The sequence below is a fragment of the Myotis nattereri genome (assembly GCF_964212035.1).
Source record: "Myotis nattereri genome assembly, chromosome: 4".
NCBI lineage: Eukaryota > Metazoa > Chordata > Mammalia > Chiroptera > Vespertilionidae > Myotis > Myotis nattereri.
Genome location: NC_138079.1, coordinates 72750017 through 72894195, shown reverse-complemented (window position 1 = coordinate 72894195; position 144179 = coordinate 72750017). Strand labels below are relative to the sequence as shown.

General features: G+C 38.3%; 1 protein-coding gene across 1 annotated transcript; it reads right to left on the bottom strand.

Moving 5' to 3' along the window:
• Nucleotides 1-84985: 84985 nt before the first annotated feature.
• On the bottom strand, nucleotides 84986-85714 carry FTMT (ferritin mitochondrial; the record flags this gene model as incomplete). The annotated part of the gene is made up of 1 exon (XM_081090470.1): nucleotides 84986-85714. One exon carries the CDS (start codon nucleotides 85712-85714, stop codon nucleotides 84986-84988), a length of 729 nt encoding a protein of 242 aa, XP_080946596.1.
• Between the last annotated feature and the right edge of the window lie 58465 nt (nucleotides 85715-144179).

Below are 144179 nucleotides of genomic sequence, written 5' to 3'. Positions count from 1 at the left end.
TCTTCCTGAGGGCATGCACAATGATACACTTATATTTATATCCCCAGTGGCTAGCACAAGAGCATTTAGTTATTGGTAAAAAAAAAAAAAAAAAAAAAAAAAAAGCTAGTTGAATGGATGAAGATCTCTCCTTACAGTAATATTAATTTAGTCAGTTAAGATCACAAAATAAATCCCATTGGATTACTCATATTCAGACTTAGATTATCTTGACAAATCAGGCAGGGAGCATTGCCAGAATGTCAGGACACAGACTGACTTTATAGACAAGTCAGCTTTTTTTTGAAACCCTTTTCTTACATTTCATTATATTCTAAAGAAGTGACAAAATTGAAATTTATTGTATGAGCAAAAGTTATAATGCCTCGTTGCTTTCTTCAGAAAGGCATGCTTATGCTGACACATTTATTTTCTATCATGGCTAAACATAGGCTAATATTTTTATTATTAGTTTACTATGCCGAGGATAATTATAGTTATGTCTCTTAATAAATAATTACTTCCAAAATGCATTTTACCTTTCAGCTTAGTTTAACAAAACTCTATCATATATAGCATAAAGACACCATTAAGAAATTAAATGTTCACATCAAATCTTGCTAAGTTACATAGATTGGATATTTAATAAACTGGGTGCAATGTGACATGGCTTTAACACGTGTGTTGATTTTTCATGGTTGCCTATAGTGTTATACAGATGTCATAATGTTAATAAGAAAATTAAGACTCTGTGATATACCTTACTCCCAACAATGTAACTGGATAATTTATCCCTCCTGCTAAGAGAATCAGTAATCATACTGAACAGGTGCAAAGGAAAAAGAAATATATGATATGCTCTGACAGCATGACACCATTCACAATATTAAACAAGAAGCATGTGCCATAAATGTGAACCTTAACAACACCTTTTAAAACACAAGTGTGATCATAAGACCATCTGTTTTATAATGAGCTTGCAAAGTACATCTGGTATTGCTATATTGGCTCACCAAATATTTCCTAAATGAATTTTAAAAACATAAAGTACATACAGATAGTCTATATGGATTGAGAGATTAAATATCCAGATGGCTTCCTTTAGTACCTTTGCTAATTTCATCATTGTATTTCTTAATTAAGCTCTCTCAGTAAGCATGTAACTGTTACCATTAAAAATGCATACTGATCAAATGGGTGTTTGAAGGACACTCAGGTAACTGGAGGCTTCAATTTAGTTGTGTAAGTTGAGTATAATTTCATTTCTACTTATTACTTATTAAAATAACATAAAATATGACATCACTGGAGTCTTTCAATCTTAATATCAATGTATCATATACAATGTGACTATATTGCTACAGGAAGCAGCAAAGCTTAAAGTGGTAAATTAATATAGAGCAGACAGTGGGTTCTGGCTTCAAACAGATTTTAATAAGGCAGTGAAAAGCTTTATCTTAAATCAGAAGACACCCTTACCTTTTATTATCATTGACATCAGAACATTTGTAATTATATCTTTAGTAATAGTAATATTTGATTTAAAAATAATTATCAGGTTGGTCAATATTTCACAGCAAATTTCTTCTTTATACTAGTTGGCAAAAAACTGCAAATAATTTATGGATATTAGATTATTTTAATTATCATGCAAACTTCTTTTCTTAAATTTAAGTGTATTGGAGTGTCATTACTTAATAAGATTAGATAGGTTTCAAGTGTAAAATTCTATGATACATGATCTGTATGTCTCAATGTGTGCCCATCACCCAAAGTCAAATCATCATCTGTCACCAGATATTTGACCCCCTTTATCCTTTACTACTCCCTCCCCCTCTTCCCTCTGGCCACCACCATACTGTAGTATGTGTCTATGAGTTTTTGTTTTTCCTGTTTGTTCATTCGTAGCTTTCAGTTTTATTCCCACTTGTGAGTGAATAATATTGTTCTTAACTTATTCTAACTTATTTTGCTTATCGTGATATTCTCAATATCCACCCATGTAGTTGCAAATGGCAGTATTTCACCTTTTCTTATGTATGAGTAGTATTCCAAAAATCATCTATCAAAGGACACATCAGTTGTCTCCATGTCTTGGCCACCATGAATAATGTTGCAGTGAACATAGGGGTGCAGGATAAAAAGTCAATGTACAAAAATCTACTGAATTCCTTTATACTAACAATGAAATTTCAGAAAAAGAAATGAAAAAACAATTCCTTTTGCAAATGCAACCAAAAGAATAAAATACTTAGGTATAAACTTAACAAAGGATATGAAGGACCTAATCATGAAAACTACAAAGCATTATTAAAAGAGATTGAAAAAGGCACAATGAAATGGAAATATATTTTGTGTTCATGGATTGGAAGAATCAACATAGTTAAAATGTGCATATTATCCAAAGCAATATACAGATTTATTGTAATTCCCATAAAACCCCCAATGACATTTTTTAAAGAAATAGAAAAAGAATCATCCCATTTGTATGGAACCACAAAAGACTCCAAATAGCTGAAACAATTCAGAGAAAAAAGAACAAAGTGCAGGTATTATATTTCAAATTCTACTACAAAGTGACAATAATCAAGATAGCATGGTATTAGCAGAAAAACAGATATACAGAATAGGACAGAATTGAGAACCCAGAAATAAACCCACATGTATATGGGCAAATAATTTTGACAAAGGAATAAAAGACATACAGTGGAGAAAAGAAAGACTCTTTAATAAATAGTGCTGGGAAAATTGGAAAGCCACATGCAAAAGAATGAAACTAGACTACTGTTTGTCCCCATGTACAAAAATTAACTCAAAATGGATCAAATTTCTAAATATAAACCTGAAACAATAAGTTGCAGAGGAGAAAACATAGGTACTAAACTTATGGATCTTGGGTGTTAGGATTTTATGAATTTGACCCCAAAGGCGAGGGAGTAAAGGCAAAAATAAATGAATGGACTACATAAAACTGAACTAACCTTTTTATCATAACCCGTCTCCTTTGAGAGTTTGAACTGTTTCCTTAGTTAGGATTTTAGGATTTATATTTGCATGTGTTTCTCTCTCCTGTCAATACTGTTATTTTCAGTTTAATCCTATTCCTTTTGTTATTCTAGGGGAGAGGAACAAATGTTTCCAGTATAATGTTTTAACACCTCTGTAAATCAACATTTAAAAATATTTCATTTCTTAACCAGTGTTGATGACACTATGGGCAAAAGGCCAGTACTTTTGGTAGGTGTGTAATACTGTAATCTAATAATTTTTAGAGAAATTTGGTAATACGTATCCAAATGTAAAATGTTTTACCCTCTTCAGCAATCTATTTTGAGAAACATAGGTACACTTTGCAAATGTGCACAGATATATTTACTATATAGCCACATATTCATTGAGAATATTCACTGTATTCTCATTTGAAAACAAGAAAATTGTTGCCTAATAAGGGAAAAGTTAAATAAATTATTTCTTACCTAAGCTCATCTTTTTGTTAAAAAGAACCCAAAATTATAAATGGTAAAAATGCATAAACACAAACATAAAACACTGTAAAAGTATTTTCTTACTTTGGATTTGGATCCTGGAAGACTTCTTTTTATGTTATATAGTTTCGTTATACTTAAATATTTTACAACCAGCATGCATTACTCTAGCAAACTGACAAATAATAAGATAATGAACCATTTCAGTGTTTGGAGTGATTTTAATTCTTTTATCCCTTACCCCTACATACAGCAGTGTTAACCCTAGCATCTCATACTACTTTTGAAAGCTTTCCCTTCTTTTGCTATTTTAAAACCCAATTCTTCCCATTACTTAGCTCTTAACCTTTCAATGCCAATATGATATTCTACATAATTGTATTTTTAAGAGTTATTAATTTTACTCTGATTTCCACTGTAGATTTTTTAAAAATTTATTTTGGGTCTGGAACAATTTATTTTCTGTATAGAATCAACAGACATGACTTTGGAGGGCTTATTCTGTCACTTCTGCCATGTGGTTAATCCAGCATGAAGTAGTCTTTGTTATGAAAAATGTAAAATTTGTCATACAATTAAATCTCATTAGATTGATAATACAGTCTATTTTAGAGAACTGAATTTTTTTAAGCTAATAGACCCTGAAATACTTTGAAATAATAAAACAGTGCAGGATTTAAGCGGTATGTTTATTTATTATTTCTAAGTAAATTCCAATTGAAGTCACCATCTTTTTCATATTCATTCAACAGAGAATAGGGGACTTGGCCTCTATAGCTTCACAAACAAGCATTCTATATTTCTGTACAGAAAAATATGGAGTAAATGCAATGAGAATGTTTAATTTAAAACCAATAAGGATAAAAGAGCAAAAAGACACAAGTGAAAAGTAAGTTACTAAACAAGACTTAAAAAACAGAAAGCATAGTGAAAAATACAAAATGAAATAGCAGTGAGAAATACAAACATTTCAGTAACCACAGTAAACGTGAATGCTAAATAAAGCTATTAAAATAAAATAGTGCCTCAAATTAACTTAAAAAAACCTTAAATCAAGATAAATGCTGCTCGGCTGGTGTGGCTCACTGGTTGAGCATCCACCTATGAACCAGGAGGTCATGGTTAGATTCCCAGTCAGGGCACATGCCCAGGTTGTGGGCTCGATCCTCAGTAGGGGGTGAGCAGGAGGCAGTCAATGGATGTTTCACTCTCATCAGTGTATCTTTGTCCCTCTTTCTGCCTCTCTGAAATCCATGAAAAACTATTTTAAAAAAAGATAAATACTTATTATAAGAGACATTACATGTATATTCATTACAATACTGAATAAGCAGAGGAAAATGGAGGTATGTTTCCTAGTTGAAAGAACAATTCATCATGAACAACAAGAAGATGCAGCAGTTGGAACCTTTATGCACCCAACAAATTTGCCTGGAATTTATTATACAATCTTAGAAATAGAAAATCTATAAGCATAGTGAGACATTTTAATATCCATCACTCAGAAATGACAGATTAAAAGGTTAAAAATAAGTAAGATTACTGAAAATTTCAACTGTAAAGTTTTCTTTCAAACAAGTATCTTTTCCAAAATTATTTATGTTTAGGCCTTGGAGTGAATCTTAATAAACAGGAAAATTTGTTTTTCTGCAGGTCATATTCTCTGATTGTAGTACAATATAGATTTCAATAGTCAAAAAAGTACACAACTAAAAACAAAGACACACTCAAAATAACATTTGTGTTCAAGAATAAATGGAAATGCTAATTATGAACTGTTCATAATTGAACAACAACATGTGCCTCCCATATTGAAATTTGTGCTTATGGCTAAAGCAGTACACTCAAAATATATATAGCTTAAGTACATTATAAAACTAATGAAATATTGAAAACAAATAAAATGGACTTCAGGAGATTAAAAATGAAAACAAAATATATCTTTATCCACTTTAATTAAAAATTTTAGAAGATTTTATCAGTGAATCTAATATTATTTCTTTGAAAATAACAAAAGAATCTTTTTAAATATCATCAAAATGAAAGCAGAAAGCAGAAATAACTTCAGGTAGTTATTATCTTTAGTGATAACAGGTAGCAGTGCAAAGGTGATGACAAATGTTATGGAAATAAATTAGAACAATTAGAGGAAACGCCAAATTTCTAAGGCCATATATAGGATCAAAATTACTCAAGAAAAAATTAAAATGAGTAGACAAATGAAATATTAGTGTGTATTGGAGAGTTCATCAAATTGGAAAAATATGAGGCCAACATTAAAAAATTAATCGCTTTTCTGTACCTCACCTATAACTATTGAGAAAATGTTGAGTGGAAACAGAAAGTATTCTACAATGTAATGCTATTTATGTAAACACTCTCCCCAATTAAACAATCATATTTTTTATACTGTTACATATATATGTAGGTAAATATAATAAAAAAAAAATTGTCTGGTTGGTTTCATGCCAAACTAAATGTAGTGATTATTCTGGAATAGGAAAGGGAACTAGGATTATGGTTGGTGTTCAAATTTTAATCACTACAGATAAGATGATAAGTAGTCAAATCAATAAGATAAAAGAAGATATCTTATCTGTAATTTAAATAAAATTTATAGTAGATTGTCTTTTTTGCTTTTGTAACTAAATATTAAGTTGAAAAGTAAACAAAAAGCCAGAGTAAAAATTAATAATAGTCTGCTGTGAGGATATTTTATTAAGATAATGTGATGAAATGCTTAGTCCTCCATTGCAGTTTGTCTGTAGTAAACTGTTGTAAATCAAGACTGTAAGCAAAGTGGGATGTATGGCCACCACAATTATATGAATAGAGTTTCAAATGCTAGCGGGTCATTCTAGTTGGAGGTCAGTAAGTATCAGTGATATTTCCCAGTCTCAATAAATAGGTTCCAGCTGCAGGACAACAGAAAGGTTTTGGAGAAAAAGCAGTCACAGTACAGTATAGGGACCAAGTGCTCTTCATTTTTTTAAAAGTTTTTTGTTGTTAATCCTCACCCGAGGATATTTTTTCCATTGACTCTGTGTTTTAGAGAGAGTGGAAGGGAGGAGGAGAGACAGAGAGAGAAATATTGATGTGAGAGAGACACATCAATTGGTTGCTGCCCACATGAGCCCCAATCAGGGCCCGGGATCAAGCCTGCACACTGAGGTAAATGCCCTTGACCACAATTGAACCTGGGACCCGTTAGTCCTCAGGTCGATGCTCTATCTACTGAACCAAACTGGCTAGGGCTGCTCTTCATTTTTAATACCAATTCCCTATACTGGTTTTGCATTCAAAGTTTAAAGGTCCAAAGTGAGAATTCCCAGCCAGAAGTCAGAAAGTTGTGCGTTTATTATATTCTTGCCTTCTGATATTAGAATCTTGGTTTGCTTTTGTACAGTCTTTTTGAATCATACCCAGCATAAATTGGATCTTTATGAATAAATTGGGGATCTTTATCTCTGACCTCATGCTCAAACTTACCAATTTTAAATTGTTCATTCAAAAAAATATTTGAGTTTGCACTGTATTTATGTCATTCACTATTTTAGAAAGTTCAACAGGAGTTATTGTCACTACTCTCAAAGAACCAAGAACTAAAATTCTTTAAGAATGGTCATTTGAGGAGGCTTCATTAAGAAAGTGATGTGTCAGTTGGCTAATATGTTTTTTAATTTTTTATTGTTTAAAGTATTACATATAGTGTTATATATGTCTCCCTTTTCCCCCATTAACCTCTCCCTAGCCACACCCACTCCCCCGCACATGCCCTCCAGGGGTCCTCAAACTACGGCCTGCAGTCCACATGCAAATACAAATATTGTATTTGTTCCCGTTTTGTTTTGTTTTTACTTCAAAATAAGATATGTGCAGTGTGCATAGGAATTTGTTCATAGTTTTTTTTTTTAAACTATAGTCCGGCCCTCCAACGGTCTGAGGGACAGTGAACTGGCCCCCTGTTTAAAAAGTTTGAGGACCCCTGCACCCCTTAATGTCTGTGTCCATTGGTTATGCTTATATGCATGCATACAAGTCCTTTGGTTGATCTCTTACCCCCCTCCCCTGCCTTCCCTCTGAAGTTTGACGGTCTGTTCGATGCTTCTCTGTCTCTGGATCTATTTTTGTTCATCAGTTTATGTTGTTCATTATATTGCAAAAATGAGTAATATCATGTGATATTTATCTTTCTCCAACTGGCTTATTTTACTTAGTATGATGCTCTCCATGTCCATCCATGCTGTAGTGAATGGTAGGAGTTCTTTATTTATTTTTTTATAGTGTTCCATTGTGTAGATGTACCCCAGTTTTCTAATTCACTCATCTGCTGATGGGCACTTTGGCTGTTTCCAAATCTTAGCTATTATAAATTGTGCTGCTATGAACACGGGGGGGGGGGGGGGGGGCATATGTCCTTTATGATTGGTGTTTCTGATTTCTTGGAATATATTCTTAGAAGTGAGATTACTGGGTCAAATGGGAGTTCCATTTTTAACTTTTTGAGGAAACTCCATACTGTTCTCCTCAGTGGCTGCACCAGTCTGCATTCCCACCAGCAGTGAAGGAGGGTTCCTTTTTCTCCACATCCTTATCAGCACTTGTTTGTTGATTTGTTGATGATAGCCATTCTGACAGGTGTGAGATGGTATCTCATTGTTGCTTTGATTTGCATCTCTCGGATGATTAGTGACTTTGAGCATGTTTTCATATGTCTCTTGGCCTTCTGTATGTCCTCTTTTGAAAAGTGTCTATTTAGGTCCTTTGCCCATTTTTTGATTGGATTGTTTATCTTCCTTTTGTTAAGTTGTATGAGTTCCTTTGGTTAAGATGTATGAGTTCCCTATAAATTTTGGAGATTAGGCCCTTATCAGATAAACATTGGCAAATATGTTCTCCCATGCAGTGGGCTTTCTTATTGTTTTGTTGATGGTTTCTTTAGTTGTGCAGAAGCTTTTTATTTTGATGTAGTCCCATTTGTTTATTTTCTCCTTAATTTCCATTGCCTTAGGAGCTGTATCAGTAAAGATATGTTATGACATATGTCTGATATTTTGCTGCCTATGGTTTCTTCTAAGATTTTTATGGTTTCCTGTCTTACATATAAGTCCTTTATCCATTTTGAGTTTATTTTTGTGTATGGTGTAAGTTGGTGGTCTAGTTTCATTTTTTTGCATGTATCTGTCCAATTTTCCCAACACCATTTATTGAAGAGACTGTCTTGACTCCATGGTATGCTTTTACCTCCTATGTCAAATATTAATTGAGCATAATGGCTTGGGTCGATTTTTGGGTTCTGTGTTCTGTTTTTGATACTTACAGTTTTTGAGGAGATCCAAAATATAAAGTGCCAAAAAAAGGCACAAAAGTGGGATTTCAAGCAAGATGAGACATGAAAAATTTAATATTGAGTACTTTTTACCAAGCACTATTCTAGGCATTATCCATTCATATTATTTAATCCTCATAACAGCTATACATGGTAAGTCAGCTCAATCCATATTTTTTCTGAGTACAGACTCTACATTTTCTTGTAATTCTAAATTCAAGTTCCTGGTGGGGACTTGGTGGTAGTATGATTAGACTATAATAGAGAATCCTTATAGTAAAGAAATGGGAGAAAAGACTGGACATCTTTGTTAAAATCAATTTTTAATACTTTTATCATCAAATTACAGAACTTGAACTTTAGTCTAGAGATGTTATAGTCAGATCTGTAACATCTTCTATTGTTGACATAGAATAAGCCATTGGGGCTCATAGGGAAAGGTAAAAGAACAGGAAAAAGGAGAGTAAAAGTATCTCCTTAAAGTACTAAAATTTCCAGTAGCAATGTTTGTTTGACATTTCATATGTATCCTTAGGAACTCATTAAATATGACCTGTGCAGCTATCTGGACCAATAATATCTCCCTAATTTTTCAGAAGATAAAGGACAGTGAAAAAGTGCATGGGAAGAAGATAATTTGGCAGTCTTTTTTCCTGGTTAAAGGTTAGTTGTGAAAGATTAACTAAATGCTTTATTCATTATGTACATTTTTCTCACTTTCAGAAATGAAAGTACTTTAATTTGATATGGGCTTAAGGGTTAGAAGAGCTAGAAAGAATAAATTATTTCAGAATCAGCAGGTTGAATGGTTAAACCACAGCAACAGCCTCATATTGTTAATATTTTTATCTCCCAAGAGGACTGGTTACTGTTAGGGGTATTGGATACCATAAATGTGACAATTGCATACTTTGGAATACTATACAGAGGACAGAAGGAGTAAACTTATGTTGTATAGCAACATACAAATCAAGAAAATAATTTGAATAGAAAGAGTAAGAAACAGAAGATTTATTGAACCACCATTTTTTAAATTATAAGTTATGGTCACATAAAACACTATTAAATTTCATAGCAAAATCTGTATGCAGCTTAACACCTGGATGTTTGGTTGAAGGTAATAAATGAATGGGGCTTGGAATAACCGATGAAGCAGATATAACAAGAAATACAATACCGAGGAGGCCTTATAAGGACTGGTGATCATGATAGTTATGAGCAGTAACCTATAAACAACTGAATGTAGTCAGAAAGAAACAAAAAAGAAATAAAGAGAAGGAAAGAAGGAAGGAAGGAAGGAAGGAAGGAAGGAAGGAAGGGAGGGAGGGAGGGAGGGAGGGAGGGAGGGAGGAAGGAAAGGAAGGAAGGAAGGAAGGAAGGAAGGAAGGAAGGAAGGAAGGAAGGAAGGAAGGAAGGAAGGAAGGACAGGAGGGAATAAAGAGAAGAGGAGGGAAGGAAGGAATGAACAAAAAAAAGGAAAAAAGAATAGAAAAGGTAGATTTAAAGAACCATGTAAGAAGGAGGAACAAATATTTATAAATAAAATATCATAATGTTAAAAATGACTGTATCTAAACCCTACTTGCATAAATTGAAAGCAGACAGAATTTTTGTCTTCAGTCCCTCCCACTGGTGCATAGTGGAGAGGGAGGGCAAGATGTTGAGTTTTTGATAATAACTATCGTTGTGTGTACATGTTGTGTGTCTTTAACAATTAGTCTCAGTGACTTTGCCAATCCCTTTGCTGTATCAGAGCTGTATAATTTACTTTCACGGGACATATATCTGATTAATGTTGCAAGCTGACAAGTGCCTGAGGCTCAGCTCTCTAATTTCCACACACCCCCAGCTACTGTCTGTCACAATTTTTATGCCAAAGCCCTTTAAAGTATAATTTGTTATTTAAAGTATAATTTTCTGTCAACACTCACCATTACCAAGAGTTAGTTACTTCTGTAATTCTCCTACCAGTTTTAATACATTTTTCCTATTTTTTTTAAGAGTTTTGTTTATTGAAGTACCATTTAATACAGTAAATTATGCAAATTTTATGTGTAGAATCATGTATGTCTTATTTGTTTCTGAATTATTATATTGTTGATGTTTGGTATTGAAGTACATGTGTCTAAAATACTCTATTGTAGTTTATATTTAATTTATATTTATAGTATTTATAATTTGACATTTAAAAAAGAAATAATAGCTCAAACTGGAAGCTCATGTCCAAATAAATGACATTTTAATTAAAGAATTTTATTTTTAAGAATTAATTTTATTAAATTTTCCCCTAGTAAGTCTTAAAAAGCCACAAATTCTCACAATTTGAGGCAGCTAAGAATGGACAGAATTCAGAACTTTACCTAATCTGACTTACAGATATCCTACCATGTTTTGCTTTATGCCAGTTAAATGGAACCTACTTTGTCTCCAATTCTTATTCTATGTAGCATCAGAGTGGAATCTACTTTACTTTTAGTTAGCTTTATTTTATATGGTTCATAATATTTCTGGCTCAAATAAATTCCCAGAAAACCTTTTAGGAAGCACTTATAAATCTTTTCAGGCCGTTGGTATTTATTGTCCTTACAGAGTAAAGCACATATATGAGTAGGTGAAAAATCTATAAATATTATACATTATTTAAAATGCAGCACATTTTATTTCTTGGCTTCATTTTTAAAAGTTAATGCTTCAAATGTCACATTGAATAAAACATTAGCATTTAGATGTGCCTGAAGATATTATCCTCTAATATGGAAACTAATTATTCTTTTTTAAAGTTTGATAACAGTTATGAATTAGTTAAAGTAATTTAGGTTGGCCTAAATTGATGCTTATTTTGAGACTACAGTCAAATTATTTTAAAATTATATTACTGTTTTCAAACTTAAGCAATTCTTATAGAATTTTAATAAGTTTTGCTTTGTCTATTTACCCACCTTCCTATTATTTACTTGATATTTTCTGTTGAAATGATTCTTAAAAAGAAAATAGCCCTGGCTGGTGTGGATCAGTTGGTGGGAGCATCATCCTATGCACTGAAAGATTTTGGGTTTGATTCCCAGTTGGGGCATGCGGGAGGTGGCTGATCAATGTTTTACTCTTACATCCATGTTTCTCTCTCTTTCTCTCCCATTCTACCTTCCTCTCTTTCTAAAATCAATAAGTCATATCCTTAGGTGAGGATTAAGTAAAAAGAAAAAGAAAAAAAAAAGCTTACATACTATTTTAGCTTCATCTTTATAATAGTATCACAGTTTTTATATTTTTTTTATTGATTTGAGAGAGAGAGAAAGAGAGAGAGAGAGAGAGAGAGAGAGAGAGAGAGAGAGAAGGAGAAATAGAAGCTCAATGATGAGAGAGAATCTTGATTGGCTGCCTCCTGCACTCCCTGCACTAGGGATCGGGCCAGAAACCTCGACATGTGCCCCAACTGGGAATCGAAGTCTGACCTCCTGGTTCATGGGTTGATGCTCAACCACTGAGCCATACTGACTGGGTAGTATCACAGTTTTGATCTATTAGTAATATGTTTATATATATTTAATAAACACATTATTATTAAAATTTAAATGTTTATCTTCATACTAACTAACGGTATCAAGCACTCAGTGTTAAGTGCACCACAGTTTGGAAATGACTATTAAATGATGAGTTATGTTATGAAGAAATGAGGTTGTTTGGGCATATCTCTAGCCACCAAGTGAAGTCCATACAGGTCTACAGTCTCAGCATCTGGCAATCATGGGGCAACTAAAACCCAGTAAAAGGATCAACCAGTTGGAATCAGAGGTTTCAGTGTACAGAAATTATAGACGAATATGGATAAACTATTTTAATTTCTGTTTAAAAGATGGCATGTTAGATTAAAATCTAAGTTAAGATACTATAGTGTGGACAAATGGTCCCACAAAAATGGATATTATTTTCATGGAAATCCTGAATGCAAAACCTTGCCTGCTAACAGTATTGGCATATTTAAGTATTTGTGGGCAGAAATAAGAATCAGAAAAAAGGGTGATAAAGCTTCTCAAAATTAGAAAAATGACCATCTTGTATATTGATAAATACACAATAGACCATCATGAAGTTTTCATGAAAGCCAGATTTTCATGTGCTGCTTAATTTTCCATTTCTGTAGATGTGAGAAGAATTAAGTATAGACACTACAAATAACAGAGGTTGTATTCTCTAAGTTCTAAATATGAAGTCAGAATTCCAAAGTGCTCAGGAAGGTAATTGACAATGCTTTTGATGTAAAGCAGTCTTTTAAAAAACTCAGTAAATTAGAGACTTGAGGAAAGCCCATTGGAAATGTTGTGCTTGATTTAAGAGATTTAGGATGTATTAGACATCATCAAGCTTAGAGAGAACTATGCCAAACCATGGATTGTTTGAAACTTGTTAATGTTTTTGTTGAGATTTGATCTTACGACTATGAGATTTTCTCTTCTTCTCTAAATAACATATTGGTGTCTATAATTTAGAAATCATGTTCAGTAATTATTATATACTTACGTTTTAATAAAGCATCTATTTCTATAGAATAAGCTGAGTTGAATAGGAAAACTTGCTTCGATCTTTGGTATAATAGGATCTTATGATGTAATTTGATCTTTGGTATAAGACTTTATTATGTAAATTGCTAATAGTAACACTCTGAAAAGATCAAAATTTCTACAGTAGTTTTGCTCAATAAAGCTATTGCCTTTCTGCATTTCAGGAATTGCATTTTCATGTTTATAGTCTAACTTACAATAATATAAAATGGATGTTTTTATGAATGACAGTAATCATTAAAATGAGATTTTGAATAGTATGGTCACATTCTTTATTCTAGCAATGCAATATGTGGCCAAGAGTGTGAGCTCAGAGATCAGATGGCTCAGAAATTTTTTTTTAAGCCTCAGTTTTCTCTTCTATAAAATGAAGAGAATAAGAGCACCTATTTAAATTTGGTTGTTGCAGGGATTAAATGAGATAATTTCCATAAAGTTCTTAGTATTGTGCTAGGGTCATAATAAGTACTCTACAAAAAGCTATTATTTTAGAGAATATGATAATAGTGACAACAAAATAAACTAAAACTGATGACATGATTTTAAAATATATGAAATTTGTGTATAAGTAACTGAAGATATATTTCTGGTTATGGTTATTATTACCATGTTGAAAAAATTCATTAGCAGTGGGTCTAAAACATTCATTTATCATATAAACAAACTCCCCTGTAGGGAGCCAGGAGGATAGCTCCCAGAATTTTTGTAATTTATCAACATCCTTTTTTTAAATATATTTTTATTGATTTTTCACAGAGAGGAAGGGAGAGCGATAGAGAGCCAGAAACATCAATGAGAGAGAAACATCAATCAGCTGCCTCCTGCACACCCCCCACTGGGGATGTGCCCGCAACCAAGGTACATGCCCTTGACCGGAATCGAACCCGGGACCCTTCAGTCTTCAGGCCGACACTCCATCCACTAGGCCAAACCGGTCAGGGCTATCAACATCCTTTGATGACTGTTGAGAAGAGGTCAAAATAAGCTTTTTATTTTCCAGCTGATGGCCATGAGTCTCTTTAGGTTGTAACCCAGTGACATTTTGAGCAATGGTCAACTAAATTTTGCTACGAAGTGATGACTCACTGTACCCTTACTTACACATCATGACCCTTTCTATTTACATAATATGTACAATCAGATTTTCCACTTTCATACCTCTCATCAAATTTATAGTTGCCCCAAGCAGTTCAAAATGTTAGAGAAAATTATATTTAATTCCTAAACAACTAATTTTTCTGATATATTTTACATTTTTAGAAATAAATATGAAAATAAATAACCACCAATAAGGACAATGTACAAGACATATCTTAAAGCAATTTCTGTATCATGTGCTTCAGCAAAAAGGACTTAGGGATATCTTAATAAAGGTGTTAATAATGGCAGTACTCCTGCCATTAAAATAATATTCAATACTAGAGGCCTGGTGATGAAAATTCATGTGCTGGAAGGGGGATCCCTCAGCCCGGCCTGCTCACAGTCTGGGAGCCCTTAGGGGCAGGAGGCCAACTGGCCATCAGGGGAAGGTGACGCCCCCATCATACCTCTGCTGCTGCCACTTCCAGCAGTGCAAGCCTTGGCCAGCCCTGGTTACCTGAGCCTTGGACCGGCCCTGGGCAGCTGGGAAGCCGCCATCCGAGGCTTGCCTGTGCCTCGGGCTGGCCTGGGCAGCTGACGGGCTGAGGGTGGGTCTGGCCGCACCGTGCGTCTGCTCCCTCCTCCCCCCACAGCAGGGCTGAAAAGACTGGGGGACTCCAGCATGGCTGAGGGGACTGGGCGCTGCCATCTTGTGGCTATGGGTGCCACCATCTCTGTGACAGTGTGATGGTCAATTTGCATAGTCCATCTTTATTAGATAGGATTCCATGGTTCTCTACTTAAACCTCAACAGACCTAGTATATTGTTAGAGAATTGAAGAACTAGTGCTACTGTATGGTATACTTAATAGCCTTAGGGAGGAAATTTGTTAAGTGGTACAGATTTGTTAAGTTTGGGGAGAACATTAGATGTGAACTAAGTAGGACATAAAAAGTGTCTTCAGCCCGGCCAGTATTGCTCAGTGGTTGAGCATTGACCCATGAACCTGGAGGTTATGGTTCAATTCCTAGTCAGGGCACATGCCTGGGTTTTGGCTCCATCCCCAGTAGGGGGCATGCCAGAGGTAGCTGATCAATGAGTCTCATCATTGATGCTTTTATCTCTCTCTCCTTTTTCCTTCCTCTCTGAAATCAATAAAAATATACTTTTAAAAAAGTGTCATCTAATTCAAGTTACCTGGTACATTTAATATATATCATGCAAGTTCTAGAATTATTTTAGTTTCAATATATATTAATTTACTCAACAAGCAGTTATTGAGTACCAGCTATATATGAGGTACTTAAGACTCTGGAGATACAAAGGTAAAAACTGTTTTCTGACTTAAAGGAGCTTGCTGTATTGTGAAGGATGTTCATGACAGTAATAATTACCTTTCTAAAGATCATTCTCCAAAAACTGAAATGATAAAAAAGCTGTGGTTCTTTTATGCAATGGAATACTACAGGGCAGGAATAAAGAAGGAACTCTTACCTTTTGCAACATCATGGATGGACCTAGAGATTATTATGCTAAGTGAAATAAACAAGTCAGAGAAAGACAAATACCATATGATCTCATTAATATGTGTAATCTAATGAACAAAATAAACTGACAAACAAAATAGAAACAGAAACGTGTATACATGGAACAGACTGACAGCTGTCAGAGGGGAGGGGAGGGGGGACTGGATGAAAGAAGGTGAAAGGATTAGCAAAGAACATATATGCATAACACATAGACACAGACAACAGTGTGGGCTTGTCCAGAGGGAAGAGAGGCTGAGGGCTGGATGGAGGTAGGCAAAGGGCGAGGGATAGGACATCTGTAATAGTTTAAACAGTAAAAAGAAAAAAGAAACTCCATGAATTTTTAAAACCTTGTTTATTGACATAGTGTTTGTTATATATGTGAACTTTTCATTATTTCAAAACATATTTGACAACCTACTCTATGGGCCAAACATTTTGTGAGATGTAGAGCTACCATGTAAATAAGATTTAATTCTTGCTTTCAAGGAACTAGTCATATAGTACATTATAGTGCTAAATAAATGACAATTTAAAAATGTATTAATAAGTGAATTCAATGTCAGTTAGAGAAAGGAAAAAAAAAACACCCGCATTATTTATAGTCTTCCTTTCTTCTTCTCTAACCTTTGAGTACTTTTTGGTCTTTGATGTTTGTGTGAGTTTGGTTAGTTTTGTTTGTATTAGTACATCAATCAGGATTATTGGTGATGACCAATAGAAACTGACTTTGATTAACTTAAGCAAAAAACATAATCTATAGAAAGGTTAATATATTACTCTTAATACAAAATGATTCAACAAGGATTCAGGAAATAATGGAAATCCACTGTAGCTCCAGGGACCATTTTCCTTGGAAATACCTCAATTCTGTGTCTTCTATTTTTAAAAAAATATATTTTATTGATTTTTTACAGAGCGGAAGGGAGAGGAATAGAGAGTTAGAAACATCAATGAGAGAGAAACATTGATCAGCTGTCTCCTGCACACCCCAACTGGGGATGTGCCCGCAACCAAGTACATGTCCTTAACCTGAATGGAACCTAGGACCCTTCAGTCTGCAGTCTGATGCTCTAGCCACTGAACCAAACCGGTTAGGGCTATGTCTTCTATTTTTATGTGTCTCCACCCAATATTCAAATTCCTGGAGAGACATCTGATTTTTCTAATGAGTCATGTGCTCATAACACGAATAAATAAAGAAGAAACAGTATGATTAAAGTTCTACTAGAACCATGTGGAATAGAGGAGTGGTTTTCTAAGGAAAGAGTGAGATGCTACTGCTAAAGGCAGATTAAAAAATGCTGGGCAGCTAAGAGCAGTGTTTCTCTAAGTTGAGAAATGCATAGCCTCTTTTAAATGAAAAAGAATGATCACACCCCTTCTCAATGTAGCTTAAAGTTATTTTTATTCATTATTTTCAATATTTTTATTTTTCTGTTTTTAAATCTTTATTGTTGAAAGCATCATTTTCAATATTTTAAAAGTTCAAGCATTTTGTGCTTATTAATAAATATACTACTTCCTTTTATAATGTTGTTGAATGGAGAAGAATAGAAAATGATGATTAATTTTTGTTTCTTGGTTTAAAACACCATGAAAACTTGCATGTACTAATACAGTAATGGTGTGTTTCTCTTGTCCTGCCCAGTGGTACTGTCAACTGGTAGCAGGGGAAGAAGTAATTCCCCATACAACCCTCTGTTGCCATAATCTCTAAAATAATTTTTGCTAATTAAATGCAAACAAAACTAAAAGAAAACATATTATTTTATTTTAAAACACTGCTTTACTGTGACAGATGATGTTGTTTCCTGAAATTGAATCATTGCTCAAAATATAAATGTGAAACCAGCTGCTGCAATGCAGGTTCTTTTAAGTTTGGCTTGCCTATACTAGGGATAACTCAAACTTTCCTTCACTTTTCTTTGTTTAAACAGATTCATAACCATTGCTTTGAGTGTGTTCAGTGACATCCATCTCACCTTCATCTGACATGAAAATATTAAGTCCATATCTGTGCTCTTGTTATTAGCCTTGATAAATAAAGTGAACCATTTGGTTTCAATGTGATGATAAAGACAAATGCAACATGTGCTGAAATGATGAAGCTGCACTCCAAGTATAAGGCAAATATACAAAAGATGCTTATTTATAAAACTTTAGATTAATATCAATAAAAAACATCACTTAAAATTATCTCATGACTGAGAAAATGGCGACCAGCAGGAAGGTAGGGAGGTAGAGAGTGTGAGAGCGCAAGGAAGTGATAGAGGAGTGTGTGGAGGTGTGTGGTGTGTGTGTATTAGCTAGGGACAGTTAGATTCTGCAGGTCTTCTAAGGGGCTGCTAAACCGGGCAGTCTTAGGCAGCAGAGTCCCGCTCCCTGCGCAGACACTCCTGGGCAGCCAGCACAGGCACAGCGACCACGCCATCTTGGGAAACAGCTGCTAGAGACTAGGATCCTGGCCTCAGCGCCACCCATTCTGATCTCAGAAGCACACCAGGACCCTGCAGCCACTGCGGACAGAGACCTGTGACCACAGCTACAGACCTGCGGACACCAAAAGTTCAGAAATCCCCGCGGCAGATCAGATCCGTAAGTAACCGAGCCCATCCCCCCTTCCCGAAGGCCTGCAGGCAGCACCAGAGTAACTAACTGAAAGACCCACCCCTTGCCGGGGCCTCAGCGCTCCAGGAACTTTAGCCTGGAAGTGCAAGAGCACCTTGGAACTGATCCCGCCTAGGCCGGCTTTGGAGCCCTGGTTGGGGAGCAATCCCGCGAATGCCGGGATCTGGTCCTGCTCGTACTGCCTGCTCCAGGAGCCCTGGGCTGGGAGCAATCCTGCGAACACCGGGAATTTGTCCCGCGTAGCACAGGCCCAGGGACCCCGATTCTCTGGGCAGGAGGCAGCACCAAGCACCAGTCACTTGACTGTGTTTCTTATCACCTGTGCCTGAGATCCTGATTCCCTGTGCATTCATACTAAGAGTCAGTGACTCCAATTCCTGGTGCAAGGGCACACAGGGACCCTGATTCTCAAGGCAAGGTCGCGCAAAGCAACAGAGACTCTGATACTGGATTCTTGGGGAACTCTGACTCCTGGCGCATGCTAGGGGGCTCTGGTTTTCAACATGCTTCAGGGGGGTCTCTGTTTCAGCACGGTGAAGGCAGGGTCCCTGATTCTAAGGGCGCGTAGGAGGCCACATTGAGCGCTGACAACACTGACTTTGAGCGAGCCTGGTTCCCACCAGCCCACCACAACCACACATCTTAGTGTCAGAGTTCTTCAGTGACACTAGGGTGGTGGGAGGCTCCCACTGCACACGGCCCAGGCCCACGCAACTCGACGTTTGAACCATCAGGAGATAATCAGAATGAAGAGACGAAACAACACCCAGAGAAAAGACAATGAGGAGTCACCAAGAAAGGACATTAATGAAGTTGAAGCATGCAACATGACAGAAAAAGAATTCAGAATAATGGTTGTACAATTCATTCACTGGATGGATGAGAAAATCAACAACCTATGTAAGAATCAGGAAGAAATGAAAAGTGATATAGCTACAATCAAAAACACCATGGAAAGTTTCAACAGCAGACTAGAAGAAGCAGAGGACCGAATTAGTGAATTAGAAGATAAAGCAGAGAAACAAGCTCAATCTGAACAGCAACTGGAGGAAAAAATTAAAAAGCAGGAGGAGAGCCTAAGGGAGCTTTGGGACAACATGAAACGAAGTAACATACGCATAATAGGGCTGCAAGAAGGACAAGAAGAGCAGCAAGGATTAGAAAATCTATTTGAAGAAATAATGTCAGAAAACTTCCCAGATATGGGGGAAAAAAAAGTTACACAAGTACAGAGAGTCCCAGGCAAGATGAACCCCAAAAGACCCACACCAAGACACGTCATAATAACGATGGCAAATGTACAAGATAAAGAGAGAATCTTAAAGGTTGCAAGAGAGAAACAGAGAGTTACCCACAAAGGATCCCCCATCAGATTATCAAATGATTTTTCAACAGAAACACATCGGGCCAGAAAAGAATGGACAGAAATTTACAAAGTGATGCAAAGCAAAGGACTGAATCCAAGAATACTCTATCCAGCAAGGCTATCATTCAAAATTGAAGGGGAAATAAGAAGCTTCACAGACAAAAAAAGGCTTAGGGAGTTTATCACCACCAAGCCAGCAATGCAAGAAATGCTAAATGGACTGGTATAAAAAGAAGAACTAAAAAGCCCAGAAAGAAAACAGCCACAAAAAAATAGAAATGGCTACAAACAAGTACCTTTCAATAATAACTTTAAACGTAAATGGACTAAATGGTCCAATCAAAAGACATCAAGTGGCTGAATGGATAAAAAAACATGACCCATATATTTGCTGTCTACAAGAGAACCACCTGATTAGAAGGGACTCACACAGACTGCAAGTGAAAGGATGGAAAAATATCTTTCAGGCAAATGGAAATGAAAAAAAAGCTGGGGTAGCAATACTTATATTGGACAAAATAGACCTCAAAGTGAAGGCCATAACAAGAGATAAGGAAGGCCACTTCATAATACTAAAGGGATCAATACAACAAGAGGATATAACCCTGACAAACATATATGCACCCAATGCAGGAGCACCCACATACATAAGAAAACTCCTGGAAGATATCAGGGGAGAGATCGACAACAATACAATCATAGTAGGGGACTTTAATACACCCCTGACATCACTGGATAAATCTGCTAGACAAAAACTCAGCAAAGAAACAGCAATCCTAAATGACTCACTAGATCAGATGGACTTAATTGACATCTTCAGAACGCTTCACCCCAAAGCCACAAAATATACGTTCTTCTCAAGTGCTCATGGGACATCTTCAAAAATAGACCACATATTGGGTCACAAACAAAGTCTCCCCAAATTCAAGAAGATTGAAATCATACCAACATCTTCTCAGACCACAAGGGCATAATATTAGAAATAAACTACAATAAAAACAACTCAAAATACTCAAACACTTGGAAGCTGAATAGCATGTTATTAAATAGTGATTGGGTTACCAATGAGATCAAAGAAGAAATTAAAAACATCCTGGAAACTAATGACAATGAAAACACAACAATCCAAAACCTTTGGGACACAATGAAAGCAATCCTGAGAGGAAAGTTTATAGCACTACAGGCCTATCTCAACAAACAAGAAAAAATGGTAGTAAAGCATCTAAATCTACAGCTCAAAGAGTTAGAAAGAGAGCAACAAGAAAACCCCAGAGTGAGCAGAAGGAAGGAGATAATAAAGATTAGAGCAGAAATAGATGACATAGAGACCAAAAAAACAATACAGAAAATCAATGAAACAAAGAGCTGGTTCTTTGAAAGGATAAACAAGATTGACAAACCTCTAGCCAGGCTCACCAAGAAGCAAAGAGAAAGGACCCAAATAAACAAAATCAGAAATGATAGAGGCGAAATAACAACAGATCCCACAGAAATACAAATGATTATTAAAAAATACTATGGACAACTCTACTCCAACAAACTAGACAACCTGGAGGAAATGGACATATTCCTAGAAAAATACAACATTCCAAAACTTAATCAGGAAGAATCTAAAAATCTCAATAGGCCAATAACTATGGAAGAAATTGAAGCAGTCATCAAAATGCTTCCAGGAAACAAAAGCCCAGGACCAGACGGCTTCACAGGGGAGTTTTACCAAACATTTAAGGAAGAACTAAAACCTATCCTCCTCAGACTACTACAAAAAATCCAAGAGGAAGGAACACTTCCAAGCTCATTCTATGAAGCCAGCCTCACCCTAATACCAAAACCAGGTAAAGACAACACAATGAAAGAGAATTACAGGACAATATCCCTCATGAACATAGATGCCAAAATCCTCAACAAAATCTTAGCAAATCGGATCCAGCAGTACATCAGAAAGATCATACACCACGACCAAGTAGGATTTATCCCAGGGATGCAAGGATGGTATAATATCCGCAAATCAATAAACGTGATACATCACATAAACAAATTGAAAGAAAAAAACTACTTAGTCATATCAATTGATGCAGAAAAAGCGTTTGACAAAATTCAACATCGATTTTTGATAAAAACTCTCAGCAAGGTGGGAATTGAAGGATCATACCTCAACATAATAAAAGCCATATATGACAAACCCACAGCCAACATCATACTCAATGGACAAAAACTAACATCATTTCCCCTAAGAACAGGAACAAGACAGGGATGCCCACTCTCACCACTCCTGTTTGACATAGTACTAGAAGTATTAGCCATTGCAATTAGACAAGAAGAAGAAATAAAAGGCATCCAAATTGGAAAAGAAGAAGTAAAACTGTCCTTATTTGTAGATGACATGATATTATACTTAAAAAACCCTAAAGACTCCATCAATAAACTATTAGACTTAATAAAAGAATTCGGCAATGTAGCAGGATACAAAATTAATGCCAAGAAATCTATGGCATTTCTATACACCAATAGTGAATTTGCAGAAAGAGAGACTAAAAAAGCAATCCCATTTACCATCGCACCAAAAAAATTAAGCTACCTAGGAATAAACTTAACTAAAGAGGTAAAAGACCTCTACTCAGAAAACTACAGGACGTTGAAAAAAGAGATAGAGGAAGACGTAAAGAGATGGAAGAACATACCATGTTCTTGGATTGGTAGAATCAACATCATTAAAATGTCCATACTGCCCAAAGCAATCTATAAATTCAATGCACTTCCCATTAAAATACCAATGGCATATTTCACAGACCTAGGACGAACTCTCCAAAAATTCATCTGGAATAAAAAACGACCCCAAATAGCTGCAGCAATCCTGAGAAAGAACAAAGTAGGTGGGATCTCAATACCAGATATCAAGATGTATTACAAAGCCACTGTTCTCAAAACTGCCTGGTACTAGCACAAGAACAGACATATAGATCAATGGAATAGAATAGAGAGCCCAGAAATCAGCCCCAACCAATACACTCAATTAATATTTGACAAAGGAGGCAAGAACATACAATGGAGTCAAGATAGTCTCTTCAATAAATGGTGTTGGGAAAATTGGACAGATACATGCAAGAAAATGAAACTAGACCACCAACTTACACCATACACAAAAATAAACTCAAAATGGATAAAGGACTTAAATATACGACGGGAAACCATAAAAATACTAGAAGAACCCAAAGGCAACAAAATCTCAGACATATGCCAAAGCAATTTCTTCACCGATATAGATACTAGGGCATTGGAAACTAAAGAGAAAATAAGCAATAGGGACTACATCAAAATAAAAAGTTTCTGCACAGCAAAAGAAACCATCAACAAAACAACAAGAAAGCCCACTACATGGGAGAACATATTTGCCAATGCTATCACTGATAAGGGTTTAACCTCCAACATTTATAGGGAACTCATACAACTTAACAAAAGGAAGATAAACAATCCAATCAAAAAATGGGCAAAGGACCTAAATAGAAACCTTTTAAAAGAGGACATTCAGAAAGCCAAGAGACATATGAAAACATGCTCAAAGTCGCTAATCTTCCGAGAGATGCAAATCAAAACAACAATGAGGTACCATCTCACACCTGTCAGAATGGCTATCATCAACAAATCAGCAAACGACAAGTGCTGGAGAGGATGTGGAGAAAAAGGAACACTTGTGCACTGCTGGTGGGAATGCAGACTGGTGCAGCCACTATGGAAGACAGTATGGAGTTTCCTCAAAAAACTGAAAATGGAACTCCCATTTGACCCTGTGATCCCACTTCTAGGAATATATCCCAAGAAACCAGAAACACCAGTCAGAAAGGATATCTGCACCCATATGTTCATAGCAGCACAATTCACCATAGCTAAGATCTGGAAACAGTCTAAGTGCCCATCTATAGATGAATGGATTAGAAAACTGTGGTACATCTACACGATGGAATACTATGCTGCTGTAAAAAAGAAGGAACTCTTACCATTTGCAACATCATGGATGGAACTGGAGAGCATTATGCTAAGTGAAATAAGCCTGTCAATGAAGGAAAAATAGCACATGATCTCACTCATTTATGGATAATAAAGACCATTATAAACTTATGAACAAAAATAGATACAGAGGCAGAGCTGCTTCGAACAGACTGTCAAACTACAGCATGAAGGCCGGGAAGGGTGGGAGGGCAGGAGGGGGTGGGTAAGACATCAACCGAAGGACTTTTATGCATGCATATAAGCATAACCAATGGACATAAGACTCTGGGGGGTAGGGGAGGCCAGGGGCTTGTCAAGGGTGGGGGTGGGGGGAAGGAGACATATGTAATACTCTTTGTAATACTTTAAGCAATAAAAAAAAAATTATCTTGACTAGAACTCATATACCCTACTTGAGAAATACTGTTCAGGCAATCTTGTTGTAGGGACAGTTGAAGGATGGAAGGACAGAAAGGTAGTCACTGTGGGCAGGACATGGGTTATATCTCTACTCAGCTCTCCCCTCTCTCCCTGACTTAATTTGGTCCAGCATTGGCTATATTTTCTTTTTCTCTTACAAAGGTTTTAATTAGGTGGCCAGGGATGTGAAAAAAATGATTTATTATATAATACTTATTGATGCAGGTCGGGAAAGCACTGCTTCTCCAAATTAAAGAAGTAGACTTTCATTCATTTGTCACAGAAGATAGTAATCATGATATTTTATCTGCAGTAGATTGTTTCACACTTGGATGGTACTCCAACAATTATTCATGAAAACTGTTTTAAATTTTAACTTTGTATAAATTAGTATTTTCACACATGGTAATAGAGTACCCAGTTCCTTAGTAGTAAATATACTACCCCTTTTACAGGGATGTTGATTAGGAAAGAATGGAAAATGGTTACATTTCAAGGAAATGAATTTAGTATGCTGAATTCCTATGTTTATTTAAGCATCCACTATAACTCATTGCCTATAGTGTGTTTTAATGTATTTTAATATGGTTCTTTGACTATATTCATAATAGTCAAAATATGGATACAACCTAAATGTTCTTCATTGAATGAATGGATAAAGAAACTCTCTTATCTGTGGTTTCATTTTCTGTGGTTTCAGGCACCTATGGTCACAGTCTGAAAATATTAAATGGAAAATTCCAGAAATAAAATTCATAAGTTTTTAAAGTATACATATATATTTTAAATATATTTTTTTATTGATTTCAGAGAGAAAGGGAGAGGGAGAGAGAGATAGAAACATCAATGATGAGAGAGAATCATTGATTGACTGCCTCTTGTAGGTCCCCCCCGGGTATTGAAACCACAACTCAGGCATGTGTCCTGACCAGGAATCAAACAGTGACATCCTGGTTCATAGGTTGATGTTCAACCACTCAGCCACACTGGCCGGGCACAATTCATAAGTTTTAAATTGTGTGTGGTTCTGAGTAGCGTGATGAAATCTTGAGTCATCCCATTTCCTTTGTCCAGTCTACCCACCATCACATCAGTTATCAGAAAAAGAGAGAGAGAGAGAGAGAGAGAGAGAGAGAGAGAGAGAGAAAGACAACATTCACATAACTTTTATTACAGTATAATGTTATAATTGTTCTATTTTTTATTGGTGTTGTTAATCTCTTTCAGTGCCTAATTTATAGATTAGACTTTACCATAGGTATGTATGTATAGGAAAATACATAATATATATTGGGTTTGCTACTATCCTTGATTTCAGGCATCCACTGGGGGTCTGTGAACATATCCCTTATGGATAAAGGAGGAGAACAGTTGTGGCCCTGACTGATATGGCTTAGTGGATAGAGGGTTGGCCAGGAGACTGAAGGGTCCCAGGTTCAATTCTGATCAAGGGCACATACCTGGTCAGGGAGTGTGCTGCAGGCAACCAATCGATGTGTCTCTCTCATATCTGTGTTTCTCTCTCTGTCTCTCCCTGTCCTTTCCACTCTCTCTAACAAAATCAATGGAAAAAATATCATTGGGTGAGGAATAACCACGGAAATAAAAAATAGCCCTAACTGGTTTGGCTCAGTGGATAGAGTGTCGGCCTGCGGACTGAAAGGTCCCAGGTTCGATTCCGGTCAAGGGCACGTACCTTGGTTGCGGGCACATCCCCAGTAGGAGGTGTCAGGAGGCAGCTGATCAATGTTTCTCTCTCATTGATGTTTCTAACTCTCTATCCCTCTCTCTTCCTCTCTGTAAAAAATCAATAAAATATATATTTTAAAAAAATAAAGGCCTACTGTGTGTGTGTGTGTATACTGTATATGAATTTTATTAAGCTATAAAAAGAAGAAAATACTTCCATCATTTGTGACACATGGAAAGCATTTCACTAAATGAAATAAGCCAGACAAAGACAAATACTGTATACTTTCATTTATATATGTGATCTAAAAAAAAAAAAATGGTTTCATAGAAATAGAGAATAGAATGGTTGTTTCCGGCGGCTGGGAAAGAAGGGAAAAGATGTAGGTGAAAGGGTACAAACTTTTATTTATAAGAAGTTCTGAGGATCTAATGTACAATATGGTGACTGTAATTCATAGTATGATATTGTATATCTGAAAGTTGCTGAGAGTAGATCTTAAGCATTTTTAACCTCACAAAAAAGTTAACTATGTGAGGTGATGGGTGTGTTAATTATCTTGATACTCATAATCATTCTAATGTATGTTTATATATAAAATGATCACTGTCTACTTTAAATATATGCAATTTTATTGTCAATTATTCCTCAAAATTGGGGGGAAAGAAAAATGGTTGCCTAAATATTCTTTTAAAGCAATATGAAAAATTGTCTCTAATTACAGTAATGTTAAGTTTTTCTTGACTTGGCCTGTGTTGCCACTCCAAATGCACATAGAATTTGGATAAATACCTATTATGAAATTGCATCTTCAAGACAAGTCCCCTAGCTATACTCAATGGTATTGCTCTGTTTTCATTTAGAAATTCCAGAGTTGTTGTGGACATTCTAAAGCTTCTGACACATTGTTGACCCTCAAGAAAAGCTTGTGTGGACTTGATATGGGGTGATCCACAGATCTAGCAAATATTTCATGTTGCTGAAAACATTTTGTCTTTTAGCACACATGTATATTTCTATGTGAATAAGTCTAGTACACATAACAGACTTTGGAAGGAATTTGAACTATACAAATGTAAAATAAACTCAATTTGCAGGGTACACACAGTAAACAAAAATGAATTTACTTTGAAGTGATTAGAGAATTCAAGGTCAAAGACCTTCTCTTTATTGAAATGGCAGAAAATGTAAACTTCACTTAGACAAGAATTTATACTGATTATCTGAAGTCAGAGCTAATAAAGCCAATCTGCCAAAGGTCAGTTTTTATGTTTGGGTTTTACAGTGTGTAAAAGCATCCATTCAATGATTTTTCCACTAAATTAAACAAACATTCACTGGACATGAGCTGCACAGATTTGTGCAAGGTGCTGTCAGGGAGACAACGGTGAGTAAAGCAAGAAGGCTACAGGTAAGATGCGTGCACGCATCATAACGGCACAGTTCTGCAGTGCACATTTTGAGTGAGCTACTCTGGGAACAGAAGAAATGCACATAGGAGATAAGAAGGGGGGATGATTGCTGTAGCCCCAGGTGCTGGGAATACAGAGAATAAATAGATACCAGTCTTTGCCTTTAGCATAAACAGAATTACACAAGTAATTATGCAAATATTTAATTAATCATACATGCTATGAGCTCTACAAAGGAGAAATATAGATGTTAGGAGAATATGAAACAGTGGAGCTAACCTATTCTGATTTTCAACAAAGACTATCCTGAGGAGACAGAATCTGAACAGAGACCTGAAGGAAGCCAGGTGGCAAAGAATTGCAAGGAATTTGTTGATGACACTTTTGAGGAGGCTGACCATATGAAGAGAAACATCACAGGCAGTGGATACAGTGGACTTGGCAGGACAGATCCAGGAGAGCCAGGCAATCTTTTGGATCATAGCATGATTTGAAAGGGAGCAACGGGAAAAAGTGTAGGAGCTGTTGGGTTCAGATCAGAGTGTGAATTTGAAAGCCTTCCTTGGATTCTTACTGAGGTACTTGGACTTTATTTTCTAGGCTTTTAGGAACTGCTGAAGCCATTTGAGCAGAGGATATAACCAGAAGCAGGGCATGGAAAGATTACCCTCAGGAATGTGCATTTCCATAGGAAGGTGTTAGAGTCAGAGAAGCTGCCATGAAGGCTGGTACCAGGCCTGAGAGCATCTGAATGGGAATAACTCCAGCGGTAATGGAGGGAGAGCTGGGATCAGATGCAAGGGTGAATGAAGTGGCAAAAGTATCATAGAACTGTACACTTGAAACCTATATAATCTTATTAACCAACTAGGAGCCCAGTGCACAATTCGAAATCACGCGGAGTGGCCCACCCACCTGCAGCCCTGCCTTGACTCCTGAACCTGTCCGCTCAGAGCTCCAGCGCGCCTGGCCTAGCCCCCAAACCCTCTGGCCTTCTCTGGCCACTTCAAGCCCCGCCCTCAGTCCCTCGTGTTGCCTCGGGCTGGTCCCGCCTTCTCTGGGTGCCTCCCCGCTTCCCCCCTCCCCCGGCTCCAGAGCAGTGCAGCGGCTCTGCCCTGTCATGGCACCGGAGGAGAACGTGGAAGCCTCCTACCTGCTGCACTGTGCTCCTTCCCCTGGCAGGTGGGCCATGGGGCACTCAGAGTGCGAGAGGTGGGTGGCGAAGGACTGGTGATGGGGGCGCTATGGGCGCTCACCCCTGCCCTCCCCGGCACGGGATGGTCCTGCCTCCTCCAGGCACCTCCCTGATTCCACCCCATCTCTGGAGCAATGCCCCAGCTAATATGCTAATGACCTGGTTGTTACCGTTACGGCATATTGACCATTAGCATATTAGCTCTTTATTAGTATAGATGTCACCCAAATAAATTTAATTTAAAAGAAAAGAAAATATTGTGGTATGTAAATATCTAATCACTATATTGTATACCTGAAACTAATATATTGTAAATCAACTATAATTAAATATCCTATATAATAAAGAGGTAATATGCAAATTAACCCTCACACCCTCACAAAATGGCTGCCTATGACCAGGCTGGCAGGAGGGGCAGTTGGGGGCAATTAGGCTGGCATGGGGGGCAGTGAGGGGAAACTAGGCTGGCTGGGAGGGGCAGTTGGGGGTGACCAGGCTGGCAGGGGGGTTAGTAAGGGGTGACCAGGCTGGCAGGAGGTGGCAGTTAGGAGCAACCAGGCTGGCAGGGAAGGGGCAGTTGGGAATAACCTGACCAGCAGTTGGGGGCAGTTAGGAGTGACCAGGTCAGCATGGGGGGGCAGTTAGGCGTGGTCAGGCTGGCACACAAAGGCAGTGAGGGGCAATCAGGCTGGCAGGGGGGGGGCAGTTAGGGGTGACCAGGCAGGCAGGCAGGTGAATGCCAGCGGTCCAGGATTGTGAGAGAGATGTCCAGGACCCCTCAGTCCTTACTGCCCACCTGCTTGCTGCTCCTTACCGCTTGTCTCACTGCTCCTTAGTGCTGCCGCGAAGGCGGAAGAGGCTCCCGCCACTGCCACTGCACTTGCCAGTGTGAGCCCAGCTTCTGGCTGAACAGTGCTCCCCCTATGGGAGTGCGCTGACCACCAGGGGGCAGCTCCTGCATTGAGCATCTGCCCCCTGGTGGTCAGTGCACATCATAGCAACCAGAAGTTCTGGTTGTTCCACCATAGCTGTCACTTAGGCTTTTATTATATAGACTAGTGGCCTGGTGCATGAAATTCATGCATGGGGGAGGGGGTGTTCCTCAGCCCAGCCTGCAACCTCTCCAATCTGGGACCCCTCGAAGGATGTTCTACTGCCGGATTGTGAGAGAGATGTCTGACTGCTGGTTTAGGCCCTATCCTGGGGATCGGGCCTAAACCTGCAGTCGGACATCCCCCAAGGGGTCCTGGATTGGAGAGGGTGTAGGCTGGGCTGAGGGGACCCCGCCCCCCAACACAAATTTCATGCACCAGGCCTCTAGTAAATAATAATAAAAAGAATACCCCACAAGGAAAAAGAAAAGTGACTCAAAGTTTTGAATTTGGATGGTTGTTTGGTGCTGGTCAGAATTAGAGGAACATGCCCCAAAGAGTAAATTTTTGCCCAGACATGAATGTGGTTTATGAACTTCAGCTAGTAAATACTTATTTTTAAAGGAAACAGTAACACCTAATCATAGATGGGTAGATTTGTGTGACAAATTTTATTTAATGCAAATGTAGAAAAAAATCTAGGGTTTTTTTTTTTCCTGCAAATATGCTTATTTGAATGAAATATAAATTATCTTTGTCTAAAAATCACATTAATTTTTTAACCTTTCCTTTTTATTGTTATTACTAGAGGCCCGGTGCACAAAAATTTGTGCACTCAGGGGGAAAGGGGGGGTCCCTCAGCCCGGCCTGTGCCCTCTCACAGTCTGGGACCCCTCAGGAGATAACGACCTGCTGGCTTAGGCCTGCTCCCGGGTGGCAGAGGGCAGGCCCAATCCCTAGGTGCAGCCCCTGGTCGGGCTCAGAGCAGGGTCGATTGTGGAGTTGGGACGCCGCACCCTGTCATGCACAGAGCAGGGCGGATTGGGAGATTGCGATGCCACCCTCAGTCATGCTCAGGGTAGGGCCGATTGGGGGGTTGGGGCACCACCCCCTATCACACTCAAGGCAGGGTCGATAGGGAGGTTGCGGCGCCACCCCCCATCACGCACAGAGCAGGGCCGATCAGAGGGTTGGGGCGCTGCCCCCTGTCACACACAGAGCAGGGTCGATCAGGGGGTTGGGGAGCTCCCCCCTGTTACGCACAGAGCAGGGCCCATCAGTGGGTTGGGGAGCTCCCCCCAGTCATGCACAGAGCAGGGTCGATAGGGGAGTTGGGGCACCGCCCCCTGTCACACACAGAGCAGGGCGGATCAGGGGGTTGGGGCGCCACCCTCTATCACCCACAGAGCAGGGCCGATCAGGCGGTTGGGGTGCCGCCACTGTCACACTCAAGGCAGGGCCAATGGGGAGGTTATGGCTCTACCCCGTCACACACAGAGCAGGGCCCGTGGGGGGGGGGGGGCGGGGGTTGGGGCGCCACACCCTGTCACACACAGAGCCGCAGGACGATCATGGGGTTGGGGAGCTCCCCCCTATCAGGCACAGAGCAGGGCTGATCAGGAGGTTGGGGCGCCTTCCCCTGTCATGAACAGAGCAGGGCCGATAGGGAGGTTGTGGCCCCACCCCCTGTCACACACAGAGCTCCAGGGCGATCAGGGGGTTTGGGCACTGTCCCCTGTCACGCTGATCCCGGTGCCGGGAGGCCTCGTGGCTCCGCTGATCCTGGTGCTGGGAGGCATATTACCCTTTTACTATATAGGATAGAGGCCTCGTGCACGTGTGGGGGCCGGCTGGTTTGCCCTGAGGGGTGTCCTGGATCAGGGTGGGGGTCCCCACTGGGATGCCTGGCCAGCCTGGGTGAGGGGATGATGGCTGTTTGCAGCTGGTCACACACCCTTCAGGGTGGGGGTCCCCACTGGGGTGCCTGGCCAGCCTGGGTGAGGGAATGATGGCTGTTTGCAGCTGGTCACACACCCTTCAGTGTGGGGGTCCCAATGGGGTGCCTGGCCAGTCTGGGTGAGGGGCTGAGGGCTGTTTTCAGGCTGGCAGGTGACAGAAGCTCCCAACCGCTCCTTTTTTTCTTTTTTTTTCTTATTCTAGGCCAGCTTTAGTTCTGAGGCTCCAGCTCTTAGGCCTCCGCTCCTGAAAGCAGGTATCTGGTTTGTTTTGGTTCTATAATCAAAACTCTGTATCAATTCCAGTTCTGAGATCCCGGCTCGCTGAAAGCAGGTTTCTGGGGTTTTGATTAGCTTCTATATTTGTTACAATGTTTCTTAAACTGCAGGCTCAGAGGCCGGCATGGCAGGCGGGGAACGTTGGAGTCCTCCGTCACTGAAGCAAGCAAGCCTCATGTTAGTTTCAAGCTGCCTGGCTGCCAGCCGCCATCTTGGCTGGCAGTTAATTTGCATATCTCGCTGATTAGCCAATGGGAAGGGTAGCAGTCATACGCCAATTACCATGTTTCTCTTTTATTAGATAGGATTATTATTTGTTTCTCAATGATGTTAACACACTAGGGCTGTTAACGAGGTAGAGAAGAAATATGAAGAAAAGGCTGTTTATACTGTAATTCCTGCCATTCAGCCAGCAGCCTAAATGGCTATCCTCCAGGGAGAGTCTTGGCAGCTGGTCAATAGTGTGAGTCAAAGGGACAGACTGGAGCCAGGTAACTTGGCTGTCTCTTTAATGAGGCATCTTCATAGTGGCTTGTTTATTTTCTTTCCAGATGCTTGATTTGTAACTCCAGTCAATTTCTGAGTGTTTATGTAATTCATTTAAAAAGAAGAAAGGATCAACTAATCCCACTTCTGCCTAGAATAACCAGGTTGAACCAATTCCAGTTCTCTTTAAAACATTAAATTGCACTTGTACCGTTTAAGAAGAATATCTTGCTATTCCAAAATTGCCTTTTATTTGTTCTTGAAAGTCTCATTCTGCTTACCCTGCAGTATGGACAGAGTGAACATGCTCACTCAATCTTCATTCACATTTTATCTTCAATTGTGGAAACTGCTTAATGAATTGACTCTCAGTTACTGGATTGGAGTGTGCTATGTTCCAAGCCTCATCCTAAAGCTGTCCAGAAAATACACTGGATTCTGATCTTTTGAGGTTGGGGAGAATGAGTGGTTTGAAGTAGAGGAAAGGTGGATATTTTCTCATTTCCAGCACACCTATGTGTTCATCTCCTAAAAGAATAAATAACCCTAAGTTTAACAGTTCACTTGGGTTGGACACGAGGGGCCAAATAATCAGAGATGCCCTCTCATTACTTAGGAGTGCATCTTTTGAATCCTTGAAAGAAAAGATACAACCACTACAATTAATTGAAATTTCCAGGTCAGCTTTACACCAGTAATAAACTTTATTTCGAACTGAGATTTCCATACTGTCGTGTGTTAACAGTAGTAGAAACTCTCAACCAGCTAAACAAGACAAATCATATGTTTTTGTCTTTGCTATTTTTCCATTTTGAAGATGACACAGATGAAATTATGTATGACTTGAAGAGAACAGGACCAGGTTAAAAAAATTTGTCTAATCCTTACTGCACATGAACTTGAACTGTCTCTCCTCTCACCTCTGTGGCACTTACCTTCTCTGTGAGCTGAGGGTAATAATCACGCTTCACGTGGCTGAGGACACAACTTTATGAAAATTTACTTTAAAGGCACATTTGGCAGACATAGAATTTTCCTTCCTTAAAAGTGCTTCCAGTGCTCCTGATGATAAAATTTTAAAAAGAGGGGCTCAAAACGTGAAACCTTAAGAATTTCCGTAGACTGGAATCTGCTGAAAGATCACTGGCAAAAAGCACTGCAGCTTTAAGCAGTTTTCAGAGATTAAGAGTTGAATTGGGACATTGATAAAAATAAAATGATATTCAATGAACTAGTGATAAAGAAGGTGAGTATAAGCTCTATATATCTCTAAGCATCAGGTTTTGACTTATTTTGCTGTCTGCATTGTGGTGTGGGAAGAAATTTTACTTTACTACTAGCTATTCCATAACAAAATGATTTTCTCTGAAATGTAGGCAGCTGTTGGTGAAAGAATGTGCTCTCTGGCTTACCATAGGGACAATGTGAAGCTCTGCAGCTTTGACAATATGTGCTAATACCTTATCAAAACATACTTTCTCTCTGATGTTCTATAGCTGTAAGCACTGTAAAAAACATGTAATCTAGGGTGCAAGAGTGGAAAACAGGTTATATTTTAACTTTTGTTTGCATCATAAATATCCTGAGGGAAACTACATTGAAAACTGTGTTTGTAGTATGTCCTATAGGATTATGTGTTGTGTTGTTAGGGTGCAAACGTTTCACAGATATTTCCTTGTCTATTCAGAAGGATCAAATGGGGTGGGCAAACTTTTTGACTCGAAGGCCACATGGGTTCTTAAACTGGACCAGAGGGCCAGAACAAAAACATGGATGGAGTGTTTGTGTGAACTAATATAAATTCAAAGTAAACATCATTACATAAAAGAGTACGGTCTTTTTTTTTTTAGTTTTATTCATTTCAAACGGGCCTTTGCCCATGGCTGAAACATCGCCTATAAAACTGGGTTAAAATTTTCTTATCTCTTTTTAAAATTGACATGGTCTACGTTAGTGGAATTCAAATAAAGTTGTTTTTTTTTTTTTTAATTTTTAGGTGTTTCATTTCTTTCACTTAGCCTTGAGACAATTTTTCTACTCTGCAATTCAGAAAATGGCATGGCAAGGGTTCTTTATGAAGACAAATTGCCACTAGTTCTTGCCAGGCATTAGATTTAAAATGATGATATTTTTAAAAAGCTCAGATAGGGTATGTGGCCACAACTGAATGACAGTTGAAATTATAAAATAAAATCTCCACAGGTATATAAAGTGCCAATAAATGTACAAAATCATTCCCTGCTTTGAAAGTTAGCTGACTTTTTAAATCTCTGTCTTGAAGAGTAAGTCTTATTCTGAGGCGATGCAGTCTTCCTGCTGTGTCCATATAATTAGCAGTAATGGGAATTAGACAAGCACGTGTCCTGCAAGCTCATCTTTGCTTTAAGTTGTGCTTGTCAAGTGGGGATATGAAATGAGATGTGCTGTTAATGCTCCAGTGCCTGTGGACATATGGCAGGCTGTTAACACAGGGGCCCTGGGAGGATATTTGCTTACTCTTCGTACATGGCACTGAGACTCTCAGCACCCTCTCTCTCCTAATGTCTAATAGAGGGCACTAAGAAAAACAAGTGACTCAATTTATGACCTAACAAAAAGTTATAAATTTATCATATATTATGGCAAATACGAACCTTCATAATTGAAGTTCATTTGATGCATTTTAATTCATAGTATTGTCCCCTGTCCTACATTTTTCTAGAAAAGGCTATAATCTCAAAAAATAAACAATAAACTCCTGTTACAGAAAGACGGGACTATATGATGGAGGAGTGCATGTGGCTTATTTTTTGGAGAATCTGCTATGATTTCAATAATGTTTTAATGTTATTTCATTTCATCTTTACCATATACTTTGAGGTAGGAATTATTCCCAATTCACACACCAGGTTGTAATTAAACCCAAAATCTGTGGGACCATACTTTTCTCATTATCAGTTTTGCTCAATGTTCTTCATTCACTTTTACCTTCTGCTTCTCCTGGCCTAAAGGGATGCAGTTAAAGTCTACTAACTCTGTCCCATGATTCTCTTCTCCTGTTACAAAATATTAACCTATGAAAAAGTACATCCTTGATTATACAGTTATTGACTCCAAGTTTTTCCCCAAATTCAGAAAGGATTTTGGCTGGAGTTTAGCATCCATTCTTTGCAAATCCTATTATTAACCTGAATGATTTTAGTGTCCATCCAGCTTCCTCACCTCGAGCATTTCCAAGCTCTTCAACATCATTATCTTTTATGCTCTCTACACTTTAGCAAACTAGTACTCCTGGAAATTATTATCACCTAGAACTGCTCTATCCCTAAAATGTTAAGTACTAACAGAATCTTGGCAGAGAATTCTAGTTACCTATTTCCAACATTTTTTATCCTTCATCTTAGAACTCATGATTTGCGGTAAATTTCTAGAAAAAATATATATTTTACAGCTTCTCTTATAACTGGCCTTATCCAAATGACTAAGTTCTTGTCTAGGAGATATATGCAAAAGTTTGTGAAAAATGTCCTTAAAAGAAGTTGGGGAAAGAAATTGCTCTGGTTTTGTTGTTTTGACAGCAAATGTGATGCTTGGAGCTTTGGCAGCTGTTTTGGACCAGGAGGAGGGAAGCATGAGCTGAAGATGATTGAAAGACAAGGTAAAAGACATGTTCACTGATTCTGTGGAGTGATCTACCAGCCCTGGACTATCTATTTCTAGATTTGTTTTACATGAGAGAAAAACAACTCTATTTTGTTTAAACCAGTATTATTTTATTTCCTCAAATTCAGCAAAACTTAACACCTGATATATTCTCAGAATCAAGTTGTCCATTTTCTCACACTTTGCTCTATTCTGATGTCTATTCCTTTTCTACTCAGCCTGGCACCCACATTAATCACATGAACAACTGTTTCACCAGAACTGTGCCTACTACTTTTTAGAAAATTTAAAGAGTTCCATCCCAGACTTAACCCAGCAATCTGGGACTGTATAGGTTTTCTAGAGTATACCACATATTTGCACATATTTTGCCTTGGTCTAGAATGCCAGCCTCCCTCACTCTTTGGAAAAATCCTGTTCTCTTAAATATGACATGTTTGATTATATCTTTACTAGAGGCCTGGTGCCTGAAATTCTTGCAAGGTTAGGATCCCTAGGCCTGGCCAGCTATTAGGGCCGATCGGGGCCTTCCTTCGTTCTGCACCACCCCCTGGTGGTCAGCGCACATCATAGTGAGCGATCAAACTCTCGGTCTCCCAGTCGAATTCCCGAGGGGACACTTTGCATATTAGCCTTATATATATATAGGTTGAATAATGACATGTTAACCCAGACAAAGATTCAGGAAGATTCCATAATTTATACCATTTTCTCCTGGCCTAGGACACCTAAATATTTACATTGTCAGGCTTACTGGTCTTCACAATTCATTTTTCCTGGGTTTCATGTTTTAAACCAATCTGACATTTTTAAGTTGTCAGCTAAATAGCCTGGAAATTTAATTGATACTAATAGAAGAGATATATAAATATAAATATTTCTATATATTTGTTTATCTATCTGTCTGTCATCTATCCCTTACAGAATTTTTGGAAGGAGGATTGCTATGGTAGGAGAATGTTGAGGGATCTTTCAAATACAATGTTTAATATTTTCAAATCTGACAGACTTCTTCCTGTTTCATCTCTAAGGAATTGAAACTTTTCAAATGGCATATTGAAATAAGAATGCCAACTTCAAAAAATTGCCCTAACTGGTTTGGCTCAGTGGATAGAGCTTTGGCCTGTGGACTGAAAGTTCCCAGGTTCAATTCTGGTCAGGGGCCACTGCCCGTGTTGGGGAGCACGCAGAAGGCAACCGATCGATGGTTCTTTCTCATCATTGATGTTTCTATCTCTGTTTCCCTCACCCTTCCTCTCTGAAATCAATAAAAATATATTTATAAAAATGTATATGTCCATACTTTATTTCAATCTTGTTGTTAATGTAAAGTTATTCAAATATAGTTGGAAGGGGGAAAGTGTCTTTCTTAAAAATATGTTTTTATTGATTTCAGAGAGAGGGAGAGAGAGGGATAGAAACTTCAATGATGAAAGAGAATCATTGATTGCCTATCTCCCGCAGACCTCCTCCTAGGGATCGAGCCCACAACCTGGCATGTGCCCTGATCGGGAATCAGACTGTGACCTCCTGGTTCATGGGTCGACGCTAAAACACTGAGACACACCGGCCAGGCAAAAGTCTTTTAATTTAATCTTGTATAACATTAAAAAATACAGCATAGTATTAGTGAAGACAAGATTCTCATAAAAGTATTTATTATACAATATTTATAAAATTCTGGTTTAAAAAGCTATGAAACAAGATTGGATCCAACCTCACGTCTATGGAATCAAAGCCTTTCAGGTTAAAACCCAGAATACCAACCTTATAAGCAGCTGTCTAGCCACTGACATAGGAGAACTGCTTCTTTAGGTAAACTCCTTGTCAATACTCAGCATACTGGCTTTTCCTGATGTTCAAAACTGTGATGTTCACTTGACATGCTTTCTGTACACAGAAGGGAGAGTATCTTACCTGAGATGTAGGCTAGCTATCTCTAGAGAGAGATGAGTATATCAGCACTAGTACAGAAATCTCTATAATTGAGGTTATAAGAGTGAGACCTTTGCAGGCATTTCATCGATCTAATTAAAATGAAAATTGTTTATCTAAGCCCCAAACTGTTATTTGGTTGACTAAATCTTTATTTTGTACCTTTTTTTTCAGATAAAGGAGAAAATGAATTAGCTAGTTGTATTACATTCAGCTATCGAGAATCAGAGCTGGATGTTATATATGTTCAGATGTTCAAAAGGAAACAATTATCATTTGTCATTTCGCAGTCTCTACTAAAAACGATGCCAATTTAGAATGGGGGAATATGATTACACATAAACATTTGGCATATCTCTTTCTAATAACTAACCAAAGATTGCTTTCACATCATTGGTGCTTGATGAGTATCTACTGATATTTCATATTTTTACACTCAAATAATAATACAGGAGCACAACCATTCTTTCTGTTTTCCTTTTGAAAAAAAAAAAAATCACCACAAAAACAGTTTCCTAAGTAAATATTAGAATTTCTGATGATAGTTTTTGATGATGAGAAACTAACAGCTATTAAACTGGGTGCTATGTGATATTAATAAACTTCTCTATATGAGCACATATCTGGGTTCACGCTAGGTTGTCTCATGTACTGTGCTACGATACCATTCTTCAGGAAAAAATAATGTATCAAAATCTTTGTCTTTAAGAGGCTGCATGAGAAAGTCATGCCTTAATCACTTTTTTATTTAATAAGAAAGTAATACAATTATATTTTGAAGTTTGTTTTAGATATCTCATTGAGATCATTGACTAAAAAATATATTAATGTTATAACAAATTTCAGATGATCCACTTTAAAAATGAAGATAATAAAGAATACTTAAGAAACATTTTCATTAAAAAATATTTGAATTTTTTTAAAATGTATTTTTGTAGAAAATTTATTTATTTATTATTTTTTTTAGATTTTTTCCCCTTTATTGAATAAGATATTACAAATGTGTCTTTATCCCCTCAATGTCCCCTCATCCCCCCAATCCTGCCCTCACCCTCACCCCCTGTTGTCCACATCCATCACTTATGCTTACATGCATGCATACAAGTCCTTTGGTTGATCTTTCCCCCTCACCCCCACCCTCCCCTGCTTTCCCTCCGAGTTTTGAGCATCTGATTTATTTTTATTAGTTTTTCATGGGCATTACTTTTTATATTAAAATATTATCCAAAAGCAGAAATAATATTTTTTCTGTTAAAATATATATGAATTTGTGATAAATGCCTGCTTTTGACACATGTTACTTTAACTACTGAATAATTGTTTAAAATTCCAGCCAAAAACTAGAATTATGTTGTAAACTGTTCAGATATACTAAAACACCAAGTGAGCATTATAAAATACTTTCACTACAGAAGTCTTTGAAACATTATTTAAATATGCTTGTATTGAATGTAGTGTTCACAGAAAACAGATACTTTAGTCAGTAATTAAAATTAGTATTCAGTTTGATTTTATTTAGTAGTTGCCCATTAATAGAATGTATCAGATATTATTCAAATAAATTTGTAAGATATTTAATGATTAAATAAATATATGTTCAATAAATCAATGCAATAATTTAATAGAAAAGAAAAAAATCATTTCCCCTTTATTTTCTTTAAAAATACATATTTATTGATTTCAGAGAAGAAGGAAGAGGGAGAGAGAGATAAAAACATCAATGAGAGAGAATCATCAATTGGCTGTCTCAGGCATGCCCCACATTGGGTATCGATCAGGAATGTGCCCTGACCAGGAATCAAACCGTGACCTCCTATTTCATAGGTCAATGCTCAACCACTGAGACACACCAGCTGGGCTTCCCCTTAATTTTCACCTTCTCATAACTCATTAAATACTCAGCATCTTTTCAAAATACACAAAAAAACTCTCTCAGAATATCATAAAAATTTAATCAGATCCCCTGCAGGAACATTTAGAGATAATTGCTATATGCCGTAATCACTTCCTTTAGTCCTGGTCCTTTAGGTGTGTATGAGGTAACATTGTTAATGTTTTTTGTCTTTTGGGATGTATGTGTAATTATTCTGTGCCTCATTGGTCTGACTATATGCTCAGCACTTTAATGAGAATTGCCCTTGCCTTGTCTACACAGTGCACTAAAAGAGAGCCAAATCCCCTTTCTGAACTTCAGGGACCCATTCCTTGCCATGTATTATTCATTTTAGGTAAGTTCATGTCATTGGGAGATGGAGTTCTATCTTGCATGATAAAATATTTTAAGTGAGGTGCAGTTAATTATTATTGCCTATGCCCTGATGTGCTTTCCCATATGGTCTTTTTTCTTTTTGCATATGAGTGACAAGAAGTCATCAGGGCAAAGTCATAAGCAGAACTTTTTATATTAAAACTTTAATGTTTCAGTGCCTGGGGCACTAGCTAATTTCAGTTTTCTAGTTACAGAACCTGAGCGAATAATTTAGCATCTAGTGCTTCTCAACATGCACTTATTTTAGTTTGTCTGTCTCTTAAATCAAATCAGAATTATCTCTCAACTGCTTCAATTGCATGTGTCACTGACCTTGAAATTAAAGTTTTATTAGCAGGGATGCCTGTGTTCTCACAGGAAACATACCAAAACTTTTAAACCACAACTGTGGGTCTGGTTTCGGAGTGATGGAAATCTAAAATGTGCATGATGGAAAGAACATCACAACATTTCTTTTAGTTGTCTTGGATTATACAAAAGAAGACAAAATGCTTTCTTCACATTTTCTAATTATGAAGGTGTGCTTTAAAATGACCCTTGATTGATAAATACTTGTTCTGATTACAAGCCTTGTAAATCAATACATGTAATGATTATTGGAAATGAAGAATAAAAAATGTGAGCAGTTCAGCTCTAGAATGTGTACATCAGGAAGGCTGAGGCCAGCAACTTTGCTGGGTGGGTTGCCTGTGACTTTGCAAGCCGCACTTGCGTAGTAGCCCACAGTTTTGTTTTGTTTTTTTGTGTGTGTGTTTTAAAGAATAATCTTTATTTAAAGCTTTTCTTCCTTATATGAATTTAATATAAACATTGAATTTTAGAGGTAAAAGGAATTTGGAGTAATTACAGTCAGAGAAAATCAAGTCACTTGCTAAGGATTACTTAACAAGTTAGTGGTAGCCCACAATTTTTACGTCATTGGTCTGCGGTCTGAGTGCTTTTGGAAATTTGATATAAAGCTTCTCTGTGCCAGGCCTCAGTATGGCCACTTCATATGAAAATATTAGAAAAAGAAAGGACTTTAAAATTATTTTAGAGTAACTCTTTTTATAGTTGAGGAAACAGTGTTAGAAATTAGAGTGATTCAGTTAAGGTTACAGTTTAATTCTTATTTTATTTTATTTTTTAAATTTTATTTTATTGTTTAAAGTATTGCAGATAGTAGTACATATGTCTCTTTCCCCCCACCCCCCATTGACCTTCCCCTGGCCTCTCCTGTACAGTTTAATTCTTTTTGCTTTATGCCTTCAATCTCTCTTAATATTAAAATAAATTGTAAACAAGCATGAATCATTTGCTATTCATAAATAGGTATAAAAAACATAATCATAGCACAATTTTTAATTTTTCCTTGTTAAACTATTAGAAATGCTTCCTGTGTACTAGTAAGAATATGATTATCAAAAAAGCTGGTAGCAATATACCAAAGCAGAAATTTGATATAATTTAAACACAAATGTTAGATGCATTATGGTTTCATAATTTACATATTATGTATTAGTGAAATTGACTTGCTATACAAAAGGGAATATATACTTGAAAAAAGATTTTGACCAGTATTACACTTGTCTTATATTTTTATGATACTTAATGTTACTATTCTTTTTTTTAAATAAAAGGATACTGAACTATAATCTTATTTGCCTTATACTACAGTTATAATTTTATTTAAAAATGATTTTCGCATATTGCCATTTTAAAAGGAGATGTTTGGCGGAAGGTAGAAAAAAAAGAAGAAGTTTAGTATATTACTAATGAAATAAAATTGGTCAAGACTTCAAGACCAAGCCCAATTTAGTAGTAATTAAATAGCAATTATAATTTTAGAGCTATTAAGACAGCAGTGTGAATGGATTTGATTTCAATTCAGTCCCATGGAGGGACAGATGCACACTGTGCTGACAGATGCAGTCACTCCGCTGTATTATGCTCTTGAGTGGGAATCAGGAGAGCTGAGTCCATGTTCAGTTTTACACGTAATTTTGCAGAGCTCCTATTTTGTATCGCAGATTTTTAATCTATGGCTATTGCAATTCTTGCCTTTTTTTGTAGAGAGGTTTTGATAGTCAGTGAATTCTATAAGAGAGTGCTCAATACAATGCTTTGCATGTTTTCTAAATTTAAGTATAGTTGGCATACAATATTATATTAGCTATATTAGTTTCAGGTCTACAATATAGTGATTCACATTTTTATACCTTACAATGTGATCACCCCACTAATTCTAGTAATCATCTGTCACTATGCAAACTTACCACCATCTTATTCAGTATATTCATTCCCCTTCACCTTTTTCACTCATCCCTCCCATCTCTCTATAACCCCTTTGGTCTCTGTTTCTGAGTCTTTTTGTTTGTTTGTTCATTTGTTTTGTTTTGTTTTTAGATTCTACATATAAGTGAAACCATTATTTGTCTTTCTCTGACTTATTTTATTTAGCAAAATACCCTCTATGTCCATCCATGTTGTCACAGTCATAAATGGCAAGATTTCATTCTTTTTTATTGCTTCATGATATTCCTATATAGACATATTATGAATAAATGCATATATGAATATACACACATATATGTACATATATACACATCATCTTTATCCATTCATTTATTGATGAACACCTAGGTTGCTTCCATTTTCAATATTGTAAATAATGCCGCAATGATTTTTGTACTGCAAATTGGTACAGTCACATGGAAAACAGTATGGAGATTCTTCAAAAACTAAAAACAGATAAACCATATAATGAACAATTCCATTTCTGGGTAGTTAGCCAAAGAAAATGAAAGCAGTAATTCAAAAAGATATATGCACCTCTATGTTCATTACTTTGCATTTGTTTATGTTGTTATTTATTTATTTTTCAATTACTTTTGGCATTCAATATCATTTTATTTTAGTTTCAGGTATACAACATAGTGGTTAGATAATTATGTAATTGCAAAGTGATCCCTGATAATTCTAGTACCCTCCTGGCACCATACATAGCTACTACAGTATTATTGACTATATTCCCTATGCTGTACTTGACATCCCCAGGACAGTTTTGTAACTAACGATTTGTACTTCTTAATCCCTTCACCTTTTTCACCCAGCCCTCCAACCTTGCTCTTATCTGGCAACACTCCATTTATTTCTCAATCCATGAGTCTGTTTCTGTTTTATTTGTCCACTTGTTATGTTCTTTTAATTCCACATATAAGTAAAATCATGTGTTATTTGTCTTTCTCTGTCTGACTTATATCACTTAGCAAAATACCTTCTAGGTCCATCGTGTTGTTGCAAATGGTCAGGTGTTTATTCTTTTTTATGGCTGAGTAACATTCCATTATATATATATATACCACCTCTCCTTTATCCAATTGCCTAAAGATGGGCAGTTGGGTCGCTTCCATGTCTTGGCTACTGTTAATAATGCTGCAATGAACATAGGGGTGCAAATCTCCTTTTGAATTTGTTTTTTATGAAAAAAAAATATTTTTATTAATTTCAGTGAGGAAGGGAGAGGGAGAGAAATAGAAACATCAATGATGAGAGAGAATCATTGATTAGTTGCTTCCTGCATGCCCCCTACTGGCGATGGAGCCTGCAGCCCGAGTATGTGCCCTGACTAGGAATCGAACCGTGACCTCCTCCTGGTTTATAGGTTGACGCTCAACCACTGAGCAGCACCACGTGGGCATTAATTTGTGTTTTTGATTACTGCAAATATTTAAGCAGAAGTGGAATTGCTGAGTAATAAGATAGTTCTACTTTTTATTTTTTGAGGAACTTTCATACTGTTTCCAATAGTGGCTGCGCCAATTTGCATTCTCACCAACAGTGCAGGAGGGTTCCCTTTTCTCCACGTCCTTACCATCACTTGTTGATTTATTGATGATAACCAATTGGATTTTTCTAGAAGGATGTTCTAGAGGCACATGCCACCAACTCTTCAAACTAAATGTTGTTATCTTTCTCATCAAACACCCTTCTTTCACCCAGAAGCTCATTATTCATGCTAAGAAATTTAGAATTGCTTTTACCATCTTTCTTTTTTCACATAGCCCATGTTCAAGACATGGTTAAATCCCAAATATCAAATGTTTTTAGACTCAATCATCTACTCTTAATTTACATTGCCAACACCATTATTTAGGTTCTTATTGTTAAGTGTATTAAATTAATGCCATATAACTGTTTGGGAAGTTGTGGAAAGAATGAGGGTTTTAGTGCCCAGTAGATTGAGATGTTTGAAGACTCAGCTCTGCCTCTTACCAGCTGTGTTTGTTTGGGAGATTACTTAAACTTCTTGACCTTGGTTCAATGTATAATGGCAAATTATTATTTTTCAAGGTTGCTTTAAAGATACAGTTTTAGCACAGTTCCTAATACATCATTGGCTTTAAATAACTTGCCGTGGTATCTTTATGTGTATAGTCAAAGACTTTAAATAAATCTGGCTGCAACAGTTCTCTCATCTTTAGCTCAAGTAGCCTTTATAATGCTGCCCAGGTCTTCTAAAAAGTATGTCCAGTTGAGCCCCTCTTAAACTTAAAACCTTCACATTTTTGGAATTTTAACCTCCAAGGTTATATATTTACTTCCCACCACTTTTGGAAAACAAGTTACTTCCCATTAGAACACATCAAGAACCTCAATGTTCCTCAAGCTTTTTGTTTTGTTTTTCCCTGATTGAACTGCCCTTTCTTCATTTTCCTTCCTAATGAAACTTTGGGCCTAACCATTATCCCTGCTTTGAAGCCTCCCTGACTCCTTCCTTTGTCATATATAGAAGTAATTACTCTCTGCTTTGGAAAGCCTTGGTCTTTTCTTTGGTTCACACAGCTAATTATCATAGTTAACTTTTGTTGAATTTTATTATATTCTCAACACTCTTAAAAATAATTTAAATGTATAAATTTATACTTTTGGGGAAGGCACCATTATTATCCACATTTTACAGATCAGAAACTCAGGTACAAGGTACAAAGGTTAAAGAACTTTGCCCTAGATCAGTTGGCGGTGGAATCAGGCTTTTACTTAGGCAGCCTGGCTCCTGTGTCTATGCGATTTCCACTTCTCCTTATTGCCTCCTGATAGTATTTAACACTGATGTACTGTCATATGCCCCAGTCATCTCCTTCAACTAGGAAAGACCCAGCCCCATGTTGTACATAGATTGGTTTGGCAGTAACAAGTGCAATTACAGGCAATTAGGAAGTAAGCCCTCCAGGACTATGTAAGGGATAGCAGTTTGCAAATGATTTTTATTGTTAAAGTGCTTTTGAAGTGGCAACTATCCATAATGCTGCACAATCAACTTATATTACTTAGGGAGTGATTATTCATTTTTGTGACTTGCTTTTTTGTCATTTACTGACTTCACCTCTGGCCCATCATTTCTGCTTTTTGCTATTTTTCTGCTCATTACCATGTCCAATAGGAGAAGAAAGAGGAGTTGAATTCTAATCATCCCAGATTAAGGAAAAGTTAAACTGTTGGAAAACATAATGTTTAGGGTTATACTGTGAAATTTTACACACACATTTATTTTTAATTATCATCAAAAACTCATCTACATTTTAAGAACCATATTGTGTATACTTATTATGTGCTAAGCTCTGTGAGCTGCATTAATTGCTCCTTTAGGCAGTATAAGCTTTATCTTATATTTTCACCCTTTTAATACAGGTCCAATCTGAGAAATCTTCATGAAATAATTTTTGACAATGTGCATTAATTAATTTAGCAGTATACATAAATGCACCTGTGTAAAAAATTCTAGCTTTGGGAAACTTTGTTCATTTCTCCTGGGCTGAATATAAACCTTCTCCTATCTTATTTCAACATTATACTTCAACTGCAAGTCCCAGAATTGTCCCCAAGAGTATCCTTCTGGCCACAGTGAGGTGGTTCCCAAACATATCATATGCATGTGCCTTATGACCTTTGCCACACCTGGTGTACTCTCCCTCCCTCACTTCTATTGGGAGCTTTCCTCTGCCTTTGAAGCCCAAGCAGCAAGATCTCAAGGAAGGCGTCTCTGGGGAACTGCCTCGTTCCTGTCTTTTCCTCCTGCTATAAACTCCTACAATGCTTCTTACCTCTACTGCTGGCTGGCACTTAGTCTCAAAGTTTATCTCCACTTCTGTCCTGTCTCACTCACTGGTTTCACGTAATAACGATAATAAAAACTGCCGCTTAGCGAGCGTTTTCTGGAGATCAGGCACTGGACTAAGGTTTAACAAACTTTATCTCATTGGCTGTTCACAGCAAACCAAGGGGTGGGCACTACTAAGGAAGTAACAGAGGCTCATTGCCCTGAATCATACAGCTTGTGAATGGTAGCCACTGCTTTTTATCATGTTTCTGTTTGAGACCAGAGATCATGTCTTTCTCTGAGGAGTATTGTGAAGCATCAGTGAGATAAAACTTGTAGTACCTAAATGCACAGAAGGGACCTGAATCATCTGTGGATAATGGTACTGTATCTTAAGGTACAAATAAAAAGTGTACAAATAAATAAGAATAAAAACACCAAGTTGATACTTCTTTATTTGTATAAATTAAAATATCTTTCTAATCATAGAGCACCCTAAATAGCAGGTTACTGGGAGAAATGATATGAGAATACCATAATTTTATAACTTATTGATAACCATATCATTGGAAGCATTAACAGTACATTTTATAACATTAGGTGGTCACTTGAATCATCACCATATTACAGAAAGAATAGTTGTTGAAAATTTTAAATTCTCAAATTAATTTTATTGTTTATATCACCCAGTTTCTTATATCATCAATTAACCATTTTGTAATGCACTGTTATTGCTGTTGCCTTCCAGGTTTTGAGATTATTCAACTTAAAAGATGTTATTTTCCAGTTTTTACTAACATCTTTAACAATCTACAATGTCTAAACTAATGGGGAGTAACTTGTAAAATGTTGGCTATTACTAGAACTGACCCTGAATTAGAATATACATTTCAGTGTATTTATTCTTTATCTAATTGTTATGCCCATGATTTTTCAATGGATTACTCACTTTGTAAAGTATAGACAAGCAACTGTAGTAGTAAAACCAGGTTATCATGTATAGGCTTTAGTGCTGATTTTAAAGTGATAGCCATTTGTAAGGTGTCTACTAAAATAACATATTTCTCTCTTGTAACATAATGATCTATGACACCGTTCTTTTCTTTGACAGATAACCTAGAATATTTTCAGCTCATCTAATATATGTCTAATAAAAATCTATTCATGTCGCCGTGGGAGGGCACAGCCAAGGCATGAAGTAGTGCTGAGTGTCAGCAGTGCTGCTTCCGTTAGTAAAGATCCTGGAGAAAAAAATCGACTCGAGCAGCAGGGACTGGGGCTCTCTTCCTAGCCTCTTTTGAAATCTTCCAAGACATTTTTATTGCTACATTTTAGTCTTGCTAAGAAGTTAAATAGGTATCTTACCATGGATTACAGCAATCTTTTCACTGTGGGGGAGTTTTATATGGTTATTATTGAGTTTAAAGTCTCTCAACTTGGCGTTTTTGGTCCAGTAGATGTATTTTTCCTGTGTTTGCTAAAAAAGTGTATCTTTCATTATTTAATCAACTATAAAAATACAAATAGTTGATTAAATTCTCTGTTGCTATTGTTTTGAGAAATTGTTTTTAAATAGTAATTGTATCTTAAACTACATTTTATTTAAAGGGATTAAATTTGATGCTTTTCCAGTTTGGTTTTAGGTTGTTCAATGAGCTGAGGGGCATGTCATCCAGTTATATGATGCTTGTGCCTTTCCAGGCCATCCTCTGCCGCTCTTCTAGAAGACTCCTCCAGATTCAGGAAAGATTTGGGCAGTGGAGACAAGATTGTCCTCTTCACTCCATCCACTGCCTTCAGCTGGCTTTGCTCTGTATGACCTTTTCAAAATGCTGGTGTCATGGCCTTTCGACATTCTCCAATTCAAAAATCTTAGATATCTGTTCAAGTTCAGCAATTCTCACTCAACATTTAACTGCTCAGTTTTATAGGTTTCATGTCTTTATTTCAAATTTTTATTCTTTTTATTCCTGTCATGCAGTCTATATTTTTCCTCCATTTAACCATAAGTCACTTTACTGCATTACTATTCTCCCAGCTGTCTGGCCATTTCTAGATTTTACTTGTCTCTCTCTTCAACCTAGACTCTTTTAGTCACTCTATCATGTTCTCTCACCCTCAAACTTTTGGTATTCTTTCTTCATACTCAACCCTAGAGCATCCACATGTCTGATTTACTTATACTTGCTTTCTAGCCTTATTTTGTGACACAAACTCACATAACTTGATAAATGATCTCTAGTACAAATACCATGATTTCCAAATAGAAAAAAGTGCAGGAAATCAAACAGCATTAAAATAATTTTTTTTTCTGGTAAGGGTGAGTATTTCAGCTTGTTGGGCTTAGTGAGGAATGAAGGAGAATGTAGCTGGAAAGGTGAATTAGATTGAGGTCATATAAGGGTCCAAAGTATCGTGCTAAGGAGTTTAAACTCATCCTACAGGTAGTACAGATGAGTTGAGAAAAATTGAAGTAGCTACATATTCTTTTAAAAAATATATATATTTTTATTGATCTCAGAGAGGAAGGAAGAGGGAGAGAGAGAGATAGAAACATCCATGATGAGAGAGAATCATGGATTGGCTGCCTCCTGCTAGTCCCCCACTGGGGATCGAGCCCACAACCCAGGCATGTGCCCTTGACCGGAATCGAATCTGGGACCTTTCAGTTTGCAGGCCAACGCTCTATCTACTGAGCCAAACAGGCCAGGGCATAGATACATATTCTTAAAGCTACATTTTTAGAAATAAAATGTTGGCAACAGTGGGGAAGATTACTGGCATATGAGAATAATTGGAGGCCATCAGACTAAGTTGGAAGCTATTGAGATTGTGAGTCATGAGACCCAATAGCCTAAGCTGGGTGGCTGGAGTAGGAATGAAGAACTGATTGTCCTTCACTGTGTTCTTCAGTGAACTAGTATCTCCCATAGCATTCGTTATGGTCTCTGGTGCTATAGGACACTTTCAGCAAAATCTCTGCATCTTTAATAGGATGGCATGTCAATTCATCTTTCTCATAGGAAACCAATTAGTTTACCAAGCCAACTATATTTCCTAGACAAAGTTTATTGTGTGTCTTTACACAGATGGAATTATTATACAAACTGCAACAACGGATGTAATATGGCATGTTTGCAAAATTTATTTGAGAAATATTCCTTTGTGTAGAAGTTATACCAGCATGTTGTTTAATTTCTATCAAAGAACAGAGATGGTTTTTCCCTTCTGTGCTCTAAATGCCCCAAATTATTTAAGAATGTTATTATTGAATTGTCACCAAGATCATACAGTCTCTGCCAGGGAGGTAATAACAATGTTTGGAAATGCTTTCTACTATTAAAGCCGCCACTGAGCTTGTCCACACAGCCTGGCTAAGAGTTGCAGATCTCTCTGAGTTGCCCTTATAAACCCCAGTGAATTAGGCAAGTTGAAGGTCACAGATAACTCCCCTTAGCACTTAGAACTTTGGAAGAAGGATGGAAGCAGCAAGAATCAAGTCTAAATAGCCCTTGACATTGCCTTGGATAAGAAATAAAGGTATAGTGCCTTCTTTGTCTCTTTTTTATTTTTTGGTACCTTACATTTTCAACTTATTGTAAAAAAAGATTTTAAGGTCTAGGCTGCAAAGAAGTTTTGTCAAATACTGTAGCATTTCTTATAGTCAAGTGTTTTTTCCCTAATTTAAGATGATTTGTGGTCTGTGCTGGTAGAAGTAGCTAGAACCTTTCACATGGCAGTTTCTCTTGAAGAGATTAGCAATAAATCAAAATTATATTCTGACTACTCTGACTCAAGTCCCTTGCTACATAACCCGAGTTTCATATTTTTTTCTGTCATTTTGAAGGCTTTAGGATGGTGCATAAGTCAGGCTTTCTTTTGTTTGGTTAACCACTGTGGAGCGGAAATTCAATTATTAACTTTAACAAAGTCTATGAAGCAGACATTTACTAATTTAGCCTGCTTTAATTAGAATGAAATTGATGTTTTACATAAAACTTTGTTCACTAATTTAGCCTGCTTTCATTAGAATGAAATTGATGTTTTACATAAAACTTTGTTCACTAATTTAGCCTGCTTTCATTAGAATGAAATTGATGTTTTACATAAAATTTTACCACTTACCAGTATAGTAGTTCTCTTTTTCTGCTTTGTATTAAGGTTGGTGCATACTTGGTTTATTCTTCTCAGCCTCCTGCTATATTAACTTTTGGAAGGCAAGGAATGAGTTTCTCATTTTTGTATCAGTGCAGCCTCTAAAGACTATTGCCATATTTTTCTCATTTAATAGGCTCAGATATATTTGTGTGCAATCTAGCAACTGTTAGCCCAGGTAATATCATAAGTCACTTGAACTTATGTCAACATGGTCATGTAAATATCAACAGGGCATCTTTTCAATTTTGTTTTATTCAAAACACTTCATTAAGTACTTATATTTCAAAGAATTTTAGGTACTTTAAATACAAAGAGAGAGAAAATGAAGTCCTGGTTGTCTAATATTTAATTAGAAAACGGAAATACATTCAATTTTTCTAAAAATATAATCTTGATTATTCATTTTAGTAGCTCCATATTGTGATAACACTAGGCATTTACTCTATAGTGGACTTCAGCATGATAGAAATACAATATTTAATTCTTGCCTTGTGAGTTGTATAGAAAATAAAGTGGTTAAACTGAGCAGGGAAGAGAAATGAATTCTGATAATTTTCAATATTCCAGATCTTTCATTTATCTCTCTCTCTCTCACACACACAAAACTGTACAAAAATTTCTCTCTCTCCCTACATACACACACACACACAGAGGGTGGGACAAAAGTGGGTTTAGCTGTGAGAACATAAAACACAGAGTTTATTCTTGTATTATCATTTATTAATTATTGTATTATTTTCCATCAAACAACTATAAATCTGTAAATATACTTTTGCCCCACTATATACATATACATATATAGGTATATATGTATATCTATACATATATATATATATATATATATATATATATACACACACATATATAGATATATATAGATATAGATAGATAGATAGGCTTTTGGACAAAGCATATCAATTCTAGCATTCTCTTTGGGATAGAAAGGAGTACGAGAAGAATGTCTGTTCTTACTCCCAACAATCCAACTGTAGGCTGTATAAGATCTATGGTATTAAAGAAGTAAAGGTAAGATGTACTGGGGGTGGAGGAGAGAAAATATCTGTTGAAAATTTTCTAGATTTCAATTTCTAAAAGAGTGGGAATCAACTTGGTTCAGTGGTTGAATTGACCCCAAAGAACAGATACTATAGTCACTCAGTTTTGGTTATGATGCTTCATGTTTTTCATTTCAGCAATTCTCCATGGGTCTCTTGTATATCTACATATCTTAGGATCAAAGGCACTGTCTCTCTTATCTAAGACTATCTGCTTAAGGATGTTTGCATACAAACAGCCTTGGGAGAGAAGGACAATATCTAGCTCAGATGGAAGGGCAGGTTGGTTTACTGTTTACTATAATAAAGATAACATCTACCTGGGTCAAAGTTCAAGCAGGCTTAAGGCCTCTTACAAAAGATTTAGTTTCCTCAAGTCAGGAGTCTTTCCTGTAATATGCCCCACTCTATATAGAGGTATCACCTCATCCTCTTTCCAGTGACCCATGGAAATTGAGATTCAGAGAACAAAAATGATGGTAGTTTAACTACTGCTAGTGCTGTGAGTAAAGAATTGGATTTGGTTTCTGACTCAGGAGTATACCTTGAAACTGTGCACATGAAACTGGCAGGCTAACTTGTAGGCTTCCAAGTAGGAAACAAATGGAACCCTGCCAAGTTTTTGACAGATACAAAAGGTTAGATCTGATTCCCTATTATAGAACCAAGTGACATGAATATGTGGACCCTCCAAAATTATTCAGCAGTGACAGGATACCAAATTGTTTCTAACTATCTTTTCTTCAAAAGTCATACAGCTTTATTACTATTATTATGATGGATATAATAAAACAAGAACAATGCTTTGAATGCTGCAGATAGAAATATTCCTCCAAGGACTATTATAATAGAATAATTGCAGGTTGATTTTTTTGTTTGTTTGTTGTTTTGGTGAACTTCCAATCTCCTAACCTCCCACACAGAACTCTACTTTATCATTTTTACCTCTTCACAAGGCTCCAGAGGACCACATACAATCTCCAATTCCGTTGGAGATTTCAGCCTAGGAGCAGATAGCTAGTTAGGGCTATAAATACAGAGAGTATTTGCAGGCCCAGCCTCCTTCACAACTCTGTGGGAAATCAAGCAAATGGCAAGTGTTCTAAATGCATTGCTTATAATTTTAGGTCTTTGTTTGGTTATCTTTATACTGGAGCTGATTTCATCACCTATTACACTAGAGTCTATATTGAAGTCAAACTTTGCTGAGTATTTTATTGAACTTTTTGTGAGATTAAAATCAAAACACTGAATGCCTTTCATGCAGTGTGTGTGTGTGTGTGTGTGTGTGTGTGTGTGTGTGTGTGTGGTGATCACACATAAGAAGCTTGGAATGATTTCCCTTTATCTATAATCAACATCTCCCTTCACAAAGAGAGTTCTTAACAGACAAAAACATGGGGAAAAAAATGTATTTACTTCTCTTCTTTCTCTGTAATGGAATGTTCACTAACACATTGTAAATTAAGCCTGTGAATAAAGTAGCAATTTTTTGTGTAATTTGGTTCTGTGCAAATACCAATTTCCTTTTAGATCATTAACTTCTTGAGGTCAGAGTATTTATTGTTCAAAAGTCACACCTAGTGTGAATTTTATATAAGGAAATTGATGGCTTCAAATTGGTAGCTCTTATTGAATTATTGTAGTTTTAATTTTTATAATAAATCTAATGGGGTTCAGGAATTTTTCAGAAAGACAGAATGACCCCTAATTTTTTAAAATTTCAAATGAAAATCTAAAAATACTTGATATATACATATTTTGGATCATTCAGAGGACCACATACAATCAAGTGCTAAATAGAATTTGACATTTGGCATTTGGTATTTGCCTAGGCTGGATTTTTCAACATCCATACTACTGACATTTTAGACCAGATGATTCTTTGTTGTGGGAATATGTTCTGTATTCTGTAGGGTATTCAGCAGCATCCCTAGCTTTTCATATTAGATTATATACTGGTGCCCTCTCTTCCTAGTTGTAGTAATCAAAAATATCTCCCGATATTACTAAATGGGCCCTGGAGGGCAAAATTGCCCCAACGGAGAACCACTGTGCATTGGTGTCTACCTATGTGTTTAATCGAAGAGATAGTTTTAAATGGGGATAATATGAAAAGAACAGAGGTGGAACTTAATACAGAAATGATGCATTTTATACCAGGTAAAGGGCAAATGACATAACAGTGAAAGCACAACTGAAGGCTTCACAATAGTTTTAATAGAGAAACGTGTTGGAACTCTAATCATCAGATATCACAGGATAGTATAAGCATTTTGAACTAAGATGCTGACCCTGTGCTGAAGAAGTTTAGTGTCATATTGATATTTAATTACAACACAATAATACCATCTATCACACTAAATTAATGTGGTTAATTTGAATTTTACTTATTTTTAAATTTTATTTATGTATATTGGTAAATTTGTTTTGGTTGCTAGATTAAATCACTAAACATAAGCTTTAAACATAAGGAGTTTATACTTAGTTTTGTGTTTATACATATTTAACAGACATAATAATAAGAATAACTTGTCAACACCAGAAAGCCTCAAATGTTGATTTTGTTTTCCATTGAAAGGGATCAGTACATTTGTGGAGTTTAAGAGACCATGGATTTGGGGTGTGGAAGGCTGAATGGAGGGAGGGGCAGCAGGCCAATGAGGAGGAATTTGGGGAAAACTCCAAACTTAGATGCTGGACTTCTGCCACATCATTTAAATTTGTGTCAAATACAGAAGAAATAAAAATCAATGTTCCCTTTTAAAACTGGCTCACAAAACAGAAACTGATAACTGGGTTATTCTATTTTTTTCCTTTTGACAAAATAAAGTTTATACACACACCTTTTCCTTACCTACACTGCTGTGTGGAAAGCATGATTATTCAAGTAGATCATTTCAATTCTGATTAGAACTGATGACCTATGAATCAGGGATGGAATTAGATATCTTTTCAGGTAATTTTGACAATTTATTGTGTTGCACTGTACAAAACAAGTGTGAAACGGCCTCGTGGGCTGCAGAACAAGCTCCCATTGCTTGATATGCTACCATTTCATCATCTGCTGGAAAACCCTCCCCTCCCACCCTGATCCTTCGCTTGCTTTTTTTCTCTTATTCTCCTCCATTGGAAGGTGTTTTGGAATGGTGCTGAGTAAAGTAAAAGAGTGCAATTGATCATATCTGGTCATGGTTTCAATGGTGGAAGTGGAAAAGCCCCACCCTTTCTCCTGAACCCATTTCTCTCCATTCCCAGAATGGGGAGACTCCTAAGTGACTGGTTTCTGTATACTCTGCTCTGAGCTGCAGGGCAGAGGATGTGGAGAAGTCATTAGGGGTTGGGTAGCACTTCCTAGCTTTCTGAGAGAAAGGAACTTCCTTCTAACCTGTGTACTGTGGAGATGACTGGCTTCTCTCTATCTCACTCCTCGTCCAACAAAGGCCTGAGTGTCTGCATTTCCATAGGGACAGCAAGGCGAGCGTTGCTCGAGTTAATCTAAGCTCTAATAAAGCAGCACTGCGTTTGAAGACTATAGAGATAAAACCCTGGAAGAGAGAGAAGGGAACTTTCTGAAGGTAGAATTTTGGAAAGCATTTGGCGTGCATTGGGAACCTTATTTCCTCTCTCCATTTAAGGGGAAGTAGAATGGTCAATTGTTTCATTTGTCTTTATAGAATTTGGGGCCATCTGAAAATTTGTAGTGTATTGTATTCCTAAAGAGACAGTAAAAATGCAAGCAATAAATTAGATTAAAATTTCAGTACATTAGGATGACACTCTGCTAATTAGGATCAATCCTTTCTTCAAAAAAGTTAGATTTCTCAGTTACATTTTAGATCTAACTTTTGGAAAGGAATATTCTGTGGTACTTAATGTGACATTATCACAAAGTCTTAATGAAATGAAGACGGTTTATGCAGGAAGTTTCATCTGTCATGTATAAGCTCTAATGTATAGCATTTATGCTTTGAGGTTCTGATGTTTGAAAAAGGAAATCCTTCAAATTGCTGTGCTTTTGGAATCAAGTTTGTCACTCTTAGCAGCATTATTTGATGGGAAAATTTGAGTTGCTGTTTTGTAATGTCAAATTCTAGTCTGATAAGTGGAAATGTTAGCCCAGTTTCTTGTAAACTGCCAACGCATTTGATGGGTGCAACTTGTACTGAACTTGTTAAAGTTATAGATAGGAAGAATCCCCAAAGAAATAGGAATAGGAGACTTTAACCTTCTGAAAGTGAATAAGCTCATTGAAACAATTGTTTGGACATGTTTCTGATTATCTTTGTAAAAGGAAGCAGGGCCTGATTTTTTCTGAAAGGCCATTCTTCCAGGACAGGCACAAATGTGCTTTACCCATCGATATGTTTTTCAGGATTCTACATGATTTAAACCAAGTTTATCTGAAATTTTATGAAACAAATTCTCTCTTGACTATTTTATTTGTTGTCTCTTGAACTTGTACATATGATATAAAGGAATAGACTGTCATGGTTATTTTAAAATTGCATTTTTAAATACACTTACATTATGAGTAAATCTGGTTCTATCTAGCTGAGATAAAAAAAAGTTAAATGATGCATAAATCACTCCTTTTAAAACTATTTTTTAATTGTGTATCTTAAATAGAAGTTACTTCTAAATGGAATACTTTCAGGTATGCACATTACCAGCTAGCTGTTATTCTTTATTATTGAGGAAGAATTCTTTCCTAAAAAGATAATGCTGATGACCGTGTGCATTGCAAGCTGGAATTTCAGGTGTCAGAGGAGAAAAATTCTTTTCAAGCCTTTGATCTGGAGTAAAGAGCCATCTAAAGGAAGCAGAGAATGATACTTCATCAACCACAGAGAATCTAGACTCCCCTCACCCATAGTCAGTTTTTATAGGAAAGGGGCCTATGCTATCCATCTTTAGCATGGTTGGCTTTTGATGGAAATGGTTGCTGAATTTCTCCAGGGCAAACAGAATGTAGGGAGGAGGGAAGAGGATGTAAGAGCAAGGAACTGTGGATGTGGGCCAACGCCTGGCTCAGCTAGACAGGGGGAGGTGGAGGCAAGGAGAAAAGACCTCAGCCCATTTTTTAAAAATGGCCAATGGAAGACAGCAAGACGTAGGTGACATATGAGGAAACAGGTGACCCCATAGTACTCAGCCAATGAAGAACTGGAGGAGGGACTGAATAAATAGGCTGAGTTCGCTGCCCCAGCTGTGCCTGTACAACCCGGCGGACACCCGCTCTTGAGAACATATTAAGAATCTCATTGTTGTTATACTTCTGTCTCTGAGTCTGTTATTTGAATCCAGACAGGTGAGCATTTCTCACAGTTTTGGTGCACTTAAACACATTTTCTTTTTCATTGCAACTGATATGCTTGTTATTCATATTTTCTAAATACCAACTAGAATGCCATGTTGTTTTATTCCATTTATACTATACCATAGGGGAGTGCCTAAGGAATATGAAATATATTTCCATTGCTGAGTTTTGAGACATATACTTCCTCTCCCCTCACTTCTTTGCATTTTCTTTCCTTTCTCCTCCTTTTGGGGAGATTTTACATCCTTCAGTAGTAGAATTGATTTTGTATGTAAAGGAGAGCACACAGTATCTCAGATGATAATGAAGTTTAATTTCCAGCTGAAGCATTTTTCATGAATACTTAAAACATTAAAGAGAGATCTAAATAATTTCAGCCAGAGAGGGCTACACTCTTTATAAACTTGGCATTCATTCATTCAACAACTATTCCCTGAATGCCTGCAATGTGCAGTGCACAGTGCACAGACCCATAGATTAATTAGAAATTGTTCAATGCCTTCCTGTAGAAGGAATAGATACTTAACTATAATTAGAATTATGTAAAAATATCATAAGCCCATTTGTACAGCCAAGAATTTTTTTGAGAATTTAAATGGCATTTGAGCTAGATCTAAAAGCAATCTTACCAAGGAAGAATAAAGGGAAGGACAACTCAAGGACATAGAAGAGTGCATTCAAATGCAGGGATGTAGTTTCTTGGGGTAAATATCTTGGTAGATTATATATTTAAACATTTTTTTTCAGTTCAAGACACAGCTCATCACTGACTTTCTCCACTTTTAACAAACCATCTTTATCCTGTTTTGACCTGCTTCTCCCAGCCCCAGCTGGTCACCCCAGCCAGAAGATCTGCACACCAAGTGCACCTTTGCCCAGCCCTCAGGCCATTCCTAATGTTAACTGTTTTGGTCTCAACAGAGTCTGGAATTAGTCACGTTAAGCTGGATCCACAGTCAGCTATGGCAGGGTGAGCCCTGACCATTAGGATGTCCCTGAGCTACAGTCCACCTCCATCATCTTCTTTGGTCCATTGTGCTGACTTTCAGCCCAGGGGATCACTAAGATTCTGCTAGTCTCTTCCTCTGGCCAGGGGTCTGCTCCCACATCCTTGTTCCCACTGTCCTATTTTGAAAGGATTGATCGTTCCATGACAACATAATTGCTCATATAAAAGTATAGGTCCTGCTATTTGTTCTCCTTCTAATGTGCATTTTTTTTTTCCCTGAAGCGAACTTCCTTTGATGTAAAGGCTTGACAGAGCCATGAAGGATGTGGCCTCATCCCTTTGTTACTGCCCTTGGAACACTGACTTGGGCTCCTTGCATCCCTTCCCTCTACTTTGAGGCCAGTTCTGGACTCAAGCCAGCTCCTCAAGGAAACACTTAGGATATTTGGTGAGAGGTAACAGAAACATATTTAAGCTAATGTAAGAGTGAGACAAAGATATATTTATTGGAAGAATATTTAAGTATCTCACACATAGACAGAAAAAGCAATAGGATCAGGTCTTAGAAAAGGCAATTCTGAGGCTAAAGGCAGCAGGAACTACCACCACTGGAATGAATCAGCTCCACCATTTTTCTTCTGTTGCAACCCAGAGTTCAATTTCTGAGAGGGTTAAATTCCTGAGAGTAGTTGTATATGTTTGATTAGTCTAGATTGATCTATGTTTTTCCCTTCCCTTTGGCTAGGGCAAGGCAGGGCCCCTTAATTGACATCCTGCCAAGACCACAATCAGTGGGAAAAGAATAATCCTCCAAACAAAATAGCACTGCTGCATACAAAAGAAGTTGGAATGAATATTGGGCAAGCAAAAGCAATCCTGTCAACTGTACTTAGCCTCTGCTCTAAGTTGTCATCCCCTCCTCACTGACCGATGCTATCTTGGTCCAGTGCCCATTGAGACAAACCCCTCCCAATTTATGACAGTAGAGGAATCTCTAAAGTTATTATTTCCTTATGAAACCTCTTCTTGGAGGATTATCATTTAAAGTTTGAATTAAACCAGAATTAGGTTTCTTGTCTAATGTAGTCAGAATCCAAAATCTTCTAGCTAAGGGACTACATTTGCCTTATTTCTATTTGACTTGAAAGAAATAGCAAGATATAATATATCTATCTATAGTTACAAAAATGCAACCACGATTTTAAAATCTTAATATCTTAAACACAGTATCAAGACTCCCTAAGCCTTTAAATTTAGATTGGATTAAAATTCATTATAACTAATTCTGGTAATGTTTACTGAAGCCTAAAAATGAAAATGTAGGTTTAACACAAATTATATCTGTGCCCATTATAGTTTAAAATATTTTGTAAACATAAATTATTTAATTAATGACATTCAGTATTCCTTATTGTTACTTTAAAATTCAATACATATTTTCAAAATTTTTTTCTTAATAACACTGTCACATTTAAAATATATGCAGTTTCTGTTTAAAAAGAGATTTTTAATACCTATCCTAAACCAGTTCTCAATCTGATCAGCGATGGATTTATTTATTATTTGCTTTTACTTGAACAAAAGATGAGTGGTTAAAATACAAGTACAAAATGGTATTTAGGGACATTTTCAGTTAAAATAGTCAATGATTCTGTGACTCTTTAGTATATTGTTTGACTGTATTTTCTCTTGTGATGAGCATCTTGCTACATACCTGAGAGTGCTTAGTTCAATAAATTATACCCTACTCTGTCTCTTAATTTAGTTCAAATGTTATGCTAATTGTCAAAATAATTGATTTTAATAGTATGTGAAACAGACATTTTTGTAAAGACCTTTCTTCTTTGATCATTCTCCAATTACATACCTCCTCTCACCCACTTTCTAGATGCTAATGCAGTGGTTCTCAACCTTCTGGTCCTTTAAATACAGTTCCTCATGTTGTGACCCAACCATAAAATTATTTTCGTTGCTACTTCATAACTGTAATGTTGCTACTGTTATGAATCTTAATGTAAATATCTGATATGCAGTGTGGTCTTAGACTACCCCTGTGAAAGGGTCGTTCGACCGCCAAATGGGTCGCGACCCACAGGTTGAGAACCGCTGTTCTAATATGTGTTCCCTGTCATCGTTAAGAATGAGAATGAGATAGGCGAACAACTCATATAACTTATAACCAAGACTAGAGAAAAAGCAACTTAGAGTTGCTTTTTTTTTTCTCTCTACTGATGGTCCTGCAATATTATCTCAGCTATTGGATTGTGGAACACAAGTGAACTGGTAGAACTGTCGGAACTTCAGTAAAAAAGTAAACAATAAGACATTTTCAATGTATTTATTTTGTTTTAGCTGCTGTTTATAGCCATAATCATCTGGTGCCCTTGATCAAACTTCAGCTTCCTGTGCAATACATTTTATAAATATTCCAAAAGAAAAAGAAAAGATATTGAATTGACTTGGGTTAAAGGACAGTGCACATATTGGGAGGTGGGAGGTGAGAGAGGCCCCTGATGTTAATGTAAAATGTTTTATGACTGGAGTTCTCAGAAACCAATGAAGCATTCTCAATCCAGCTAAGCTCCATTGCTTTCAATGAAGAATTCTTAATATAAACACACTGGATCAGTCTGGATTCAATTGAAAGCAGTACTATAATATGCAGCATATCTTTGCTGCCAATGAATCATCTCATGATAGAATGCACTATTGATTTCAATAAAAAGTTAAGTGCATAGTGTGAGTATATAAAAGCAGTTTTTAAAATATTAGCATAATCAAGGAGCAAAAAATACTAACATTTGAAATGATTGAAAGATATATATATATGTAGGAAGTACCTCAAGAATATGTCTTACTGAAAAGCACATGACTCTTTTGCCATGACTCTTTTATTGACATGAAAGTGATAGAATAGATGGAAAATCCTTTTGAAATTCACAAATCCATATTACGTGCCTAGAGCTTGACATTGTACTAACATGCTAGGCTAATGATTTTCAAGGGTAGGGATGATATACAACAGGATATACCATGGATTTCTTTAAATAACTGCTCCTAGAGGATTTTATCAGTAGCAGAGGCTATGTGACACAGAGGATCTTGAAGCAGTTACCACTTCATTATACCCACTTGTTATTTTGAGAACTTCAAAGTCCCGGGCCTGGATCAATTTACAAAGTATAGCAGGAGGTAACATTTTAAGAATTAGATTAAGGGGTCGATATTCAAGCAGCCGATCTGTAAGTGATCTTGGATTTCCACGAATAACTCCATACACAACACCTTCTAATGACATAGTCAACCAATACAATTAAAAATTTCAAAATAAAAACCACATTTAACCACTTCATCTAAATAGTGTTATATAAGGTGCAGAGGGCAACTATAGGCTATGTTATTAACCCTAAACAATCAGTTGGCAATCACCTAAAATCAGCTGTCATGGAAACTGAAATTTTGAAAATGAATGTTAAATTAAAGAATGCAGTCTACTAGAAAAGAGTATTTTATCTAAAATTTAAGCCCTTTAATTGCTTATTCAGGATATTGCATAAGAAAACTCTAGCAAGCACAAAAACTATAGACAGTTTGAAATGTTATACTGATATAAAAGTCAGAAAAATAAACACAAATTTTAAGGAAAAATTGGACTATGTCCCTGAATGTTACCTTCGACTTTTTTTTTTTTAGTGCGAATAATGTGATCCAGTTATAATTGATGAGAAAAATATGAAATAAAGTCTAAATGAGTTCAAACATTAGGCATCTAATAAATTCTCCAGTCTGAATATGAAAAAAGAGGTTTATACCTCTTATGAGCATAAAAAAAACAACAACAGGTTTTCTCCCTCTGAGATAAATACTGAATCCATATTTCAAGACTTTGGATCTGACGGGATCTAGACTTTTAGCTTCCTTGGGCTCTCTTGATTTGCCCCTGACTTACAGACAAGGGATAAACAGTACAAGATGGCCTGGTACATTCATTTGTAATTGTGATAGATAAGAAAGAATCCAGAAAAATGTTGAGGACTGAGCTGGACCCTAACAGGAGTTTAGGATTTGAATTAGAAAAGGAAAAAAAAAAGGGCAATGGGGGAGGGGCAGGTTGACATTTTCTGGGAGTATGTTTTGTCCCTTTGAAATGTTTTTGTTTTAGTTAACTAAATTTTGAGTTCAATGAGTGTTATGTATGGTTGAAAACAGTAAATGACCACATTTCCAAATAGCCAATTGGCAGTTTTAAAATATTTTATTTTTTACTTCTTTTTTTGTTAATTCCCACCAAGGGATATTTTTCCATTAATTTTTTAGGAAGAGTGGGAGAGAGAGGGAAAGACAGAGAGAAACATCGATGTGAGAGAAACACATCAATTGGTTGCCTCCTGCAGGAGCCCCAACCAGGGCCAAGGCCAGGGAGGAGCCTGCAACCAAGGTACATGCCCTTGACTGAAATTGAACCCAGGACCCTTTGGTCCACAGGCTGACACTCTATCCATTGAGCCAAACCACTAGGGCTCTTTTTAAAAGATTATGTAGTATAAAGAGAAAAACTAAGAGCTATCTTTTATATTTCTCTAGGTCCTTCACCAAGACACCTGTGACTAAACTATTTAAGCAATCTGCTGAACCTTGACTTATCACATTTACCGCAGCAGCCTCAAATCCATTATGGGGAAAGTAAGTCACCTTTGTAAGTCAAAGATTCTCATAAATTATTTTCATCATCAACTAATGGTCTGTGAAGATTTAAATCTTTTGGCGAGTTGAATGTATTGTTTCCTGTGTACTATGGTGCAGTTGTGAAATTACAGTTTGTTTTAAAGCTTCAGTCATTTAGAGGACATCCATTCAAACTTCATAAAAATACCATTTAAGTCTTCTTCTGATGAGATATTTTGTGGGCATCGATGCAGAACAGCATTACTTCTTTTACAAATATTATGAATGATGAATACTTCACATTCTGGTCTATTTTCAAGTTTGGGAGGAGGACAAATTAAATTGCATCCATTTATAATAATTATGATAAACTACCATTTTTTTTGCCATACTACATTTGACATGGCCCAGTCACTGTGATAAATGCTTCACACACACTAATTTAGCATTCTTCAGAACTCAGAGGAAAATGAGAAAGCCAAGGTAGAGAAAGCTCAATAACTGACCCAAAATAACACAATTGGTAAGTGAAGATGTCAGAATTCAAACCCAGACCAGTTTGATCAAAACCTGTATTTTTAATTCCTCCTCCATTAAGTGGGTATAATGACTTTCCCAGAGTTATATGGCTGGTATGTTAGCTATTATGCTTTGTTGCAAGCAAGAGAACCCAGTTTAAAATAGCTTACTAAAAGAAAAACGTGATGGAAGAATATAAGGATGATGCTTGGAATTTTAAAAATTTAAAAAAAAAATCACAGTTGTTTCAGAGGTCAGGGATTAGCACGAGGATCTGGAATAAAATCAAATCTATTTATCTTTTCATTTCCTATATCATGGTAGGAGCAGAAATTTTACCCATACTACTTTATATCTTTGCAAAAATTCTCCAGATAACCTGCTATTATTTATTTTAACAGCTGTGATGACTGAGGTATAAAAAGTGAATTGATTTGTCCAAGATGGTTGGCTGATTGGCCCCAGGAGCTGGATTAGAGCCCAGCCCTCTAAACACTTGTACAGTGCACTGATGATCTGCATGTGTTTTATAAAGCCCAATTGTATAATATGCTCACAAGTATTAAAGCCTCGTTTTAAAATTTCAGATATAATAGTAGGCTAATGGAGATAATAATACTTTTTGAAGAGAAAACCTATATGATATTTGAATTCTAATATACCTCAAATATTCTAATGAATATTGATCATATGAAACCCAGAACAAGCCCAGCCAATGTTATTCAGTGGTTGAGCATTGACGCATGAACCAAGAGGTCACCAATTCAATTCCCCATCAGGGCACATGCCTGGGGTTACGGGTTCAATCCCCAGTAGGGGGCGTGCAAGAAGTAGTTGATCAATGATGTTTCTTTCTCATTGTTGTTTCTATCTCTCTATCCCTCTCCCTCCCTCTCTCTCTAAAAACAAATACAAACTTAATTTAAAAAGTGTAAGAAAAAAGAAAGAAACCCAGAACAATACATGGGTAATGAATCCACATCTAAAAAGTATTCAGCACTACATTATAGTGGTAAATGACAGGTTACCTTTACTAATATGGACTTCATGAATTCTTTGTAAAAAATTATTAAAAAGTTTTTCTAGCAGATACCCATTTCAGAATATAACATTTGGTTTGTAGATGATGCACAATGAGAAAAGGGCTCTTTTGATGAAAATTAATCAGTACTTTCTTTTACCTTACTTACCCTTAAGCATATCTACTTAAATAAAGGTGAAGATATTGATTAATTTCTATTATACTTAAAACATTTTTGCCTTTTGCTATGTGATTTCAAAAAGGTTTCAAATAGATGTCTTATCCACAAGATGGTGTCCTAACATTAGCAACAAATAGGTTGAGCTTACAAAAAAAAATTGAATTTACTTAGCAAAATGTTTTTAAGTTGATAACGCCAAGTGCCCATGCATAAAAACAATTACTCCTCGGCCTGTGATTTTGTGCAAAATGTACTTGGGAAAATGTATTGTTCAACTCAATTTGATTAACTCTCTTTGTCATAGATTTCCATTTATTTATGTTAATGCTACACTGGAACACTCAGTTCATTAACTTCTAATTTAGCTAAAACAGAGAGGAAAAATGTTTTCCTTGCAAATCACAACAAATTTTCAAATGACTATGTGTGATGCACATTTTATTTTATGTCTTCTGAGATACACGTAAGAACTTAAGATTTATTATGTTTTTTAAATTATCATAATGGTTTGCTTATAAAGTCAGGGTTGGTAACATCTATTTAATCTTGCATTTGACTGCATTTAAAATTTGAAAATTGTAAGTTGTATGCTGTTTTTTGAATTGAATATCATTGTTTCCTGCTTTCAAAAACCAATACTGATTTCCAGGATCCTGAGTGATCTCTCCCTTTTTTTCCATATCAATTTGACTTCTGGACAAGTGTTGAAACTTTCTTATACCAAATTTTGGGGGGAAAGAGAATGGATGTGTTCTATTGCTCTTAAGAGAGACTAAATAAAAAAAATATTGTTTTAGAAGAGATCAAGTAGACTAATAACTTCTAACTCCATTTTAACACTAACTTAAAAGAAAGCTAAACTTGTTCTTCAATTGAAGGTAGCACTTTTGCTTTTAAACAATATTTTTAATTTGTATGATATCTCTATTACCAGTCCATGAGTTGTTAAAACTTTTTTTTGATAACTTTTTAATATTTCATCATGAAAAGAAAGTTTATAAAAAATGTCAAGGGACAAGAAAGAAATATATCAAAGTGAGATATATAGAATCACTTCATTCATAAGTTATTCTCTCTATTAATGGCCCAAATGTGAAGTTTGTAGAAGTTTGACAATAAACAAATATGGCAATAATACATTTTTGAACTTAGTCCCACCTCTGGAAACCTATTATATAGAAATAGAAGTACCAGGCCTTAGGGCATAAATACAATGATGTTTATTTCACCATTGTTCAAGGAAGCCAAAATAAAAGCAAAACAATACTGTGAACAAGATGAATGACCTTTGAAAGATGAATGATTAAACACATTATGATTTGTCTACATTACAAAATATTATTCAGCTGCTAAAAGAATGAACTGAAACTATGAAATTATACAAATTACATCGAAGAATTTATACTCTGTATTGTAAATGGGAAAATTAAAGAATTTATAATAACCCATTTTAAAAACAGAAAAATCATATCTATTTACAGTAGATATGCACAAGTATATGCCTATATGTTTGCCTATGATTAAATAGTCATGGAAAAATTCGTGTTAGTTTATCCATATGGGATCCTTCTTGAGGGCTCTCATAGTCAGATTCCCTGGAAAACAGATTCAGAGATAAATCTGAATAAAGTCAGCATGGAGGAAGTTTATGGGGGAATGTTCCTAAAATCAACCCTTAAATGGAAACAAAGGAAAGTAGATTAAGCTGAGGGAGGGGCTAGTGGCTCAGCTGATCCCATGAGGTTCCCTGGAGCTGGAATGTTCCTGCATAGTCATTCCAAACTGGAGCAAGTGGGCCTTTTTGCCCTCCCCTCTCTGTTTTGCATCCCCTCCACCCAACCCTCTCGTCTTTAGATGTGTGCTGCCTCTTGGAGGGGGTGTGATGTAGCTGCAGCTCTCTTCAGTTGAGGGTAGTCCTTAGAAGGAAGGATTCAGCTGTGAGCCATCAACTGTCAACATTCTCAGCACCTGAAGTGATAGTAGCACTTTAGTCCTGAAAGGGGTAAGGAAATGTAGAGTTGGCAAACCATAACATCCGTTAAGAAACTGGGTGAATACTAATGTGGTTGAAATGGGGGAGGAGAGAGAAAGAGGTAGCCACACAGGAAAAAATAGACGTAGCTTTTATAAAAGCATTTAAACAAGTGATTAATATGCATCAATACAACAAGTGCTATGGGAGTAGCAATACTATTAAACATTAATAATGTTTTATGTGGAAAAACCTTCCAAAACCTTTGACCCAATTTTCTGGGTCATCCTTACGTTTCAAAGTAGTACTTGATCTTCTTTGACAACATGGGATAAATTTCGCAGCAAAGGAGGATTGAGAAATAAGCTTAAAGATTTTACTTTAAGAAGGAATAAGTGACTGATGAAGGAGATTACATCACTCTGTATACTTATTGCAGTATTATGGGCATCACTACAATGTTGTATTTGGAGAAAAAATGTTTTGGGTTAAATAGATAAGCATGTTGGTAATGTACTGTGCCTTAGTGTATTACAGTAGGGCCCTGAACTACTTTAGCTAGACTATATACACGGCTTTGTAGTTTGATTCATTTATTGAGTAGCTATCATATGTCACACAGTTTATTATGTACTTGGGGACTAGAAAATAAACGCTTAGTGATTCAGAGCCTTGTAGAGACTTAATGAATAAATACAGAATCAACCACAGAGGGGTAAAGGCTATTATAGAGATAGAGTGCTATGAGAGCTCAAATGACTACCCAAACACAAAACCAAAGGTTTAAGGTTGCAGATGTCAAAGGTTCATGGTAGAGGAAACTTCTGAATTTGGGTGTGGGTGAATATTAAGGCAGAAGTCCTGAATGTAATAAAGGCACGCTCAGGAAGATGTGATTTAGACCAATGTTTTGCAGTTGAGACTGAACTGTATGGATTGGGATGAGGGCACTAGTATCAGGAGATCACCTTGAAGAAAGAATCAAGGACAAGATCACAGGGTTCTGAGAGGGAACATAAGGCACAGTCAAAGAATTGTCAGCTTTTTTACAAAGATGTGGTAGGAGAGTAGGGTAAGGGTTGGGTATTTCTATTCCAGGCCTACTGGCAGCACAAGTTCAAGGGGTTATTAGAACCTATAGAAAGAAGGGCTGAGTGGAGGGAGCTGCTTTCCTCACAGGAGGCAGTGAGCCCATTAAGGATGCTGCTAACTTGCAGTGGCATTGAAAGGTGGCAGGTGGGAGAATAAATATGTAGATGAAACCACAGTGCAGGTGAGCCCATTAATATGTATCTTCATGTTAGCATCTTGAAGAATGGAGAAAGATGGGATAGAGTAGACAATAATGGAGGGGCAAACAGAAGATTTCTCCCCAGTGTGAGTAGTCGTGGCAGAATTAAAGATTAAGTGGGGTTAAGTAGATAAAGTAGGAATAAGCACTTTCCAAGCAAATGGGGCAAAGCAGCAGGAGGGTGCATGGTGACTCTAGAGACTGAAATAACGCCAGCGCAGCCAGTGGAGAGGTGAGACATGATACTACAGTGGTAGCAGAGCAGATCAGTCAGGACCTTTTATGCCAAATCAAATAATTTTGTGTTTATTCCAATTGTAATGTAACCATGTAGAAGAGTCTGATCGTGGGTAACATAACATGATCAGATGTCTGTTTTTTAAAAATCCCCGTCCTGTCGGAGAGCAGACTGGGGCAGAGTGGATGTGGAAGATAACTCAGAAGACGATGACAGAGCCTGGGAAGGAGGTCATGGTGGCTTGTACTAGAGCAGAGCTGCCGAGAATGGACACAATCAAGAAATATTTAGGAGGTAAAATCAACACACCTTGGTGATAGTTTGGATATGGAGATTGAGGGAAGGGAAATGCTAGCATAATTTTTGGGTTTCTGACTACATCCTTCTTTCTTTCCCGACAATCCTAATTCTTCTTTGTATTCCCAGGAATTCTTCCCTCAAGTTCTCATTTATTTTAATCATCATTTCTCATCTACGCTTGCCCAGTTCCCCTAGTTACACAATGACCTCATCTCCTTTTCTTCCGTTCTAATTCATTATATCTCACCAATTTCAACCCAAGGGTTTCTTCCTCACATAGCGCCTACTGCCGCTCCTTTGAATGCAGTCTGTGTGAGATTGGTTATAGATAAAAGTGACATGTTACCAACCAGAACTTTGGTGTCATTAATATTTCTTCAGGTTTGTGACATTGAATTTACCCAGTTGTAGTTCCCATTTATTTCTGTCTTGCTCTGGTTACTTTTAAAATGCAGAGTAGTCAGAAATAATATAGTCCATCCTAAAACTGTTGTTATCCCTCAAATATATTTTGTATTTATGTATAAAGAAAATCTTAAAACAAGTTTATCAAACATTTTTCTGGTTCATTGATGGGTAGGCCCTCCTGAACCCATTATTTTGTGTGAATCCTCAATTAGTGGAAAATCATTTTTTCATATCACCATATGAATCCGGTAGTGTATATATAACTCACAAATAACAATGGAGTATTAACAATCAAGAAATTGAACACAGGGGGTAGGTAGGGGCTGGGCGGAGGCAAGTAAAGGAGGGGTGGAAATGGGAGGCATCTATACTACTGTCAACAATTAAAAAAAAGAAATTGAACTCAGGTACTGCTGATATTTGTGACAGTTTTAGTGTCAATTCCTGTGACTGACAATGCATCTAATAATTAAGAGTGTGATGTCATTACATTACATTAATGACTTTAATTGAATTAATAAATCATTTATTCTTTAAAGTTATGCATGACGTGTACATTCACTACTGAAAAAGAAATACATTGTAGATAATTCCTCAGATGAGGAACTCTGCATGAATTTGGTCTTGAATCCTTTCCTAGGGAGGCAAAATGATGTAGTGAAAACCCCAGAACCTGACATTGAAATCACAGAGTACAAGTCTGGCTTAACCCACTGGCTCCTAGTGTCACGAATGAGTCTCTGTTTCTTAATCAGTGAGATGAAAAAAACACCTACATTATAGGATTGTTGTGAAAAATGTTAATCTATAAAGATACTTTCTAAATTGTTCAGTATAATGCTAATATTACTTATGAGACCTTAAACAGCAACACTGTCCCTAATTCTAGTTCCTTTGCATTCACAATACATTGTTTCCTGTATTATTACCTATCATAATCCAAAGATGCTTATTTAAATGGAGGAAATGCCTGACAAAGATCAGAAAAAAATCTTTAGGATGATAGTCTTACCAGACAAATCAATTTTTTGCTTTAGTGAAAATACAGATACTTCCTCTTTTGCATGGCAGTGCAGGGCTGTAAAAATGGCCTAGAAAGCTGAAACATGCATAGTAATCTTAATAATCATTGGGAAAAATTACGATTTTGTGTGGCTTTTAAGGTTTATTTTGTCAAAATATTGAACACTTTCTTACTGTTGGTTATAAATGTAAAGTAAAATGAAAAAAATAGTAAAACATTTATTTAGTACACTAATTTAAAACACTTGAAAATTGAGAATTAAAATACTTTTATTTCTTTGTTGGATCAGTGCTTGCTTTTTTCTTCTTATAACTTAGAATGGAGTCAGCCTCCTTTTTTTTTTTTTGCCTTGGTGAATTGTCTTCCTTATTTGGATACATTTCCAAAATTTAATCTTCTGCACTTTCAATGCTGTGAAGTACCTCTAAGAGTTCTACTACTGTGAAGTTTTTTGCTGCTGTCACTTCTTTGAGGTATCTTTATCCTTTTCATCATAGCTGCTCACTTATGACAAGAAATTCTAATACTGTTCAACTTCACTTCCAGCAGCATTGCTTTTTACTTCTTTGATACACTTTCATCTTTTGACCAATTCTCTCTTTGCATTATTCAATATTATAAAGTGTTCCCTGCATTTGTCACCAACAGACAAAGAGGCAATTCACCTATAGGCTTTACTCTCTGAAGGAAAACCAAATAACACAGGTGCACGGTGACAAATCACCGACAGACTCTGAAAGAAATGACATGATTGACAGCTGGCCATGTTATGCACCTGTTATTTACATAGTGATTTATGGGCTAAAGAACTAATGGAAAAGTTACTTCTTTATGTAATTTACTCACAATAATTATACCATAGTAACTGAGATGCGAACCTGTTGTTGAGGGACTGTTATTTAACTCAACTAGTAACAAATTCATGCAAATTGAAACAATGTGAAGTGAGGGCTGTCTGTATAGTCAATCAATGCCTAAAGAGAGAGCAAAACAAACAATTATGGGAAATCCCTTAGGCTAAAAAAAAAGAAGAGAAATATGAGTCATCCTCCAACTTTGTACTAACACATTATAGAAAACGCAGCATATGTGCACTGCTTAGAAGGGAGTAAAATTTATAGCTGCTCCTATTTATTTGCTATATTTAAATTTTATGAATTTTCAAAAGGTAATGATTTCAAGTGGTTAACATTTTCACCAAGTAGGAAACGCTATATAATAAGAAAAAGTCTTACTAGTGCCCCTTTCCCAGGTAGTGGGTTCTTGTCATTGAGGGCAACTGAGAGATAGTCTTTACGTATACAGGCAAACATATTAGCAAACAGACATAATTTTCTCTCCCTTTAAAACACAAGTTTAAGCACCTAATATTGAGCAGTTGCTATGCATTAGACAATGTACTGAATTTTATGTGCTTTATCTCAGGGAATCCCCCAATAAGCTTTCAGGCAGGCTGTTATTACAGCAAAAGAAAGTCAGTTTCTGAGAGTTTAAATTTCCCCCAAGTCATGCAGTTGGTACGCAGCGGAATAGCTATTCTCACCTAGGTATTCTGAATTCTCAAGTGCAGGCTCTTAATGACCGACTACACTGTCTAGGATCTGTGTATCGGTCATGCAGTAACATTTTATTAGTCTAACAGCCGTTTATGGTGCTGGAAATTCTTTTTGATAATTCAGCCTATAAAAATATGGTGCTCAGGGGGTTTGCGAGAGACTAAGGCATGTCTAAAAGCATTAGCTATCTCTCTCAGGAGATTGTTTGGCCACCATCTGTACTGGGAAATTGGCCAGCTTGCTTGGATGGAGCCCAACTCTGAGTGCATGTCTGTGGGCTGCTCTCAGGGACTGCCTGGCAGTCCCTCTTCTTGCTGGGCATTAGAATTCCATCTGACATTCAGAGTGTGCGTGCGTGGGCGTGTGCACATACACATCGTTTGTGCATTCAAAACAAACTTACCTATTAAGTGTCTTAAGCATTCACAAGAGAAATATGAAGCTTCAGAAAGGTAACAATGTATACCGAAAGGTTTCTGATTTCATGAACTGAGTGCTGCTTGACATTTTATGTTTAAGTCTGTTGTAAGCATAGACCCTACCCTTCTCAGTTCTGGTTAGCAGTTGTGCCAGTTTTCTAATTGTCTGCGTCCTGACAGGGAGTGGGTGAAGGGTGTCCCCTGAAGCAGCCTGTGTTGCTCCTTTTTTCTCACATGCATACCTCTTTACCTTTCTTTGTCACAGTGCTGTACACAGTGGAAAACATTTTTTAAAAAAGTCAAGTGAACTTTCTTGCCTTTAATACAAAAATATGTCTCTCTCCCTCTCTCCCTTTCAGTCTCTCTCTCTCTCTCTCTCTCACTCCCTCCCCTTTTAAATGAACTGTTCAAAACCTAATAAATAGCCCTCACCAGTTTGGCTCAGTGGGTGAGCATTGGCCTGTGGACTGAAGGGTCCCAGGTTTTTTTCCCGTCTAGGACACGTACTTCGGTCGCCGGGGTTTCAGGTTGCAGGCTCCTAGCCCTTGTCAGAGGCATGGGAGAGGCAACCAATCAATGTGTCTCTCTCACATGGGTGTTTCTCTCTCTCTCCCTCTCTCTTCTACTCTCTCTAAAATTCAATGGAAAAAATATTCTTGGGTGAGGATTAAAACAAAAACAAAAACAAAACTAATGGGGAAAGAAATATGCTATATTATGTTTTCCTGTAAGTCTGAAGACCTTGGATCTTGGCATTACTAGGTGTTTGTGTTCAAGAGTAATATAATCTGTATGCATGCATCTAAGCATAACCAATGAACACAGACAGTAGGGGGTGAGGGGCTGTGCTGAAGGGAAGGAATGGGCTGGGAGAGGTCAATGGTGGAAACAGGAGACATATGTAATACTTTCAACAATAAAGAATTATAAAAAAAGAATATTATAAATACTAAATCTTTCATAATATTTAGGGGTTTGGAGTATTTTATTTTATTTTATTTTCAAATATGTTTTTATTTATTTGAGAGAGAGAGAGAGAGAGAGAGAGAGAGAGAGAGAGAGAGAGAGAGAAGGGGAAACATTGATATGAGAGATATATCTATGGACTGCCTCCTGCACGTCCCTCAATGGGTATTGAATCCGTAACCCAGGCTTGTGCCCTGACTGGGAATCAAACCAACGACCTTTTGGAACATGGGATGATGCTTAACCAACTGAGTCACACCAGCCAGGGCAGAGTCATTTTTTTATGTATACCGGGTTTTTGTTTATAAAGCTAGCCTCCACTTGGCTCAGTTCCAGATGCTTGCTTTTAATTCATGAAAGCTCCCGTCTTTGTTTTAAATATAAGACAGAATAAAGATTATATCCCATCTGTAAAATAACTGATACTTACTATTTTTAAAATAATATCTGATAAATGAAATTAATTCAAATATTTCTACATAGAGGTAGCCATACCTCAGTAGGCGATCTCATTTGGCTACTTTATTCAGAAGTTTGAGCTCAGCCAATGTAGCGCTCTCAATTTGCCCTTTTCTCATCTTAAGTCACTCCTTTCCTCTTTTACACGTGCTGGTTTGGAAGACATTCTTTTGGAACATACCAGTGCTCCTTACCTCATGCTCCATTCTCCCCTGGGATATCTTTCTGTTATTGGTGGGGTGTCTTTTGTGTCCCCATCTCTTACTGGTGGAAGTGGAGCTCTTGGGTGCCGTGGGAATAAGAATGTCCTGAAGCCCCCACCGGAAGATGATGTATCATGGAAAGCTTTATTGTTAATGTAACGTTAAGGTAGTTCCCTCTAAGGACCCATCTCCCTCCGTTTGGCCATGGAAAAAGTCCCATCTGTCTCCAACAGGGCTAGAATTAAAGCCACTGCCAGTCTTTGCTCCATATTAAAGCACAGCCCAGTCCAGCATCTGGCTAGCTTAGCTTGTGTTCCCAGCTGCAGTCCACTGTATATGGAGTCTTCATGGCCCTGGGCTATGTGGCTTCTAGGGCCACATGGCAGGCTAGTGTGGATCACAGCCCAAGTGAGTACAAGGAAGCAGGAGTGCAGTAAGTGTAACAAGAGAAAGAAAGTTTAACTAGGAGCTTACCCAATGAATCCTTTAAGATTTCATGCACTTGCAGTGACTACCCCTATAGCCAACCCATGGTTCCCCAGGCTAGACTGACAGGCAAGCGCTTTCCCTCTGTCACCCCATCTTCCCCTTTGTTCTATCCCTTTCCCCAGTGATCTGTAGGGAATGGACGGGTGGCTCCCTGGGAATATAAAGTTGCAGCTCCCTGGTGAAGCTGCCCACATGAACATGCTTATAATATATTAGAGGCCTGGTGCATGAAAATTCATGCACTGGGGGTGGGGGGTCCCTCAGCTTGGCCTGCCCCCTCTCACAGTCCAGGACCCTCAGGGGATGGCCTATTGACTGCTTAGGCCCTCGCCCACCTAAGCCGCAGCCTGGCCTCCCTCTGCGGGAGGCGACAGGGTCAATCAGGGGAAGGTGTTGCCCCCATAATCCTGCTGCTGCTGCCACTGCTAGCCACTGCGGCTGCCAGCCCTTGACCCTTGCTTCTTAGTGCTGGCCCCGCCCCCCACCCACTGGTGGGCTGGGGGCGATCTGGGGCCAGGACGGCTGTGGGAGGTTGAGGCACAGCAGGTCACACACAGTCCAGCCTCTGTGGAGGCATGGTGCCAGAACCGGGCCCATGCCATTGTCTTTGTGGCTGCCTCTGTGGAAGGGGAAGCACTGGGACTGGGACTATGCAGCCCCCTCTCCTGCTGCCTCTGCGGAAGGGGCTGCAGCACTGGACTGGCCCGCGCTGTCACCTCTCCCGTGCTGCTGCCTCTCCCGCACCACAGGCCCTCAGCACTCGCAGCCACTGTGGCTTTGTCTAGAAGGGAGTCAGGAAGACATCCGGTCTAATTAGCATATTGCCCTTTTATTAGTATGATGGCCTCCCATTAGCTTTCTTCCTATATTAGTATTAGCTAGCTAGTTACGATGCTAACATTTCTATCACTTCTCAAATCACTCTTTTATATCATCTTTCCTTGTCCTACCAACACGCACAGCTATCCTCTATCCTTTTTTACACCTTCAATTACTTAAAAAATAAAATCTTTTCAAAAGAGAATGCTATATTCTCCACCTCATTTACCTTAACCCTATGACTATGGCCTTCTATCTACCACTCCTAAAGCCACTATTCTGAATTAACCATTGGTGTCCTGATGCCAACTCTGGTGGCCTTTCAACCATAACCTCATTAAGTTCTTCAGCATCTGATGAAGCTCTTTCCTCTCATGACTTCTAAGACCAGTATTGTTTTCCTGGTCTTGCTATTTTGATATTCCTTTTCTGTATCCTGTCAAGGATTCTTTATCTAACCTGCCCTAAATATAGAGCTCCTTCATTTTTCCACGTTTCTATATTTAGAATCCTCTCTGTCTCCCCTCTCTCCTCTGTTCTCTGTGAGTGCAACCTCTTCACAGATTTACTTATCAATTTTATGTGGATAACTACCAGATTCACTTGTCTGATACTAACATTTTCAGAGATGCTGACCAGCACTTCCAACTTGCTTCTGGATATCTTCACTCACTTACTCACTCACTGGTTCACTTACATTCATTGAGAACCTAACCTAGTAAAATGTAAGTACTGCTCTAGAGCTGTGGAGATAGCAATGAACAAAACAAAGGCCCTGTTCCACAGAGCTTACATTCTAGGGAAAGAAGGAAGTATAAACAAACTTTAAAAAAGGTGTCAGATAAAAGTAAGTGCTGTAGAGAAAACCAAATCAAGTAAGAGGCTAGATAGTGACGGGAAATGTGCTGACTAGTTTAGGTTGCATAATCAGTAAAGTCTCTATAAAATGCCACTTGAGCAGGAATCTGAAGGAAGTGAGAATGCAAAATGATTTGCTTTTAATTATGCGGATCAATCTCACTGTACATTCCTAAAGTTGGCTTCATTTGTTGCCCAGGAATCCTATTACATTTCTTCAGAAAATGTCCTCTTTAATTCTTCTAGATGAGTGTTTTTTTATTTTTATTTTATTTTTATTTTTTTATTATTAGTTAAGGTATTACAAATGTGTCCTCATCCCCCCCTTTAACCCCCAACCTCCCCCCCACACACAAACTCATGCTCCCATCCCCCCGTTGTCCATGTCCATTGGTTTGGCTTATATACATGTATACAAGTCCTTCTGTTGATCTCTTCCCCTTACCCCCGCCCTCCCCTACTTTCCTTCTGGGGATTGATAGCCTGATCGCTGTTTCTCAGTCTTTGGGTCTGTCCTTTTTCATTAGTCTATGTTGTTCTCTATAATCCACAAATGAGTGAGATCATGTGGTATTTATCTTTCTCTGACTGGCTTATTTCACTTAGCATAATGCTCTCCAGTTCCATCCATGCTGTTGCAAATGGCAAGAGTTCCTTTTTTTTTACCGCAGCATAGTATTCCATTGTGTATATGTACCACAGTTTTCTAATCCACTCATCTGCTGATGGGCACTTAGGCTGTTTCCAAATCTTAGCTATGGTGAATTGTGCTGCTATGAACATAGGGGTGCATATATCCTTTCTAATTGGCGTTTCAGGTTTCTTGCAATATATTCCTAGGAGTGGGATCACAGGGTCAAATGGGAGTTCCATTTTTAGTCTTCTGAGGTAGCTCCATACTGTTCTCCACAGTGGCTGCACCAGTCTGCATTCCCACCAGCAGTGCAGAAGGGTTCCTTTTTCTCCACATCCTCTCCAACACTTGTTGTTTGTTGATTTGTTGATGATAGCCATTCTGACAGGTGTGAGATGATAACGCATTGTTGTTTTGATTTGCATCTCTCGTATAATTAGTGACTTTGAGCAGGTTTTCATATGTCTTTCTGCCTTCTGTATGTCCTCTTTCGAAAAGTGTCTATCTAGGTCCGTTGCCCATTTTTTTATTGGATTGTTTATCTTCCTTTTGTTAAGTTTCATGAGATCCCTGTAAATGTTGGAAATTAAACCCTTATCGGTGGTATCATTGGTAAATATGTTCTCCCATGTAGTGGGTCTTCTTGTTGTTTTTTTGATGGTTTCCTTTGCTGTGCAGAAGCTTTTTATTTTAGTCCCATTTGTTTATTTTCTTTTTAATTAGTCCCATTTGTTTATTTTCTCTTTAGTTTCCATTGCCCTAGGAGCATTATCAGAGAAGAAATTTCTTCGGCATATGTTTGCGATTTCGCTGCCTGTGGATTCCTCTAGTATTTTTATGGTTTCCCGTCTTACGTTTAAGTCTTTTATCCATTTTGAGTTTATTTTTGTGTATGGTGTAAGTTGGTGATCTAGTTTCATCTTTTTGCATGTATCTGTCCAATTTTCCCAACACCATTTATTGAAAAGACTGTCTTGACTCCATTGAATGCTCTTGCCTCCTTTGTCGAATATTAATTGGGCATAGTGGTTTGGGTCGATTTCTGGGGTCTCTATTCTATTCCATTGATCTATGTGTCTGTTCTTGTGCCAGTACCAAGCTGTTTTAAGAACAGTGGCTTTGTAATACAGTTTGATATCTGGTATTGAGATCCCACCTACTTTGTGTTTTCTCAGGATTGCTGCAGCTATTCGGGGTCTTTTTTTATTCCAGATGAATTTTTGGAACGTTCGTTCTAGATTTGTGAAATATGCCGTTGGTAATTTAATGGGGATTGCATTGAATCTATAAATTGCTTTGGGTAGTATGGACATTTTGATGATGTTGATTCTACCAATCCATGAACACGGTATATTCTTCCATCTGTTTATGTCTTCCTCTATCTCTTTTTTCAGTGTCCTGTAGTTTTCAGCATATAAGTCTTTTACCTCCTTAGTTAAGTTTATTCCTAGGTATTTTAATTTTTTTGGTACAATGGTAAATGGGATTGCTTCTGTAGTTTCACTTTCTGTAAGTTCACTATTGGTGTAAAGAAATGCCATGGATTTCTTAGCATTAATTTTGTATCCTGCTACATTGCCAAATTCATTTATTAAGTCTAATAATTTTTTGATGGAGTCTTTAGGGTTCTGTATGTACAGTATCATGTCATCTGCAAATAAGGACAGTTTTACTTCTTCTTTTCCAATCTGGATGCCTTTTATTTCTTCTTCGTGTCTGATCGCAATGGCTAGTACTTCCAGTACTATGTTGAACAGGAGTGGTGAGAGGGGGCATCCCTGTCTTGTTCCTGTTTTTAGGGGGAATGGTTTTAGTTTTTGCCCATTGATTATGATGTTGGCTGTGGGTTTGTCATATATGGCTTTTATTATGTTGAGGTATGATCCCTCAATTCCTATCTTGCTGAGAGTTTTTATCAAGAAAGGGTGTTGGATTTTGTCAAATGCTTTTTCCGCATCAATTGATATGACTATGTGGTTTTTTTCTCTCAATTTGTTTATGTGATGTATCACGTTTATTGATTTGCGGATATTGTACCATCCTTGCATTCCTGGGATAAATCCTACTTGGTCATGGTGTATGATCTTTTTGATGTACTGCTGGATCCGATTTGCTAGGATTTTGTTGAGGATTTTGGCATCTATGTTCATGAGGGATATTGGCCTATAATTCTCTTTCATTGTATTGTCTTTATCTGGTTTTGGGATTAGGGTGATGTTGGCTTCATAGAATGAGCTGGGAAGTGTTCCTTCCTCTTGGATCTTTCGACATAGTCTGAGGAGGATAGGTTTTAGGTCTTCCTTGAATGTTTGGTAAAACTCCCCTGTGAAGCCATCTGGCCCCGGGCTTTTGTTTGCTGGAAGCTTTTTGATTACTGCTTCGATTTCCTCCATAGTTATTGGCCTATTGAGATTTTTAGATTCTTCCTGGTTAAGTTTTGGAAGGTTGTATTTATCTAGGAATATGTCCATTTCCTCCAGGTTGTCTAGTGTGTTGGAGTAGAGTTGTTCATAGTATTTTCTAACAATCCTTTGTATTTCTATGGGGTCTGTTGTTATTTCTCCTCTTTCATTTCTGATTTTGTTTATTTGGGTCCTCTCTCTTTGTTTCTTGGTGAGCCTGGCTAGAGGTGTATCAATCTTGTTTATCCTTTCAAAGAACCAGCTCTTGGTTTTGTTGATCTTTTGTATTGTTTTTTTGGTCTCTATGTCGTTTATCTCCGCTCTGATCTTTGTTATTTCCTTCCTTCTGCTTACAGTGGGCTTTTTTTGTTGCTCTCTTTCTAATTCTTCGAGTTGTAGAGTTAGGTCATTTATTCTCATTGTTTCTTGTTTCTTGCAGTAGGCTTGTAGAGCTATGAACTTCCCTCTCAAGACTGCTTTTGCTGTGTCCCATAGGTTTTGGATTGTTGTGTTTTCATTGTCATTCGTTGCCATGATGTTTTTTATTTTTTCTTTGATCTCACTGGTGACCCAGTCGTTGTTTAGTAGCATGCTATTTAGTCTCCATGTGTTTGATTTTTTTGGATTGTTTTTGTTGTAGTTGATTTCCAGTTTTATGCCTTTGTGGTCTGAGAAGATACTTGATATGATTTCAATTTTCTTGAATTTGAAGAGACTTTGTCTGTGACCCAATATATGGTCTATCTTTGAAGATGACAAATGTGCACCTGAGGAGAATGTATATTCTGTGGCTTTGGGGTGAAATGTTCTGAAGATGTCAATTAATTCCATCTGATCTAGTGAGTCATTTAGGATTGATGTTTCTTTGCTGAGTTTCTGTTTAGAGGATTTGTCCAGTGGCGATAATGGGGTGTTAAGGTCCCCTACTATGATTGTATTGCTGTCAATCTCTCCCTTGATCTTCTCCAGAAGATTTCTTACGTATTTGGGTGCTCCTATATTGGGTGCATATATATTTACCAGAGTTATTTCTTCTTGTTGGACTGCTCCCTTTAGTATTATGAAGTGGCCTTCTTGATCTCTTTTTATGTCCTTCACTTTGAGATCTAATTTGTCAGATATAAGTATTGCTACCCCGGCTTTTTTTTCACTTCCATTGGCCTGAAAAACCTTTTTCCATCCCTTCACCATCAGTCTGTGTGCGTCATTTTTTCTGAGGTGGGTTTCCTGTAGACAGCAGATATATGGGTCATGTTTTCTTATCCACTCATTTACCCTATGCCTTTTGACTGGGGAATTTAATCCATTTACATTTAAAGTTATTATTGACAGAAACTTGTTAGTCGCCATTTTTGTTCTTTACTGCTGCGTTCCTTCTTTGTTTCCTGTTTTTTCTATTTACAGCAGACCCTTTAGCATTTCTTGCATTGCTGGTTTGGTTGTAATAAACTCCCCTAGACCATTTTTGTCTGTGAAGCTCCTGATTTGACCCTCAATTTTGATTGATAGCCTCGCTGGGTATAGTATTCTTGGATTCAGACCCTTCCTTTGCATGACTTTGTATATTTCATTCCATTCCCTTCTTGCCTGATGTGTTTCTGTTGAGAAATCGGTCGCTAGTCTGATGGGGGATCCTTTGTAGGTAACTTTCTGTCTCTCTCTGGCTGCTTTTAAGATTCTTGCTTTGTCGTTGGTGTTTGCCAATTTAATTATTATGTGCCTTGGTGTCGGTCTTTTCGGGTTCATTTTGTTTGGGACTCTGTGAGCTTCTTGGATTTGTGTGAGTTTTTTCCTCCCTATATCAGGGAAATTTTCTGTTACTATTTTTTCAAACAGGTTTTCTATTCCTTGCTCATTTTCCTCTCCTTCTGGCACCCCTATTATTCGGATGTTGTTTCGTTTAGCATTGTCCCAGAGTTCTCTTAGGCTCTCTTCCTGCTTTTTAATTTTTTTTTCTAGAAGCTGTTCTGTTTGGGTATTTTTTTCTACCTTGTCTTCTAGCTCGCTGATACGGTCCTCTGCTTCTTCTAGTCTACTGTTGATGCTTTCTATTGAGTTCTTTATGGCAGTGATGTCGTTTTTCATTTCTTCTTGGTTTCTCTTCATTTCCTCTTGGTTCTTCTTCATTTCCTCTTGGTTCCTACACATATTGTTGAATTGGTCTTCCATTCTTTTCATCCACCTTATGACCATTACTCTGAATTCTTTCTCTGACAGGTTGCTTGCCTCCATTGCCTCTATTTCGTTTACTTCCTTTTCTGATGATGCCTGTTTTTCTTTCATATTTGGGTTGGTTCTTTGTTTCACCATGATTTCTCTTCTCAAGGTGTTTGGTTATGTAGATCTCTCTCTGTTGCGCTGATTCAAAGGCACAAAATACAACACAACAAGGCACAACGTACAAGGCACCGAACTAAATGCATTCACGATATTAATAACCCCAAATAAAGGTGACCCCCCCGAGCGAAGAGAATTAGGGGATAAAGAAGAAAAAAGAGAAAAATATTAGAGTGAAAAATAAAAAACAAAAAGGAGTGCCGAAATGAGATTGGGAAAAGGGAGAGAAAAAAAAAAAACACAAAAAGACCAAAAAAAACCAAAAAAAAAAACAACAACAACAACAAAAACAAAAAAAAATTAAGAGAATGAAATAGAGGTGGGGAAGAGGCTATTTGTATGGGGAGAGCGAGGGATTGGAAATTAGATATATAAGTAGGGTGAAATTTAGACAGTGGGTAGAAAGGAGGAATAGGTAAAATCCAAAGCAGGAATAGGGTAAGAGAAACAGGACAACAAAAGGGGAAAAGTGAGGAAGAGAGTTTTGGCTTAAGGGTAAATGTGAGATAGAGAGAAATGATGCTAAAGGAACGATGAAAATAGAGTGTAGAACACTAATCCCAAAATAAAATAAAGAAAAATAAAAAAAAATAATAAAAAATAAAATGACCCTTGAAAAAATGGTAAAAGGATAGCAATAATACTGGTTAAAAAATGTAGTAATTAAAAAGGTAAAATCAGGTGATGAAAAAAATAAAAAATAAAAAAATAAATAAAATAGGTTCTTAATGAAATGGTGAAAAAAGAATTAAAAAAAAAATATATATAAAAATATTCGGAAGTGAAGGTGCTTCAGATCTTCCACTCTTCTTTTTGGCACGCCTCAGTCCTGCCAGGCATTCAGGGGAGTGTTGAACTTCCCTGCGATACACTGTCCCTCCGTGCAGTAAACCACAGACCTGATTTTAAGGCAGGTTGTATTTTTTTACCAGACTGCCTTTATTTGTGATCACAAAAGAGACATTTCGTGGCTCTGCCTCTGGGTGGCAGTGTGTCTGGATTTACTTCCGAGGCTCTAAGTCCTCTCTATCAGTAGGGTTTTGTCCTCTATGGTATTTGGAACTGATTCGAGAAAGACCACTGCCCAGAGCTGGTTCCTTGCCACTGTCCGCTGTTTCCCAGGCTCCCCAAAAAGAACTTTCCCCTACAGGCTCTGCGAATGACCCCAACTGGGGAATCCCATGCGCTGGGTTTAATAATCAAATGCACGGATCTAAGGGGAACTGTAACAAGAGCCTGATAGTTGTGCGAATTCGCAAGCCTCCACCTTCCAGGTCTGCGCACAGTCTCCGCGCGCAGTCTCCACGCGCCCACACGCCCCTGGCACCAAGCAGCCAGCAGATTGGCAAAGTCCAAGGCTGCTCCTTTACATCCAGTCCAGCTATGGGCTCATTTTTCGCGTTCCCTTCTGCCAGCAGCCCTGTGGGGCCCCTTCCCCACTCGCGGGTCACGCTGGTCCCAACAGCTGCAGACTCTGCGGGCACAGATTCCGCCCAGCGCGCGCGAGCTCGGTCCTCCCTCCAACCCGAACTGCAAACCGCACCTTTAGGGGATGTCCAACCTTTCCGTGAGAAGAAGCAGTGCTCGTCTGAGTTCAGGCAGTCACGCTGCTTGAGATCCCTTGTTTCCAGGTTAGTAGCTGGTCTCTGGATGCCGGCAACAACCACCCAAGATGGCGCAGTCTCCGCTGCTTAGCTGGCGCACCAGGAGAGGCTTCAGCCGCAGTCTCCAACTGTCCTTTTTTTTCCCTGGGGGGTTTTTAGTCTTTCCTAGCTGCAGACAATCTCTCAGCTGAAAATCCTCTACCTATTCGGGCTGAATGTTACCCGTTTCAGCTGCTCACCCTTATCTGCTCCAGGACAAGGCACAGGACACGTCCGCTTATACCTCCGCCATTTTCCGAGCAGTAGATGAGTGTTTTTCAAGCAGCCCATCAGTGTGTCATGGAATTTAGCAAGTCACTATCCACCTTTTGTTAATACAATAGAATTGAAGTGAAAGTAAGTGAAATAAGAGTATTGTCTCCTGAAATTCTTGGTGTGTGTGTGTGTGTGTGTGTGTGTGTGTGTGTGTGTTCTTATATTTACATTCTGGATAGTGATAGTTCTTATTCTATGTTGCTGTAAAAAAACATTCAATGACCATTATCCTGAATAATTATTTTATACATTTTCATCTCAAATCTCCTAATCTCCTCCCCCTCTTACTGTCAGCTGATAATACTTTAATTTAACTGAGAATGTGGAAGTAATCACGGAACTTTACACTCTCTCATCGCTGAGTGGGGAATTTCTGGCCACATCATTATTTAATTGACAAAATCATATTTAATTTCTGCAGAGTGTCCCATGTATAGTACTTGAATCTAAATCATGTTGTTGAGTTTGTGCAGTCATGTGAATGTGCCTCTTAGATCTAGGACTACAGGGAGCACAGTTTGCCAGCTGCCGTGCTCTAAAAGCAATTTGTCCCTCAGTTTGTTGCAAAGTTGCACTTTGTATGGATCATTCCAAGTGAATAACTGAGTCCTGGAAATATGCTTAACCAGGCCCGTTTCTTGGACATTTGGGATTCCTCTGATGAGCAACTTTGTCTGGAGGTCTCCCAGACACCCTTGCAGACTTGCAGAACTTCCCTTAGGCCAGTGGTTCTCAACCTTCTGGCCCTTTAAATACAGTTACTCATGTTGTGATCCAACCATAAAATTATTTTCGTTGCTACTTCAATGTAAGGTTGCTACTGTTATGAATCGTAATGTAAATATCCAATATGCAGGATGGTCTTAGGCGACCCCTGTGAAAGGGTTGTTCGACCGCCAAAGGGGTTGCGACCCACAGGTTGAGAACTGCTGCCTTAGACCAATGTACAACTTTTCCTTTCTTCCTTCTCTCATGATCAGACTCGCATGGAGTCTGAAGACTCTCCCTGCTGCTTCCAGCTCTTTTTCCATTTTCTCTCAAGGGCCTTTCCATTTTTCCTAATATATTTCTTGATATCTGTTTCTTGGAGGACCCAAACTAACACAGACTTTTAGGTTGTCCACAGATTTTTATTCTGTACAACTACACTTCTGCTTGCTCAACTCTTAGAGCACAGCATTCTTCTACTTAAAGCCCTTCAAATCACTGCTAGTGCTCATTAAGCCTAACCCCTCCTTCTCACATCCACACTCCACTCCAGCCCATTTTCCAAACATCATCCAATGTTCTTAGTCTAGTCTCAGGTCTCCTAACCGAATATTCTCCTACTCCTTTTATCATACCTCCTCCTCCCATGCCCCCAAGAAAACATCTACCCAGCAGATGCATCCTTCATTCTGGAGCCCTTCTTGACTTTTCTATCCTATGATGGGTTTTTTTCCTTTCCATTTAAAAGGCCATAGAAGGGTGTTTTCTGCAGTCTAGTTGCTCTTTTGGGGATGTTAAAAGGAAGGCTATATGGCTCAGTGGTGAAATGCATAGTCTGAAATCAGATCTAGATATCTATATATATAAAAGCCTAAGCGAATGGTTGACCAGTCTCTATGATGCACACTGACGACCAGGGAGCAGACACTCAATGCAGCTGCTGCTCTCTGGTGGTCAGTGTGCTCCCACAGCCAACCTCCTGCGGTCCCTCCCCCCACCACAGCCAGCTGGGTGGTCAGTGCACTCCCAATCCCCTGTGGCCCGGGCCAGCCAACCTTCCAAGGTCCCTCCCCCGGGATCAGCCCTGATTGGGACTGGGGAAGACGGCCCCGATCACCCTGATCACCAGCTAGGCTGAGGGACCTGTGCATGAATTCATGCATCAGGCCTCTAGTAGTACCATAAAAAAAGTAAAACAAACAAACAAACAAAACTAGCTGAGATTGGATATCTTTGGGAAACATTGAGCTAAACAAAAATAACCAAAATATTTTTTTTGCTTTGTTTTGTTTTTAATTGCAAGACTTCCCAGAGCCCTTAAAATGCTAACATACACTGTGACTTTCCAAGGCCAGCACTGATACCTTATGTAGCTTGTCTTAAATTTATTTGATCACAAAATCTCTTTAAAAAACAGATCATCTCCAGACATTACTGTTTCTTGGAACACACTTTGGAAAAGAGTAAACGTTGTCATAGAATTTTGCATGTCTGATTTTGACAGTACTATATGCATTCTTCATCTTGTTAGAGCTATTGGTATATTTATCTTACACATTTTCCCACGTTAGCTTTAGCATAAAGTCTTGAAAATAACAGGCGCTTGTTGAGTTGAAAATCACCGACATTTAGTGAGGATCCATGGTCTGGAATATATTTGGTAATTGAAGAAATTTAGTTTTTACATCTACTTTCAGTTGCTTTTTTGCAGTCTTTTTTATACCATAGTATCCTGGGCTTCCTTTCCGGCTGGGAAAATTGCTGGGCAAAAAGCCTTGTTAATATAGGCTAACTTCATTTTCTCTGCAAATCACTTTACTAGAGGAACAGTATAACAGGAATATAAAGGTGGAAGTGCCTTTTAAGGGCAAGAAAGAGGAGACAGTTGATTCTGGGTCCTGGCACACCCTGGTGGTGGGGAAGGCAGCCTGTGGCTTAGTTCTGATTGTTTTCATTTCCAAGGGTATGTTTGTCAAAAAGGTACTCCGCCAGGCCGCAGTCTGGGGCCCCCATCGTAATCAAGGTGTGCACGTGGTCACCTAGTTCTTTGATAGACTTCACCTGATCATTTAGATAGTGAGTTTCCAGGAAGTCGCACAAATGGGGGTCACCTTTAGCTGAGGCCAGAGAGTGCAATTCCAGCAACGACTGGTTCACATTCTTCTCCAAGAGCAGAGCACACTCCATGGCGTTCAGCCCGCTCTTCCAGTCGTCCCTGTCCGGTTTCTTGATGTCCTGCAGGCAGATCCTGCCTCCCCGCTGGTTCTGCAGCCTCATCAGCGCCTCTGCGTGCTGGGTCTCCTCCCGGGACAGGCGAAGGAAATACCGAGCGAAGTTGTTCAAGGCCACGTCGTCCCTGGAGAAGTAATAGGCCATGGACAAGTACACGTAGGACGCATAGAGCTCGAGGTTGATCTGGCGGTTGATGGCGGCCTCCGAGTCCGGGTGGAAGTTCTGGCGCACCCGGGAGGGGGCGGGGGCGGACCCCGAGAGAGTCCTGGAGGAGGCGGCTGCTGCCCGGGGTCGGAGGGGAGCGGCGGGCCGCGGAACCCAGGGGCTCCTGGTGGCCCAGCGCCGCGGGAGAGCGAAGCCAAGGCGCGCGCCGCGCAGGGACACCAGCGAAGTGCTGATATGCTTGGAAAGGAGCAAGACACTGGACAGCATGGCCCCTTCTCTTCAGAAGTGGAGACGCATGGTCAGGCCCCAGGGGCGTCAGGTGTGAATCAGAACTGGGCCCTAGGCGACTGCCGCTGCGTCACACGCCCCCTTTCTTCCAGTGGCACCGAGTTCCATGCGGGTGGCAGAGGTGGCGCGCGCCTGTCGCGCGTTTGGGCACATGACAATGACACAGTTCCATTGATCTGTTCCCTCTATCGTAGGCGCAAGATTTCTGCTCTTGGGCGTTTGTAATTTATTATTTAACCTAAGTTAAAATGCTGTCCAAAAAGTAGCCGCCTGTACTTGCGAAAGAAAGGACTGACTGAGCCAAGCCCTGCTTGCCCTCTCTCCCTCCCTTCCTGAGCTTTTTCTGTCCCAGGGGTATGGGATGGGGAGGCAAACCTGAGAAATAGGTAGGGTAAAACAAAAGTCATTACCAGTTTATCTCAGAGTAACAGCCCACTCCCAAAGTGGATCTTATAAATTGACTTTCTGATTATTTTAACAAATTTAAGTAGGAAATAATTACCGTCCCTGGCCCAGTGACTCTGTTGGAGTGTTGTCCTGTACACCAAAAGGTTGCAGGTTGGATTCCTGGTCAGGATGCATGAGGGAGGCAACCCATCTCTCTCTCTCTCTCTCTCTCTCTCTCTCTCTCTCTCTCTCTCTCTCTCAAACTCAATGAAAACATAAAGTGAGGATTAAGAAATAAAAATAAAATAAAATGACCTTAAAAGTATATATATATTATTGTAGTCTATTGAGAAACTCACAGAAGAAAATTCAAGACATTCCTAATTCTTCCTTTACTCAGAGACAACCATTGTTAAAATGTTGATGGTAATTCTCACAGATTTAAAAAAAGAACCCCATAAAATATATATCACAGACACACAAAAGTAGAAACATGCTTTTTTATTGGCTTTATAGTGGTATAATTGACATATTAAATAAACAACAGATACAACTTGATGGGGTTTGACATAGTAATACATCTGTGAAACCATCACCAAAATCAAGACAATGAACATATCACCCCCCAAAGTTTCCTCATGCCCCTTTGTATTTTGTAATTTCCTTTGTGCAGCTCTCTGCTCCACATCATTCCAGGCACCCACTGATCTGTTTTTCCTCACTAGATAGATTAGTTTGCATTTTCTAGAATTTTATATAAATGGAATCAGTATGGGTTTTTTGTTTGTTTTTCTGGCTAGTTTTCTTTCACTCAGCATCATTATTTTGAGATTCACCCATGTTGTATCAATCCTTTTTATGGCTGGGATGTATTCCATTGTGTGGATATAGCAAATTTGTTTATCCTTTCACCTGCTGATGTTCATTGTGGTTGTTTACAGTTTTGCTATTAAAATAAAGCTGCTATGAACATTCCCGTACAGGTCTTTGTTTACATTCCTGTGTAAGTCTTAAGTTTTGGCCACTCTAACTGGTATTTCCTTTTAAATTTGCATTGCCAGAATAATTCATGATGCTGAGTATATTTTACATACTACTTTGCCAGCTGTATATCTTTAGTGTCATGTACTTTCAAATATTTTGCCCATTTATATGTTGGATGATTTCTTTTCTTGTGGTTGTTTGATTTCTTATAGTTAATATCTGGATCTTTGCTATTACTACTGCTTCTATTCAGGTCTTGTTGTATTATCTGCATATTACCTCCTCTATGTTATTTTCTTATATTTCCTTGGGGAAGTCCAGTTACCTTTCTAGGTTAGTTTCCTCACTGGAAATTTAGGATCCTACCTACTTCCAGGAGGTGATTGAAAAGGTTAAGAGAATGTGTATAGAGTACTTATCATAGTGCCTGACACAGAATTGACTCAAAATATTCTTTAATAGTTTTTACTGGATAATTTCTATTTAATTATTCAAAACCAATTATTTTATATTATTCAGTAAATAATACTTATATTATTGCCTATGGAAAAAACCTAAGCAGCTTATAAAGAATGCTTAAATGTATGATATTGTTGCTATTATGTATGAGTAGTGATGTAGAAATCCTTTTATTATGTGGACATATCAAACTTGTAGTTTTGTAGTAAGCTCCTTAGTCTCAAATGAGCATCTTAAAGTGTGCCATAAATAAAGGTGGATGCTTAAGATCTGGTTGTACTTAAATTCTGCTTGTAGAATGTGATTGATACTCACCAAGCAATTTCTCATGATTTTTTGCTTCTGTATACCCATTTTTTGCTTTTATTTCCCCCAAACTTTTGCTATACCTAAAATGTAGTTCCCTAAAGACAGGTTATGAAAATGATTCTTTAGAGTGGTGTTAAATGCCAACTGTTGCTACTAGTGTTTTAGGAAAAATGATGTTCTTTATATAAATGCTTATCTGCAAGGTAATAAAAAGCATAGATATAAAACCAATGCAGAACATGAAATGTAATGCAAAACAATGCCATAAAACACAATACACATTTAGATAACCCATATTAGTTTGTCAAAAATATTTCTTCTTCCCATTACAGTATTTATCATATATTTTACTGGACTTTGAAAATGCAAGGATCTGGTAGGTGTTATTTTTATCCTTTGAACATTTTGATTCCTAATATTCATAGTAAAATTAATGCTGTTCTGCCAAAAACACAAACCTAGACCATCACCCACATTCCTCTCAGCTCATTTCTTCCTCAGTTTTTAAAAAATTATCTTTATTTTGAAAGTATTACAGATGTTCCCCTTTTCCCCCTTTACTCCTTTCACCCCATCCCCTCCCCTCCCCAGGCATTCTCTGCTCTATTGCCTGTGTCCATGGGTTATGCATATAATGCATATAAATTCTTTGGTTAATCTCTTCCCTCTGAGATTTGTCAGTCTCTTTCATGATTCCATGTCTCTGGATCTCTTTTCTTTGTCAGTTTATTTTGGTCATTGGATTCCACATATAAGTAAGATCATGTGATATTTTTCTTTCTCTGACTGGCTTATTTTGCTTAGCATAATAATTTCATTTCTTCCTCATTTAAAAGAAATTTTACTTCTTACCTGAGGATATGTTTTTATTGATTTTTAGAGAAGAAGGAAGAAAAAGAGAGAGAGAGAGAGAGAGAGAGAGAGAGAGAGAGAGAGAGAAACAATTTTAGTGTCTTTTTCTCTTCCCAGTATGCCTCTCTATCTCTACGCTTTTATGATTCTCTGGGGTTCCCCTCACTTCCTCATGAAATTCATCTTTAATGGTCCCATTAAATATATCTACTCTGTAAGGTCTTATATAACCTCATTTGGAAATCCCTTACTTTTTTGTTGTTGTCTACGTACTTTGTTTATATTGAGAGTATATTATGCTATAATTGTGTGTGTGTGTGTGTGTGTGTGTGTGTCCTTTAGGACAGAGATGTCATCTAACTTCAGTGATTTTGGATATGAGCGAATTGTTTTTATATTTGTATTTATTTGTTTTTAAGGGCAACTCATTAATTTATTTTTAATTTTCACTCAATGAGTGAGGATATTTTTCCCATTGATATTTTAGAGAGAGGGAAGGGAAGGGGCTTGGGGGAGGGGGAGAGAAACAGAGAAACATCCATGTGAGAGAGACACATCCATTGGTTGCTTCCCACTCGTGCCCCAACCAGGGCCAGGGATTGAACTGGCAACCAAGGTACATGCCCTTGAATTGGCTGCAAGATGGACAGTATATAATTTGCAACTTAGGAGAGAATTGATTTGAATTGGGTCAAGGTTTTGAGTCTGCTTTATGACTCTAAAGAATGTAATGAGTGTTGATGTCCTTGCTTGCTTTAATATGTTATAGTTTAAAATCTTCTGAAATAATAAAATGCATAAAGCCTACATGTGCTGGCCTGTATGTATGCTTGGAGTAGCTATTTTAAGTGCTAGAACCCTTTGAGGATGCTGCTTCCACCAAAGCTGTGGTTTGCCATTACTCAAGTTATATAACATGGGGTTCTTTCAGTCAGTGGGTTGGACATAGAAGTGAAAGGGCCAGTCAGTTTCACTTTTTCAGAGTGTTTCCGAGGACAGTTCAGTTAACTGGAGTCTGCTAATACTATTTAGTGACCAGCATATCTCGGAGGGGTAAGTGAGTCCTTAGGAATCTATAAATAAATCCTTTTCTCAAGAATCTCATTAAAAAAACCTTATGACTTAGCAACCCCACTTGGAGAAACTCATATGGAAAAATGTGGTGCATAAAGAGTACGGAAATAAGAATGTTAATTTCATTGCAGTGCTGTACATAACAATAAAAAGCGGAAAGTAAACTGTCTCTCCTTGGAGTATTGATAAATTACAGGAGAGTCATACAATGGAATATCATACAGCCCATAATAGGATCAAGTGGTGTTCTCTTTGTGGCAATATGGAGATATATCCATAAGATTTTTTAAATGGAGAAGCCATGCACACGTGTGTGTGTGTGTGTGTGTGTGTGTACACAATCCCATATTTGGAGGGACCAAAAAGGTGTACATGGAAGTGTATACACACACAAGCACACATGAAGAAGAGGAATAAAGACATTTCTAAACAGTAGGCTGTCAGAAAAGTTGCACCTGCAGGCTACTATACCATGGTAATACCTGACCATTGCAAGTGGATAGATTGGAAGAGAGGAAGATGAGGATTTAATTTTGTTACACATTTTAAAATAACTTAAGAGTAATTTCACTTAACCACTATTTCAATCTTTTTTTAATTAAAAAATATAAAAAGAGGTTTTTGAAGAGGTCAGGTAATCACAGATGTGGTGAAATGTACCTATATAAAGAAAGCTTTAAACACAAACAAATGACTCTACCCTAGTCATGTATCTGTTGAGAGTAGCTAAAGTTGTGGCACAATGGGAGAAGTGTGGGGATGATCATAAGAAATTGAATAGCCAACCTCTCAATTATCTAGGCAAGTTGAGATGGCAATGTTAGGAAATATTACTAGAGAATTAACATGAGGAGGTGTGAGAAAGAATAGGAACAAGGGAGCTTGCTGGAAGGGGGAATGACAATTTGTGATCATCTAGAATGTAGATTTTAGATAACAGCCCTAGAATCTGTTGTATGGTTACAGGTATTGCAGTGGTTTTGATATTAAACCACATTTAAAAATCATTACGAATGTTTTATCAGCATATACTAACAGCAATATTTTCTGTCAATCTTATTATTAATTGGTCCACCTTATTATGACATAGTTAAGAAAATACAGGTTTTACTTTTTTTTTCTGGGGCAAAAGTAATACAAATTTTAGTTCAATAACCTTCGCAAAAATTTCTTGTTGCCTTTGCTCATGAATACATTTTTGTCTAAAAATCTGCAGTGAGTTTTAATAAATCAGAGTTTTGTGGTTCATTTAAATTATAAGCCCAAAGCTAAGTTGTGTATTTATCTTCGTGATATAGAAAAATGGTGTTATCAAACTTCTCACTCACTGAATTGATGACATGCACTGATGCATACCTACTGGAAAAATGCTGACTAAAATAAATGAAATACAGAGATATTTTAGGGTAGCGCATGCAGGACACTTTTGAGACTTTCTTTCTTCACCCAATAATTGTTCCTAAAACTGTAGAAATTAGTCATTTTACCCACCCAATTTTTTAAAATCTTACTTTCTCTCTTTTCCCCCCTGCCATAAAGTAGGATTTTATTGCTTTGCATTTAGTAAGTACTAACGAGATACATGGCATTTAGCTTAGATCCCTATTCATAGTTCATTTGTCATTGAATCCAGAAAATAGATGGCTGGAATAAGCATGTTATAAAGGTGCTGTACCTTTCTTGCTTTCTCTAGCGGATAAACCAGTTCCCTGTGACAAAATCAGTCACAAAGATTCCTGCAATTTCATTGTGGATTTCATAGTTATTCACATTTTTTTTAACTTTGAGGTTCTCCCTGATCTCTGGATTGACTTTAAAATCTCCTGGGTTATAGGGTTGGCATTAAGTTAGGATGTTTGCTGGTGGCCCATGATACAAACCAACCAACACATTCAGAGTTCTACCCCATGGAAGAGGATTACTATACGTGTGTTCTTTGGACAAGTGAGTACAACTAAGGGGTCTGTAAATACCCGCATCCTGCCTGTGCTTCTTGGTTTGTCTGTGTCCATTGAAGAAGACAACAGCACTGTTCCTGTGCCATCTGGTCCCAGAGCAGTGGCCATTTTAAAATTTGCACAAAGGCACTGTAAGACAGCAGTCCTGACCTGGCAGGATTTTAATGTTGATCCATCTTTTTATGATATTGAAACTGAGATAGTGATTATGTACTTCGACCTTAGGTTTGAATGGCCAAATTTAAAATGTTCACATCCAGTTCTCAACTATGAGCTATTCAAGGACAGGAACCTGGTTTTCTTCATCGCTGAATCTCTAGTGATTTTTTACATTGACTAGCATATTCAACAATAGATAGTTAATAAATAAGTGGATCGATGAACGAATAATTGGTTGATTCATTCAGATGGCTTCAAATATTACACTCATGGATGGATATTTAGGTGATGGGGTGTGGCACCCTATAGGACAGTGACCTGGGGTACTGTGAGTAATTGGTAAATGTTATGCTTTATTTCCTGATGGGTAAAGAAAAGATTAGGAGAGTTTCCTCTAGAACAGTGGTTCTAAACCTTCCTAATGCCGCGACCCTTTAATACAGTTCCTCATGTTGTGGTGACCCCCAACCATAAAATTATTTTCGTTGCTACTTCATAACTGTAATTTTGCTACTGTTATGAATCATAATGTTAATATCTGATATGCAGGATGTATTTTCATTGTTACAAATTGAACATAATTAAAGCATAGTGATTAATCACAAAGACAATATGTAATTATATGTGTGTTTTCCGATGGTCTTAGGCGACCCCTGTGAAAGGGTCGTGACCCACAGGTTGAGAACCGCTGCTCTAGAAGTTTTATTGGTGGCTCCAATAATGCAAAAGCATAAATCCATATATACTTGGTCTATATACCAAGACATAAATTCAGAGGTGGCTTACAAACAGAATGCCATAGGCCTAACTGGAATTAATTCTGGATGATCCACAAAGTTTCCTGTAGGCTACTAAAGACCGTTTAAGATCCCAGCATGTTGGTTAGTGTGATGGACTGAATTGTATTCCCTCCCCCCCTCAAATCCATATGCTGAAGTCCTAATACTCAATGTAACAGTATTTGGAGATAAGGCCTTTCAGACTATAATTAAGTTAAAAGAGATAATTATAATGGGCCCTAATCTGATAGGGTTGTTGTCCTTATAAGAAGAGGAAGAGGCGTCAGGAGTTTGCTGCACAGAGGAAAGGCCGTGTAGGAGCACAGAGGCGATGACTATCTGTAACCTAAGGAGAGAGTTCTCACCAGAAACCACCCTGGCTGGCACCTTGATCTTAGATAGACTTCTGGATCCAGAACTAGAAGAAAATAAACTTCTGCCATTTAGTCTGTGGTGTTTTGTTATGGCAGCCCTAGCAAACTAATACAGCTAGAAGTCTTTATTTACCATTAAGCTCTAATTTATGTCATGGGAATTCTGTGGAGACTGCTCAGGAACAGATAATAATAATGGAAACATGGACACATCATAAAAATATTACAGCAGAATATACTGAATATACTGAGAGCTTTTTAAATTCAGACATTTCTCAGAGTTTAGTTATGGCAACAAACAGAGGAAAATTAGCAACGGAGGGGGATACTATTGAAAATACTAGTCTTTCCCAGGTAAAATCACTACATGCTATTTTATGTCAAGGGGAAATAATGGCTGAGTTGAATTGTTAGGGCAAGAAACACAAAAAGGGCGAAGTGAAGACAATATAGGGAGTAGGTAGTTGAACAAAAAATTCACTGTGTTGTTCTTATCTTTGGATAATATATGTTTCCAATATATAAGAGTTGTTATTTTGGGATAGCTTATAAATTACTGTTAAATCAGATAAGCATCTTTTAAATATGATACTCTTTCTCAAAACACAGACTTTCTTGTTGCCAGGACAAGCTAATATCTTCTGTGTTTATTAAAGGCCTTGGGTAAGACTTTGTTTTCACCTTAAGGAAGCACACCCAGAGAAACCATCCGCCATATTGTTTTAAATGTAAAGCTGATGAATTCAAATATGGTTAAAAGAGCTATTTTCTAGTAGGAAGAAAAATAGAGATTTATGTTACTTTGGTGATCATATTTTTTTGGGTGTGACTAAGGAATGAACTTGAATTCTGAAGCGTAACTCCTTAGCATTTATTTCCTTTTTAAATTGTTTAATTTGTAAATCTTAGCAGTTTAACACATATACATTCATACAACTGCCCTTTATGCTATGCTAAAAGTATATTTCAACGTTGTTTTAGAAGACAAGCTGTTTCATTATTCTTTGCTGCATGTGTGAGCCTGAATGTCCATATATATTACATACATACATATTCTGGGAACAATTTTTAAGTGAACTTGCTTTTACGAATAACCTCTAAGTTGGGAATAACACCTCCTTATATTATGAAAGCAGTAAGGAAAATAAAGTTACCTCTATATATTTAAAATGATCTAATTCATAGCATTCTCAACATGGACCTTATGTGATTACTAAAAATATTTCAAAACGGCATTCTTGAAAGTGATGATCATTTGGACAGAGGGTATTCTGAAAGCCTTGAGCACACTATTGTGCTATGAGGTGCAGTTTTTGAAGATATGCATAATCATTATCTTTTGTCTTTTGTCACATCCAAGAGTTTCAATTTACAACCACCACAGGCCACATTAGAAAGACAGATGCTCTAAAAGAATTTAGTCCTCCAACAAAGACACCCTCTGAAACGCCAGTGGATCACAAGATTAAAATGACCCATTCTTATTCAAAAAATAATAAGCAATAGAGACCCAATGTGATATGGATGGTCTAATACCATTACTTCTGTCTCAAGAAAGAGAGCCCAAAATGTAACAGTGTGATGCAGAATGTATAAAAAAAGATCCTGAAGACTCTGAAGGGCCAGAAGTGGTGACTCAATATTGGAATTTAAATTTAATCCTTGGTGATGCTTATGTAAAGAAAGTGATTTGGAGCAAGACTTGAATAAAATTTTTTACTCTGAGAAATAATGAATTGAATGACAGCTATTTGAGTGGCAGGTATGCATGTTATAGCAATTTCTGATTGATACTTTGTTTTTTCCTTTTTCTCACTTAAAAAAACTGAGGCAACGACAGAGCTGGAATAAATCAAGTTTTCTGAATCTTTTACATTTTTGTCTGTTTCTACCTACAGTTTAACCCCTTTTTGCTGAAAAATATTTTTGCCAAACTGAAGTCATTTTTTTTATCAGATTTGATTTATGATTCAAACTTGAGTTTACTAATACTTTACCAGAAGATTTCATAATCTCATTTCCAAACAATCTAATGGCATTCAACAATTATTTGGTAATTAGAAATTACATTTGAAAGTGACACTAAGTAGTGTAAAAAGTTAAAATTGGTTTCTTGCAATGTCAAAAATGGCCTACTTTAGAAGATATAGCTTACTCTCTATGAAAGAATAAATTATATTTAAATATGCTTATTGGAGCATTTAGTCCGGTGGGTGCAAATAACTGAATTAGCCAGATGTCATATTAATATAGAATATTTGAATCAATCATCACAAATAGGAAAAATCTGACTGCTGATTAAGCAGAACTGTCACCTACAGGATATGTCAGCACAATATGTGAAAGGGCCTTCACTTTCACTTTCAGTAAGTCCAGTTCACACTCAAGAAATCCTTTTTTGCCCTAGCCAGTTTGGCTCAGTGGATAGAGCGTTGGCCTGCTGACTGAAGGATCCCAGGTTCGATTCTGGTCAGGGGCACATGCCCGGGTTTCGGGCTTGGTCCCCAGTGGGGGGTATACAGGAGGCAGACGTTTAATGATTCTCTCTCATCATTGATATTTTCATCTCTCTCTCCCTCTCCCTTCTTCTCTGAAATCAAAGGCCAGCCTAAGTAATGGGTAAATCAGGAGGACTTCAACCAGAAAGCCAAACACATTGGCTTTATCTACTCTTTATTCCAAAATGGTCTACATTTGCCCAACCAGCATGGCTCAGTGGTTGAGCGTCTACCTATGAACCAGGAGGTCACAGTTCAATTCCAGGTTGGAACACATGCCCTGGTTGATTGATAAAAATATATTCAAAAAAATTCTATTCCTTGAATTTGAGCTGAACTTACTGACTTGCTATAGAATATGGTAAACAATATGGAATGTTACTCTCAGGTTAGGTGAAAAAAGACTATGGCTTCCTTCTCAGATGTTCTCTCGTTTTTTCTTGAGTCTTTTAATCTAGGCAGAAACAAGTTGCTATGTGAGGCAGACCTATGTGGATGGACAAATGAGTGAGCTTGGTTGCAGGTGTTTTGTGGCCTGCCAACATCTACTCAGTGCACATTCAAAGAGCATCCTTCCCCAGTTTTGTGATGAGAACATGGCCCCAGGCAACAGACCCTGAGCCAGAGGCACCAAGCTAAGCTGTACATGCAACCCTGATTCACAGGAACTGGGAGATAATAAATGTTTGCTGTGCAGCAATAGATAACCAATACACCACACTTAAAATTCATGAACTAATATTAACTCATTAAACCACCTGTCACTTCCTTATTTTAGGATATAATTTTCAAATGTTTTCTTACTAAAGACAATGGGAATTGGATAATGCAGTTATTCTACACATTTGAAATTTGTTTATTTTGCATATTGGTATTTTAGGGAGAAGCTATGTTTGAAAATGAATAGAAAAGTCTTGTATTTGTTAAGTCTTATGTTTGTTAGAGTATATTTGATTCCTAAATTTGAGGTGTACTTACACCTAAGAGAGTAAAGATGAAAAACTTACAAATATAAATTAGAAAATGATGAGATTAAATCCATTTAGTTAAAATGACTGTTCTATCTTTTGATATATCAGATCATCTTTGCATATCTCTCTGCCGAAAATTAATTTTGTATAGCTGTTTATTTTGTATAGTTGGATATGTTACCTATATCCAGAACAGGGTTTTTTCTGGCCCTCCCTTACAACTTACTTCATGCCTATTATTTGTAAAGATAATAGGTAAAATAGAAATATGTTTCTAAGTATGTTAGGGTACAGATAAAGGACTATTTTACATGGCAACATGCTGTCTTTTACAAGTTATAAAGGAAACAAACTTTTGTAGCATTTGAGTATATGTCAATATCTGAACGGCAACAGACTGATTATCATAGTTTCCACAAGTTATCTCAAAGCACTTTTCCAGAGTAAAATTCTCCTTTCTGAAGCAGGGTAACAACTGTCATCTTTATGAAAACTACACTTGACTTTCAGACCTCTATTAATGAAACAAAGAGATGTAACTGTGAGAAGGATACAATAATATAATGCATATACTCGCCCCCTCTCAATTCACAGAGAAAATCCAAGCCTTCGGTCAGGATGATAGTTTAGCTGGATCCAACAGCCACCGCTCCCCTCACAGACCACTGCTCTGGTTTTCCAGTGGCTGCCAGTACTCTCTGGTTTTGTGTTCACTCATAAAAGTGAAGCAGATGCTGAGTTTCTCTGAAACGGGAGTCCAAATACAGGTCAAGGAATCTAGACAAAACCTATGGCTGTAGAGAACTCAGGCCATTTTTTTAAAATATACATTTTTATTGATTTTAGAGAGGAAGGAAGAGGGAGAGAGTTAGAAACATCAATGATGAGAGAGAATCATTGATCGGCTGCCTTTTGCAGGCCCCACACTGGGGATCCCCCCGCAACCGGGGCACGTGTTCCAACCGGGAATTGAACTGTGACCTCCTGGTTCATAGGTAGACGCTCAACCACTGAGCCATGCTGGTCGGGCAAATGTAGACCATTTTGGAATAAAGAGTAGATAAAGCCAATGTGTTTGGCTTTCTGGTTGAAGTCCTCCTGATTTACCCATTACTTCGGTTGGCCTTGTAGCCAGAATTCTAGCAACTGTCCATGGCAGTCTGAAAGCTGACTCAACTGCTGCTTGGTAACTGTATTAAAGTGACCTTAGCTACACAGTATACATCAAGGACTCTTTAATTTTCTTTGCTTTCCTTTCTTTCTTTGTAGTGTATTCTGTGTATTTAGCAACATTCTATACCTGCAGTCCAGTGCAAGACTGGGCTTTACTTTGCAACAAAGCACTGAAATGCCAGGCTTAATGAGAAAGGAAGCATCATGCAGAGTGTGAGCATTTGTGCTCCTTTGGAAAAGCATCTTCCCAACCAGGCTAATCTGAATCTGAAATGAAACTTTATTCCTCCTCTCTGCTAGTGCATGAATGAGCTGTGGGAAGGTCAGCGGAAGCTGACTCAAAGAAACAGCTAAATCAGTGACTAAATTTCTTGACATAACATGAAATAAAATGCAATAGTCACAATATTCTGTATTTAACCATTGCTTTCTTCCAGAGCATTGGTGACCTTCTTCTCTATCACCTCACTGATGTGACAGAGAGCAGTGAGGTGCTCAAAGCCCTGGAGGTGGGACAGGTTGCGTGGCAGAACTTTGGCACTGGCTGCTTCAACAGCATTGTCTAAAACCTGCCATAATTTGTCATTTTACTAAGACACAAATTTGAATTGTGTGCACTGGGTGTTACATACAGGGGATGAGTCACCTAGCTTTTGTGGGAATCTTGCCTAGTTTTCATATCTGCAGTTCAAGAAAGTTTCACTGGGTTGTAACTAGAACTCAGTATTGCTTGGAAGTGCTTAGTCTTTGAGAATTTGGAGAAGCATGAAGTTCTTCAGATTAATAAAAATAGCAGGGACTAACAGGCAGGTGGAGTTCAGGCTGGCAGAGAGCCTCTCAGATATCAGTAGAACTATCTTCTAGGATCGAGCATCTAATTTATGTAAGATTCTAGGGAGAAATTAGGCCTTTATGATTGGCTTAGAACATTCTTTCCACTTAGAGAACTGCACAAAAATGAACCTGAACCCAAAGCAAGGCTGTTTTCTTTTCTTTTTTTAAAAAAATATATTTGTATTAATTTCAGAGAGGAAGGGAGAGAGAAAAAGAGATAGAAACATCAATGATGAGAGAGAATCATTGATTGGCTGCCTCCTGGATGCCCTATCACTGGGGATCAAGCCCACAACTTGGGCATGTGCCCTGACCAGGAATCTAACCATGACCTCCTGGCTCACAGATCGATGCTCAACCACTGAGCCATGCCGGCCAGGCAAGGCTGTTTTCTTGACTGAAGGTCTATAAAAAGTAAGCTTTCATAACTCTCTGGATACCCTATTATTTGAGTGTTGCTCTCCAGAGGGAAGAAAGTGGCTAGAGTGTGTCTGGTGGTCACAGGTTTAAGTTTATAGAAAATGTAAACTTTTATGGTTTTGTGCTTTCAGGTCTACTTCAGAACACTTGCTGGCATTGATATGGTCCTTAAAAAATCATGGTGCATCCTGTTTTCTGCAGATATTCAATTTTTCTCTCAAAAAAATTCCAAACATATTTTACATTTCAAACAACGTTTGGTGGTTTCTCGAGAAGCAGTAGCAGTGGCAATATGCAAAAACTACACTGTAACCATTAAAGAGTAATGTTTTCAGCAGATGTTTGTAAATAAAAGATAAGCAAAAGACTGTTTGGGGAATATTATCATTGCACTGTTTGGTTATGATCCTTGATAGACGCCTACAGTCTATACTGTTTTACTTTAGATTTATAGAAGCCAAATATAGTAATGAACTGACAATAAAAAAGAGAAAGAGAGAGTTACATTATGCTTAGCAGTGACAACAAGATGTTGAAGAATATATGTGCTAATGGCAGATCACAAGTGGACAAAATAAATCTCTGTATCTTGGCCAAGAGTTGTTAATGGTAAAATCACGATCTTGCTCTTAAAATAACAGACTACTAAAAAAATTCTTGTCAATTTACTGCACTCAAGTTTGTTGGCTAAGAACTTTATGTGAGTATTGATGGTGCAATATTGTCTCACACAATTTTTTTCTCCACCAAACTTTAATAACCTTCCTGGGACCAGAAAAATACCTATATTGCAGTGGAAAAATCAAGATAATCATTAAGTCTCTCTCTCTCTCTCTAGCTGAACAGAATTATAATATTACTGAATGGTCTTAGGCGGCAAGTCTTAAATGGTTTTTGAACTCAGCCATTCTTTGAAAGTTAAAGGGCACTTTATGGGAGATATCACCTTCCCAGAAAGCACAGGATATTTGTTTGCTTTGTAACAATGCAATCCACTCTCCTAACCTGGTACGGTAAGGCACATGCTGCTTGGAACTCATGGGACACCAAAAGCAGGGATGAGCCTTGCTCGGTTATTTCCCATTAATGGCCCTTGGGAAGGGCCATCACCTCAGTCCCTGTGGATCCTCCTTCCTCTGTGACAGCTCAGTTATGGTCCGTACACACAGCACCAGTCAGGATCAGAAGCATAAATCAAATTGACATAAGTCCAATTCAGAAATCATAAGTCAATTTGACAGAAGTTGAATTTAAAGATGTATAGGCATCCAAGATTGACTGTGATCCTTTGAAGCTGTTTAAATAGAAAGGTTTGGGCATGGTAAATCATTTGGGGAAGATTTTTAGGAAAGGTTTAGCTGTCTGTCAAAAATTCACCCGGGTTTCTAGAAAACTTAACCATTATTAAAATAATTCTTCGCTAGCATTTTTCTTTTAAAAATTGCTCATGGCAGCAATTACAGTAACTTATTTTTATGTTTGCCCTTAGGTGTATATGCTATATGTTAGATATCCTTAATGAAAAATTCTAATGTTCAACTTATTTTTAAATTTTTTGATCACCTTTTAATGTGTCCTTAATTTGTAGATGTCTTATTTTTTTTCATGTCATATTTTTAGCATCACATATAATTATTGTTCAGGGGGGGAAGATAACCTTTCAAATGTAAGGCTTTCAAATCTTACACGCCCTGAATAAATCATTCTGTTACAGCAGACTCTCTCTAGCAACTAAGCCTTGTTCTCATATTAGGGGATATAATTTTAAACACACCTCTGAGGACATTGTCTTCCCATAAATACTTAAGTGTTGTGTTAATACTGATTTTTTTTAAAACTCTTTACGTTGTTTCCTAGAAGCCCATGATGTAGCTGGGCTTAGTAGGATTTGGTTCCTCTGGTATATGCTCACTTAGTATTTGGAGGATTACTGTGATACATGGCTGCACTCAGTAATTCAGTCTCACTATTGCTAAACTGGGAAATCTACCTGTTCTCACTTGCATGTTATAATGTACCTGTAGAGAACAGTAGCAATATTCTGTGGAAAGTTTTCTGTTACTTTTACTTCACCAGAAATGTCAGAAGCTGTAAAGATGGTGAAAGGATGAGTTCTTGGGGGAAATTTTCAAGAAGGGGGAGGTGATGTCATGTGGCTGCTGTTCTGACTTCACTGGTAAATTCACTTTCCAGGGGCTAAGTGTGTCCTCCCTGAATGAAGATGATCACACCAACGCCCATTTCTCCTCCTCCTCCTCCTCTTGCTCCTGCTCCTCCTCTTTTTCTTTCTTTTCAAGGTGAAACCCATGTTAGTGAAGAAGTATGTAACAGTAGAACAAAAACTGGAGCAGATGTTAGGAGGCTCATATCCAAAGTGGCTGTGAATCTCGGGACAAGTAACTCATTTTCTTTTTTTTAATTTCTTTATTGATTAAGGTATTACATATGTGCCCCCCCCCCCCCCACACTCATGCCCTCACCCCCCTATTGTCTGTGTCCATTGGTTAGGCTTATATGCATGCACACAAGTCCTTTGGTTGATCTCTCCCCCTTACCTCCACCCTCCCCTACCTTCCCTCTGCTATGTTCATAACAGCACAGTTCACCATAGCTAATATTTGGAAACAGCCTAAGTGCCCATTAGCAGATGAGTGGATTAAAAAACTGTGGTACATCTACACAATGGAATTCCACACTGCGGTAAAAAAGGAATTCTTACCATTTGCAACAGCATGAATGGAACTCATTTTCTTATGTGAAAAACTCAGTGTGTCTATGAATTTAGTTTGAGAACTGGGAAACACCGTATCTCTCCTCTTGCATCATAGTCATGTCCAGAATTGTATTCTATTATCACCTCCATTTTCTTGCTTCAGCTCAATGAGCCACTCAATTAGACACTGCAGCAGACGCTATTTGTGGTCCACCCACATCCCCTCAGTCCACCCTGAAGTCACCTGCAGGAAAAATGCCAGAGACTTCCTGGGTCTCTGCTGGGGGCATTCTCTGGCCCTGCGAGTGTGCTTTATTCTCAGATGGGCCGCACCAGCAGTGCTGGAGTGTCAGCTCCCCTGGGGCAATCCCTAACCAATGAAGGATGGGAATGGGAAATAGCCCAGCCTCCTTGCCCTACAGGAGCCAGCGCTGAGGAAATGTTCTATACTGTCCCCAGTAAGAACAAGTTCATTACCACAGAGCAGCATGACTTATGAGCTATCTTTCCCTATCTTACATCCCCATTCCCTCACTCTGTTTCCTGCACCAACTTCCAAAACAAACTCCGTGCACTTAAATATACACTCCTTACATATTTCAGTCATCACAGTATCATGTGTTTGTACACAAACTTTCTGTTCCCTAAGTTTGTTAGCATTGGGTTTGTGTTACTTACACAGTCAGTATCTCTTCAAGAGACAGTGCTGTGGCCCGTGCTCTTCTCTTTGTCTGGAATTCCCTGCCCTTCTTCTGCCTTTCTCTGTGCCTGTGCTAAACCCTGCTCCCCTCCCTCCCACAAACCCAAAATCACAGTTTACTTAACTAACTCTAGCTCATCCTTCTGGCCTCATCGTAAGCATCCCCTCCACAGGGAAGTCTTCCTGCACACTTCAAGGATGATGGCCACTCTCCACCCCCACTTGTTCCCATTACATCCTGTAGGCAGATTATAATATTAATTACATTGTAAATACTTATGGAATGTTTCTTTTCCTAATGGCATGGTAACCTGCATGTTGCTTTTGTTCACCCCTGTAATTTCAGGGTTAAGCACATTCCCGGCCTCTAATAGACACTAAGGATACATTTAGTAAAGAGTGAATAACTGGACCTGAGGAATCACCTATTGCAAACCTCCATGCTGTCGATGAGAAGATCAGTGCCCCAGAGATAAAATAATTAGGATGGAGAATGGAACTAGAATTCAGAACCCCTAACTCCCGGTCCAGTGATTACAGTATCTGATGTACTGTGCAATACTTCTTCCTTTCCATACCCGTCTCCCTAACTGACAGCCTTCATGTGCAACGACCCCACTGACCAGAGAGAGAGTGAGTCATGGCCCCATGCTCAGAAGATGCCCTGCAGTTGGTATTTAATGCTCTGTGATAGGTGTCTTGAAATTCTGAATAACGACACCTTTGAATTTGCATTTTGCAAGTAAATTCCTGTGGGACAATGGAGCAAGTACAGGGGCTTGGAGCCTTGATTTACAGCATCCCTCCTCCCTGTAGCCTCCCTGGATGGTTATTTCTGCTTCCTGACTCCCTGGAGTACTGGGCCCTTCTTCTTCTTTTTTAAAAAATATATATATTTTATTGATTTTTTACAGGGAGGAAAGGAGAGGGATAGAGAGTTAGAAACATCGATGAGAGAGAAACATCGATCAGCTGCCTCCTTGCACACCTCCTCCCGGGGATGTGCCTGCAACCAAGGTACACGCCCTTGATTGGAATCGAACCTGGGACCTTTCAGTCTGCAGGCTGATGCTCTATCCACTGAGCCAAACTGGTTAGGGCAACTGGGCCCTTCTTGTCTTCTCCCCACCCCCACCCTGTGACTTTTGCTGGTCTCAATCCCAGATAGAGGCCTGGGTGTGGATGCAGGGAAGGTCAGGGTGGGTGTGAGGCCCTTGCTGTGTCTTTGGGCCTGAAATGACATTCACTGTCCCACCCCAGCCAGACTGGCTGCATCTGCCCAGTGGTCCAACTGCTGGAGGCTTTCTATGGCTTTTTGCCCACCTTAATCCTGGTGCAAGTGCTTCCCAAACTGTCTGTGTGGTGAGGAGCCCATGGACCAGAGATGCACTGGACTTGACTTCTCCAGGCCCTGCCCCCTTCAAGACACAGCTCCCAGATCTGCTGCAGGCCCAGTGAGCTCATGTGCAGCCTGCATCACTGGACAGCCCCACACCTGTGTCACCTGTGGGGGTCCACATGTGCTCCCACAATTCTTGTGCACAGGACACTCCCGAGGCTGGCTCTGTGGCTAGAATGGGGTGGGGGTCCTTTCTTATTTTCTTCAGGTTTTCTGAGTCTGGCTTGTGTTTCTCTCTCCTAGTGGGCTTATGATACTACTCTCTGGGAAGGAGCCACATAATATGAATTGTTTAATTTTGGCATTTCCATGTATAAGTCAAATCTTTGATATTTGCATTTGAAATAGCATCAGATAATATAAATATGAGTAGTACAATCATGTTCATAATTTTAAATGTTAGTTTTTCCTTATGGAAAATGGCATAAAATAGCAAATAAAAAATAAATGGTGCTCTGGCCGGTGTGGCTCAACTGGTTGAGTATCATCCCACACACCAAAATGTTGCTGGTTTGATTTTGGTCAGGGCACATGCCCAGGGTTTTTAGCATGCACTTTCATTGCATAGCAGCAAAGCAGATAGACTGTTTCTCCACAAGATTATGAAATAGGAGCCATATTCAACTAAAGTCTAATTCCCAAAGTAACTCATACAGTGCCATTCCCTATATAGATGCTCAGTTACTGTTAAAAATGAGAGTGTAGTCAATGTCTTAGCAATATTTTAAGACTGTGATTCTAAATTCCCTTTGTTTTTCTTTTTTGCCCTGATTTCTACTTTTAATTTACAAATGTGGCTCTGAATGGAAGTTAATTGGGAAAATCAGTTCTTCCATTTTTTACATATAAGTTATTTTTACTTTTTTTTTTTTTGCAAGCACCTCTATAGATGAATTCCATGGCTTTTAAAATCTTTATGCATTTGAAGTGAAATTCAGTACTAACTTTTCTTTAATCACCAGCTTTTGACTTTTTTCTTTGTGACTTTACACTTTGTATTATGCGATATTTCTTGTTTTCTTTACAGAATCAACAGTTCCTGAAATAAAGAAAAAAATACGCTTAGCAAAAGTTATGTAGTAAAAGATATATATGCATATATTAAAAAATCTTGCCCAAGTGTTTGAAAATAAATTTCCTGGGTAAAACAGCTTTGTTCTACTGCTTTCAGAAAAGAAGAGTAAGGTTGCCTTTTTGAATTTTTATTTTTGTAATATTAGAAACCATTCCTAAAATAATTCGAGAATTATCTCTCTTGCAAGGCAGAGCAATACCATTCCTTAGAAGTCTGTAGGGAAAGCCGTTGAAGAACACAGTTGTTAGGAGCTGGGCCGGGCTCTCCCAGTTTAGCATGAAGCAGGAGCACCTGCAGGTGCACTAAACATTGCTGGGCCCGTCTCCAGGGCTTCCCAAGCAGCAGGCCAGGAACGGAGCCTCAGAATTTGCAGCTTCAACAAGTACACAGGTGGCGCTTATGCTGCCTTCTGGAGACCAGGCTTTATTATTTTTTAAAATTTATCTTTATTGTTGAAAGTATTACAGATGTCCCATGTTCTTCCCCTGGCTATTGACCCCCTCCTCCCTCCTCCCTTCACTGCACTATCCTCTGTGTCCATGGGTTTTGCATATACTAGTATGCATACAAGTTCTTTGGTTAGTACCTTCCCCCGTCTACTCTCCCTCTGAGAATCTTCAGTCTGTTCTATACTTCCATGTTTCTGGATTTGTTTTGTTTATCAGTTTACTTTGTTCATTAGATTCCACATATAAGTGAGATCATGTGATATTTGTCCTTCTCTGACTGGCTTATTTCACTTAGCATAATACTTCCCAGGTCCCTTCATGTAGTCTCAAAGGTAAGAGATTCTTTTTTTTTTTTACTGCCGCATAGTTTTCCATGGTAGAAATGTACCACAGCTTTTTAATCCACTCATCTACGGATGGGCATTTGGGCTGTTTCTAAATCTTAGCTATTGTAAATAACGCTGCCATGAACATAGGGGTGCATACATCCTTTCTGATGGGTGTTTCAGGCTTCTTAGGACATATTCTTAAAAGTGGGATCACTGGTTCAAATGGCAGTTCCATTTTTAAGTTTTTGAGGAAACTCCACACTGTTTTCCATAGTGTCTGCACCAGCCTGCATTCCCACCGGTAGTGTGATAGGGTTCCCCTTTCTCCACATCCTCACCAGCACTTGTCATTTGCTGATTTATTGATGATAGCCATTCTGGCAGGTGTGAGGTGGTACTTCATTGTCGTTTTGACTTGCATCTCTCTGATGATTAGTGACTTTGAGTATTTTTTCATATGTCTCTTGGCCATTTGTATGTCCTCTTTGGAGAAGTGTCTATTTAGGTCTTCTTCCCACTTTTTAATTGGGTTGTTTGTCTTCCTTTTGTTGAGTTAGATGAATGCTTTATGGAAATTAACCCCTTATCAGATGTATCATTGGCAAATATGTTCTCCTCTACAGTGTGTTCCCTTTTCATTTTGGTGTTGGTTTATTTTGCTGTTTAAAGCCTACTGCTATATGCTCTCAGCAGGGATTACTTCTAAGGTAGCTTTTATGGCATTATAAATTGCTATCCTCCAAATAACTTCACAAATAAAATTTCTGAAAACCCAAACCTATTATTAAATGAATGTAGCTTCTAAAACTAATTTGAGATGAGTTATTTTTTATCTACAGAACTTTGTGTATGTAGTAAAAAAAAACAAAAAACAAAAACTCATCAGAACAATAGCACCACATAGCTGTGCATTTTTAAATACTGCCTTTAGTATTTTCTAACTGCTAAAGTTATTTCCAACATGTTGATTAACATAATCCTAGAATGCTCACTGGATGCATACTGTGTGCCAGTTTCCTGGGAGAGCTACACTGGTGCACAGCATAGATACGGAGCTTATATGTATATTTCTATGACAACGCACCTGCTATGGTATACTGACTCTTATAGCCGTTTGAAAGCAGAGCAGGCTCAACACGAGAGTTGTGCATAACATTTTGCCTTTAATGTTTCTTGTAAGTAGAGGACATTCATAATATAAAATACTATGACAACACTGCATTTGAATATTTGAGGAAATAAAAATTTTAACAAATTTTGCTTAATTCTGAAAACTGACTAACAGAGGGAATATGAAATTAATGGCAGTTGGCTATTTTCTAGCATTAGCTGGGTTTCTTCTCTTCTTAGAGCAATTCATGTGGAGTAGCTAATTATTTTTAGCCACTACTGTCTACATTTAGATACAGAGCACTTATATGCAGTGGGGCCTTGACTTACAAGTTTAATTTGTTCCGAGACTGAGCTCATTAAGGAGCTCGTTAACTCAAATTACTCTGTCAACTCAATGCAAAAAATCGGCCGAGAGACAGCTGGTATCTCAAAAAACTCATTAGTCGGGACACTCGTAAGTCAAGGCCCCACTGTATTTCCTATGTGCTAAGCTCTTCATATATATTAACATTAAAACATTTCTAAGCTATGCACACACACATTATATATATATACACACATATATATTTCTTCTCTATGATAATCTATGAGGTAGCTGCTATTCATATACCTATTTTATAGATTAAGAAATAGGCCCAGAGAGGTCAAAAAGCTTGTCCAAGCTGCACAGCAGATCAGATGAGTAGATGAGTGATAGAGCCAGGATCAGATTTCAGCAGTCTGGCTCTAGAACCTACCACTAAGCTTTCCTGACCTATATGATGTTTCTGGAACTTGTCATTTATTGTAATGCTTTCGCTTATAGTTTGCTTTTTAATAGTACATATCTTTCTTTTTCAATTAATATTAAGGTCTTTGAGGGCAATTTCTAGGTCTAACACCTTTTATATTCGACTAGAGGCCCAATGCATGAAATTTGTGCAAGAGTAGGCCTTCGCAGCCACAGCGGCTGCCTGGATCCCTCCATCGCAACTAGGGGTGGCTGCCTGGATCCTGCAGCTGCAGCCCCGGCTTTGTCCTTGAAGGATGTCCTGGAAGGATGTCCGGTCTAATTAGCATATTATGCTTTTATTATTATAGATAAAGTGTCAAGCACAATACTTTATGTGTAATAGGTATTTAATAAATACTTTTCAATGGGCTGATTGATGAAACTCCCAATGCTACAATATTAGAAATTATAAATCTCTCTTTCTCTAGATTGATTGATAGAGCAAGCTGGAAATGTGTTTCTTTTCTTCCTTAAAATATAACTATAAATCTTCTATACTTACCTAGATCAAAGAATATAGTGTTATGAATTCACTTGCTATGAAAGACATTGCCATTAGTTTAATGGTCAGGCTGGCTTCAAAAGTTGAAAAGGGACTAGAAAAACTAAATATTTTTAAGCTAGATGGAAACCCAGATATCCTCTCATCCAGCCCCCAATTTTACCTATTAAGCAGCAGGGGAACAGCGCTGTCAAGTCTCATAGCGTAGGTCATCTGAACTGTTAATGATCACTGAAAAAAACTATCTACATTTTCTGTTGGTTTGGACACAGGCCCTGTACACGGAGGGCGAGGAGAGACTGAAGAAAGAGGCAGACCACTCCAGATTAGTGGGTGGCAGTTTTAATAAGCAAGGAAACATGTACAAGGCTTGTCTTGGCAGCTACAAGATGAGTAGATTTCTCCACCCACCCACAGAATCTTTAAAGTTTATATAGAGGCTTTAACTCAGATGATCTCAATAACACATTGCTCTCTCAAGGCTGAGTTTTTAAAAGGGGCTGCCGCTGTGGGAAGTAGTAGGCACTGGAGGGGGTGAGGAACCTCCAATTGCCTGGGTCTAGTTCACAGGTCAACTGGAGGTCACATCCTCTGGATGACCTCATCCAACATCTTTCTACTCTAACTCTAGGCCTTTGTTCCTCCAATATAACTTATTCTTTTTTTTAAAGACAATACTTCCTGGGCTAGTGTAGACACATGTTTTAAAATAAGTTTGACCCTGGCCTGTGTGGCTCAGTTGGTTGAGCATTGTCCCATGCACGTAGAGGTTGCAGGTTCAATTCCTGGTCAGGACCCAGGCCTGGATTGCAGGCTGGATCCCCAGCAGGGGGCGTGCAGGAGGCAGCCAATCATTGTTTCTCTTCCTTTCCCTTCCTCTCTCTCTAAAATCAATAAAAAACATTAAAAGAAAAGAAAAAAACCACCTTCAAGTTTAAAAAATAAATGTTACAGCTCTTTCCAAGAAAAAGCCTTCCTTTTAGCAAACAGGTCTAATCTTCAACAACATAAATTTCCAGATTTCTCAAAAAGGAGATATAGAAAATGTTCAGGTTCTCTCAAGATTACATCCAGATGTTTATATGGAAGTAGATTGGTCCTACATATTGGTGTGCCTTTCCTGGGTAACAAACTAGTATAACAAACATAGTGGTTTAAAACAACTTTTTGGTTAGTTTGGAAGTTTGTTCTGGGCCATACTTAAGGTTGGGCTTGGCTGAATTTAGCTGGGTTTACTACTACCTCAGCTGTTTCTTGCCAAGTCATTTAGGCCCCAGCTGATTCTGGATGATTTAATTCACATGTTGATTGTTGACTCTCAGTTGGGGTATAAATGTGACCATGTCACATGTCTCTCATCGTCCGGTAGACTAACTCGGGAGTATTCACACGGTGGCAGTGGGAGAAGACCCAGGAGCAGCAAGTAGGTAAGCTGTAACACACTAGTGCTTTTCTACATTATGCTTGTGTCATGTTTGCTAATGTCTTATTTACATGGCAAATTACATGGCTCACCTAGATTCAACAGGTGGGAAAATAGATTTGGCCTTTATATGAGAGGAGGGATAAGTGGGATCCTTCTAATAATTTATTCCAGTCTATCCTTTCATCCCAATGCTTCAATTTCCTCTGACCTTCAAAATACCCCCATCTCCTCCCTAGAGTTCCCCAAAGTCTCATTTAATCCCAGCGTCAGGCTGGAAGTCCAGAATCTCACAATTTTAAAAAGGTCTGACTATGGCTCTTTAGATGTGTTCCTCTTGCTCCTATGAGCTAAACAAAACTGTGAACTTGAAAACACAAATGATGTGTCCCCCCCTTCCCGCTCCCCAGACAGTAGTGAGACAGGAATAGGATGGGAAGAACAGGAGGCAGATGGCAGGCATTAACCCTGCAGTTTTGAAATCCCACAGGGCACATGCCCTCAGGTCTTCTGACTCTGGCGGGGAATGTTTCTTGATTAGGGTCCAGTTTTTCTCCCTAGAAGTGGCGTCCTGGTACAAAATTCCACTGTTCCCCATGGATCTTGGTTCTACCCTTTGGGCTCTTGGCTCTATCCTCTGAAATGTTCCTGTTTTTGTTTACAGAAATTGCTTGTGTTGACAATTGAGTAGCTTTCTCAGCTTGCCCCTTCCATAGTAAGCTCAGCTACAGAGGCTTTTTAAAAAACTGAACCATCACATTTCCTTTTAATATAGATTATTGTCCCTTTCACTAATAAAACTCCAGTAAAAACTTTGTGGGTTTTCATATAGTAGATTCTAGTCTAAACTATTCAATCAAATTAAAAAATCGCAATTGTTGTTGAGACTGCTTCTCTCTCTTGACTTAAATGCCTTTGGGGGGAAATTAAGCTTTCATGTGACCACCCCCTTATTATTGGTAAACCTTGTGTGTATCTAGGAGAGGCCACCTAGCACCTCTTTGAAACTTTCAAGATTTTAACAAAGAGGGTTACAGACATATCCTTTGTCTGATCTCTGTTCTCCCTTCACTTTTCATGTAATTTTCAAAGTAATTTGCTGGTTGGAGATACTGGAAATGAGAAATAGTTTTGTTTTCCAGTCCAACAAGTTCTACCCTTTTATTTTTCCTTTAAAATCTGTCTGAAAACATAACAATCCTTTTTAGCTTCTCTTTCTCTTGTCACACCTTATCCTAGAAGCTAAAAAAAGCCAACTGACACTGAACATTTTGCTTGGAAGCTATCTTGTCAATGCCCACAAGTTTATCAGATAATTTCTCTGTCTTCATGTAACTGCAGGTGACAGTTTTGCCAATTTTCTCTCACCACATAACACAGATCAGCCATTGCAATAGTTTCCTTACTCCTTTTCCAGCTTCGATTTGCCACTCAGCGCTACATCCAGTGCCACATATTTTAGGTTAGTTAGCAGCACACCCTTTCTAGGTACCTTTTTATATATCAGGTAGCTTGGTTGTGGCAAACCAACACCACACAATTTAGTGGGTTGAAAACACACACCTCTCCTTTTTTTAGCTTATAATTCTGTGGTTCTGAAATTTGGACTGGCCTCAGTGGTGGCTCTTCTGACCTGAGGTGGGCTTGATTCATCTCAGTTGGGCTACCTCGTGCATCTTCTGTTAATTGGCAGGGGAGTTGGGGGCTGGGGGCTGGCTGATCCAGCACAGCCTCACACACTTGTCTGGTGATTGGCTGGCTGATATCTAGAGAGAAAGGGTAACTGAGCCATGCGTCTCTCTTCATCTAAAATGCTAGCCAAGGCTTATTCATATGATAATGGTGAAAAGAGAATCAAAAAGTGGCAAATAGGCAAGTCCCAGTGGGCAAATGCTTTTTAAATCTATGCTTGTCCCGCAATGTACTTATGTTCTATTGGCCAAAGCAATTCACAAAGCTCATCCATATTTAAAAGTTGGGGAAGTCAATGCTGACTCTTCATTGGGGAAAGCAAGAATTGTCATTTTAACAATCCACCACATTCTGGAAATATTTTCTATGAACACAGTCAATACCCACAGCCTAATATTTTTAACACCTTAAATTCATAAGGGAAATGAGATTTGTCTCCTATCTATATTTTGAGGATGTAGTTGATAGAAAAAACTTCAATTCTATTACATATAAAATACATTCTAAATACAAAATAACAAAGCAAATATTCACCTGTCCTTTTAAGCCTTACTGTGCATAGATATCCCCTTGGTTACTATTGAGATGTTCTTTTTGATTACTATTCTAAATATCTGCATACAGCAGCACAGGAAAAACATATACATAATAAATACTGTAGAAAATATTACTACTCCACAGCAGGCCAACTTTTCATAAATAGTGTGAATATTAGTATTTATAGTTGATAATGGTATGCTGGCTCAAGCAGTATCCCCTTTGGGTATACTTTTCTGAATTTTGAAGCTTGAAAGCTATAACTACATTTTTTAAATTCCTTGTAACTGTGTTCTTCATGTTATCTGAGTTCTACCAGGCAGATCTGTGGCTGAGATTTGTAAAGCTGTGTGCAGGAAGAGATCATCTTGTGGAGGAGGATTTTGATTTTTTTGGGCTAGCTATAAAACATAGCTTCAATAACAAAAATGCAAATCTGTTTTTGATCAATCTAATTCTCAACAGAAAATGAAGGACTCACTATCTATTTAGAAAGGGACTCATTGTAAAAGTCTGAGTGGTATGTAGGAGATTCCAAAGAATACAGCAAGAACGCTGGCCCAGGAGCAGCAGAGATGTTCCCTAACCCCATGGCAAGGTCATGAGAAATGTGCACTGTTAGTGAAATAGAGAGGGAGAGTTGTGCAAGGCAAGTTGCCTTGAGGAACACAGCCATCTGGAGCAACCTCACAAAACAGGGAAGGACAGAAATTAATAAATGCCATAAACTTTCTCTTTCTTCTTTCCCATCTTGTCCCAATAGCCCCACTGGTTTTCCAAGGAGAAGCTACAGGGGTCATTAGCCTGTTAATGGAATCTGGGAGAGCAGCCCCCCGGGGCAGAGAGCAGCGTGGAAAAGGATAGAGTAGATCTGAAAGAGCAAATGACAGACATCTGGCACAGGTTCCTTGTAGCTGTCAAATATTTGATTCATTAGTGATAGGTGGCAGGCAGAAGACACAGTGAGATTTTCACCAGAGCAATACTGAAGTACCCACATTTGGTTATTTGGCTGAGATAGAAATTCTTTTTCTGCTTAGAAGGGATTCTGTTGTTGGGAACAAAGAACCCTATCTATATTGGTGATAAGAATGAATGAATGGGAGGGTAAATGAAAATGATATATGACCTTACTTAAAATTAAAAAACAAAATTAAAATGTAAGCTCAATGTAAAATTGTTACTACCCCCTACATACTCCATCATCTGAACTCAAGACAACATATTTTAGTGGCTTTAGTGATATAGTAATAAAATATATGAAGTGACCAATTTGTTTAAATTAATTTTAAAAGAAGTATACAGAGATAGATGAAGAGAAACAAAATGATCACTGCCAGATGTATGGGAAAACTGTCTGAGGTCCATCCTTCAAAGACTATTAAATACGTTTTCCTATTGGTTGTTTATTTATAAATCCAAGAAGCTTATGTTTGTGTGATAAGCTTTATAATGATTTAGATAGACTCTCAATATCCCAGCAATTTTGGTATCACTGTCCTCTTTTTGAAACCATTGAAGTCCTCTCTTCAGGGGGGAAAAAAAGGCCCCATATAATTTCAGAGAGTTTATGAGCTCCTTGAAGGATATCTGTGCACTTGTTTTGCAAATCCATGAACAAATTAGATAATTAGAGATATATGAAAGTTTGTGGATATGACATATTCGGTGCTAATGCACATTACTATAGAAATCCTAAAATTATTTCAAAGAGGCACGCAGTTCATTTTGTGTCACTTGGTAGACTTTTTCTAAGGGGAAAGTACCTCGATCTACAATGAGAATTGGCTATCAACCTATATAAAGAATTTGCTAACAAAAGCTGAGATGTCTCTAAACTTGCTAAATAGCAGAACTTACCATTTTCTTCTGAATTTTTATCAACATGACTTTGCATCAGAAACAGTAATTAGCTTTTAAGTTCTTGTGCTGTACTAAGTCACATTTTCTGGAGTCTATTAGAAGCAAGATTGTAAAATCTGGCACAATTTATATATGAAATTGGGAAAGTATATTGAACACGAGCCATTAAATTTATATGAAATTGTGTTTTACATTTTAAAAATGTAAGCAGTAGAGAGAAAATATGTTTGGTAAAGAAGATACATGAGTAAAGGCACATTATGAGTACATTTGAACATTATTTTTGTAACTTATAAATCAGCCTTCAGGAACATGTATTCAATAACAAAAATGCAAAATATCTGCTATTTTAAGTAATCTTGAGGCAAGTAACAGGGTGTGTGGTATATATAACTGTTTATCCCTACCCCCTACATGTTCCACCATCTAGACTCAAGGAAGTTTTAGGTGGTTGAATAGTCTTTTGTTCTACTTCTTTTTACTGGTTTTGTTCCCCCACTATTATTGTTTTGTTGAGAATGAAGATAAATCAGAATAAAAACAAAAAGATGGAATTGTGATCCAAAAACGATGTTTTCTAGATGAGAAACTAAAGGAAGAAATTATAGAAACAATGGGGATATATGGGAAATAGTTATTTGCCTCCCACTTTAACTAGAGACACTTACGCCTTTTTATTTAAATGATCACCATGTAATGTACTAGTACCACAATTATGAATTGTCATGTTTATTTAATTTTTCTAAAAATGTAATTTTTAATCGTAAGCTCCTGAATTGTCCAATCTGTTGATTTATTTTTCTCTCTGCAGCATCACTGATCTTCCCACATTTTAACTCTGTCTTTTTGGAAATCAAACTTTCATGACTAAATGATTTTTTTATATCAAGTTTTAACCCTTTTCGGTCCAACATGGAGGCTGACTCGACAGACCAGGCTCTAGGTCCAACGTCAAGGCTGAGACACTGCAAACCGGTTCAACATTCAATCCCGTCAATTAATTTGGACCAGACTGTTTGAATTCCAAAAATAAAATTGGACCGCAAAGGGTTAAAAATATAAATTAGATTCACTTTATAAGACAGCAAGGAAAATGGTGGTGGTGGGGGGGGCAAATTAGTTGGAACTTGAAGCTAACTTGTTAATTAAATTCTTCACCACCATCAATATGCAATTGAGAGACCGACTATACAAATGGGGAATGGCCACACCACATATAAAAATAGTAGGCTGACTCAGTTTATAACAATCAATACAGGAAGCCAAACAACAACCCCTGTAACAGTCAGCAGAACCACTTTTTGATCAGTAACTGACAGCTTCCCTAATTTTTGCCCCTGCTTTCAATATAGGATCAACTGGAGAAAGCCAAATTTGCAACCTTTAGCCCCCACGCTTCTACCACTTTCCCATGCCTATAGCCTCCAATTAGGGTGCAACTGAAGCTTTCCTTTGTTGTTGTTGTAGTGTTTTTGTTTGTTTGTCTTTCACCATAAAGCTATTTCTCTCTCGTGGTTGCCTTTGAGTCTCTGCCAAACACAAATGATAGTTGACTCCCTTGCTGTAGCAAACTGAATAAATAGACTTTGCTTGTCATTTGGGTGATCTTTGTTTATTTCCATGTTTATTAAGATTTTCTCTTAGCACTCTGAGATTCTATCTGTATTGGTGCTTGTCATTATAGAGAGTAATATCCTGTTTGCTTACCTGCCTTCCCCAGCGGGCTGAGATATCCGAGAAGGAAGGTTGCCTCATAATGTCTGACAACATCTGCTACATAGCAGGTTCTCATAAATACGCATCCATTTACTTGTTGAATGCATGGACTCTATTCCTAGCACTGTTAGGATTCTGATCTCAAAAACACTTTACAATTTCTCACTTTTTCAGGAAAAACTTGCCCATGAAACCTTTGATGATGCCCAAAGCTAATTGGAAATTTTTTTTGAAAATGAGTTAGCCCCCTTTTGGATTCAGGAACTGCTATTTAGATATAGTGTTGTTGTTTTTTACTAGTTTCATAAAATTTCTTCAATCATTGGGTTATCTTACCCTGGCTTAGTTTTAGATCAATATCCTATTTAGTAGTGTCATTTTAGTTTTCTCTTAATGGAAATTTAGTTCTGCCAAAAAGCCGAAAAGCCTGATATTCTGGAATGAAGTATAGAACTATGTTTATTCTGTTTTCTCCTACTTTGTACAACAATCTTAAGCTAGAATGTATTCATAAAGGACTGGTTTAAGTGAAAGAATTTGATCAACATTTAGAGTAAAATATAATTTTCAAAAATGCTTCTTCTGTACTCTTTCTTTGAAGATCTATTATTTCATTCTCTTGTCTTGATAGAAACAGACAATAGAAAAGCAAAACAAACATTTTCTTTGGTTATGTTCACTTTTTCTTCTGTCAAAAAGGCTTTTCTCCCAGTTCCTTATTTATTTTGAAAATACATTTATTCTCTCTCTTCTTCCCCCACATCCTTTCCTTGCAGTCATTCTTCAAATATTTTTGAGCATGTACTGTATTAGGCTTTGGAAATAGAATGATGAACAAGACATATGAGACTCTTGTCCTCATAAAATCATATCTGAATGGAAGAAGATAAACAATAAGGTAACAAATACATCAGATAAAATTGTGAAAAATGCTATTGACTGAATACGCAGGATGATGCAATAGACAAGGACCAATAGTTGATTTTAATAGTTCTGAGAAGACTATCCAGGAAGGCCTTTCTGAAGAGCAGATAATTAAGATAAATATACTTTGTCCCTTTTAGTGTCAAACACATTTCAAATGCAAATTTCATAGATTAGTTTACTTTAAGCTTCATAAAGTTCACATATTTTGTTTGACTTCACTGTTTGAGGCAGGATGTGGGCTGTAGAGGGAAGAATTACTAATTTTCTTTCTCTTTGAGAGGGTCATTATATGGTTGCAATTCAACCCAGGAGATTTTATTGTTATTCAAGGATAATTGTAGAACATTGTATAGCACAGTAGTCCAGCTACCGTATTTTCCTCAACTGAAAAAAAAGTAAAATCAGCGCATCCATCTCAGAAGTAGGCAAACTTTCCCTGTAGCAAGCCATATGAGCAAATATTTTAGGATTTGCAGACTATATAGTCTGATAACCATTACTCAAGCACGACCATTGTATGGTGAAAGAAGCCATATTTGACATGTAAATGAATGAGCATGAGTGTGATTCAATAAAACTTTATTTACAAAAACAGGTAGCAGGTCAGTTTGACTCCAGGCTCTAGCTTGGCAACCCCTGACCTATCTGATTATGGTTATGAGGAGTAAATGAGGTAATAGTACCTGAAGTAAATATCAGTCTGAAGTAAATGTTATTGTATTTAATATTGTAAATCTGAAGTAAATGTTATTATATTTAGTAAAATTATGATTAGTATCATTATAAATATTACAAAGACTAAGGGCATCAAATGCTGAGCAGAAGTCTCAGTCTGATCCATTATCTAGCATTTACGTTTGTGCTATCTTTAGTTTTCCTCTCATTCAAATTCCTTATGTTTGGAGTTCATCTAAGCCTTAGCTATTATTAGCTATGCTGAGGAATTAATGTATAATCATGATTCCCTCTTAACCTAAACATATTTTTATTTAAGTTTTTCTTATTAATTTTTTATGGAAGACCAATGTTTAGTGCCTTTAAATAATTAAAATAATAAATGCCCTCTTATTTTATGCATAGTATCCCAAAGGCAATGTGCTGTTATCACTATCCCTGAAAATAGTACAATTGGTAGTCCCCTTGGCTATTCTCTATCATCTGTGTTGTGAGTCCTTTTTTCCTTTACTTGTACTAGTTCTTACAATATATACTGTCCCTATGCACTCACATTTTCATTTTCCTCATGTATGTTGCTGTTCTTCATATCATAGTACAATGTGCAGATTAGAACAGACAATTTAAAAATGGCTGCTGCCAGTTGCCTGCAAGTTTCTTTCAATTTAAGAGGAAATATTTTAAATACTTTTGTCATTAAGAACAATAAACTGCTTAATCAGATTAAGCATAAAGATTCCTATTTGTATTAATGTATACTATTCTATTTTATGTGATTATGTCACTTATTATGAAACTAGAGGCTCAGTGCATGATATTCGTGCATGGGTAGGATCCCTAGTGGCTGCTGGCTACCCTCCGGGGCCTCCCTTCTCTGGCTGCTGGCTGCCAGTCCAGACCTTCATTCCCCGCCGCCCCCTGGTGGTCATCACACGTCATAGCAAGCAATGGAACTCCCAGTTGGTTGAACCCCCGAGGGGAAACTTTGCATATTAGGCTTTTATATATATAGACTAGAGGCCCGGTGCACAAAAATGTGTGCACTCGGGGAGGAGTGGGGGTCCCTCAGCCCGGCCTGTGCCCTCTCGCAGTCTGGGACCCCTCGGGAGATAACGCCCTGCTGGCTTAGGCCCACTCCCGGGTGGCAGAGGGCAGGCCCAATCCCTAGGTGCAGCCCCTGGTCGGGCTCAGAGCAGGGCTGATTGGGGAGTTGGGGTGCCGCCCCCTGTCATACACAGAGCAGGGCGGATCGGGAAGTTGTGATGCCACCCTCAGTCATGCTCAGGGTAGGGCTGATTGGGGGGTTGGGGCACCACCCCCTGTCACACTCAAGGCAGGGTCGATGGGGAGGTTGCGGCACCACCCCCTGTCACGCACAGAGCAGGGCCAATCGGGGTTGGAGTGCTGCCCCCTGTCACTCACAGAGCAGGGCCCATCAGGAGGGTTGGGGCTCCGTACCCTGTCACAACACAGAGCAGGGCCCATCAGGGGGTTGGGGAGCTCCCCCCTGTCACGCACAGAGCAGGGCTGATCAGGGGGTTGAGGAGCTCCCCCCCGTCACTCACAGAGTAGGGCCAATAGGGGAGTTGGGGCACCGCCCCCTGTCACACACAGAGCAGGGCGGATCAGGGGGTTGGGGCACTGCACCCTGTCACACTCAGGGCAGGGCCGATGGGGAGGTTATGGCTCTACCCCATCACACACAGAGCAGGGCCCGTGGGGGGGGTCGCTGCCCTCTATCACCCACAGAGCAGGGCCAGTCAGGGGGTTGGGGCGCCGCCACTGTCACACTCAAGGCAGGGCCGATGGGGAGGTTATGGCTCTACCCCGTCACACACACAACAGGGCCTGTGGGGGGTTTTGGGGTGCTGCAATCTGTCACACACAGAGCAGGGCCTGTGTATGTGTGGGGGGTGGGTTGGGGCGCCGCACCCTGTCACACACAGAGCCGCAGGGCGATCAGGGAGTTGGGGAGCTCCCCCTATCAGGTACAGAGCAGGGATGATCAGGAGGTTGGGGCACCTTCCCCTGTCACGAACAGAGCAGGGCGGATAGGGAGGGTGTGGCCCTGCCCCCTGTCACACACAGCCGCAGGGTGGTCAGGGTGTTTGGGCGCTGCCCCCTGTCACACTGATCCCGATGACGGGAGGCCTCGCGGCTCCGCTGATCCTGGTGCTGGGAGGCATATTACCCTTTTACTATATAGGATAGAGGCCTGGTGCATGGGTGGGGGCCAGCTGGTTTGCCCTGAAGGGTGTCCTGGATCAGGGTGGGGGTCCCCACTGGGGTGCCTGGCCAGCCTGGGTGAGGGGCTGAGGGCTTTTTTCAGGCTGGCGGGTGACTGAAGCTCCCAACCGCTCCTTTTTTTTTTTTTTTTTTATTCTGGGCCAGCTTTAGCTCTGAGGCTTGGCTCCAGTTCTTAGGCCTCGGCTGCTGAAAGCAGGTATCTGGTTTGTTTGGGTTCTATAATCGAAACACTGTCTCAATTCCAGCTCTGAGATCCCAGCTGGCTGAAAGCAGGTTTCTGGGGTTTTGTTTAGCTTCTATATTTGTAACAATGTTTCAAACTGCAAGCTCAGAGGCCGGCAGTGGCACGCGGGGAACGTTGGAGTCTTCCGTCACTGAAGCAAGCAAGCCTCATGTTCACTTCAAGCTGCCTGGTTGCTGGCCGCCATCTTGGCTGGCAGTTAATTTGCATATCGCCCTGACTAGCCAATGGGAAGGGTAGCAGAGGTACGGCTAATTACCATGTTTCTCTTTTATTAGATAGGATAGATGCATTAAGTAAATTAACACAGAGCAAGTTAAAATGTATATTTATGGAATTGTTTCGTTTGTTCGTTTTTTCCCCAGCATGAGATTAAACAGGCCAAATAGAACAGTAGTAATGTTTAGGGACTATACAAAGTTTTACCTTTTTATTTATTTATTTATTTATTTATTTATTTATTTATTTATTATATATTTTTAAAATTGATTTCAGAGAGGAAGGGGAAGGAAGAGAGAGATAGAAACATCAATGATGAGAGAGAATCATTGGTCTGCTGCCTCCTACATGCCCCACACTGGGGATCAAGCCAACAACCTGGGTATGTGCCCTTGACAGGGAATCAAACCATGACCTCCTGGTTCATATGTCGACACTCAACGACTGAGCCATGGTGCCAGGGAAAATTTTACCTTTTTAAATGTTGCCCTTATTAATTATAAATACTGGTGGAGCAATAAATTACAACTTATTTTTACTTGATATGATTTACAGTTAGTGAAAATTAATCATATAAATTCAATTGCATAAAAGTGCTGTGGTTGCTAATGTGTCTCAGATATATATCTAGCAAGACTAGAGGACAGAAAAACCACAAGTACCCAGAAAGCCCATCAAATTGGAACGGCGGGGATACTGTAAATACGTAGTCTGTAAAAGAGAAGACTTGTCAATTAGGGGCAGATAGGATTGCTACTTTCAAATTAATGGAAAGGCTGATATTGTTGAAGAGGCATCAAACTTTTAGACTATAAAATTTTCAAAAAACTATGAGGAAATATTTTTTTCAGGAAGCTAGAATTCATGAGGCAAATGAATGGTTCTGGAATTTCTGAGTTGATGGAAGATATACTTGTCAACAATATGCAAATATCTGCTTAGGATTTCAGGTCATAGATCAACTACTTTAAGGAATGGGTGTTTGAGGACCCCAGATGAAGCATCCCCTAACGTTAAAAAACCACACAACTTTATAGCAAAAAGATCTGTTGAAAAACAAAATACACAGCCTGATGAATTTCCCATCACAAGAGTTCAGGCAGACTGGAATGATACATGATCTCATGTCTCAGATTTTGCAGAAATCATTGTTTAGTCAATTGTATACTTTCTCTTTCATTGGTCCTCCTTAGTGCCCACTATGGTAACCTAAAAATAAAAGGCCTTTAGAGTGAGAGGCAACAAGCCTTTTATTCCCAAACAATAGCTATTCTGGAAGCACTGATTCAGGTAGAAACCCAGTATTCCAATTAGGAGGCTAAGGCAAGGGGCATTTATGATAAAGGGAAGGGGAACAATTATATGAATACAAGGAATGAATTTCTTTAGGTGCAGAGAAACTAACATAGTGATGCTAATTCCAAAGAATATTTTTAGTCCTATCGTCATAATATCTGCTTTCTTGTTATCTTTGCAAACAGTTATTTGGGATACAGTGCTGCTTTAGGGCCAGTCTAAAGGTTTTTGCCCAGTTTTAACATTCCAAAGGTTTGAGGAGTAAGACTTGCAAGGCAATTTCTCTGGGATGGCAGCTCCTACTCTATTTGGAAGTGGCTCAGTTTACATTATTATTATTATTATTATTATTATTATTTACAGATTATTAGATTGTTTAGATATATCAAGAAAGGGAAAATCTGCTATTCAGAAGATTTGTTGAATCTCTTCCTTGAAATATTTAAGACTAGAAAAACTGAATTCCTTTGCCAGTGAAAGAACGTCCAGGATAAGAAAAAAAATATTTTAAGAGTTTATCTGAGTCAAGCTGATGACAATTACTGGGAAGCAAAATCTCAATGGATTGAGAAAATGCTCCAAAGAATGGCAGTTGTGCAGCTTACAAGTGATATTGGTGCGCGTCATCCTAGGAACACACTTTGACTGAACCATACCATATCCACATGGAAACAGATTGTGCTAGGAGAACAAAAGATGGCCCTATTACTCGAAAAACTGGAAGAGACTTAGGAGCTCTGTGTTAGGAACTAGGGGCAAAGGCCAAATAATTATTTCCTATTGTACCACACCTTCCACAATTAAAAAAAAAGTGCAGAGAAGGGTCACTGCTTGTCCTGTGCATGCTGAAACACAGTGCACAGGTCTCTCCTTTTTAGTCAGTTGGCCACAAAAGTGGCCAAATAACTATAGTCTGTGTTCTAGCTAAGTCTTCTCATCTCTTTTCAATTCTACATTTATTACAGGGTGAAACCAGTCCATTTTTTTCCCCTCTTTGTATCTGTCATAGCTCTTAACACATTGCCTTGCATAGAGCATAGTCCCGAAAGATTTTGAGTGGAATTTGTTTAAAATAAGCACCAGAGTAGCATATTTAAAGTGAAGTTTTATCACTTTTTCATTGTAACAAACATTAAGACAGCCATGAGACAATAAAAATTGCAAAATTTGAATGCCACATAGGTGCTAATAACTATGCAGGATTTACATATGCATTCTCTCTAATTCTTACAGTATTTTCAATTATATCTTACTTTCCCCATTTTATACATGAAGCCCAAACAGTTTGACTTTCCCATAGCTACACAGCTAAGATTCAAATATAGGACTGTTTGTAATAACTGCTCCTCATGCCAGAAACATTTTGAAGTGAAACAGAACTGGGAAATTTAGAGCAATATTTTTACTACCCTAGTTCCTGAAAAACTTCATTACCCCACCTCATGGACTTTCCCTTTATATTTCTACATCTAGCTTATTTTAATCCACTATAATTTGATGATAAAGTAACATTAGGTTTGTGTTATATGATATTATATTGGAAACCTTACATCAATTAATTATTTTGCCTTAAAATTTAAAAAGGACATTTTCCCCACCTATGCAGCTTTGTATTTTAATACTAACAGACAAAAAACAGAAGTGAATGTATGTATGTTATGATTTTATTTCTAAAACTTTTTCTTATTTAGAGCAATCAGTACCTTCTAGGTACTATTTTTCTTTTTTTTAGCAGAACAACAATTACACTTTATAATAAAAATCATTAAGTAATCATTGCAACATATGTTTATTCCTATCCTCTATCTAGGTGACAGCATTTACCCTGCATCATTTGTTGTTCAGGAGTGTCAGAATTTTATCAGTAGACATTCTATTGATTGAAGATGATAGCTATTTGGATAAAAGGTACAGGCAAACCATTACTAATGAGTGTGGTACAGTAGTATTGACAAAGTTTCAGTCTGCATCCTGACTTGCATACAGATGTAGGAAAATCACATAGTCTGATAAATTCTAATGTTTCAAACTAAATCCTTTTCTAAGTTATTTGTTTTGCATAGATCTGATTGGAATTAAATAGGTGTTCCTACTCAACTGAGAAATCAATATTCAGAACTGATTTGAGGTCAAATTTGGCTCCCAGTTTAATCCCAGGATTAAATAAAACATCTCAGATATTTATTTTTTATTGTCCTTTAAAAATTCTACTCAGAAATAATATTTACAAGCCTATGTTTTTCTCATATAATTAAAAAGATACTTTGAAGTGGCATCAGCTTAACAAAAATAGGGAATTTTTGTGGAGTTAAAGAATATTAAAAATGTTTCATTATTCAGCTTACTCAGCCATTCTTTTGGCAGGAATTCAATCCGACCAGCATAACAGTTCCTCTGTAGAATCCTTCATCATCTGGCAAATAACCTTAACTATCTCACAAGATGAGCATGACAGAGTGTGAAGTGAAAAGAAAAGAAAGGGATTATGGGAGATCCTATTACTGTTCCAAAAATATGTATTCCTTTTTGAAAGAGAATTATAATCCCAACCTTTCTATGTAATTTGCTGTGCCTACTGTGAAATACAGATTCCTATCCCAAGCACAGTGGGCTTTGGCCAATGGAATGTGATCCAAGCACCACATCCATGCAGAAATCTACAGCCATTGTGTCTGTTTCCATCATTTCTCTTATTTTTTCCCCTGTCATGAGGTTTATATGTCTCAGGTAGATGTCTCACCTTCAGCCTGGATTTTTGAATGAAAGGACATGTGGAGAAGAAAACCACAGCTGCCAACATGCAATATCAGTGAGAAATAAATCTTTGTTGTTGTAAGACATTGAAATTTATTGGTTGCTAATTACCTTAACACAGCTGAGTAATACAAAATGTTGTGCATAGTTTTAACTCCAGGAAATATGAATGGAGTAGGATTATTTCAGTAATAAAGACAAGAAAACAATAAACTCCTTTTGGAGTTTAGAATAAAAAAGTGGGATTAATCTCTATTTTAGAATTGTACTTTACATATGGACATAAGATTATAAGTACTACTTTCAATTTATGAAAGTATAGAAATAATGGCTATTTTAGAACTTCATTATTTATAATTTGAACAATGAATAGTTGCTTTTTCAACAATAATTGTTTTTTACTTCAAAAGGCAAACATTTTCAAGTTTAATCTTATTCTAATCAAATCTAAGGAACCGTCAAAGATTTTTATTGAAACAAAATAGAATTTCATTGTTTTGACTACTTTAAAGATAAATATAACTTCAACTATAGTTTGGAAATATTTTCTTATGCTTCATTGTAATAATATTTGTTTTTCATAAGGTTAATTTGCCTATAATAATTATCTGATTTAGTATACTGAATTTAGCTTAGCAAATGCAAGTGGTAGGTTTAAAACAGTCATAGAACTATGAATATTTTGCAATTATTGGGACTGCTATTCATAGTCTTTCTAATAGCTATAAAAGTAATATTTTAGATAGTTAAAAAATTAAATATAAGTTATACCAAGAATGGAATATGAAAAGTAAAAACTTACCTCAATTTCATCCTATAATCTTATTTCATAGAGCTAATAACTGTTAAACATTTTTTATTTTTAGTTCAAGTTGCTTTGCCCCCTACCCATTATTCTGAATGTCATTTTTGGATTTTAATTTTTTAATTTATCAACTTCAGAATTTATCAGATGTCTTGCGATGTGGTACATTAGCAATTTAGATCACTTACACCAATGTTTTTCAAACTTTAATGTACAAAGAAATCACCTCTGATTCAATTAAAATATGTTATAATTAAGAACACACAAACTTTTCATTATAATTCTTATTTGTTGGTCTGGGATACACTAACTCTCTAAACCAGTCAAAAAGATGTAATTCTACAACTTCTTGTTAGTTCTCCCTTGAGTTAGTGTACTTTTCCTTGGATCTTCTGTTTCCTTTCTCTTAGATTTCATGTTTTAGTTTAATTTCTTTAATATTCCTTCAAGTAGTCTTTCCTTATCCTTTTACAGTCACAAATGTCCTTATTTTGTTTTCAAACTCAAATCTAGTATTGTGAGTGTAGAACTCTAAATTAAAAATCTCTTGCTTTCAAAAGTTTGAAGACATTGCTCCATTTTCTAGTTTCCAGTAATACTGATGGGAAATTTGATTCAAATCTTCTTTTAATGCCTTGAAGGTAAACTTATTTTGTTTTTAGATGCTTTAATTTTTTTTAATTCATTCTAGGAGTTCCGCATTTTATTAGGAGGAATATAGGTTCGAGTTATTTTAAATTTTAACTATGCATCTAAAGATCCCTTATAATCTGAAGACTTGCATCTGGCTTTCAGTTATTAAAAGGCAAACGTTCTTTATTTCTTCTTTGTAATGCTGTACTATGTAGTTCAGCATCTGAGTATCTGTGAGTTCAATTCTGTTAATTTATTTGTGTCTGGACAGTAAGTTGTTTTCTCTTTAGTGTGTATGTGTATTCAGCATTTTCTTGTTTCTATGGTGGGCACAATGTTCTTTCTAGCTCTCTAAATCCTAAACAGAAGGAAAACTTTCAGTAATAATCTCTTTAAATCTCTCTTAGAAACTAGAATTTTTAAAAATTATCGTTTGCTTCTGACAATGTGGATATTTGGCCCAGAGTTCTGTTTTTAAGACTTGAAAACTGAATGTTTCTTTTTCCTGTTTCTTTATCTATCTACTCAAGGCCCAAAGCACATTTGTGTAAGGGTTTTGGCCTTGCAGCCTCGGCTGGCCCTTGCAACCCGCCTTCCGGACGGTCATTCTGTTTGGTCAAATTAGCATTTTAGCTCTTTATTATCTATACTAATAATAGAGGAATATGCAAATTGTCTGAGACACCATCACAGTAACAGTAACGACCGAACAGCAAGCTATGTGGGGGACAAGGCCGGCAGGGGGGTTAGTGAGGGATGACCAAACGACTGAACAGCAGGCTGTGTGGGGCGACCAGGTTGATGTGGGGGAGGGCAGTTTGGGGGCAACTAGGCCAGCAGTGGGGGCTGTTGGGGGAGACCAGGCTGGCAGGGGGGTTAGTGAGGGATGACCAAACGACTGAACAACAGGCTGTGTGAGGCAACCAGGCCGGCAGGGAAGTTAGTGAGGGAAGACCAAACGACTGAACAGCAGGCTGTGTGGGGCGACCAGGTCAATGTGGGGGAGGGCAGTTTGGGGGCAACTAGGCCAGCAGGGGGGGCTGTTGGGGGAGACCAGGCTGGCAGGCAGAGGTGGTTAGGGGTGATCAGGCTGGCAGGGGGGGGGGCAGTTAGGGGCAATCAGGCAGGCAGGCAGTTGAGTAGTTAGGAGCCAGAGGTCCGAGGGATCGGGCCTAAACTGGCAGTTGGGCATCCTCCGAGGGGTTCTGGATTGGAAAGGGTGCAGGCTGCCTGAGGGGACCCCCCGTGCATGAATTTCATGCACCGGGCCTCTAATATAGGATATAAAAGCCTAAGTGACTGTTACAATGGAAATGACCAGTCGCTATGCCCACACTGACCAACAGGGGACAGATGCTCAATGGGGGATCTGCCCTCTGGTGGTCAGTGCGCTCCCACAGCCAACCTCTCCCAACTGACCAACCTCCCGTGGTCCCTACCCGCTGGCTGGCAGGCCTCGATTGCCTGATTGGGGCCAGGCCCCGGGCTGGGATGGGAAACTGAGGGTGGGTGGCGATGGACACAGCCCCTTTCCCAGGGGGGCCGAGGGCTGGCGGCCAACCTCCTGCGCCCCGTTTCTCCCCCACTAGAGGCAGGCCCTGATTGGTCCACCACCTGCCTGCCGTGGTGGCAGTTCAGTGGCGAGGGAAGGAGGGGGGAGGCGGGAACCGTGCAGTGGCGATGTCAGTGTCCGGTGTCCATTCCTTCTGCGCTCCACCTGGCAACCATTGCCTCCTCTCCTGACCCTGCTGGGGCCTTCGAGCCCTGATCAGCCTGGTTTTGATTGCTGGCCAGGCCTGGGGACCCTACCTGTGCATGAATTTCATGCACTGGGCCTCTAGTTTTTATTAAATAGCATGCTAATTCTTGTTTGATCACTCAGGTTTAGGATAAAGGCTTATGCTGATTAGCCTAGATAGATTGGAGTCACACTAATGTATCTATACCTTAAAGCCTCTACCCTCAGTGGAATGCCTGGTGTGAATTTTCTTGAAGTGTATAGATTCTGTCACCAAGGTGGCTATCTTTTGTTTGCCAAGTTAGGAAATATCCAGGCAGTCCTGAACAATGAAAGCCACTAATGTAGCTTTCTCTGCTCTGATGGGAAATACATGAGGCTATTGTATTCTTAGGTGAGATGCCTTCCTTCCTGCTGAATCCCAACTGCATTCCCACAGGTGGAGTTGCTGCATGCTTTCACCTGCCTCTCTCCCCATCCTTGACACTCACATCAGGATTGGCCACTAGGAAAATCTTTCTCTTTAGGTAGTACCTTTTAGGGTACTAACTGGGAAAGATCCTGGAATTGTATCAGTAGCTCTGTAATTATTTCATGGTACTTTCTTATACCCCATCTCTATTTTTTTATGCCTGCCAACTCTAGGCCTGAAAACTTTTCAGGTCTTTACCAGACTAAATAACCTCCATATCTGCTATATTTTCTTATTAATGCTTTGTGTTCTAATTTCCTCTGGTCTAATTTGTCTACCATTACAGTCTCATGTGCATTCTGTCAGGAAAATGTTCTTTCACCAATAGCCTATTTTTTATTTTTGGAGTATATTTTATTTGTAGTATTTTGTTGCTGTTAATCTTTACCTGAGGATATTTTTTTCCATTGCTTTTCAGAGAAAGTAAATGGGAGGGAGGGGGGAGCAAAGGGGGGCGGGGGAGAGAGAGAGAGAGAGAGAGAGAGAGAGAAATATCAATGTGAGAGAGATACATTAACTGTTGCCTCCTGCACTCACCCCAACCAGGGTGGGAGTGAACCTACCATCAGGTATGTGCCCTTGACTGGCAATCAAACCCAAGATCCTTTGGTGTGTGGGCCAATGCTCTAACCACTAGGGAACACCAGCCTGGGCTATTTGTAGTATACTTTTTTACTGTTAATTCACTGTTTGTTTGTTTTTAAGTCAATAAAGGAAATTTTTTTTGCAATCAATGCATCATTTTGAACTGGAAGCTTCCTTATAGCTTTTTAAACAAAAGAGAGAGAACTGTTTTGATGAGTGTACTTCAGTCCTGCCTAAACAATATATTTATTTGACCAGCCATTCTATTATCTGTTTAGTAGTTACTCATTCAATTAATATTGAAGGCTTTTTGTATATTAGGCACTGTTTTAGATGTTGTAGATATCATGGAGAACAAGACAGACAGAGTTTGCTTATGTTCTATTAGGAAAGTAATAAATTACTAATAACTTAATTACAATTGTAATAGATTCTACAAGAAGTTGGTTTAGAATGACAGTATTTAATAGGAAACCTAACCTAATTGGAAGTGAGAAAAGGTTTCTTCCATAAAGTATAATTTGAGTTCCGCTCTAAAAAAAGAATGTGTAGAAATTTCTAAGAAATGAGAAGCTCAGGAGAAAGTATTTTATGCTGAGGAAACAGCATCAAGTGAAGTCCTAATTATCCTTGCGATTCAGTGAATTTTACATTCTTCTTTTTGGCAAAACCAAGCCCATGATTTCCTTTTTTTTCTTGTATGTACAACTGTACTCAATAAATTAATGTCAGGGAGTCAAGAAATTGAATTTTAATGCCTGCTTTGTTACTGATGAAGCTCTTTATTTGGAGTAGGATACTTCATTTTTTGAAAATCTGATGTTTATTGAAATAGTTTAAACTATAATTGCTACAAGAATTTTGGAGAGCAGATATAAGAGATAATGATACTAATTAAAAGAAATATAAATGTTCATATGTTTGTCTTACAAACTCTACTATTAGTATTAATTCCACAGCTACAATTCAAAAATAGTATAAAGCTATGTATGCTAAATGTATATTGAAGTAGTATACATAATAGCAAAAACACAGGCTTAATTTTAATAACATAAAGGTAAATTATGTTACATTAAACAATGGAAAATTTTGTAGCTATTAAAATGAATAGTTATGAAAACTCTATTGAAGCATGGGAAAGAAACTATAGTTTAAAAGTAAGTGAAATAAGCCAGTCAATGAAGGAAAAATACCACATGATCTCACTCATTCATGGATAATAGAGACCATTATAAACTTTTGAACAATAATAGATACAGAGGCAGAGCTGCCTCAAACAGATTGTCAAACTGCAGCAGGAAGGCTAGGGAAGGTTTGGGGGCAGGAGGGAGGCGGGTAAGAGATCAACTGAAGGACTTGTATGCATGCATATAAGCATAACCAATCGACATAAGACACTGGGGGGTAGGGGAGGCTAGGGGACTGTCAAGGGCGGGGGGGGGGAGGGGAAAAAGGACACATATGTAATACCCTTTGTAATACTTTAAGCAATAAAAAATAATAATAAAAGTAAGTTGAAGCAGCAGATTATAAATTTGAATGGAATTGGGATTATGGTTATGCATCATATTTTGTATTATGAAAAAGTATAAGTGAAATTTGCAGAAGTGAAAATAGCTGTGTTCACTTAGTGGTTTATAGAATTATTTTCTTTTTTTAAAAAGATTTTTTGATGTTAATATAATTGAGAGGGGAAAAAATGGCAGTGAAGCTAAAAAAATCTGCCCTGCCTTGTCTTCTGAGGCTTAATAAAATAAAACATCAAGATCTCTGTGCTAGAAATAGCAATTTTTAGATATTCTTGGATAACATAAGTCTCATGCTCCAAATACAAAAGATGATACAAAGTGAGTTTAGGTGACCAAATCTCTCTCTGCATGTGTCAGATTCAATCATCTAAAAATCATTCCTTTAGGCCTTGTGCCTATTTGTCTTTAATAGATTTCTCCTGAGACAAAAATAAGTCCTGGGAAGGGTAACTCCTTAAGGCATTATTAACTAGCATATTTGATGAATTCAGTTGGTGGGACACATTATCCTGTGACAAAGTATATGAGAGACTCTAGGGTAGAAATGGAGAGAAGAGCAAGAAGGGGAGAGCAGAGAGGAGCGGCTGTGCTGTGTCTAGGAGAATGCCCAAGGGAGGCTACCCCGATGAACAGCTTGCCTTAGGAGGAGTCTCATATTTGTGTTTGCTTTTAAAAATACATATCAGTAACTATCAATCTCTCACATATCAATTATTTACTCTTTCAGCTAGGCATCCCCGGCAGGTACAGGAAGGCCTTATATTTAAAAACAAGCCTAAATGTGTAATTTGAATCAGGGAAAATACCTATTGGTGAAAAATCAAAATCCTACTTATAAAATACAATTATGTTAATCATGTGGATCTGCAAAGATGTCACAGTTGAGCCTTAAATTTGGCTCTTTTTCAGGAAGCCCTAAAATAAATGAAGATGCAGTTTATTATATATTTCTGATCATAAAAACTAAAAGGAAGTATGCTCATTTGATTGGAATCAAAACATGTGATTCAACTGAACAGTGAAATATTTCTTAGTAATGGGAGGGGAAGCCCATTGAATTTTTTCTCAGTCCACTTGTCTTTACCCAGAAAGTGGATGGCCAAGTGCACTGCCCCAAAGGTTGCACATGGGTGGATTTTCCCTCACCACTGTCTTGTATGATACCCCTCATTGAGGATACTACACCTGCTGCCCATTTTTGACTTGTAACCACATACCAAGCTGATTCATCTTGAACCAAGCCAGGCTTTTCTTCCTTGGTTAGCTGGTTTTAGGAGATCCTTTATATGGTCATGGCTGTGAGCTGAGCAAGAGCTATTAGTCAAGAAGGATGACATGAAGGTGTGGGCTACATACCCATACAGTTTGCTTGTGACCTCTGGTTCTGCTTGTGCTGGTCCCACTTTAAGATAGATTGTCATTGGCCCACTTTTTCATGATTTGGTGGATCTGAAAATATCAAATTAATTATGGGCAAGTATAGCAGCAAGACCACTTAGTGCCTCATGGGCAAGCTCTTGATCTTAGTAGTATGCCAGCAGTTGTTTTTCAATGGGTGCATAATTTCAGCTACAAATAGCTTGGTAGGTTGGGTGCCCAGTGTTTTATTATATACTAGAGGCCTGGTGTATGAAAATTCATGCATTGGAGGGGGGGATCCCTCACCCCGGCCTGCCCCCTCTCACAGTCCGGGAGCCCTCAGGGGTGGGAGGCAACCTGGCGATCAGGGGAAGGTGATGCCCCCATCACATCTCTGCTGCTGCTGCTGCCAGCAGTGCAAGCCTTGGCTGGCCCAAGTTACCTGAGCCTCAGGCAGCCCTGGGTGGCTGGGCAGCCGCCATCCGAGGCTTGCCTGCACCTTGGGCCCACCCTGGGCAGCCACCATCTGAGGCTTGCCTGCTCCTTGGGCCCAACCTGGGCAGCCAACATCCTAGGCTTGCCTTTGCCTCGGGCTGGCCCTGGGTGGCTGGGGGCCTGAGGGCAGGTCCGGCTGCACTGTGCGCCTGCTGCCCCCAGCTGGGCTGAAAGGACTTGGGGACTCCGGTGGCAGGTGCAAGGAGCAGCCAGACCCGCCTGAGTGTGGGTCTGGCTGTACCATGTGCCTGCCAACCCCTGGCAGGGCTGAAAGGACTGGGGGACTCCGGCTAGGCTGCGGGGACTGGGCACCGCCATCTTTGTGATGTGTGATGGTCAATTTGCATATTCCCTCTTTATTAGATAGGATTAAAGATTTCAGGGCCTTTCCTGCTATGGGTCCCATGGAGACTTGCTTGGGTCTCATTCTTTTACACACAGAGCTCTGATCTTGGCAGAGCAGGTCTGCTTTGGTGAAGGGATTAACCTTCTTCGGAATTAGGCTACTCCAACTATGAAGCCTTGGGCCTGGTCCTCAACTTTCTCTGCCCTCTGCAAAAGATTAGTGACTCTTTATGAACTACCAAGGAAGCCCTGTGGCTTTCACACAACTATATCAATCAGGGACTAATTGCTCTCAGCTTTTCTTTTCTTTTTTTTTTCAGAATACCAATTGTTCTTAGTAGTTACCATCCAATTGCATTGTGTCATTTATAGTTACTATTTCTTTCACATTTCTCAGATGCTTAACACAAAGCAGTGGCTAATATGCATTCCTCCACTGGCATAATATCCCAACTTATGGCTCTGAAGGGTTTTAAGAATTGGACTGCCACTTGTACCAGAGACGATAGTGCTCCATCTGCCACTAGCAATGAAGCTTCTTTGCCAGTGGGTAGCAAGTGATCCAGTTCCAAAAACTTCACCTTAATGCTTCTTTCTTGGACCATTCACAGGACCAATCTTTGCAGGCATGTTCCCTGTGAAACACTCTTGAGATGCAGTTTTAACATACTCTCCCTCACTCTGCCCAAGATTGGCTCAGCTTTCCTCTTTCATTCTTGAATTCCCATCTTTATAATTGGACCTTCACAAATACTGCTGTGAATACATTAATCACAGAGAACTCCCAGACAACTGAGCTGAAATCCCAGGAAAATCTTTAAAGTATAATAATAAAAACTAGTTAGCTAATCAAAAGAACACATTTTGTCAGTGCAATGTTGACACATGTATATTTTCCACATAAAGAATGCCAGAAATATTTACCTGAATATAACTGCTAAATTCAAGATGATTAGAAGCCTAGAAATAGGCTCCCATCATAAAGATTTCAGAAAGCTTTTAAAATTCATAGAAACTCTCCTATCATTATACCCATGGGACCTTATTGGAACCTTTGTCCAGATCCAGGCAATATGGTCAATTGTTGGGTTCTATGTAAAGTTTAGAAAGGTACATTCCTTAGGAGAATGACTGAATACTTCCGTGGGTGCCTTGAGTCCGTAATTACATAGCAGAGAGAGTAACTTATGTGCTTACTCATTTCCCCAGAGTAATATAGACATTCATTATGTAATGCCCATTAAGTATTTGGAGCTTTTGAATGATAAATAGAAAGTATTATTAGTGAAAATTTTCTTTTTATTAATTTTGTTCCATAATTCTAAGCTAAGAGTGATTTAAATATTTTCAGTAAAATTTTTAAAAAATGTATACTTGTAGCCCTAGCTCGTTTGGCTCAGTGGATAGAGTGTCAGCCTGCAGACTGAAGGGTCTCGGGTTTGATTCCAGTCCAGGGCACGTACCTTGCTGCAGGCTCTTCCTGGCCTGGACCCTGGTTGGAGCTCGTGCAGGAGGCAACCAATCAATGTGTTTCTCTAACATCGATGTTTCTATCTGTCTTTCCCTCTCCCTAAAAATCAATGGAAAAATATGCTCTGGTGAGGATTAATTAAAAAAAAATACAGAAGCATGGTCAGAAAAAAAAAAAACTTTAAAAAAAGTATACTTGTAAAGATTTACTTTGCTGATTAACCCTACTTATTGAGTTAAGAATTCACCTCTTAAATTATTTCAAGATTAAAACGCACTAGAAATGTTAGAAATCAAAACATTCTTGAAACTGCCAAAAGGATTTGGTAATAAATTAATTAAAAACAGGTTATTTTATCACTAGTTAAAAATGTGGTTTATAGATACTTTTCTGCAGTGGTAAGGCTGGTGAATTTAGAAAAAAATTCAGAATCAATTGTGAAAATATAACAACAGATAAGCCAAATAGAAATATTGATGTCCAGATAATTTGATGGAGGCAAGTTTTCCTTGGGTAATTCATACCAGAGCCTTTGTGTGGACATTTCTTCCATTCGCGGCTCAGCGGTAATCTTCCCATAACATCTTTGTAATTGTTATTCTATATTCTTTTATTTTACTTTTCCACGTGATAATTATTTTTATGTCTTACTCTATAAAATATTTGGAGTTTATTTAGCAAGGCATACAGTTAATCTCAGGAATGGAGTGAATTATCAGGTGTCCGGAAGCAGGTGAGAAATTTTGTGAGGTTACTCCAACTTACTGGTTCTTCTTTCTGTCAAAATCTGTGGAGGGCCTGAGATTTTGCTCTACTTGCAAGCTAACAAGGTAGTATCATAGAAAATGGCAAAACCCACAAAACTCCCAGGTGAGAGACAGCTAAACAGGAACTTTCAATGAATGAGCAATGATTAAAGGTAGGCATTGTTAACAAAGGAGGAATGTTGTAGAAGGGTTAGGAGAGGGGAGAGTGGAGAGGTAAATGGTTCCATGCAGAGGACAGCAAGAGTCTGGAAACATCGGAGAGCCTTGGAATGTTCAACTTGTACTGTCTTTTGGATTTTGACAGCCTTGGTACGAACTGTTACCTGTCAGAAGCAAGACCTTAAAAGGCAGCATTTGGCAGCAAGCAGTGCTGAGCACTTGATGTTGTGATGCAGTTTGATCTATGTTCTGATTTAATGCAGGGTTTTGGCTGACAACCAGTGGGAAATTTCTGTTTCCTTGTCTAAGAATATTTGTTACTGTCCTGTGACTGCAGCTGGGAGGTTAGTTTATTTTTAAGGTTTACTGCAACACTTCAATAGCTATCCTATTATACAGAAACACACTTGAGGGCAAAAAATAATAATGGTAACCACTCTGAATCAACCTCTGTTCTCTTCTCCAGAGATCTCTGCTTTTGTGTTACACAAAATTTTAACAAAAAATAAATCAAAATTCTGCTAAATGTCAGTGTTTATAGCATTCCATGTCTACCATCTGTACTTTCATTTTCCTGGGAGATGTACTCCCCATCCATTGCTGTGTGCACCCTCCTATATGCTCATGACTCCCAGCTCCATATATTTACATTCTTAACTGCCTTGTCAAAAACACAGGCACTTAGCATTCTAAATATCCAAAACTGGATTATTCATCACAAAACATTCTCCTCTATCTATTTTTCTTATGTATGTATGCTACTGTTATCAGCCTGTTATCAATAGTCTTTCATCTATGTGTATTTCACCTCCTAAATATATATATATATTTTAAATCAAACTCTCTGTCTCAACGGCACTGCCTTGAATGGTGTTATTTTCTTAGCTATATCACTATATAGAAAAATGAAAAAAACCAATAAAGGAATGAATGTGGTAGAACCCAGAGAGAGGACATGTAGTTGGAGGAGGGGCAGGCCGGGGAGTCAGCTGCAGGAGTAGAAAAAGCAGAGAAGAGGCAGGACCTGGTGTTGTTTTGAGGCCTTAGCTTGGTGTTTCCAAAGGACTTTTCAGCTACATAGTCAGTAGCATTGTGAGACCAAGTCCCATTCTAGCCTGGTGTGGGGATTTAGAGTGTGATGGTGTCACCGTCCTTGGAGATACGCAGGATATTGTATTGTTGTGTGACATCTAAAGACAATTTCTCAAGATGCTGTTTGGGAGAGTGGAAGAAATAGCAGTTGGGAGACAACACCTAGATTTTCCACTGCCTGCCTTTCTGAGAAAAAAACAGCAATACAGAGGACAAGGACAGTGCATACAGTAACAGTGCTTTTGCTGCATTTGGTTACTCTGCCTCAGATGCCATAGCATTTCATGTTATTGCTTCATCTGAAATGCCAAACACACACTTCCTTACTGACATGGCTAAAGAGACAGCTGTGAGGATACTTACCAAGGCCTGCACTGTGCTGCCACCACTCGGTGAGCTCTCCTAGTCACAAATGTTCTTCCACCTCAGGCAATGTTCTGTGTGTCTTCTCCACCCTCCCCCACTCCCAGCACAGTGCCTCCTCCAGGATAGGGGTATTCCTTGCTGACATTTAAAATTTTATCGACTTTGAGGACAGGCAAGCACACAATAACATGAGAATATCTGTGTCTTTGTCATTAGCAGAAATAACATGTGTTCATACCATATTCCAGTTGTTACAGATGTTACAAAACGTCATTTATTCTCATCAGTACTTTAAATTTATGGTGGTTACTAGATGTATCCTCATAGTTATTTAATGCATTGAAAATAAACGAATAACTTTATTATAAATTTGCTTTTTATATTTGATAAGTATATTTCAAAATTATTGGTTTCCTTTGTTATCCTGTGTATTTTATTTATGTTTTGTGAAAAATCATTTTGAGATGATGGTCATAGGTTTCATTGTACCACCAGAAGTATCTATGGCACATTTTTCTAATAACTATTTCTGTTTCAAACTCACTTAGTTTATATAAAATGATCTGAGTAAATAATTTTCTTTTCTCATATGGTACTCTCCCTAGGTGATGTCATCAATTCTCCTGGCAGGTTGTTAATTACCAACACATTCTGATGACTCCTTACAAGGCCAGGCCACTTCCCTGACTTAGAAGTTACATATTTTATTGCTTATTCAACATCTTCACCTGATGCCTCGGAGTCATCTCAAACTTAACATATCTAAGATTAAATCCTTTAAAAATATCCCAATTCTTTTCCTGCCCTGTCTCACTCATTGAACAACATTTGGCCTGATGCTCAAACTGGAAATCTAGTAGTAGTCATCTTTAGTCCCCCCTTTTCTAATATCCAGACATCAAATTCATAAGAAGGTCCTATCTGTTCTGCCCTCAACTTGAATGTGCCCACTTCTCTCTATCTCCATGGTTCCCATCCTGATCCAAGCCACTATCATGCTTTTAGACTAAATTATTGCCATAGCTTCTATATGGGTCTCCCTCGTTGCACTTACACTCTTCCAATCCATTCCTCACATACCAGACTGAGTTCAGACACATTGGATCATGTCATTACCTTCTGACAACCCTTCAGTGACATCTCATTGCATTTAGAACAAAATCTAAATCCCTTTGGTGCCTTTGAGTAATTCATTCCCTGCCTGTCTGTCTACCCTTTTTTTGTAGCATTCCACTCCCAAATCAATATATTCCATCCATACTAGATTTTTGCAATTCTTTTCATTCACAGTGCTAGATAGCTTTCATTTGCCTCTATTATCCCTTTCTCCTTCTTTCTCCAACTTGCTCTGTGCCCAGGAGGCTGGCTTCTAAAAACTACATTAATGGTTTCCTTTCCTTCTGGGTCCTTGGGTTAAATAATAGGGTGCCTTACCAGGAGATCTGAAGAAGTTATTTCTTTCCTGGCTTCCTCCCTGTGCAGTCACCTCTCCTTTAGTAGTTGGTCAAGGCCTCTCACGGCAACCTGATCTACTGCCTCCTCCTTCTGGGTTCTGGTTACCACTGACCTTTCTAATCTTTTTGGCTTCAGAGTGCTAATGGCTCTTCTACTGTTAACCCATCATGCTGTGTTTCCTGCTCATAACTTTATAAATAGTTCCTTCATTAATTCCTCCTCTAATTTCCCTTACTTGAGTTGTCTCTTGTTACTGCTGGGAATGTGGCTCTCTAAATTTTTTCTTATCTAAAGGACTTTTCATATCCTTTTTTTTTTTTTTAAGCGTGGAAGGTGCTTTACCACATTCTTCACATGGCTAGCACCTATTCTTTAAGTATCAGTCAAAACATCTTCTTCTGAGGTGTTCTTCTTAACCAGCCTAGATACAGTAGGACCATACTATCGTTGGGTGGCAGCACAGGGCTTTCATCCTAATATATAAAAGCCCAGGGATGTAACGACCAATCACGACCAAAGGCTGACCAACCGGAAGTCCTTCAGTCAGTGCTGGGTTGCCATGGCAACCCAGAACTGACTGCCCAGGGGGCTGAGACCCAGAGAGAGGCAGCTGTTGATCAGTAATTGTCTCTCCCTTTCTCTCCCTCTTTCCTGGCTTTGCCAGCAACCAGGCCTTTCTTTCTCTCTAGGCCTTCGTGAAGGCTGCTGTTCAGCCCCGCATTTCTGATCAGGCCCGGAGATAGGCCTGGAGATGCTGACTGGCATAGGGCCCAACCAATCAGAACCAAATGTGGGTGCTCTGGGGAGCCAATGGCTGCCTAGGAGGTGGAGCTTCTGACGCTGACTGGCATAGAAACCGACCATTCAGAACCAAATTGGCCAGCAGAGGAGGGACGTTGGGGGTGAGATTAGGCCAGCAGAGGAGGGCTGTTGGGGGCAACCAGGCTGGCAACGGAGGGCAGTTGGGGCAACCAGGCTGGCAGGGGAGGGCAGTTAGGGGTGATCAGGCAGGCAGGCAGGCAGGCAGGTGAGCAGTTAGGAGCCAACAGTCCCAGATTGTGAGAGGGATGTCCGACTGCTGGTTTAGGCCCGATCCCACAGGGTTCGGGCCTAAACCGGCAGTTGGGCATCCCCTAAGGGGTCCCCAGTTGGAGAGAGTGCAGGCTGGGCTGAGGGAACCCCCCCTCCATGCACGAATTTCATGCACCAGGCCTCTAATTAATAATATAATAATGACAATGTCTAAAATATATTGGAAGTTTATTCTGTGCCAAGAATTGCTCTAAATGCTTTATGTATGTCAACTTCTTTAATCATCACAAAAACAGTATAGTGTGTGTGTGATGATAATTATTTTTCCAATTTTACTTATGAGAACTCTGAGATGCACATGAAGTCAAGTACTTTATCCAAGGTCACATGCTAGCTAGTAAGTGGCTTAAGTGGGAGCTTAATATACAGAGATACATTGTGCTTATGTGAATAACAAACTTTAGCCTATATTTTGTGGTATTAATCAAAGAAAATATATACTTGAACAGTTTCCTTTAAATATGAATACAAGTCTTATAAGTAACATAGGGTACAATATAATGTTAAGTAATATTTTATATCTCAAAGGGGATAATTGGTTTATTTAATGCCAGACTGTCATTTTGACTCTGAGTTTTTTTAATGATCACTAAACTGTATAGCATTGCATTTTTCCAAATAAGACTTCCTTCTAAATAACAGTGTAACCCAATCTAAAATTCTATTTCATTCCTCTTAGCTTTCCCTTTTTATAAAGACATGAATTAAAGGGCCCATGAGCCCTTTTTATGTTAGTTTATAGAACATGTTGGGCAAAGCATTAAGTCCTCATTGACAGAATCTGCCATCCATAAGTTTCTTTGTTTTCAAAAGAATTTATTGGGGTTACATTGATTAATAAAATTATATAGGTTTAAGGTATACAATTATGTGTCCACAACCATAAGTAATATCTCTTTCCATCACTATTTACCCTTTACCTGCCTCCCCTCACCCAATTTTATTCTGATAATGACCATACTATTGTCTATGAGGTGTTTTTTCTTAATCCCTTCATCTTTTTCACTTAGTTCTCCCATTCCTCCCCACCTGACAGCTATGAGTCTGTTTCTGTTTTGCTTGATAGTTTATTTTGTTTAATACATTTCCATAAACTTGCAGAGAATACTCCATTTTCACATGTGTAGAACAAAGACCTGTCATTTGTGTGATGATTAAATGAATAGAGCTATTATATTTCACGATTTCTAACACACAACATTCTACGAACAAAATGTGTATGGGTTTGCCATTGCACATTTATCCATTTACCAAAGTGTATTCAGCACAATCATAATATCACAGAATGGATGCTCACTACAGTGGTTTCCTGACATAATAAGATGTGAAACTCTGCAGAGTTTATTGTCTTTTAAACTCATTAAAAGCCTGAGTATGCCAGACATTCTGAGACGTCCTAAAGAAAAAATATCTGTTTATCTAGTACTTTCAAACTTAGTTGAGCAAGATCCATTTTTTCTCTAGACCATTTAACATACCACAGAAAAATTTCATAGAACATATCTGGGGAAATATTGTTATAAGACTTTTAAAAGTCTGTATTTATAAAATGGCATGAGTGAAATCTTGTTTTCTAAAAATGAGAACAGAAGTTTATCTTAAAATAACCAATGAAGCCCTGGCTGGTGTGGCTCAATTGGTTGAGCATCGGCCCATGCATTGAAGGGTTGATGTCGGAGCACATGCCTGTGTTGCAATCAGGTTGCATGCAGGTGGGGGAGGCAACCCATTGATGTTTGTCTCTCTCTCCCTCCCCCCTCCCTTCATCTCTCTCTAAAAACAAAATCAGTAAAACATTAAAAGGAAAAGCCTGAGGAATGTACTACTGTAGGAGAAATAAATTATTTACCTAGAACTTTTATTATTCTTACTGTTCATATCCTCCCTGTAGTAGCCATGAACTCTGGCTTCTATGAAACATAGCAGTTGCCCATAACACATTTCATATACTTAGGAGTTTTCTCCCATATAAAATGTGAAAGTAGATTGCTTACAGGTAGTAAAGATGGCAGTACTATTTCTATGTTTTATAAGCTACAAAATTTTGTTTGAAATTGCTGACAAAAGTAATCTCTGTTGACAAAGTACTTCGATTTTCTTTATCATTTGGAATAATTTTAAGAGAAAGGAAAACAGAGAGAGCTGTCACCTTGAGTCATACAACACCTTAAGAGTAAAACATCATGCCAATTATTGGGTTAAGAATTAAAAGATTTTTTAAAATGCAGCACCAGAAGAGTGATTGCTTCTTTCCATGTAACAGGATGATAACTTCTAAAGCTCACCTTTCTGACCAGTTACTTTTGCCCTTAATTTTGGCTTCTGTACATTGTATTTCATTCCCTTAAACTCGATAGTCTCAATGATCATTGCAGTATCTTCACATTCACTCTCTAAATCCTTACCTCCCTCCCCAAGTAAATAGCTCCCCAAACTCTGTTATATGCGGTATTGTATGAAAGACAGTCTTTCTGATTATAGACAGGCAGAGGTTTGTCCTTTGGCTCTAGTATTTCTCTCTCTCTTGTTTAGTTCTCAATAGCTGTAACTGTGTCTGACAAGTCTTATTTTTAGAAAGTATGAATTGAGAGACTACACTTCTGTCTGTGCTTTCTACTGATAAGACTGTCAACCTCTGCATGACTTCTGCCACTGATGAAAAAAGCCTGTTTATATTAGGTGACTTCCATTTGGGTTATGTAACTGAATGTCAAAGCTTCTTGATTTGCATAAAGGTACATTGTGGACATTTAGTTATTAGAAGAAGAGTGAAAGCCTTCTGTTGTGAGTCCCAGGACCTGTCCATTTAACATGAAATTGTTCTGCCCGAACGGAGGCAGCTTCACTTCCTGGGTAGGAGAGAGGATATCACCATTGAGTTACAAAGTAACCAACAGCCAAAGTTGCTTAGCATGACCTCATTGGAGGGATGAGATCTTGATTAAAGTGTTTTGGAATGATATGGAAGGGAGGTGTACATTCTTCTGTGTTTCAAGGGGCTTCTGGCACGGGATTAAACTGTTATCCTAATGGAGAGAAAAGTTGCTAAGAATTCAGCATATGGAAAATCATAATTGTGTTTATTAAATGACTAGAGGCCCGGTGCATGAAATTCGTGGGGGGGGGGGATGCGGATATCCCTCAGCCCGGTCTGCACCCTCTCCAATCTGGGACATCCCTCTCACAATCCAGGACTGCTGGTTCCTATCCGCTCGCCTGCCTGACTGATTGCCCCTAACCACTTCTGCCTGCCAGCCTGATCACCCCCTAACCGCTCCCCTGCCGGCCTGATTGATGCCTAAATGCTCCCCTCCTGGCCCGATTGCCCCCAAATTGCCCTCCCCTCTGGCCCAATAGCCCCCAACTGCCCGCCCCTGCAGGCGTGGTCACCCCCAACTGCCCTCCCCTACTGGCTTGATCTTGCCCCCAACTGCCCTCCCCTGCTGGCCTGCTCAGTCCCAACTGCCCCCCCCCCCCGATGGCCTGATCTCTCCCCCAACTACCCTCCCCTGCTGACCTGATGGCCCCCAACTGCCCTCCCCTACAGGCCTGGTCGCCCCTAACTGCCCTACCCTACAGGCCTGGTCGCGCTTAACTGCCCTCCCCTGCAGGCCTGGTCACACCCAACTGCTCTACCCTGCAGACCTGGTTGCCCCTAACTGCCCTCCCCTGCTGGCCATTTTGTGGTGGCCATCTTGTGGTGGCCATCTTGTGATGATGTTGGATGTGAGGACCACCTAGGCTTTTATTATATAGGACATGTTCAAATAAATGCATTTTAAGTCTTGGATAAATTATAAACTTGCCATCTGGGCATAATCTCCCAAAAAGCAAAATTGTCAAGTTCACTTTTATAAATGAGTTTTATTACTGTGACATTCAAATTGTTCCAAAGTCATTTTGTTGTGGAATAACATAGCTTTTTGGTGAAAGCAGATAGTGTGAAAGTTGAGGCAAATCGAAAACAGTGCCCAATTCATATATCAGCACTTCCTCCCTGCCAACCTCTGCATCCATTAATTATTTTTCTGTCGAATCCACATCTGTCTGGAGGGCGATCAGTTCTCCTTCCAGTTTCCCTAAAAAATGAATCAACCCACGGGGTCACTATTAGTGACAATGTATTTTCTAATAAAAATGTAACAAGAGAGATGGATAGAGGAGTATGTATCACGCACCCACAGTAAACTACTGAAAAGAACACATTGCTCTTCTTCACCATTTCATCTCTGACTGTTTTTTTGTTATTGTTAATCCTCACCCAAGGATATTTTCCATTGATTTTTAGTGAGAGTGGAGGGGGGGGGGAGAGAGAGAGAGAGAGAGAGAGAGAGAGAGAGAGAGAGAGAGAGAGAGAGATCAATTGGTTGCCTCCCTCAGGCAGCAGGACCAGGATAGGGCTGGGAGATGGAACCTGCAACCAAGGTACATGTCCTTGACCAGAATCAAACCTGGGACCCTTCAGTTTGAGGGCTAAAGCTCTATCCACTGAGCAAAACCAGCTAGGGAAGTCTTTACCTCTTTCTTTCTCACACACAGTACCCATTTTGGCTTGCTCCTTATCTTTAATATTTTTCTTCCACACTTTCAAAACCTTTTCTCCTTCATGAATAATAGATATTCATCTCTGTCCCAACTCATAACTCCAATTTTATTTCCCTAATTTCCTTCACAGCATTCAGCCAAACAGAGAGATTTCCCACCTATAGAAGCCATACTCCTTAAAAATTGGAGCCAAAAATAGAAATACTAAAGTTATTTTCAAATAAAGTTAATCTTGAGGTGGTACTACTCATATGGCACAGCATACATACTCCGATCCTCAGAAGTTTGTTCTGTATATTCTAATTAGCCCCAAATCTAAGTTCACTGTTATATGTAACTGGCAGTGGTTAAAAGTTCATGGGGCCATAGCTTTGGGTCTCTAGATATCAGTAATTTAGGAAGGAAGACCAATGAGCATTGCAAAATCAATTAACGCTTAACATTAACTTACCCTAATTTTATTTCAGTTTATCTGAAGGTTAGAAGAGCAGAACACTTTAGATTCTTGTATGGCGGGGGGGGGGGGGGGGGACTCTAAGTTGCATATACAACTAGTGTTATTACTTTAAGAATGAGCTGGAATAGCTCAAAAACAACCATAAGCCACAATTAGCTTATTATTTCAAGGTAATAACTGAGGACATTATGAAAATACTAAGGAAGAGTTAAACTCACACCTGGCAATGTTATCCTATTGGCACCTACACTGTACTAAACGGATGCTTATATGCTATGGAGTAGTGCCAACAATGGAACTGCAGCCCTGTAGAGACAGTTCATCTGGGGAGAGATGTTCATTTACTTCATTTAATAATGAGCCCTTAGCAGAGATGAAGCTGAATAGTTGAATATTTTTTTAGAGAAATCATTATTATGTAAGTTTTGATAATGTTATTCCTATTTTGGAAATAGGATGTAACTGTATAGCTGATTCAGGGAAAGGAATTACTTTGATTTCTAGAAAATAGCTATAGAATGACAATGGATTTTGAAGTCACTTGCTATTTCAGCATGGCCTTTCTGTCACTGGAATGAATTAAATTTCATGAGCTCTGTCAGTTAACTCCCTTTTGCTTTTCTTTTAATATTTGTTTCAATTGCAAATATGTTTGAATTGAGACAGTTTATGATGGTATATGTAAAGTCTATATTCTGAATTATAATTAGCAAATTCAACATGTGTTCAGGTCAGTAAGCATTCATGAGTTTAACCAAAGCTTATTGGTTGTCTCCTGTGGATCAAGCACAGTGCTAGGCACTCAAAACATAACAGTAAGTAAAACTAACATATGCCTACCTTTATGAAGCTTGCATGGTAAGCATAGAGAAAATAATGTGAAACAACTTAGGTGCAAGTGATATGAAGGAAGTAGAACAGAAAAAGAGGATAAAGGATAAAAGGTCTGTGATTTCAGGGAGGATGGAAAGTGATTGCTTCTCTAGGGAGGTACAATATGAACAGAGATCTAAAGAACTGTAGGGGGCAAACCATGTGTTTATCTGGGGAAGACCATTCCAGGCAGAGAGAATAGCAAGTCGCAGGGCTCTGTGCAAATGTGCTTGTTGGGGTCTTGGAATAGGCAGTGATCAGAGTATGGGAAGCAACAGAAAGAGTTATCAGAGAAGATGTCAGGAGGCACCCAGGGACTAGTTTACATATAGT